At 37.7% G+C, this 144,179-nt stretch overlaps 1 long non-coding RNA gene across 1 annotated transcript; it reads right to left on the reverse strand.

The window, feature by feature from the left end:
- Nucleotides 1-40,597: 40,597 nt before the first annotated feature.
- Nucleotides 40,598-101,335, reverse strand: LOC140708993 (uncharacterized). Its single transcript, XR_012089304.1, has 5 exons — nucleotides 101,240-101,335; nucleotides 98,650-98,759; nucleotides 96,529-96,695; nucleotides 95,656-95,738; nucleotides 40,598-40,786 (listed from the first exon to the last, which is right to left on the reverse strand). It is a non-coding gene; the product is annotated as an uncharacterized lncRNA (long non-coding RNA).
- Between the last annotated feature and the right edge of the window lie 42,844 nt (nucleotides 101,336-144,179).

Below are 144,179 nucleotides of genomic sequence, written 5' to 3' on the forward strand. Positions count from 1 at the left end.
CACACTGAGAAACTTTGCTTTAGAGTCTCATTTTTCTCCCTGAGAAGAACATAAGGAATTTCATTAAGAATCGCTGCTTTTTAGAAGAAAACAAAGGGAAAAAAGTTTCTGAGATTGCTCTGGGCAACAGTTTTTTTGATATGGCCCCCAAAGTACAGGCAACAAAAGCAAAAATGGACAAATGAGATTATATCAAATTTAAAAGCTTATTTCTGTACAGCAAAGGAAACAACCAGCAGAGTAAAGGGAAAAACCTGCAAAATGGGAAGAAATATTGACTATTTATACATCTGAGGAGGAGGTAATATCCAAAAATGTGTAAAAACTCAACACAATAGCAAAAAAAAATAATGATAACCCAGTCTAAAAATAAACAGAGGAACCTGAAAAGACATTTCTCAAAATAAGACATACAAATGGCTAGCAGTCATATTTTTTAAAAGTTGACATTACTAATCATCATGCAAATGTAAATCAAAACAACAATGTTACCTTCCAGTCATTAGAATGACTATCATAAAAAATACAGAAGGTAAGTGTTGACAAAGATGTGTTATAAAAGGAAACCTTTGTATGCTGTTGGTGGAAATGTAAATTGATACAGCCATTTTGGAAAAACAGTATGGAGGTTCATAAAAAAATTTAAAATAGACATACCATATGATCCAACAATTCCACTTCTGGATATATATCTAAAGGAAATACAATCAGTATCTCAAAAATATATCTGCATTCCTATGTTCATTGAAACGTTATTTAAAATAGCCAAGATATGGAATCAATCTATGTTAAACAACAAAAAAATGGATAAAGAAATGTAATATACACACACACACACACATACACACACACTCATGTGTTACTTAACCATGTGGAGAAATTCTGAGAAATATGTCCTCAAGCAATTTCATTGTTGTGCAAACATTGTAGGGTGTACTTACACAAACCTAGATGGCAGAGCCTACCACACATCTAGGACATATGGCATGACCCTATTGCTCCTAGGCTACAGATCTGTCCAACATGTTACCGTACAGAATACTGTAGGCAACTGTAACACAGTGGTATTTGTGTATCCAAACATATCTAAACCTGGAAAAGGCATATTAAAAATACAGTATCATAATCTCATAATCTTCTGGTACCACCATCGCTTTTGCGGTCCATTGTTGATAGAAATGTCTCGTGGAGCACGATTGTGTGTGTGTGTGTGTGTGTGTGTACGCGTGCGCACTCATCCTCCTGTAGACTAGGTTGGACTCATTCACTTGGTAGCAGGATTCCAAGAACAGGAATAGGGCAAACACCATGAAAAAGTGCATGTCAAGTCTCTAGGCACCATGCCTACTTCCATCCTACTGTGCAAGCAAGTAGTATGACCAAGCTCAAAGTCAGTGTAAAAGGAGGGACCTGAACAAACTAAGGCCAGGAGCCCTCAATCTATAATAGAAGGGATATTAAAAATAAAAAAAATTGGATCATATTTACTCACTGCATCAACCATAAAGTTACCATATGTCTGGATTTTTTCAAAATGCTCTGGTTTTATAAATTCTATTTTTAATGAGTATGGTTTATTAAATGCATTGCTAATATACATTAATCTAACATATTTGTAGATACATTTAAAAATAGTATTTTTCAGTTTAATTCTTTATATTCAGATTGAAGAACGTGACTACTGACTACTGTCATTATTCACTCTTCAAAACTATACTTCTAACCTACTACCCGATAGACATTAACATGGTACTTCATTATGGAGGGCTATGTCATTACAAGGGTATTTCTCAATCCAAAACTGATAAGGATGGCTAATCCAATTAGCAACTAATGTCTTTAAGATACAAAAATCATAATCCTTTTCAGCAGCACATGGGTTCTCAAGCTCAGGGTTATTATAACCGCTATCAGAAAAGTCTCTTTCTGACTTCCTCTGAAAAAGAGCCCTTACTAAGTCAAAACTTATTTATAATCTCTCTCTCTTTTTTTTTTTTTTGCCATAACTCCTACTCATTTAACTATGTAAAGTCAAATTTCATTTTCCCTTAAATTTATTCTGCCACATTTCAGTGAATTCAGAAGACAAGCACAAGTGAACCACAGAAGGCTTTGTGTGCCTTTAACCTGGAAGAACAGACACCACAGCAAAAAGCTCCTTATCAGAAACTACTCTATCTAGTACCATTCTGCAAATTAGGAAATCATTTAGAGAAAGAGACATAAGGAGAGCCTTTGGTCATGCCACTTTCTTGTCCCTGGATAAGATCCGATGATATTCTTATCTAATCAGAACGCTGTTAGGTGGATTCACTTCTTTTGCCCAAACCCAAGAGAGGGATTTGCCCTGTATGGAAGAACATGTGTGTCCTCCAGAACAGCAATCATAAAATCCCCAAATAGGAAGAAATGTCTCAAGAGAAAGTAGGAGACTGCCTTTCATTTTGAAGAATGATCCATTTGGTGACCTCACCTTCTCTGCGGTGGTTTACTTTATTCCAAGAATGTGAGAAGGCTCTGATATGGGCACTGCTAATGTCCCTTTAAGATCAAGGTGGGTTTTGTCCTGACCACAGAAATCTTTTTCTCAGGAGTAAATATAGCTAAATCTATTTTTAAATATTAGTTTAATGTTACTATGTCTTAATAACCAACCTTGGCTTGTTCCTAAAATACATTATTAGATATGGAATTTTTACCTAGTGATCTTAGAACAGAAATTCAGCATAACCAATTCCTCATTTGAAAATTTGGTCACTTTTAAATACCTTTTTCTCTTGCATAAAGAGAGCTTTCCATTTGAAGGCTGGGAATAAGTGTGTATGGATGAATTGATTTTTAGAACTAACAAGAATGCTAATAAAATGTATGCATTGTGTTGCAACAGATTTGTATTTTATTGGGCAATGTATCAATAAACTTCTTCCTTTCTTAGTGTGTTGGATGAAATAAAAAGAACAAAGAGAAAAGAAAAGCAGTGTATAAAAGTGTAATGAATGCAAAGACCTTCAAAGTGTCACTGAGACTAAAAGAACAAAGCTTATTCTACTGATGGAATATGCAGGAGTAAAGCTACTAGCACTTAAAATTCTCTGGCCTGATGAGCATCTGTCCTTGCACAGCTTTTTCTCATTGCCCTGATCAGTCTTTGCTATTTTTGTTTATCACTGAATCATATTTAGTTTCTGTCCTTTGCAGTTGATCAGAGCAAAGGGGCTTCTGTTTAATCCCCCACAATACCCATTGTCCTGGAAGATAACTTTAATATTCTACACTATTTGCTTTTACTTTGTTATATATATAATCATTTGTTATATGGACTTTATAGACAGTTAGTTTTAAGATTCAGGCACTTTTCCCATAATTACATCAAAGCACCATATTTTAAAATTTTTTACCCTAGTGCTTTAAAGAAATGTTTCTATTTTGAATTAATGACCTTAAAAATAACATACCTCAAGAGGAAAAACCAAGACTTAAAATGTACAATCTTCATTTGAGATTTTTTTCTCCCAGAAGAGTGGTAGAATTCAGAATACAATCATCAAATGTCAACTTCAGAGAAATGACAAAAAAAGTTTCTCCCCAATAAAATGACACTAATTATACATTCTTAGGCAAAAAGAGAAATAGAAATCCTCCGTATATCTCAAGATGCACAAACAGAATTATGCAAAGATGGTCACACATACCCTATATGCGTGCGCATGCGCGCGCGCGCGCGCGCGCACACACACACACACATGATTCTAAATAATATTGGTGATTGATGCCTGGAGGTGAAAGAAAATGGTGAGAAGGAGGTTTCTCATATCCAGATGGACATTAGAAACCACACAGTGGCCCCATTTAGAGAGGAGATTAATACTTTTAATATGCTATTTTAATATTTTAATAGTCATATTTTAACATGCTATTCCAAAAAAAAATTTTAATCACCCCATTCTCTTTCCTTAGTCATAATAATGAGAAAGAAGAAAATAATCCAGTCTGTGAGTGAGATGGTATTTCACATGTAAGTGTTTCACATAAATGGAATGCCCAACAGCAGGAAACTGTCTATCACTGAGCTGGACTCTGAGGCCCTCCCATCACCTGTGCCTTTGAGGCTGACTACAGACACTTGAGGGATGCTAAATCACCCCCATGAGTTGGTAGGGAAGGGAAACAACCTCAAGGTAGAAGCTTAGGGAGCCAGCACTGAGATACAGAAATCCCATCATTACAGTATGCTCTCATTAGCCCTGGACAAACCCCAGCACGGTTGGCCTTCTAGCTTCTCTGAGCAATCAGAAGTCTAAAAAGTCCTTCCCTTCTTATATAACCCACTCAGACTGGTTCTGAGAAGGAAGGATGCAAGTGCATGACTGTCATTAATCTTGTTATTTTTAGCTCTTGCAGAAATTGATACAAAGAGACTAATACCACAGAAATTAAATGTTTGTAAGTAAAGTTTGGGGTTCCAGTGAGTTTTATTCTGCAACTCACTTTAGGATTTCTGGAAACACTCTGTAAGGAATATGAAAGCTTTTACTATATAAACAATTAAAATGTTTAGAAAGACCTTGTTTCAGAGTCTGAAGACATGTTTCTTTTTATAACGATCCCTTAAGGGGATAATTACAGTTGCGTGACTGTGAACAACTTGCTCCTATTGCTCATCAGTAAAATGGGGAAAACAATATCATATCTATGTATTATCACATGATATAAAGAAAAAGCCCTCCAAAAAGTGCACATGTGAACTATATTTATCTGTTAAAGATAAAGTACTGATCCAAACATTAAAGACATTCAGAAGTGTAAGATCCCATTACAAACGCTCAGGTCAAAGTAAACAGGTAAAGAATTAATTGAAAGAGGAGATAATAGAAATATAAAATAAGAAGTAAGAAAATCAAGGATGGACTCTTGACCCTCTGAATCTAAGTGACACCTAAACAGGTCACTGATTCTTAAACTTGTCTTTAGGCTTAAATACTAATAATGCATTTTTATGGGTTGAACTGTGACCCCCCAAAAAACTTATATATTTACCTCCTATCCCTCAGTACCTCAGTATTTGTATTTGGACATAGGGTTGTCCGAGTTCTTATAGAAGGAAATTAGGACACAGTCATGCACAAAGGCCATCTGAAAAAAAAAACAAACAGAAGGTGGCCATGTTCAAGCCAAGGAGAAAGTTCCCTAAGGTAACCAACTCAGTTAACTTGTTGGTTAAAATTGTGAGAAAATCATTTTTTGTGGTTTAAGTCACCCAATATGTGATACTTTGTATGTCAACCCTAACAAAGTAATATGGCATTCAAAATAATTTTTATCCATTAATTTAGCAAATACTTAGTGAGCATTTATCATCCATAGGTATGCAGTTAATGTTTAAAAAAATCAGCAAATACAGATCCAGTTTCTGCCCTCATTTTTAATATGTTTAATAAAATGTTAAATAATGTTATAATATTTTAATAATTTGTGTAAGTTTATAATCTAATGGGAGAAACAAACATTATCCTATCATATACAGAAATGTAAAATTGCAATTGTGTTGTCCGGTGCTATGAGGGTGTAAAACAGAAAGATGTACCTAGGAAGGTCAAGGAAAGCCTTCAGATGAAGAAACCCTCAGTCACAGATACGAGCTAGGAATTTTTCAGGCAGCAAGGGGAGAATGCTAAACAGGCTCTGGCTTCCTCCCTGACCTCCACTTGAGTCTTTTCCCAAAAGTCCCCAGAACGATCCACTGAAAGCATGTGGCAGAGACATTTTATAAGTTCAGTAAACTGCTACATTTTCCTTCTGAACACACAGGAAAACTGTTCTGCAGCTTTCATTGAATTTCACTGGGACCATCAGGTTCGTTTTTTTCATGGAATGTGAGAAGTGATGTACACAAGAGTTGCCCAAAGTGTGGGGATAACAGAAAAATGAATTCAAACAACTGGTCTATGGCAATATAAAAACATATTTGCACCAGCATTTCTCTCCTCCGTGTCATTAACAGCACTGGTTTGACTATTTTAAAAAATTGTTTACAAACAGTTTTGGTTTTTTAGAAAAATTGAGATTTTACAGAGAGTTCCCATGTACCCCACACCCCCCCATACCCATTTCCCTATTATTAACATCTTATGCTTATATGTTACTTTTGTTACAATTAATTATTCAATATTGATACATTATTATTACGAAAATTTATAATTTTATAAACTAAGGAAATTTCAGATTTCCTTAGTTTTTGTTTTTACATCCTTTTTATTTGTTCCAGAATTCCATGAAGGATATCACTTTGTAATTATTAAATAGTCATGCTTCCTAAAGCTCCTCTTGCTGTGACGGTTTCTCAGACTTTCCTCAAGATGACCTGGACAGTTTTGAGGAGTGCTGGTCACATATTTTGTAGAAAGTCTCTCTATTTTGATTTTCTGATGTTTTACTCATTACTAGACTGTGATTGTGTTTTCGGGAGAAAGATCACAGAGGTAAAGTACCATTTGTATCACATCGTATGAAGAGTACATGCTAACAACATGGTTTCCCTGTTGAAGTTTACCTCAGGCAGTTGGCTGAGATCATGTTTGCAAGGTTCCTCCACTGTAAACGTATTCTTTTCCCCTTTTCTACACTGGAGTCTTTGGAAGAAATCACTATGTGCAGCCCACATTCAAACAGAGGAGGGTTGTGTGCTGCTTCCTTCAGAGTTGAGTATCTACATAAATCAATTAGAATATTTTTCATGGGAGATTAGTCTCTTCCACATGTATTTACTCAAGCATTTATTCATATTACCATGGACTCATAGATGTCTATTTTATACTTTAAATTACTATCTAACAATATTTTTATTGTTTTATGTGTATATTATTTTATTTTATTATTTATGTATCACTTTATTTTATCACTGAAAAAGGGGTAATGTCATATTTAACTATAATAGTGGGTTTCTCTGTTCTCCTTTCAGTTCTATCAGTTTCGACCTCATGTATTTTGACATGTATGTTAGGTGCACACCCATTTAGAATTCTTATGTCTTCTTGGAGAATTTATCCCTTTGCCATCATGCAGTGCTCCTTTTTTCTCTAATAATTTTTTCCCAAACATCCTTTTGATTTTAAATTAATGTAGCTATTCCAGATTCATTTTGATTAATGTCAGCATGGTATATCTTTATCTAGTCCTTTATGTTTAACCTATCTATGTCTTTGTATTTAAAGCGGGCTTCTTGCAGACCACATGGAGCTGAGTCTTATTTGCTTACCTCTGTCTTTTAATTAGTGCATTTAGACATTTCATGTTTAATGTCATCATCTATATGGTTTGATTAATATGTATCGTGTATGTAACTATTTTCTATTTGTTGCTTTTATTTTTTCTCCTGTCTTCTCTAATTTTAATTTAGTATTTCATATTACTCTATTTTATTTCCTCTCTTACCATATCAATTACAATCCTTTGGTGTTTATTTTAGTAGTTGCCCTACAGCTTCCAATACACGTTTTCAACTAATAATCTCTCCCTCAAATAACACTGTACCACTTTATATAAAGTACATGCCTTATAGAAGAGTATTCCAATCCTCCTGTCCTTCTCAGAGACAGTCTGTGTCTTGCACCTTTTTCAGCTCTAACCCACTGTTACTGTACTGGAGCCTTTTTGGTCTAGTGGTAAGGATGGTAGTGGGGGAGAAAGAATGTTCTGTAATCTTATGATTAAACAGTCATTTAGTGGCCTTCTGTACTGTATACAAGCTATGACTTCCCAAATGTTTCTCCTGTTGTATAGCTTTTGTATTTCCCCATTTTGGTGAGACAGGAAGTCTAGAGGGAGCTAGATTCTAATGAATGCCTTTCTCCAAGCTTACCTAAGACTCTGGTAAAATCTTCTTCCCTGCAGAGTAAGTCTTCATTATGGAGAACACTCTGGGCTTATTTCACAGTAGTTACTCTCCTCACATCATCACCCTTTCCCTCAAGCCATGAGGAAATAGTACTTCGATATTCATTCTGAAAACATGAAGTTTCCAGGGGTAAAGCCACAAAACTGTGGGAGTTCCCATAAGACTGTGACTCTCTCAAACCCCATATGTTCTCACTTCCACACTAGTTCACACTCAGCTTCCAACAATTTGTCAAAATTACCATTTTGGTGCTCTTACTAGTTTATGGATCCAGTGGCTCCCATTTCAGGTAAGCAGATCTTAGCTGCAACTCCTCAGATATACCTGCCTTTCCAGATTTTGAGGTGCCAATTTGCTTTGCAACCTCAGTTCTCTGATTAGCCAAAAAAAAAAGTTGTTGATTTTTAAATTGCTGAAGTACATTTTTGGTGTAAAGAAGGGGATGATGAATTCCAAGCTCTTTATATATCAGAGCTGAAGCCATAAATCCTTACTTTTTTGAAACACAACTTTCTTGAGAAGGGAAGCAATGTTTAGATTTATATTCTGGTGCAAGCTCCTCATATTGCCACAGACAGTCATTGATATACATAGCTTCTAGGCTTGCCCCATAAAATCTATTGAACAGGATGTAGAAATAAACTAATATAATGTTTTATATATATACACACACACACATATTTACATTGTTATATATATGTGTGTTATATGTATACACATATATATACATATAGATAACACATATATATAACAATGTAAATAAACATAAAGAATCATTACCTGTTTGCTGTATATATTATTTGCTAATTTTCCCAGAAAGACCTTGGTGACTAAGACACAAGTCAGATGTTTAATTTGGGGAAAGATGAACTGGGGGAAAAGGAGAAACAATAGTAAATAATGTAAATGTCTGGAACAATGGACACTCATAACGAGTGACAGTGGCCAGAAGAAACAAGAAGAAAAACTATTGAACATAACCTTGACTACTTCTAAAATATATCACATTCCCCCTTTAAGGACTGACACTGTGAGGTTCCTTGTGCTAACAGAACATTCTACATGAAGATAGCTTTCCATGAACTAAAGATCTCATTCATTCATTCATGCTTTCTTTCTTTCATTCATAATGTTGTCCAAGGAAGTTTCTGGAAAAACTACTAAAGTATTAATTCTTACAGTTTAGAATTTCTTTGAAATAACTATGTTACTTTGTTCACAATTAAATAAAAAACCATGCAGCCAGGCTTATCTTTGTAAATGAATGTCCTTGAATCCAAGGAGAGACTGAAGGCAGTAGCCAAAGCAAAGTTCCTGCTCCAGCTTTCTGACAGGCCAGCTCTTCATGAACCTCAGTCAGTTCCTCCAAACCTCCCCATCTATTCAGCACTATTTCTCCTCTTTTTGCTTCCTCTTCTACTGATGATGTGGTTTTCCATAATCCATGAGCTAGCTACTTCCATCCCTACTACAGCTATTTATGTATTCATGTCACTAACCTGACCCAGAATCCATTCTCTCCTTCATTCGAATTATTTTATTATAAATAATTTACTCCAAGTCTCATCTCCTGTCTAAGACCTCTAGGTATGTCCCAGCCCATAATAATAGCAAACAATAATTGGTCATGTACTCTGTGCTGAAAATTACATGTTTTAATATATTTAATTTTCACAGTAGTACTAATAGTTATTATTACCTATATTTGACAGATAAGAAAACTGAGACAGAGGGAGGTTAAGAGTAAGGCCATACAATGCCATCGCCATCAAGCTACAAATGACTTTCTTCATAGAACTGGAAAAAACTACTTTAAAGTTCATATGGAACCAAAAAAGAACCCGCATTGCCAAGACAATCCTAAGCAAAAAGAACAAAGCTAGGGGCATCACACTACCTGACTTCATACTATACTACAAGGCTACGGTAACCAAAACAGCATGGTACTGGTACCAAAACAGATATATAGACCACTGGAACAGAACAGAGGCCTCAGAAATAACACCACACACCTACAACCATCTGATCTTTGACAAAACTGATGAAAACAAGAAATGGGGAAAAGATTCCCTATTTAATAAATGGTGCTGGGAAAACTGGCTAGCCATATGCAGAAAACTGAAATTGGATCCCTTCCTTACACTTTATACAAAAGTTAATTCAAGATGGATTAAAGACTTAAATGTCTGACCTAAAATTGTAAAAACCCTAGAAGAAAACCTAGGCAATACCATTCAGGACATAGGCATGGGCAAGGACTTCATGACTAAAACACCAAAAGCAAAGGCAACAAAAGCCAAAATAGACAAATGGGATCTAATTAAACTAAACAGCTTCTACAGACACTTCTGAAAAGAAAACATTTATGCGGCCAACAGACACATGAAAAAATGTTCATCATGACTGGTCATCAGAGAAATGCAAATCAAAACCACAATGAGATACCATCTCATGCCAGTTAGAATGGCAATCATTAAAAAGCAGGAAACAACAGATGCTGGAGATGATGTGGAGAAATAGGAACACTTTTACATTGTTGGTGGGAGTGTAAATTAGTTCAACCATTGTGGAAGACAGTATGGCAATTCCTCAAGGATCTAGAACTAGAAATACCATTTGAGCTGCAACCCCATTATTGGGTATATACCCAAAGGATTATAGATCATGCTACTATAAAGACACATGCACACATATGTTTATTGTGGCACTATTCACAATAACAAAGACTTGAAACCAACCCAAATGTCCATCAGTTATAGACTGGATTAAGAAAATGTGGCATATGGCCGGGCTCGGTGGCTCAAGCCTGTAATCCCAGCACTTTGGGAAGCCGAGACGGGCGGATCACGAGGTCAATAGATCGAGACCATCCTGGATAATACGGTGAAACCCCGTCTCTACTAAAAAATACAAAAAAAACCTAGCCGGGCAAGGTGGCGGGCGCCTGTAGTCCCAGCTACTTGGGAGGCTGAGGCTGGAGAATGGCGTAAGCCCGGGAGGCGGAGCTTGCAGTGAGCTGAGATCCGGCCACCGTACTCCAGCCTGGGATACAGAGCGAGACTCCGTCTCAAAAAAAAAAAAAAAAAAAAAAAAAAAGAAAATGTGGCATACATACACCACGGAATTCTATGCAGCCATTAAAAAGGATGAGTTCATGGATGAAGCTGGAAACCATCACTCTCAGCAAAGCATCACAAGGACAGAAAACCACACACTGCATGTCCTCACTCATAGGTAGGAATTGAACAATAAGAACACTTGGACCCAGGGTGGGGAACATCACACACCAGGGCCTGTCAGTGGGTTGGGGGCTGGGGGAGGGATAGCATTAGCAGAAATACCTACTGTAAATGATGAGTTGATGGGTGCAGCAAACCAACATGGCACAATCCTGCACATTGTGCACATGTACCCTAGAACTTAAAGGATAATAATAATAATGAATAATAATAATAATAAAAGAGTGAGGTCATAGAGTTAGTGGATGGTGCAACCAGGGTTTAAAATCTGGATAGTCCAGTTGCAGGCTGCCTGCATTTAGCCGCTGTCTAATAGTGTCTGTCACCATACTGATTTCTTATTTCATCTTTACTGTCAGTCATATATTTAATAATTTAAATGTTATTGGACTCATGTATGAGTGTCTCACCTCATAAAACATAGTCAGTGCCAAGACTGAGACCGTGTTTTATAATTTCTGTATCGTGTAGAATATAATACAGAACAAGGCACAGAGTAACTACTAAATAAATACATTTTGAATGATTAATTATTCTTGTCCTGATCTATTGAACTTCTAATCATTTAAGCAAGTAATTAAACAGAGAAAACAACATAATGGATATAAGTTGTAATATTATTTTCTGTATGAAACTAAAATAGATGTTTTTGCATATTTTCTAGGCATCAAAAAAGTATGACTTGAAAACCAGAGCAACAACGATCGCAATAAAAACACATCAGCATCCATAACTAGAGCTAAAAAAGAAAATATACAGAAGGTTCCAGTATTCCTCCTCTTGCCTCTGAAGGGTCATTACTGAGTACAGTCAGAGATCCCTCCTATCCCTCAAATGCAATTTTATTCTTCCCTTCACATATGCCACATGTGACTCAATTGAGTGAGTCATGCTTAGGTGTTTTGTTAAGACATCAGACATCAGACTCACAGAGACTGAGGACAGTGTCCAGCCATGAGTTACAACCTCTCCTCTACGTGCAAATTTGACCACAGAGATTGGAAACCTCAGGACCTTTAGACTTCAGTTTTCCCACTTAAAAATAGAGTTCATAAGCTACCCTACCTAGCCCATGGGCCAGCAATGAGGAATGTAAGAACATGTGTGTTTAAATATGTTGGAAATGGTTTAAAGCATTAAACAATGCCAAGAAATAGATGAAGGAGTGAAGACACATTTCTTCTTAAGTGTGAAGCCCTAAAATAACCACAGAGACCCACACTGCACAGTCTGTCTTCATGTTATGAGCTGGTCTCCAATACAGAAGTCCCTATCTGTAACTAGTAGATAACTTGTTACCTCCTGATCAAAAAGAGAGGACCTCATTTAAGAGGGGTTTTTTTTTTTTGTACTTTTGTTTGTTTTTCTTGAAAACTAAAATTAACCGCAGACCTATAAAAGGAGAAATATTGCAAACAAACACTTTCCCCAAGCCCTAATCTCTTCTTTCTTTGCCTCAAAGCTTTATGAAATGTATGACAACTGTTTTTGTATATGTGAGTCACAAAATCTATGAAAGAAGCCCGTAAAATCAGCACATTCTAGCTCCCTAACAAAAGTCCTCTAATCCCCAAATCCCAAAATCATTATTTTGCATAACAAATGAAGCCAATAGAGTTTTAATGAAGTATGTAAACTAGTGACTTGGAAGATGCTGACTTTCCTGGAATCCAATTCATCAGCTAATAAAACTGATCTAAATATGCACATATCCAGTATTTTCAGGAGGAGGAGGAGGTGTTTAATTTTCAATGGAATAGGAAATGTCAATGTTGAAGCATACCTGAGGTTATCATTCGTTTTCAGAAATGTCTCTTCTGAGTTAATGCTGATCAGGCTCAGATGAAAAAATCTTTTATGGTCTAGAAATAGTAAGAGTTTCAAGGATAATTTCTACCCCACCTCTGCATTTTCTAAGCCATATTGTCTGAAACACAGTGATTGACATGACCATGAAAACAAAGCCTGGCTTTCATGCTGTAGGACAAAAAGAAATTGAACACTCCAAAAGATTTTTAAATTTCATCTTTTGTTTGATAATTGCTGAAAGCTGTCTTTGTATGTGAAGATCAAGGCCAAATGGACAGTTATTAAGGTTATTCAGACCAATAAAATCAGTATTGTGAGAAATAATGAATCAGTCAACAGTGTTGTGTCCTGTCTTTTGAGCCTGAATTATTTGAATTACTGCTCCAATTCTCCACCTAGTAGCTATTAGAACTTAGTCTAAGCCGGGCGCGGTGGCTCAAGCCTGTAATCCCAGCACTTTAGGAGGCCGAGACAGGCGGATCACGAGGTCAGGAGATCGAGACCATCCTGGCTAACACGGTGAAACCCCGTCTCTACTAAAAAATACAAAAAACCAGCCGGGCGAGGTGGCGGGCGCCTGTAGTCCCAGCTACTCGGGAGGCTGAGGCAGAAGAATGGCGTAAACCCAGGAGGTGGAGCTTGCAGTGAGCTGAGGTCTGGCCACTGCACTCCAGCCTGGGCAAGAGAGTGAGACTCTGCCTCAAAAAAAAAAAAAAAAAAGAACTTAGTCTAGTGAGACAGCAAAAGGGGGATAAAGTAGACTATTGGAGGATGAGATGTTACCAGAAAATGAAAATAGATAATATCATATTGTTTAATATTATTTTTGTATCCTGGTAGTTCAATATATATATTATGTAATATATGGTATATATAATTATATTTTATATATATTATATAACATACTATATAATATTTTATATACTATATACATACATATATATTTTTTATTTTATATTTTTTTTAGATGGAGTTTCGCTCTCATTGCCCAGGCTGGAGTACAGTGGCACGATCTCGGCTCACCACAACTTCAGCCTCCCAGGTTCAAGCAATTCTCCTGTCTCACCCTCCCAAGTAGCTGGGATTACAGGCATGCACCACCACACCCAGCTAATTTAGTATTTTTAGTAGAGGTGCGGTTTCACGATATTGGCCAGGTTGGTCTCAAACTTCTGACCTCGTGATCCACCTGCCTCAGCCTCCCAAAGTTCTGGGATTATAGGCATGAGCCACTGCTCCTGGCCTCACATATATATTTTTCATTATATATATGTGATTAGGTTTCTGTGGAAAACTCTCTATAAAGAACTATCTTGTTCTGACAGCTTCTATTTTCAGAAAGTATTATACATGATTATAAGATTCCTGTGTGGCCAAAACACAGGATTCTCAAGATGGCAGGCAATGGCTTCCCTGTGCCAGCCACTGTAGAAAGTAAGCCATACTCACTATTCACAATAGCAAGGACTTAGATTCAACCCAAATGTCCATCAGTGACAGACTGGATTAAGAAAATGTGGCACATATACACCGTGGAATACTATGCAGCCATAAAAAAGGATGAGTTCGTGTCCTTTGTAGGGACATGGGTGCAGCTGGAAACCATCTTTCTCAGCAAACTTTTGCAAAAACAGAAAACCAAACACTGCATGTTCTCATTTATAGATGGGAATTGAACAATGAGATCATAGGAATCTCATTCCCACGGGACATGGGAAAGGGAACATCACACAACGGGGCCTATTATGGGGAGGGGGGAGGGGGGAGGGGGAGGGATGACACTGGGAGTTATAACTGATGTAAATGACGAGTTGATGGGTGCTGACGAGTTGATGGGTGTAGCACACCAACATGGCACAAGTATACATATGTAACAAACCTGCACGTTATGCACATGTACCCTAGAACTTAAAGTATAATAATAATAATAAAAGAAAGTTCAAAAACCTTCCGTACTTAAACATGATTTGCAATATTCCATTTTTTTGTATGTTTAGAATGCTGAAATGTTTTTGAAGTTAAATAAACAGTATTATATTAAAAAATAAAGGAGGGAGGGATATAAAACTACATATTGAGTACAATGTACACTACTCGGATGATAAGTACATTAAAATCTCAGACTTCACCACTATGTAATTCATCCATGTAATCAAAAATCACTTGTACCCCAAAAGATATCGAAATTTTAGTAATATTCAAAAATAAATTTTTGATAAGAACTTAAAAAAAAAAAAAGTAAGCCATACAAACCAAGTTTCTCTACATACAAATGTAAATACCACAATTTAAGAATTTGATTGAGTACTCACATATATGCTTCAAATGATTTGTACATCTTTATTTTCAGATGTAAATACATTAGAATACGCTACCAGAGTTTACACACAGTGGAGATCGGCATGGGTTGAAAGAAAGGAGTGCTTCCCTACAACATTCCCCATTGGTTTGTGGCTGAGCTCCACTAGCCAAGAAATTTAGATTGCTTCATTACAGGTGAGCATTTCAAAAGTTTTCCACAGAAGACTTCTTTCTGTATACCTCTTCTTCTGGTTCCTTTCCTAGCCTTGCAGTGGCACAGTGAGTTTTGGTTGAAGAATGTGAAGCAATTTTCTATCTGGAGCTCCTAGATCATGTACTCTATTCTCTTCATTATGACAATAAAAGAGGTTGTATTGAAGGCCACATATTTTCTAGGCTGAAGATGATGTCCCCATTATCTTGGGGAAATGTCAGAAAATTTATCACTGAAGATTATCACTAACTTTTACCCCTTCAGCAAAGGAAATGTTTACCCACCCACTGCATACTTCCCATATTAAATTCAAGGCACCTTCACACTGAGAAGGAAAGGGAAGTAGCATAGAACATTTCTTTTTCAGTGATGCACTTTTATTCTTACTTTCTCATAAAACAGACCTTGGGAATAAGGTAGGGAGACATTTAGAATGTATTAATCTTAATATGTTTTTCAATTTTCATTGAAATATCGCATACATATACAAAAAGTACACACACCACATTTAATTTTCAAGAAACTGCACAAATCATATTCAATGAAATTTCCAAAATGTGAACACAGTCATGTAATTAACACCCTGATCAGGAAAGAGAATATCAACAGACTCCAGAAGGCATATCTCCCTAAAGTCCTTTCTGGTTGCTATCTATCTTCTACTCCAACTGAGGGAAACCACTCATTTTTAATCATATAGATTAATGTTTCCTCTTTTTGAGATTTATAAAAATGAAATCCAACTGTGTCAGATCATTTATGTCTGGCTTCTTTCACTCAATAATATGTCTGAGAGGTTTATCCACACTGTTGCATGTACTTGGAGTTTATTCATTTTGGGTGCTGTATGGTATTTCATTATAGGAGTACATGACAATATACTTATCCATCCTATGCTTCATATCAATAATATTATTGGTAATACTTTCTTGTGTGCGTGGTTTTTTTTTTTTTTTTTGGTTGCTGTTTTGTTTTTTGTTTGTTTGTTTGTTTTTTGAGATGGAGTCTCGCTCTGTCGCCCCAGCTGGAGTGCAGTGGTGCAATCTTGGCTCACTGCAACCTCTGCCTTCCGAGTTCAAGCAATTCTCCTGCATCAGCCTCCTGAGTAGCTGGGACTATAGGCGTGCGTCACCATGCCATGCTATTTTTTTGTATTTTTAGTAGACACAGGTTTTCACCATGTTAGCCAGGATGGTCTCGATCTCCTGACTTCGTGATCCACCTACCTCAGCCTCCCAAAGTGCTGGATTACAGATGTGAGCCACCGTGCCTGGCCACTGGTAATACTTAAATTGCATGTCTTGTGCTGGACATAAGCACTCATTTCTTTGGGGTATATTTCTCAGGTAGACTTGCTGGATCATAGGATATGCATATGTACAGCTTTAGTAGATATTATGTAATGTTTCCTGAAGCAATTATACCAATTTAGATTCTTACTAGCAAAGCATGAGAGATCCAGTCACTCCATACTCATGCCAGCAATTTGGTATTATCTCTCTTTTTCAAAAAAAAAAAAAATAGTTTTTGTGTATGGCATTATGGCATTATGGTTTTAATTTGTATTTCTTCAAAATTAATTTTTGTGCTTTTGGCCATTTGGATATCCATTTTTCCTAGGCCTCTGTTCAAGCCTTTTTTCATTTCTCCATTGGTTTTCTTAGTTAATTGGTAGAAGTTATGTATTTATACATTCTGGCTGTGAATCTTTTTTTTTTTGACATATGCTTTATGATTATCTTCTTTCCTTCCTATGGGGTGCCTTTTCACTCTTGATGTCTTTTGACAGTAGTTGTTTTCAATTTCTATGATTATTAATTTTTTGTATTCTATTAAAAGAAATTTTGTCTACTACAAGGTCACAATGACGGTTTAAAATTTGTTCTTCTAAAAACTTTATTGTTATTCTATGTTTATATCTGTACTCCATCTCAAATTGAGCTTGTGAGGATATTGTGATCCACTCTGCCGTTGCTCATATTGATCCTGAGAGCATCGTAAACACATTTTCATGTGAATTATGCTAATATTGATTACCTGTTCTTTTTTCCAGATTGAATTGCATGAACTCAATTGAATTCCATGATTAATTTTCCACAGAGCAAACTGTTTTCGATCTTTTTTTAATATTAATTTTTAAAAACTCATGTCAATTTGGAATAAATATGATTAAATTTTAAAATGACACCATAATGTAAAGATATTTTTTCCTATGTTGTTACTTTTGCATTTGCCATTTTCATTATACCTAATTTCTCTTAATCAAATTTTTACAAATCTAAATTTTGACAAGCATATGTTTTGTTTCTGTGCTTTTTAGTAAATAAATGTAAGGGTGGATAGTTTTAATTATTGTCATTTTATACAGTATTTGTTTTGGTATTAGATAAATACTGTTGCGTTTATTAGCATAAGAAATACGGATTTTTTTTTTTCTGCAAAAAAAAGAAACAGAAAAGAATCGGGTATGGTTAAAAAGTAAGGCCAAGGCAGGCAGATCACCTGAGGTTGGGAGTTCAAGACCAGCCTGACCAATATGGAGAAACTCTGTCTCTGCTAAAAATACAAAATTCACTGGGTGTGGTGGCGCATGCCTGTAATCCCAGCTACTCAGGAGGCTGAGGCAGGAGAATCGCTTGAACTCGGGAGGTGGAGGTTGTGGTGAGCCGAGATTGTGCCACTGCACTCCAGCCTGGGCAACAAGAGCAAAACTCCATCTCAATAATAATAATAATATTAATATTAATAATAAAAAGTTAGAGACATAGTCCCACACACTCACATTTGCATGCATGCAACACACAAGTACAAACTGTCTTTGAGACAAGAAAGAGTAAAAATGTTGAGATAAGCATCCTGCTTCATTGCTAGACCAAACAACTCAGTCTTCTACATATGTGCTTTTGAAAGAGATTTTATTATCTGTCCTAACTATATTGATTGTATATGACATGGTAAGCATCATTTCAATTTGGGAGCATTAGTTCTTCAATCCCTCAATAAAACAATGGAATGTATGACATTTGATAAATGTAATTAACACTTAAAATAGGGTTAACTCTGGCATCTTTAAGATATCTATTTTGGTGTCTGAATATTTTCTTTTTCTGGAAGAATATTCTCAACTGGGTAGGAAATTGCCTAGTGAAGTGCACAAAGATTCACCAGTGAATTAAATAGAATTAATTTACAACAACCTTTAGATTGTTAATTAACAATCTAAAAGCCCATTTAAAGAGCCATAGGAACAGGGAAGATGGGTGAGAGATCCTGAGGCAAGTTCTCTCCTAACAGGTATCTGAGAACAGAGGCATGAGTCAGAGACTGGCCCCCAAAACACAGAAAAAGGAGTCTGAATGGAAACACGGGTGGTCAAGGGGAACTTTGCTTAAACATGATTTTGCTTGGAAGCTGGTCGTGAGGGTAGCAATTGTATCCTACACTTTTGATTATGTATCCCACTGTATCTCAAACTTAAATTTTGACTGACAACATGAATGCATCAGAACTTTTCTTATATCATTGAAATTTCTCCTTTAATAATTATACTGTGTGGATATATAGATACATCAACTATCAGTTAAATGCATTTTTATCAGCTAAGAAATATTTTCAAATTATGTCTGCTATAATCAGATTAATACATTCCCATTTCAGAATAATGTGTTTATAAGTTTGTGCTAAGTTTATTAAAAAAAAAAATGGTATGGCAAGCCTTTCCTTCCTGACCATATAGATGTTGCTTCTGATTCTGAGAGTTGCTTCTGCTCTCAAATAATGAATGTAAAAGGAAGTGGTTACATAGATTTATGGTGTGATTTCATGGCATTATGGTGAATACTCATGACTGCAGGACCTTGTAGAAAGCAAAATCTGATATTTAACTCAAGTAGTCTGGACCCTATCCTCTGGGAAAACATATATTTCCTTGTAGCTTAAGGCCATCTTAGAAGAATAGATATACATGACATGAAAGTTGTAACATTTTGTGTGTGTGTGGAGAATTTATCTTTTCTAGTCATTCTTGGCATCATTTTTCACAATGGAAAAGCACTATCCTCATTATGCGATACCGTTTCTAGCTATAAAAATGAGAAATGTTCTTTTTTTTTAGTTCAGAAATGTTTGATTTAAAAAAAAAAGATACAAACAACTTGCTGTCAAGTTTTGGTTTTCAGATACAAATTATGCATTTTACAACTTCACCCAAATAAATGTTATCTTTCCCAGGAGGTCACTGTTCAGAAATGAATAAAGAAGAGTTATTGATACCATAAAATCACTTGATACTGTTTAGAAAAGTAAAGAGAGAAAAAGTCTTTAACATATCCAAATAGGCTTCTTACTGTCTTTGTTTTCAACCTCAAAGCTAATCACTGTGACTTTCAGAAATAGCACACATAGTACATGTAAGATGCATTCTCAATGGAACACTTTTTTTCCTTGGCGTTTTCATTTTTGTGCTGTTTTATCATTGTATAAACAGATTCCGGTAGCATCATGCTAATTGATTTCATACTTATGTTTTTTTAATTGTGGTAAGCACAGATAACATGAGACCTATGCTCTTAATTTTTTTATTCTAAAGGCTATTTTTCTAGTTTTTAAAATTTTGATATATTTAGGGAGTGCAAGTACAGTTTTGTTACATGGATATATTGCACGGTGGTGAAGTCTGAACTTTTAGTGTACTCATCACCCAGACAGTGTACATGTGCCCAATAGTTAACTTCTCATTCCTCACCTCCACTCACCCTCCCATCTTTTAGAGTGTCCAGTATCTATTATTATATGTTGTTTGTCCATGTGTACACATTGTTTAGCTCCCAGTTAAAAGTGAGAACATGAGGTATTTGACTTCCTGTTCCTGAGTTATTTCACTTACTATCCACTTAAATTTTTAAGTGTGTGGTCAAGTATCGTTAACTATGAGCACAATGTTGTCTCCTACTCGTCAAAGATCTCTTGGGAAGACTGCTAAGTCCGCCAATCCAATCTTAATCCTTTTGTGAAGAGGTTGCAAGCTGGTAGTGTTTAGAAAAGATCTACCCAACAGATGCATTACATTTGCACCACATGGATTTAAAAACATAACTAAACTGTCAACAGTTAAAATTACACATGCATAAAGACAAAGGCAGCTTTCTAAATTCTCTTGACCAATAGAACTCTCTCTCTATGCTGGACTGAAATTCTGCGAATGCTAAATCAGCCTCTATTTCTCACCCTCTGCTCTTAAATCATTTATATGACATTCCTAATTTCGGCAGAGGTTTGAGTTTTCTGCTCCCAAGACACAAAGAGCATTAGCCATACTATTCATCTCATCTATGTGCAACATTTAATCCTGCATTCATTATTGCCACTAATCCTCTTGGAATGACTTCCTTTTTGCCTAGTGTTGGTCTGACCACTTCAAGTCCCACTTCACCAAGAAACTTCCCAAGGCAACCAAGGCTAATTCGGATTTCTCTTTTCTGTGAACTCAGATAACACCACACAAAGCAGTACTTGATCAGGCTGTTTTGGAAAGAGCCAAAGACAATGTCCCAGTTAGACCTTTGATCAATGCCACCCTTGTTAATTCACAAGTTAAGAGACAGGGTAAGCCACCAGTAAATCTACTCCTTTGATTAAAAACGTTTTATTGATTTAGATCCTCTTTCTGTTTTCTTTTCCTTCAGAAAAATATTGTCCCCATCCTCCACCATTTTTTTCCTGATAATTCAGAAAAGTATCTGGGCCAAACAGGAAAAAAATGCATCTCTCCTTCAATTTCAGAGGAGGCTGTTGTTGGAAACCTGCAGTTTACTTAAGGACGGGGATTGTATCTTCCCTACCAGGTACCAAGCACATGGACAGGAACACCAGGCCTCTGTAATCAATAAAAGTATTCAAAAGAACAAATGAAGAAAAGAAGACTAGTCTAAATGGAGACATGGGCTAAATGTAGTTGAGTCACTTAAGTAAGACTGACTTTTGCAGGAAGTAGAGCATCTGTGATTTAATATGAAATGGTAACCGATCAGAAATAACTACTTCACCATTCATCACTGTCTCAAAAGTCATTCCTCAGAACCATTCTTAAGAATCATAATACTGTCCAAATATCTTAATGAGAGGTAGTTCTTTAAGTTGTTAATAGCTTTTCTTTTCACAGTATTTCATTATGGGCAATGACTTCTAACCGCACGAGCTAGTGGGTTGCAGAGAATTTATCCCACCACAGACATGTAGGAAGATGAGGGAGAATGGGTGCCAAGTTCTGGGATGTTGGTAGAACCAACAGAAATGAATGCTATTCTGCCACGAAAGTTCACAAAATCACATACACAAAAGAGAAGGAGACATTAGAGCATATTTGTCTTAATCTACTCCTTCATCAGAGCACATAAGCCTAATCATCTCCCACAATAAGCAACTACCCCAGGACGAGGTCTCTAATTAGTAGCCAACCTAAGAAAGTGGCTCTGTATCTACTGTTCTTTCCCAAACATTTCCATCAGAAAATTGCATTTTTTTCTTCACCTATTAAATCATTTTTTTTACAAAACTGATCCATGACTTGACAGTAATTTTCCCAGTGTTATTTTATAGCAGAAGTTTGCACCAACACTTGGCTGAGGAATGAACTTCCTTATCCTTCTAGTGGGTACAATCTTCCAGGCTCAGCTATCTTGAGAAGGCAGGCCTGGCACTGGGAAACAGGTGGGGGCTGTTACAGACACTGAAATGTGAAACAGGAGACAGGCTGAGCAGCGTCACAGGGAGACTGCACCAATTCAAAACCTGATTATCTGGTCATTTTTTTCTCTGGCATCTGCTCCTGAACTCCATTCATCATGAACTGTAAAAAAAAGGAAAAAAAAAGAAAAGAAAAAAAAATCTAGTATTTGTGCACTCACCTTAACATTAGAAAGACCCAGTCTGGAGGAGAATGTGTAAGCATATTTGGAAAAAAAGAAAGAAAAAGTGCAAGTGAGAAGAAAAAAAAAACTACAGGGAGCATTGTAAATCTATTTAAAAACAAAATCTAAATGTCATACTATATATCATCCTATAATGGAGCTCCTGCTGTGCCCTTCACTGTCTCCTTCTTGCTTTGGCTCCAGGCTAGACTGCATCAGCCACGAGATAATATCTGTATATATTTTTCGACCAGCAGCACCGAACAGAGGGTTCTGGGGGCTTACTGCCCAATTTGAATTTCAGAATAAAGGAAGAGAGGATCTTTGGTAAAGTGTAAATTAAGCCAACATCCTAATTGGCAGTCACAGCCTCTCAGGTCTGTAGCCCTCTCGTATCTTTTTGTTTTTTTTCATGGGCTGTTGTGCTCTTTAACTTTCTATGGTGGTCAGTGTCCAGAGACCCTCTCCTTTCTGTTCCCTCTAAGATCTGCTTTTTGCAAAGCATTAGGAATTCATTTGCTCTAAGGTTTGGATATCTAAGGGCAGCTTTTGGTGGATAAACTGTCCACCAGAACAGTGTAAGGAGGTTTTCACTAATGAAATTGCAAGTATAAGTTATCAAATGACATGTATACTAGAAGAGACTTGGGGAAGTCTGGGCAAGGGCTTAAGAGGCAAGCTCCTTCCCCGGGAAAATGTCTTCCAAAGTTTGGCCACTAATTCTTGAAACCAACAGTTCTTTTTAAGGGAATGGAGCTGGAATTAAGGTCAGGTGACATGACTGCATCTCCACGATTATTAAACACTTTGATCACCATCCTTCCTACCTCTTTGATGTAGTTTTACAAACAAGAACTGAAGTACAAATAATAAAGTTCAGAAGTTATCGCACAATTGTCTCATTCGAATCTGAAAGTAGATAAGCGATCCTTGTAAATGCGAGGTTAAGAAGTGGCAGAATAACTATAAAGCCTTGTGCTGCTTATTTCTGTTGACACAACCTTTGTTTTTAGCTCTGGCCCTTGTTTAAAAAAAAGAGGTTGAGATTTCGGATTGGTAAAAGCAGAAACTTTCTGAGAAGGAAGAAGGTGAAAGCAAGCATCAATAATAGATAAATAAGATCGGCACAGGCCTGCCAATTGTAGTCCCAGACCTCTAACAAGACCCCATACAGCAGACAACCCTTTAATAGGAGGCATCCTGTTTTCACTGTGCCTCAAGACAGGGAGCAGAGGTGAGAAGTTCATTGCATATTGTTTTCTTAGCTCCCCGCTTACCACGGGGCTGTCATTTCCTCCCTTCAGCCTCTCAAATGTAAGTCTGTGTTTAGAGGGTTGTAGCAGGCAGTCAGCTCAGTCTTAATATTCTTTATTAAAGATCAAATAAAAACACAAAAAGGAGACGCAGCCTGAAGAGCTTCCTCATGGCAGGGGGCCCATCTCTTGGAAAAATGACTGTCCATTTGCTTTGTCTTGTGTCCTCCCCATTAGAGGTTCCCGGAGTGCTCCTTGGCATCATCTGTAATCACACACCCTCAGCAGAACCCTGTGAGAGTGATTTTTCTGTAATGAAAAGATCAGAGACTCTGGGGAAGAGAGGAGTGGAGACGGAGAGGCTTTAGTGTGTATGCTAGGTTGGAGGAACAGATAGAAAGAATGTAATACTCTTACACTTCATGTCACATACACTCAAGTGGAATAAGTTACCCCATTAAACTTTTTATTCTGTACTTTCAGGGGTGGTTTACTGAAAATACTAGCTCAATATACATCCATTCTGGTGAATATACTATATTAGCACACTAGTAAGCAGAACTTCCAAAAATTTATATTGAGGATGAAGCTCCTCCCAGTGATGATATTGTGAAAGGGCCATTGCAGACGTGTTTGTCTTCTGTCTTCATTACATGCTTATAACATTTAATACTAGGGATCTTAGATAGTTCATCAATGCTCATCAAATGTTCATCTCCTTCCTTCCTTCCTTCCTTCCTTCCTTCCTTCCTTCCTTCCTTCCTTCCTTCCTTCCTTCCTTCCTTCTTTCCTTCCTTGCTGTGCTGTGCTTTGCTTTGCTTTGCTTTGCTTTGCTTTGCTTTGCTTTTTAATAGAGACAGGGTCTTGCTATGTTGCCTAGGCTAGTGTTAAATTCATGGCCTCGAGCATTCCTCTTGTCTTGGTCTCCCAAAGTGCTGGATCAAATCCCCTTTCTAAACTTGTGCTTATCGATTGCACTAACTCATAAGATCTAATAGAAGGAGCATTTCCTCTAACACCAACTGCTATCCTCTGTCTTGGAATGTGATCTATATCAACAGTCAGATCTTGCTTTTCTTTCATTTCACTAAAAAAAATTCCCTTTAACTGAGGACCAGCCTTGGAACCTCCCTCGGCCAAGCCCTCAATGACTGACCTCCTAGCCATCTGTACCCTGACTCCAGCAATGGGAACTAGACAGTGTCCAATTTTGTTGATGCAACAACTAGTAATATTTCCATAAATCAAGTCAGAGATATAAATTGGGTGTTTATAAGAATGGGGTCTGAAGTTAGGCTGCTAGCTTTGAATCTTGGGTCTCACTGGCTGTGAGACCTTGGAAAAAACACAACCTATTTCTGCCTCAAGATTTTCAAATATAAAATAAAGCCATCTTACATAACTCACAGGGTTTTTGGAGGCTCAAGGAAGGAAGTACGTGTAAAGTACTTAAAATGCTATCTGGTACATGGTACAAATCCCTAGAAAATATCATCTAGAGCTACAAAGGGAAATCAATCAGTAACTTGTTATGAGCTGTAGCATACACACTAAGAGGTTTTGGTCTAAGAAGCATAGAAAATAAAACTGTAAATCATAAAAATTTAGATATGAGATTAGAGTGGGTCCAGGTTAAGACTGAGCCACCAGAATACTGAATTCTGTGCCATAATTTTCCTTAAATTTATTCTAATTTGAAAAACAAATCATATTACTGAGTATGTGTATGTAGGGCTGGGTGTGTGAATTTGGGCCAGTTATCCCTGACTTCTGCAAAGGAAGACATTCAGGGGCCCAACAAATGGATCATTTTCCTCTTTGGGCTCCACTGACACTCTGCCCCTCCTTCACTGTCAACTCAAGGGTTAGAATGAGATGACCCTTCCTATGCTTCAGTGATTATTAATTTCTACACATTCAACAATGTCAAATTTCTGTGCTTATAGCTTTTAATACTTTAAGCTTCCCAAAGGGATCCCACTTATATCCTAAAGATATATGATATAGACATATAAGAATGTAAATAGCAGCATATGACACTCATACACAACAGCATGTTAATTGGTTATGTAGACAACAAATGGATATTGTGACATACGAAGACATCATGTAAAGACAAGGTCATGGAAATTGGATAGAGGTTTGAGAGCCATAAGTTTAGACTGTTCATTTTCCCAGATGCTTGCAGCCAGTTTGAAATGCAGCTTGCATAGAAACATGACTCTGCCAACTCCAGCCAGCTACAGACTCCTGCCACTAGTGATAAATGACCTTGGTAGTCTTGAAAATGAATAGCATCCAGTGTTATAAGGTGGCCCTGTTCCAGATGATGTTTGTTTACGTGCAGCAATTAGAGTCCAGCTGCTATAGGGAGGCAGTCATAACCCCAGCTGCGTTTTAGGAAAAGTACATGTAAAGCACCTAAAATGGTATTGGATTTATACGAACTGAAGGCGTTGAACTTTGTAAAGATGTGTCCGAAGGGCTGCATGAAATCATGAACCTCTGTGGGCTCATCCTGACACTCCAATCATGTTGCCCTGAACAGTGGCACAATCTATTCATTCAACAAAAAGGACCTGCACTGGGACTGCCATGAGGAAAAATAGAAAACATCCAAGCCCTCAAGGCAACCATCATGAACGCACACTTGGATTGTAGACCCAAACCTCTCTTTCTGAGCAGTTTCAATTCCAAGACTTCAATTCAGTAAGGAATCGGTGCAGTATGAGGCCATTGGGGGTATAAGGCAGGGAAGAATGGCAAAAAGTAAGAAGACGGAGACCTAAGAGAGACCCAGCAGAAGCTTAGCTGGGAAGTAAAATACGACTCCAGATAAAAATAAAGAAATAAAATGTTACTCCAAAGTTGCATTTCTGAATCAGAGAGGGGTGGTGCTCTATCATGGAGAGTGTGGCAGATACATTTCTGCTTTCAGAGCTGTTTTTCTCATATTTCTCCCTTATCTATTCCTCTACACAACAGTTTCAGGCCCTGGCATGTTGTCCTGAGGGACAGGAATGAATTTGTAGTGGAGAGGATTTGTCATTGAGTAGAAGGCAGAATCTGTTGGGAAGATACTTTCCTCTCTCTTTCATTTCCAAAACAAACAAACAATAAAAAATTCCTCTTGATGTGGAGAAATAGGAACACTTTTACACTGTTGGTGGGAGTGTAAACTAGTTCAACCATTATGGAAAACAGTATGGCGATTCCTCAAGGATCTAGAACTAGATGTACCATGTGACCCAGCCATCCCATTACTGGGTATATACCCAAAGGATTATAAATTATGCTGCTATAAGGACACATGCACACGTATGTTTATTGCAGCACTATTCACAATAGCAAAGACTTGGAATCAACCCAAATGTCCATCAGTGACAGATTGGATTAAGAAAATGTGGCACATATACACCATGGAATACTATGCAGCCATAAAAAAGGATGAGTTTGTGTCCTTTGTAGGGACATGGATGCAGCTGGAAACCATCATTCTTAGCAAACTATCGCGAGAACAGAAAACCAAACACCGCATGTTCTCACTCGTAGGTGGGAACTGAACAATGAGATCACTTGGACTCGGGAAGGGGAACATCACACACCGGGGCCTATCATGGGGAGCGGGGAGGGGGGAGGGATTGCATTGGGAGATATACCTGATGTAAATGACGAGTTGATGGGTGCAGCACACCAACATGGCACAAGTATACATATGTAGCAAACCTGCACGTTGTGCACATGTACCCTACAACTTGAAGTTTAATAATAATAAACAAATTAAAAAAAAAAAAAATTCCTCTTAATTCAAAAGATAAACCTAAGCATCCTGGGCAGAGGTCATTTTAGACCTGGACAGTTTGCAGATAGTCTTAAAGGCCAATCAATTAATTTATTTTAAAATGAGACTTGTCAGCATTAAGAATTGGTAAATTTCACACAACAATATGCTTCTGAAATCTCTTACAGACATCAGGACTTGGGCCACACTGGGCCCTTATCCCTGTCATAAGGGGATTGGCTCACCCCACACTGGCTAAGACAATGTTCCTTTCATAAGAATCATGGACGGTCTCTGCCTACTCACTTCACTCAGCAATTTACTTCTTTGGCCTTGAGTGCAATTTGACTTGATGATTAATAAAATTGGACCTGAGGAGGAAAGGCTAACTTCTGAGCAGAATTGAAGATAAAGGAGCTTGGGTTCTTGGTGAAACAGGTGTCTTCTCCCTATTCTCTGGAGGTGTCCTGGGGAAGAGGGGAGGACTTTGAAGTCTCTGATGTGCACATCTCAGACCCCACACCACAAAGAATGTCCACATCTATTTCAAGACACCAAAAGAGTGGTAATCCACGATTTAAGGATCCATGGGAGCTAAGACAACAGCCATCTCCATGATTCCAAGCACGGACATAAAGACCCATGACCGGAGGGGTCTCTCTGGAATAAACATGGAACCTTGGCATAACCCTTGACAAGGCTGTGGGGCCTGAACCTCAAATGACCTGAAGCAAATTTTCCCATCAACCTCCCCAAGTCAAACTCTCAGGTTTGGTAATTACACGATTTAAGAAAATAAAAGTCATATGTCTTGCAAACTGTATTTATGAACTTAGAATTGTACCCACCACATTGAAGAAACTGAGAGGAAAGGGTTTCATTTTCTCTAAGTCAGGTATTAATGACTCAGGTATTAATGACATCCAAAAGGACTTTTTTTTTCCCTGATAGCTAGATTTACTTACAAATTTATTTAAAACAAAGAAACAAAATTAATTAATTCAAATAAGCACTTGTTTTTCAAATAGCTAATTGGGAGGTTCATTTAATAGCACCTCTCAGTTTTTGTTGTTTTTCTAGAGACAGGGTTTCACTCTGTCACCCAGGTTGGAGTGCAGTGACGTGATCATAGCTCATTGCAGTCTTGAACTCCTAGGCTCAAATGATCTTCCTGCCTCAGCCTCTGCAGTAGCTGGAACTACAGGTGTGTGCCACCATGCCTGGCTATTTATTTTTTATTTTTGTGGAGACGGGGTCTAATTGTTTTGTTTTGGCTGGCCTCAAGGACTCTTCCTTCCTCAGCCTCCCAAAGTGCTGGGATCATAGGCGAGGGCCACTGCACTGACTTGCACAGTCTTTGGAGCTGAAAGAAATGCCTTATTTTGTTGACGGTATTGTTGGTGCCTTGTTGGTGATACTTGATTGGATGCCATTGTCTTGTTGGCCTTACAATCACACAGCACCAGAAGCAAGGAAGCTCAGGGGGCTCTTCCTGAGCTCCTGAAGTTGTCAGACTGCCTGACAACTTCGGGAGTGTCTTATATACTTGACAAGATCAGACCTACTGTATTGGATTACACTTAGCAGGTCCCAGTACAGCCTTTGAAACTCCATCTTTTTTTCTAAGAGTGTGACCTATTAAAGTCTCCTGACGGCATAAGTGCATCAGCTGTGTGTATGCACCAAAGTAGATAACATTGCAAATAAGAGTGCTATGCTATCTGGCTTTATCACATTTAGCATCCCTTTTGAAGTTAAAGACAAGATTATCCTGTAAATGCTTGGCAAGCCACAGTTAATCCTCATCTTCATGAGGGAACATGAAAGGACACCCTTAACACTCAGTATCAGCTTGTGGTTTTGTGTTATTAATGTGAGGGTTGAATTTGATGCTACAGTGGTGAAACCCATCATGTCACTATTGTAGATGATGCTCCACTAGCCATAACAACAAGGCATTTATTTTTCCATAAAATGTCTGCATTGGATTGGTCTTTTTTATATCAAATCCACTGAAGATTTCAATGTTGTTTCAGCTTTCAGAAACTAGGAACTTAAAACCATGGTTTATGACAATAGATCTTAAACAAACAGAGATAATAATTTTGCTGGTGTGCTTTTTGGTTGTAAGGTGTGTTTCCCAGTGGCTATCTTTGTCGTCGTATAGTAAGCCGTAATGTTTCCCTTCCCAAAAGTCTGAGGATATTTTAGTGAATCCATGGTTAGGAAAAACATGGGGCAATTTTGCCTGAAAGACAAAAAAGAACTCATTTCTTATTGGTAGGTCCTTCTGGTCCTGATTATTATGTCAGAATCAGAAGAGACTGAGGCTAAAGATGACTTCTCATATGATTTATAGACCTGGTAGAACTTCACTGTTAATTCCTTAAATCATAAAACAAGTTAGTCTAATTTTAATCAAAATATTTCTGATTCTTTGAGGTAAAGAGCTTGCATTATTTCAAGTAAATGTGTGTTAAAGACTTTCTTGCTATTTTTAAACTAAGCTTCTAGAAGTATGTACTTAAAATTATTTTAGATATGTGTATGTGTATGTATCTATATATGTAGGTATATCAAAAAGGAGAAATAGCTTACAATTGAATCACTTAAAATTGTACTTTTTAAATAGCTCTTTTAAATGTACCTGGAATTTACTTTGAAGGTGACTGAGTGATGACATAGAGAAGTCAATGTCATTGAAAGAATAGTTTATTACTTCTAGTACCCAAAAAGAGAAGGCATACCATCCTGTGGGACCATGCGGGCAAGCACCAGGGTTATCAGAAGAAAAGAGTTAGGGGAAGGCGTGAATGAGAGCCTTTAATTCTACAGTGGCAGGACACTGTTAGGTAGAAATACCTCCTGTTGGGCAGGAAGCAAAATATAGGTGTTGGGGTTTGTGGCTGGAAGATTTTTAATATGATTTTTCTGCACCTGTGAAAACACAAGATGGTAGGAATGTAAACTACTTTAGCTGTTAATTTGGCCTATGATTTCCAAGATGCCAAATCATCAATTCCAGAATATTAAGAATTATTCTTACAACACTGCAGACTAACACTTATCGACTGAAATGTCTTTGTTAGATACTTACCAAAAATAGTCTTTTAACTCTTTGAAATTATATTTATGAAATATTCTCATCAATTATTTTGTAGTAGGAAAAAATAGAAATATATATGCTGGTAGGAAGCAATTTATCTTTTAAATATATTTCATTCTTGATGAAATAACCACAAACCATTCAGCAACACTTAAAAGATTGCTTTTTGTTTGCTTCTGTTAAAGTTGAGAAGAGGCTCTGATAAAATGTGCACTAAAATTGCTGTTTGTCAGCACTGTGCACACAAAAAAAGTGTGCGTGTGTGTGTGTAATTGGTTCAATTAGTATTCTGTGGTAATCTGCTCATCACATAGAAACAGCATCTAAGCAGAGGGCTTGACATTCAAAATCAATAATGTGCTGAACATTTAAGTGTCACAGCAAATATCAATAGGCCCAAAGTCATTCACGTGCCGAGCAAAGTCTAATTGGCAATGCAACCAGAATGACCAATTTACTTATAAATACTTCCTGCTGGAGCTCTTCCCCTCATTCATATCCAGATGTGGGCATGTCACAGGGTTGGCAAATTCAGGAGCCCACACTGGCTCAGCATGACTGCTCTCTCTCTCTGAGTTCAGCAGCTCACCCTACATCACATAGGACTTAAACCCAGGCTGTCAGACTATGAATTGGATACTTTAGGGCCAAGTACACAGGACTTCTCTGTTCTCTAATTTTATGTTTATATTTGAGATGTAATTTTTTAAAAGACTGTAAACAAAGAAAATAATGTTAAAACTAATTGAACATGAAAAATCTAGTAGTCTCTGAACAAAATCCATATTATGACAAAGTTAAATGGAGAAGTGGGCTGTAACATATAGCTACAGGCTGAGTAGACATTGTGAAAAGAACCTTGTAACTCCAGGTGATGGGAAGCAGTGATGTACTGGAAATGGAAGGGGACCAAAATACGGAGACATAAAACCCTGTCACTCATTGTTCCCTTGTTATCTTTAACATCACCACTTACCCTCTCTGAGCTTCAGTTTCCTGTTTGGTAAGAGAAGAAAATACTTCATGTCTTATTTACTGGGTACTGATCAAATGAAACAATTAGAAAATGTAACATATTATTTAGCATTGTTTGTTTCTACCAGTTCATTTGTTTTAAAGTTTAGATTTATACTTCTTAGACTTTTTTAGAAACAAAATAGTTGAATTTAGCCAGACAGCTTGTTATAAATTGAAGAACAACTCTTTTGTATCAACCTCTTATTTTAAGTAGATGGTCTGTATAAATATTATCTTTAAAATAGTTCATTTAAGCACCAGTCTATTACTAACATTGTTGAACAAAAAATTCCTCATCCTGTAGGTTTCATTTCTCAAAGCACTGCTCAAAATTCAGGTGTCAAAAGGAGTCATGAACATATCACCCAGGTGATAGGCGTGTCAGGACAAAGTTTGGTGATCCCAGGAGGCCAAGACATGTGAATCAGACATTCCCCAGCCTAGATCCTGAGTCAATACAAAGCTAGTTCATTAGTACTGGAGGACTGCTGGGGTCGTAAGCCAAGAGGATCATTATTAATATCCATTTATTCAAGACTGCTTTTGTATTATTCAATAAATACCTCTGTGTATAGAACAAGTTTCAAAAAAAACAAACAGAGAATATAAAGATGATTAAGGGACAGTCCCTTATGAGAAAGTATACAGGAAACAAAACTCTCTGTGAAAAATTCCCCAGGCTTTCCTCAACAAAGTCTTCAACCTAGGCATATCCCACATGAGTACTTTTCTTTCTTTCTGTGTGTAGTGGCTTAAATAGTTTTCCCCCAAAAATTCGTGCCTATGCAGAACTAGTGAATATGACCTTATTTGGAAATAGGGTCCTTGCAAATGTCATCAAGTTAAGATGTGGTCATACTGGACTAGGGTGAGCCCTAAAACAAATATAATGGATGGCCTTGTAAGAAGAGGGCAGTTTGGAAGCAGAGCAACCAAGGAGAAAAAGCCATATGAAGAGAGAAGCTGAGACTGGAATTATGCAGCCATGAGAACAAGCATGCCAATGATTGCTGGCAACCACTGGAAGCTAGGAAGAGAAAATTATTCTTTCCTAGACCCTTCAGAGGGATCGTGGCTTTGCTGACGTCTTGGTTTCTAGACTCCATAACCTTAAAAAATACATAATTTTCTGTCGTTTTAAGCTACTCAGTTTGTGGTGTTCTGTTATGACAGCCCAAGGAAACTAATACACTAGGGGAATTAAGGCCTGCTATTTCTCTTTGGAGCAAATGTCATTTAGATAGCCAGGGAAATTGATTCAACAGATATCAATCTAGAATAAAATAGGATTGATAATAAAATAAAAAAGGATTAGGAAGGAATAGAGAGATCAAGCAGACAAGAAAATTACAGAATTGAATACTTGATTAAAGCTAATTTCTTTGGGTTAATTATACTAAGCTTAATCTAACTCACTTTACTGAGGAAAATCTTGAAGAAACGTCACTCAAACAGTGACAGTATTAGTATCTCCTCTACGCAGCCTCTTCCCTGAAGCAATCAGTTGCTGCTGCTGACCCTGCCTTGTTTCTGTCTTTGTCTTTCCAGTTTTTCCACCATGGGACCTGCTGGTGTTTCAAAAGTCCATCCCCAATTCCACAGCCGTCCCTGACAAGATAGAAAGCAGCACCAGCTCCATCATTTGCTACAACTTATAAAAGAGAAAGAGAGCGTAAATGTCTAATACGTCAAGTATTACGGTAATTACTTTTACATACATAGATTCCTCATTCATTCATCCCTCACTTGTATTTGTCCTATTTTTATCAAGGATTTCTTAAGTGCCTGGCATTAAATCAAATTTTCAGGATTCCAAGTTGGACAAGAGAGTAGTGGTCTCTTCCCTCTTTTCCACTTCGGTTCATCTTTTTTTCCCTTATCCTAGGAGTTACAACTTGCTCCATTTGCTGAGTTCCTGTGTGGCCTCTGAGCCTCACCTGACCAAGGATCTAATATTCAGGCACAAACACCTGTCTGAAATTTAAGCCCCATACAGCACCTTTGCAGACCAGTCCCATTTAGATTTGCTTAGTTTCCTGGATTGGGCTTCTTCTCTGACAACTCTCCTTTAGCATTTGTCCTGTTGTCCTTAGGGCCTGATCTCCACTGTGGCACAAAATCAAGCCTAAAATCTAGCAATGGTTGGGGATCCTTGGCTAGCATTTAGTAGCTTTCCTTTCTTAGAGTAGAGTCTCTTCCTAATATGCTGCTTCCCCCTAAATCAGTCACTTTGTCTGCCAAGAAGACTTTAAATATTCATTTGGTATTTACTATGTGCCAGACACCGTTCTAAAGATACGAGGCTAACCATGATAGGTACAGTTTCTTCTGTCATGGAACTTAGTTCTACAGAAAGCAATAGACCAAGAAAAGAGGGAAAAACCCATAAAATGGACCAAAAAGCCCCAAGTAGTATACAATAAACAAAACAACTGTCAGGACAAAGGCATCCTATTAAAACAAAAATGAAAAGAAGGAGCGAAAGAAAATAAAAGAAGAGGTTGGGGAAGATCTATCCAAAGAGATGTCATTTAAACTGATGATAACAAAAGGAGTAAGTGAAATTAGCCCATAATTATGGATAAAATTACACAAGTCCAGGCTAATAGTCGGTACAAAGATCCCGTGGCATTGCAAACCACGTTGTATTCCAAGAACTGAGAAAAGACACACAGGTAGGGTATTGTTTGTGAATGAAAAGAGTGATTTTATTAGCTCTCTATTGCTGCTGTCACATAATACCACAAACTTAGTTGCCTAAAACAACACAAGTTACAGTTCTGGAGGTCAGATGTTTGAAATGAGTCTCCCTAGGCTAAAATCAAGATTGCCAAGGAGTCCATGTCCCTGCCTTTTCTGGCCTCTAGAGGCAGCCTGTTTTTGCTTATGATCCCCCTTTCTGGCAATTGCATCATTCCAACCTCTGCTTCTGTCATCACCTCTCCTTCCCTGACTGTGACCTTCCCGCCTCCTTCTTCTGAGGACCCCTGTGATTTCATTCAGCCCACACACATAATTCAAGCTAATCTTATCTTAACATTCTTAACTCACCTCTGCAAAGTTATCTTTGCCAGGTAAGGTAACATATTTACAGGTTTGAGGAATTAGAATGTCAACATTTGGTGGGGAAGTGGGGGACATTATTCTGTCGACCTCAGTGACATAAAGCAATATTGGAGATATGTAAAAGTTGAAGGCAGAATACTTAAGTCATGGTAAATAATTTGGATTTCGTGAAAATGTGAAACTATGAAAGGTTTTAAGAATATAAGTTGTTTTCTAACATATGTTTTTTAAAAGATGATTTATACAACTATGTGGAGAAAAGATTCAAGATGGGAAAGTGGGCTAACTGGAATCAAAGAGAAAGAAATTTATCCCTGTAAATTGGATAAGAGATGGCAGGTGTCTAGACTAAAATGGTGACAGTAGAGATGAAGAGTAATAGGAAAATTCTATTAAATCAACTGAACTTAATAGTAGAATCTATATGAGTAGAGTGAAGAAAAATTCAAGAATCAAGGATAAATCTCAGGGGTTTCGTATTTTATTTCATTTATTTATTCTTTGTTTTGAGATGGAGTCTCACTCTGTCACCCAGGTTGGAGTGCAGTGAGCGATCTTGGCTCACTGCAACCTCCGCCTCCAGGGTTCAAGCCATTCTCCTGCCTCAGCCTCTTGAGTAGCTTGGACTATAGGCATGCACCAACACACCCAGCTAATTTTTGGATTTTTAATAGAGACAGGGGTTGGCCATGTTGGCGACACTGCTCTCGAACTCCTGACCTCAGGTGACTCGCCCGCCTCAGCCTCCCAAGATGCTGGGATTACAGGCTTGAACCACCATGCCTGGCCAATCTCTGGTTTTTAAATATGTATTTTACAACGGGGAGAGGAGGAGAAGGGAAGGTACAGGAGAGGAGAGGCGGGAAGGAAGAGGAAGAGAAAGAACTCTGAACTCCCAGGCACCAATTTTTGGCTTCTGACTGTCACAGGTTCAGCTGCTGTCTCTACGCTGGGCCTCTGATTGTCATCTTTACACTTGAAGTGATTCTTGCAGTCCTTCTGAATTACATTCTCACCCTCCTGGGATATGATAGAAAGCATTGTTTACCCATTTACACTCTAACTCTAGTTTTTATTTACCTGTTCTCTATCGTCACGGTTAATAATTCCCACTCTTCATTTAATATAAATTTTTTTTATGTTCCTCAGCTAATGACTTCCAAATGAAGCTACATCCTATCTAATGTTCAACTATTAAATTAATAGTGTCTTCCTAAGAGAAAAGCCCCAGGTTTCCATATAGTCCCAGGACTACTGAAGGCCCTTCAGGAAAAGGAAAATATGTCAATCTTAGAACCCAATAAAGTCAGAAGAGACTTTGAAAAATCCAGTCTAATATCCTGTACTTCATATGTGGGGAAACCAAAGCTTCAAACTCCATTTACTGACAGATGCAGGGCACGTACAAAAAACTCAGACAACAAAAGCCTTCACATGACAAGGACGCCTTTTCCTGCACCATGTTATTTCCAGACAGATAAAAATAATCATCTGATGCCAACATGTTCTTGCCTCCGTAGACACAATAATTATGAGATATGTTATGGAATCTCAGTAGTTTTTCTGTACTCTGTGATACTTAAAACAAACAAAATAAAATCTTTTCCACAGTTGACTAAGCCTTCAGATATCTCTTTATGTGAAGAAAAGAATTGGGGAGAATTATGCTGCCCTAACTAGAAGAAAAAGCCATAAATTGTCTCCATCATGTTATGCTAATGAAAGACGTCCAGTCAGCAACCCTAAAGACTGAAATCGTTCTTTTCCAGAAAAGGGCAAAACTCAGCCTCAATGAGTATTTGGAAGGTGGACCGGGCAACGCTAATTCAATTTCCATGACCAATTCAATCTCTGACCCTCTTTCTCAAGTTCCAGCAGTTCCTGATGATCAACAATTGTGAAGGTCTTTTTGGCTACGCTAGGATCTTAACTAAGACCAATAACTCATTTCGTAAGTCACTGAACAGTTAACAAAGGATAATGACTTTCAGTCAATCTTAAGCTGGGGATAGATTCCAACCAAAGACATAAAGGTGAAAGTCCTCTACCCAGTGTCCATTATGCAGCTCCAAGGTAGTTAATTTATGCTTAATGCAATTGTATATTTGAAAGCTGAAAAGAGCCAAGTGATAATTAATCTTCAAGAATGCATTTAGCTGTGACTTATCTTGCTGAAAGCTTTTCCCACAATGTACTTTGGAAAGTGGCACTTGCAAACTCCTCCACATTAAATAGGTGTGACTATGCATCCAGAGGTTAGCCAAGCACAGTGTGTTTTTGTAGAACTCTTTGGAGCAGCACAGTAAAATTGAATTCGAGTTGTAGATACATGATAATACTAGAGTTTTGGTGGTTGATTTTTTGTGCTGAAGGGAAGTTCTGTGGTAAGTGATAGAATTTTTTTTTTATATCGCTCAGTGTTTTCCAATTGGTAATAAACATACTCATTAAACATACTGAAATCTTTTAACAAGAGTATTTGACTATCAATGGATTATTATTTAACTATCATGGATAAACACTGAGATTCTCGGCAAGTGTAAAGATCTCTGTCTGCATAATATGAAAGTAATCATAGAATTGTTGTAGCTAGTGGAGATACTGTAATTCTCTGACCCAAGCCTCTTATTTTGCAAGTGAGAGAACTGAAGCCCAGAGTGCTTGCATAACTCGCTGATGCTCAGACAATTTATACAGTTTAACCTAAATTTTTGATTAGTGTCCAAGGTAGTTTTGACTTTATCATCCTTTCTCACCCACATCACATTCTGTTGGAATAAAGCAGAGAATAACACTAACAAATCAAATAAGTAATATAAAGATATAGAACTTTTAAAATAAGTTTATCTATGCATTCCTTGCTTGTAAAATATATTTTGTTCCTGACATATAAGACGCCTTCTCCCAGGAAAACTGGCAAGTCCAATAGGCTGTTTGTTTATTGATTATTAACCATGTGCTGGACAGTACCCAAGGTAATTTAAGGGAGTACCCCAAAATGTACAAGGCACTCTTCCTTCCTTGGTAGAGCTTAGAACCAAACTGGAGATAATAAGAATATCAACAATAAAATCAATGCTTGGAAAGTAACTTAAGGTTGGGGAAAGATAGCTGTGTCAGAGGAGATATTTGGCAAGAACGAAAATTGCTGTGGTTTTGCCATGTAGAACTTAGGTAAATGGAGGAAACGAAATATTAATAACTGGAAAAACAAAATCAGCAAAGAAATAAACTAGAAACTAGAGTCATAGTATAAGAGGGATTCAAACAACCTGGAGGAAATACAGATCCACTTTGCTTTGGGATGGAGCGTAGAATTCTTGGCTAAGTCTTCTTGGTTTTAGAACTTTGTTCATTGCCACTCTTTCCACTCAAAAACAATGTTTGAAAAATTGCTTTTTTGATGTTATAATTTGCATTTATCACTTTGACTTTGCTACTTCTTTCTGCTCTCAAAAATATTTTTTCATAGCCTTAACTTGGAAATTGCATTTATTCATATGCTATAAGCCAGAAATGATGGGATGTGGAGAGATACTGGAATAAAATGATGAATAAAATGAAGGTGATCCAAACTTTTTACAGTCTATGGGAAGGCATGGAACCAATTACAATGAAGTGTGACAATATCTTTGTATAATAAAGGCAGCACAGGATGGCATGGAAACACATGGTATGGGCACCTAGTCCAAGCTGAGCTATCCATAAAAAATTCTCAGGGAAAGGGGAAGTTGTTTGATACGTAAAATAGGGGTAGGAGGGAGGCTAAAATAAGAGAGCTAACAAGGAGGCTTGGGGCAAAAACTTTCAGGCAGAGGGATCAGCAGGTATAAGGCCCCAGAGCAAAGAGGGAACAACAGAAGTTTTAACTGTAGTCATGCTTCGTTTAACAGCAGGGATTACTTCCCAAAAAAAAATGAGTCGCTAGATTATTTCATCATTGTGCTAACATCATAGTGTGTACTTACACAAACCTGGATGGTATAGCCTGTTACATACCTAGGCTATATGGTACAGCCTACTGCTCCTAGGCTACTGACCTGTACAATATGTTACTGTACTGAATAGTACAGGCAACTGCAATACAATGGTAAGTATTTGTATATCTAAACATACCTAAACACAGAAAAAGTACAGTAAAAATACACTACAGAAGACAATTTTTAAAAAAGATGTGCCTGTATAGGGCACTTACCATAAATGGAAATGGCAGGATAGGAAGTTGCTCTGTGTGAGTCAGTGTGTGAGTGGTGAGTGAATGTGAAGGCCTAGAACATTACCGGACACACTGTCTACTCTATCAACACTGTACACTTAAGCCAAATTTATTTTTAAAATTTCTTTCTTCAGTACTAAATTAACCTCAGCTTACTGTAACTTTTTCACTTCGTAAACATTTTAATTTTTTAACTCTAACTCTTTTGTTATAATACTTGGCTTAAAACACAAACATATAGCACAGCTGTCCAAAAATACTTTCTTCCTTTATATTCTTATTCTATAAGGTTTTTTCCTATTTATAAAACATATTTTTACTTTTTAAATATTTTTATTAAAAACTAAGGCAAAAACACATACCATAGCCCAGGCCTATATAAGGTCAAGATCATTAATATCACTATCTTCTACCTCCACATCTTGTCCCACTGAAAGATTTTCAGAGGTAGTAACATGCATGGAGATTTCATGTCCTATAATAATGCCTTTTTCTGGAATACCTCCTGAAGGAATTGCTGGAGGCAGCTTTACATTTAACACTTTTTTTTATATAAATAGAAGAAGTACACTCTAAAATTACAATAAAAAGTATAAGCCAGTAACATAGTTGTTTAGGTATATTATCAATTATTAGGTGCTGTACCTAATTGTATATGTTAGACTTTTATGCAACTGGCATCACAGTAGGTTTATTCACACCAGCATCACCACAAACATGTTACTGATGTCTTGTACTATGACATGACAATGATGATGTCATTAGACAATAGGAATTTGTCAACTCCATTATAACATTATGGGACCACCTTCGTATTAATTGACCAAAATGTCATTAATGCTACACATAACTGTACTGGATAAAGTATGGGAAGTTGGGTCACAGCTGATAAAGGATTAGGCAGGAGACAATCATGTGGAAACTTAAAAACTGAGATATAGAATTATATTTTATCCATGGGATAAAAAAATTAAGTTACCTTGACTAGGTTCTCAGGTCAGCATTCTTACGAGGCTTGTACCAATTTTGTTACTATAACCCATAAAAAGATGGTGTTTCACATAGGACTATGTCCTGTAGAGTTTTAAAAGCCAAGTAATGGATCTTTATCCTGCAGGCAATGAAGGAGAGAAATTCATTAAATATTTGTTAAAAGAAATGTAACATGATAATGATGTTTTAATGCATATATTCAATAGCAATGCTAAAAAATAATGGCAGGAAAAAAGCAGAGAAAAGTGGAAAAACAATTACATGATGAAAACGATGTCAATTAAGTGGTATAACAATTGATATGATGTAAATTGAGTGCACTTTGAGGGCAGTAGCCCCGTAAAGATTGGTAACTGCTATTGTCTGAATGTTTGTTTCCCTCCAAAATTCATGCTGAAACTTAATCCTCAGTGTGAAGGTATTAAGAGGTGAGGCCTTTAGGAGGTTATCAGGTCATGAGGTCTCTGCCTTCAGGAATGGGATTAGTACTTTCATAAAAGGTCTTGAGGGCCAGGCGAGGTGGCTCTTACCTATAATCCCAGCACTTTGGGAAGCTGAGGGGGGAGGATAATGAGGTCAAGAGATCGAGACCATCCTGGTCAACATGGTGAAATCCCGTCTCTACTAAAATACAAAAAATTATCCGGGTATAGTGGCACATGTCTGTCGTCCCAGCTACTCAGGAGGCTGACACAGGAGAATTGCTTGAACCTGGGATGTGGAGGTTGCAGTGAGCCGAGATCATGCCACTGCACTCCAGCCCGGAGACAGAGCAAGACTCTGTCCAAAAAAAAAAAAAAAAAAAAAAAAAAAATGCCTTGAGGGAGCCTGTTTGGCTCCTTTTTGCCTTTCCACCGTGGTAGGACACAGTAGTTGTCTCTTCTTCTGTGTGAGAATGCAGTAAGAAAGTGCCATCTTGGAAGCAGAGTAGTTCTCACCAGACATTGAATCTGTTGGCGCCTCGCTCTTGGACTTCCCAGTGTTCAGAACTGTAAGAAATAAATGTCTGTTATTTATTAATTATCCAGTCTAAGGTTTTCTATTATGACAGCCCAAACTGACTAAGACAATAGTGTACTTATGAAATTCCCTTTCTCTAATTCCAATTAAACCTACAACGTAATCATTTTTGACCATTTAAGATAGATTAAGTTTAATAATTTTGACTTTGTCACATCTGTCTAGCAATTTTGGAGAACAATGTGTACAAAATCCATAATTTTATATTGTATAAAATTAGTCAAATATATAAAGGTAATTGCAATTTTGAAATACATAGATTCTTTGGAGAAGATGATTAATCATAACGTATAAGTAGGCAAATTTAAAGAGCACCTGCTGGAATACAAAATCTTATCTCTAGTCAATATTAGCCATTTTAATTAACTTAACTCTGTTCTTCCTTTGGCAAAAGAATGCCTGGTTGCAGCTCCATGAAAAACAGCACAGATTTGTTGCCACTCACATTTCTTACTCTAACTCTTCCTTGAAACATTAACTCCTGCAATTAAGATTGCAGGCATCAACATCGTGGGTAAAGGATATTAGCTACTCCAGGTGTGTCAAAAGATGCAAACAGACCAGATGTTCTATTCTAAGTCCTGTTTTTATTTAAGGCTGGTGGCTTTCACAGGTAAAATTACGGTGGCCTGAGGCTGTTGTATTTTTTTTACTCACCTCATAGTCCAATTAAAGAATTTTTCAGAATTATTCAACTCATTTTTTTTTTGAGATGGAGTCTCACTCTGTCACCAGGCTGAAGTGCACGATCTCGGCTCACTGCAACCTCTGCCTCCCAGGTTCAAGCCATTCTCCTGCCTCAGCCTCCTGAGTAGCTGGGACTACAGGTGGGCACCACCTTACTCCGCTAATTTTTGTATTTTTAGTAGAGATGGGGTTTTACCATGTTGACCAGGATGGTCTTGATCTCTTGACCTCATGATCTCCCTGCTTCAGCCTCCCAAAGTGCTGGGATTACAGGCTGTTCAACTCTTTCTTAGTCTTGCCAACTGAACTTACTCCACTAGTGGCCATGTATCAAAAGTTGACACTCTAACTTGACATACTATATGGATAGAAAATGAGTGGAGCAAGGAAGATACTGGCAACATTGTTGGGAAATGATATGAAAAGAAAGGGAATCTATACTGACACTCAAAATTCTTTCTGAGGAAGGGAGGCTGTGACCACTTACATGGTAATTATGTTCTCACTCAGAACCACGTTCATCCGCCAGTCTTCTCCTTCTACCCTCTAAGTCTCACTCTCTCCCTCCCTCCTTTCTTTCACCATTCACTCTCTCTAATACCTGCCTGCTGGTTTTCATACATAGCCACAGCCCCAAATTTGTGACACAGCATTGCCACTTTCTCGGTGGTGATTCCCACCCACAGCTCTTAGTCATGTTATTCTCTTTCTAACTTGTTTTCTAGTTGAGTATTGCCCTAGGAATTCTTCTTCATGCAAATGTTTAGATTGCTCATTTAATCAGTATAGTAGTCTGACAACTCACGGCAGTTTGCAAATTTGGATTCTGAGATTCAAAGTAATTTATAATCCAATGTAGCATGTATTTTGGTGTGTTAAGAAATAATATAACATGGCAAGACCATTTTTAAAGAATCAAATGATAATTTAGGCATAATAATGTAGATTTTTTTTCTGTTGTCATTGGCATTCCTGACATTTATAGTCTTCTTGCAAAGGATCAAAGAATGCGAGAGTGCTTCAGCACTTTGGCCTAAAGATTTATTTGACAAAAACATGTGATTTTAAATTACTACCATGCTCTCCTCAGATGAGTAGTGTTTGCCTTCTTTGTACTTTGTGTTTAGTGTTTCATTTCGGTACTAAAGTTTCCATGCTTAAATTCATCTCTAGATAAAATGTGTGTACAGTTGGGGGGAAACGTTTAAACAATAAGCATTCTAGTAGTTTCATGGTCTGATAGCCATGTGCAGTTGTTAAGATTGCAGGAGGCAAACTCGAGAATCATTTCCCAAACTCAACAGTCTGAGATATTATTTTGTTTACTTAGCTAGTGCTGTTATTGATCAACTTCTCTAAACTCAGTGCAAGGTTTTATTTGATATTGGAAAACCTGACCATCAGCCACATGAAGTTAAAATCTGCATTCTTGTTAAAGGGAGGACATACACCCTCAGAGTAGCTAGTTAGAGGAAGGGGAATTGAGCAGGGGGAGATCTTTCCTGAAAGTGAGAGGGCTTAATGTATGCCCAAGAACCACAGAAAGAGCTCCAAAATGGTGGCACGGCTCCAAAACACCACAATATCTATGTGAAAGATTTAAATTTTTGTTGTTGCTGCCATGAACGCTATATTTCCCAAAATATTTTGTATATGTAGATATTTCATGGAATGGCTTTGATGGAGAGCCACATCAGGAGATTGAGCTCCATGTTGAGCATGAGCACAAAGCCTAAGAAGGAGATACACCAAGAGATGGGCATTATAACGCTGTTCAAGCTTGGCTGGAGGGGAGACACCAGGCCAGAGATTCTTAGGAAATTGCAAAACCCTGGAATTTTTGGAAATTACAAGACCTTGAAATGTTCCCAAAGTCTTAGAAAAGACATGAGGCATCTCATAGAATGGAGGGTAGGGAGTGGGTTAACTGAGCTTGCTGTTTTTTATTCTCATTAGATACGATGACCTCTGTTAATATTTAAGTTATATTCCATTTTTGTGTGTATTCCCAATGATGTTTTAGGTTAAAAAAATGTACAGACTGTCACAGGATGAGTTTTCTCCTTTCGTTTATTTTTCTGTTCATGTTTACTTGAATCTATCTATGATTGTTTAAAAATGTGTCAGTGCTATTTATTTGAATAATTCTCCTGGATATTCAAAACTCGTCAATCATTCCATTATTCTTATTTATTTTTTTCTGCTTCCCTGCTCCTTCTTTCCACGCTACTTGTCTTATCCAAAGCATATAGCTTGGCAGTGCTCTTTACTGAAGTCCCAATTGACAATAAGTACATACAATTAGCCACTTATTTGCAGATTTAATTCTACCCAGTGGAATTAAAGTTGGTAAATTTCCTTATGTTCAAAATTTTAAAAAAAATATTTTTAAGTTCTTTTATATTGTGAGAAGTTATTAGATCACTTTAAACCTGCATATTATAAAATGGCTTAACCATCATAGACTGTATTTCCAAGGCACAGGCAGGGTTCCATTAAACTTGTGAACCTAGACAACCTTTAAAAAAATAGATCATACTTTCCCAAAGTGAACCTGACTTTGAATACTGACTTTGACATCAAGTGGACCATAGAAACACAGACTGATGGAGCTGGCAGGAAACTAAGAGATCATGTAATCCAATTTTTAGATAAAGATATTGAGTTGTTAAAACACTTGTCTCAAAGTACACAGTTAATTAATGAAATAGTTTAGACCAGAAACTGTGTTCTCTGACTTGCAACAAAGGAAGTGAACAGGGTTTAGTAGAAACACTGGAGTTTTTGGAAGAACTTTATCTATTGTCCTCCTTATTATGATCCTATGATATGAGTTATATTAACCAACAGGCATTAGGTGGGCACTTATAGTTCAAGTTCCAATAAAAGCACTCTGGTACATTTTTAAAATTATTCCAAAAGAGTTCCCAAAATGAGTATATTATTTAAACTTGCTTACAACTTCCCATGATTGTTACTTTAAAAGAGAGACTAATACCTCTTGGAAACATTAATTATTGTATATTTAATAAAATTAGTCACATAAACCTAGAGTGATAGCTCATGAGATAGCATACACTCAAACCATATCTTTAGACCATCTTGTTAAATGGGCCCTCCAAGTGAAGGAAAATGTTACTTGCATCTTAAGCAGTGCTGTGACATGTCATTGTTCTCGGAGTAAATTGTTAATCTACAAGATGCTAGCCTATATGAAGCCAATGCAAAGTCAAGTAAACACTTGTTAAGTCCCAAGTTAGTGGGTCTTGTTCCACACAAGAGTTTCTGACACAGAGCCCTAGAATGAGAAGAATCTGAGAATGCAGCATGCAAGGATATCATTCATGGAACTGATCATATTGCACTGAACATATTGGAAGCCCTTCATTGATGCAGATTATGCAAAAGAAGAAAATAAATTATATATATATACACACACACACACGAAAATTTGTTTGAATAGGCAATTTACCTAAGACCAAAAAGCAGAAAGATCCAATCCTTCCATAGTACTATAAAATTTTATTTGTCCGGGTTACTATTTTTCCCACTGTCAGATTCGTTGATCTGTATCATGGGTTCCCTTTGCTTCAGTCCTTTGCTTGTTTTGAGCTGTCTATGGTGCTTACCTCCAACCTTGAAATAAATTTTCTGGACTAATCGAATCTGCAGTTTCATAATGATGTGGAGTCTCTCGTATAAACCAGGTACTTCTCTTCTATCTTGCCACTATCTCTGTACAGACCTAAAGTTAAATGAGACAATCCTCTCTTCCGTTCTCCTCCACAATGCTGTCCCATGTCTCAACCTCCTAAGACTCTTTCTCAACCCAGTTTCGCTGTCACAGCTTCTGATTAAGTACATAATCAAGCAGAAGTTACTGTCATGAGGAGAAGTGTTTGGTACAGCGAAAGAATATTGAGCTGGGTGTTAGAAAGTCTGGTTTCCAATATCGGTCTAATGCTGAGACATATGACCTTTATCAAGTCATGTGAAATCTTAGAAATCCGTTTTCTCATTTATGAAAATTAAGATGATGTCATATTCTTTATATTACCCCCAGAAGATGATCACAAGACTTACATGAGATGATAATGCTAAACATCCATGGAAAATAATTGTAATAATCCATATTTGAAAGATATTTCATGTTTTAGTCAAGATAATCAATAATTATGCTCTTTCTTGGAGTTTTCTTAATTCTATCAGATAGAAAATGAAGTTTTAATGTAATCTTAGAGCAAACTATTTATTCACCTAGTAAATAAATGAATACTAAAAGAAACATGATGCCCTGAGAACTTAGATGTTTAGAGTTAAACTTAGAAGTTAGACATGTTGGGACTAGGAAACATAATAATTAGATAATAAGAGAAAATCAGGTATTACACACTGCTTTCTCTTCTTTTCCAGGAAAATGGCATTTCATCTCTTAGGAAAATAGCCACTGTGTGGGTGTGAGGAGAAGTAGTCTTTCATACTGAAAAAAAAAATGAACAAAAATGAAATTGAAAGAGAGGTAAAAAATAATATCATAGCATTAAGAAGAAACACAGGAAGGAATGACAGAAGACAAAAAGGAAGGAAAGAGGGAAAGAAGAAGGAAGAAGGGGAGGGAGGAAGAAAGGGAAATGAAAGGGTGAGTGGCACAAAAGAAGAAAAAAAGGAAGAAAAGGTGAAGGAAAAGGAGAAAATGAGGGAAGGAGAAAAAAATAAGCTATGCATTAATAAATTGAGTCACTGGAGTCACTCAACTTTTCTAGACTTGATTTCTTTAACAAATAAAAGGACTTGGACTAGAAGATAGCTAAGATCTTTTCAAAATTTGGAGGAAGTTCTTCCATTTTAATTCTCTTTGAACTCCATGGAACCATGAGCTACTCACTTTGTGAAAGCAAACGCTAGAAAAAACACTGTTATGAAACCTCACTCTGCAATATATTTTGTGACAAAGAAAAGAAATAGACAGTCAAGGATACTTCTGCTATACAGTAGTGTTATATACAGAACACTTTTTGACCTTATTAAAAATTATCAAGTCTTTCAACACAAGGCTAATGTGTTGAATGTGGCTGTTGAAGCTGTCTGTTAACTATTAAACTAAATAGAACACCATTTCATGCCTGACTTCCTTCAGCTATATGAAGATTGCTGTGGCATGTTAGAAAAGGTAGTGGGAACTCAAGGAAATAAAAAGTTCCTCTTTGTGATGGTTGACAGTCTCCTCTGATTTAAAATTCTTTTAAAAAGAGCACCGATCCCCGACTCCTGGAAGCAGCACATTTTCACAGATGACACTGCCTACTTGGGTGATAGCACAATTGTTTGTCTTCCTCAGAACAAAAAGGATAGGAATAAAATGAACTGGTAACGCAGAGCTTCACAGATAATAAACACAGTGATAATACACTGGCCTTGGGAAGCAGGCAGTTTAATGAACAACTCTTGATTTCACAAGACCAGTTTGAGCAAAAAAGCAAAACTGAAAATCAGGTAGGACAAAAATTCCCTCTGTCACTCCAAGGTTTCACTTTTAATCTCTCTTTCCTCAACTTTTCCTCCCCTTTACTCCTTTTTGTTTCTTAGAATCCAATAGTATCTTACCCTGGTTTCTTCTGTCTTACTCTGTTTTCTTTTATTATGAAGTTTATCACTCATTAAGACTGAAGGGTTAAGAACATACTATGTGGTCTCTCCTGAGATTATCTGATTGCTAAACAGAATACCAGCAAGAGCAATGGGGTAAATGCGACATGACATAATAAATGTACATAGGACTAGAATCTAGGAGTTCTGCCTTAGGTAGCTTTATGACCCTGGGCAATTCACTCCTCTGAGCCGTAGTTTTTTCAAATGAAATATGATCTAGAATACTTTATAATTCAGAAATCAGTCCTTTGGGCAGAGTTTCACGACTCAATGGAAGAACACATGGGAACATTTGGAAAAACTTGAGCAAGTCTCATTTCATTTCTACTATCATGACACAGGCCTTTATATTCTCTCACAGATGAGGTGGGTTGAGTGAAAGCAAATATAAGCATTATCACTTACTTGCAAATATAGGATAATCCTTTTTATAACATCAACCTAAAGGTGACTCATGACTTAGCAACATCGCTACGTGGTTGATACATGGGCCACCTTTATCTCCCTCAGGAACAACCGGTATCACTGACTGAAAATAGTGAAAGCGCCCACTCTTCTTTCATTTTCTCTTGGCAGTGCCAGTAAATCACTTTAAGCATGATTCCTGCTGAGCTCACCTACACCTGACAAAGTAATGGGACAATATAATACAGTGAGTCCATTGTTGGTATCCTACAAATTAAACAACATAAGTTTATTTTACAAGTTCATTTAAATAAGGCCAATGAATTCCTCTTTATCTCTTGAGAGAGGCTAATCTCAGGATAAATGGCTAGCAGGAGTAAGAGAGCATTCCCAGCAAGTATCTCAGCAACTGGAATAGTCAGAGTATTTCATGAGAGGGGATAGTCTGTGATAAAAGATGAAGCTAGATAGGGGAAACGGTGCACAGTGACACAGAAAAAGACTTTTTCCACTGCCAAAGGGAATTTCATACCAAGGCTGTGGCTGATATTTGGGAAGACATAGGGGACTTTTATACTTGAAACTCCTTAATATTCAGTGACCTTTAGAAGCAGATCTGATAACTAGTGCCCATGAGCAGGGCTGATACTATTGGTTGTACAGTGTATGCATGGTACACAGGTACTCAGTCAAGGAGGAGGTAGATAAGACTTTAAATCCAGTCAATACTGTACTTACCAAGCTCTGCATCTCGGTGTAAGTTTGTATCTGCCCTGGGGATGGAGGATCATGTACCTCTCTAATTGCACAAAGATGCCCTGTAAGTTAACAGGAGCCCTGCCCCTCAGAATCACTCAGGAAGCTTGTTTGTCAGGTAGACTGGTTTATTCCGTGTCTATCTTAGACACCTACAGGAGTCCTCTGCTTATCCATGGTTTTTGTTCCCATGGTTTCAGTTACTTGTGGTCAGCTGAAGTTTATAAATATTAATGAAAAATTCCATAAATAAACACTTCCTAAGTTTTGAATTGTGGATCATTTTGAGTAGTGTGATGAAATCATACAATGTCCTTCTCCTTTCCACTCCATCCTGCCCGAGATGAGGATTGTCTTTGTCCAGCATGCCCATGCTGTCTATGCTATCTGCCTATTAGTCACTTAGTAGCTGTCTCATTTATCAGATTAACAGTGTAGGTATCTCAGTGTTTGTATTTAAGTAACCCTCATTTTACTTAATAATGGCTCCAAAGCACAAGAGTAGTGATGCTAGCAATTCAGATATGCCAAAGAGAAGTTGCTAAGTGCTTTCTTTACATGAAAAGGTGAAAGTTCTCAACTTAATAAGGAAAGAAAAAATATAAATGCTGAGGTTGCTAAGATCCACATAAGAACAAATCTACTATCCATGAAATTGTGAAGAAATGAAAAAGAAGTTAATGTGTAGTACATGTTGTCTCAGTACTATTCATAGTTTCATGCATCCACTGAGGGTCTTAGAATGTACTACCTGTGGACAAGGCGAAACCTTGTTCACAGGGAGTACTCCAGCTTAGACTTACTGAGTTAGACTCTTCGGAAATGTGGTTCATGTGATTATTATTTGAAGAGCTATGCAAATTACTCCAAGAGGCGGCCAATTTTGTTAACTACTGACTCACAGCATCAACCGATATATTTTCTCAACACTGCTATTTCCCTAATACACAGTCATAAAGATAAATAATATATCTCCATCTCTATCTGTATCCCTATTAACTCTATATCCATCTGCCTTCTACTTCTAAGAACCCAAGACATTACTATCTGCCAAGAACCAAAGACACAAAATTAGGTTACTCTAGAAAATATGCTCCTTTGTTGTGAATAATAAAAGTATCAGGATTGTTTTTCTCTTCATAGCTCTTCTGCCTTCTCCTCATACTTCTTTCAGAGTGGTGCAATAGTATTAGATCTGCATTCTCTTTGAGAGGCACATCGTACCATAAAGGGCTTAGCATGAGAGAAGAACCTGGGGAAAAACCATCATGGCTGGATGCCTTATTCTGTCTCTCATCCTGACTTTAAAGAAACAAGTAGAAGAAGTTCCTGAGGTTTTAGCTCTTTAAAGAGATCCTCAAGACAGGAAAGTCCAAAAGGAATGCAGAACATTGTTGGAATGAAAAATTGTGCATCTACAGGTAATAAGTCCTCAGGAAACCAATTATGCCAACAGGAGACTATAGTGAACAGATCTGATTGAGTCTGCAAAATGAAAGTCTAATGATCTTGTAAACCCTTACTTAATACACTTGTTTCCAAATACTCATTAGCACAATTTCCCATGCCAAAAACTTCCTACAGATCAGTATAGAGATAAATAAATCATTGTAGATCTTTGTGCTTTTCAAAATTTCCAGACACAAATGGTCACACTATTAAAATACTTATATACTTTTTAAAATGTCAAATAACTCAACATGAATCATTTCATTGTTCTCTTTGGCTTCATCTATCATGTCCATATAAAGGATTCCCAAACATGTCATCTTAGACTTCCCTCTCTCATGGATTACAGTCTTATATGTCTTCTTACAGAAGAAGTGTACATTCTTATCTATATGTCTTATGTGTCTTGAACTCAGCATATATAAAAGCTGAATTCATCGTCTTCACTATCAAAATATTTCCAAGTTCGTATTCTCTGGCTGTGAGACAACATGTTTTCTTGTTACTCCTCCCAAAATCCCAGTCAAATTTTACTGTTTTTTCTCTTTATCCTTTCTACATCCAATCAGGACTCAAGACATGTCTTCTATCATGGTATTTCCTAAATCCATTTCTTTACTTCAATTCTCAGTACAAGTGCCTCTATCCAATTTTTGATAACCTCAAGCTCAGACTTTGATAACTATTCCTAATATGTTTTCTTGTTTTCAGACTCTCAATGATCTAATGTATTTTAGACAGCAATAGGTAATTAGTATTATTAAAGCAGACCCTTCTACTGTAACAAACAACAACAATTATTGGAAACTTTCGAAGTTCTCTATAAAGTTGATTCTAAAGGAGTTGGAACTACCTTTCCAACTTTACCCTACACAAAATTTTTCACATTACTTAAAATTTTCCAAACATGAGTAACATTTTTCTACCACTACTCTTTCATTGCTTTCACTCATTGACCTGCCCTTTCTGTATCTCTATTCTCTATTGAAGTCCTTTTTATCTTTTAATACCAAACTTCATCCTTTCTCTACTGTACTTTTCTTCATCATCTCAACCAGAATGGGCCTTCTCTGGCCTCTGCACTTAGTTCTTATCTTACCAATTGCATGTATGCATTGCTTTGAAATGCAGATATTTACGTATATTACATCTTTCTTACAGGGTTTTTCAGATCAGCATAAATGGCATTTCCCAAAAAGTAGAACTAACTAGAAATAGAATTGGCCCCTAAAGGAGGAAAGGAGTTACTGATCACTGGAGTTATTCACAAACAGAAGCAGAAGCTATAAGTGCTTATGATACAAATATTAATGAGGCCATTTAAGAATCATATAAAGGTGAGACTAGATTATCTACAATAAAAGACATTATACATTGATGTTAACGTTATATTTTGCTGACTATATGAACTTCCATTCACAATTGCTTCAAAGAGAATAAAATACCTAGGAATTCAACTTACAAGGGATGTAAAGGACCTCTTCAAGGAGAACTACAAACCACTGCTCAGTGAAATCAAAGAGGACACAAACAAATGGAAGAACATACCATGCCCATGGATAGGAAGAATCAATATTGTGAAAATGGCCATACTGCCCAAGGTTATTTATAGATTCAATGCCATCCCCATCAAGCTACCAATGAGTTTCTTCACAGAATTGGAAAAAACTGCTTTAAAGTTCATATGGAACCAAAAAAGAGCCCGCATCTCCAAGACAATCCTAAGTCAAAAGAACAAAGCTGGAGGCATCACGCTACCTGACTTCAAACTATACTACAAGGCTACAGTCACCAAAACAGCATGGTACTGGTACCAAAACAGAGATATAGACCAATGGAACAGAACAGAGTCCTCAGAAATAATACCACACATCTACAGCCATCTGATCTTTGACAAACCTGAGAGAAACAAGAAATGGGGAAAGGATTCCCTATTTAATAAATGGTGCTGGGAAAATTGGCTAGCCATAAGTAGAAAGCTGAAACTGGATCCTTTCCTTACTCCTTATATGAAAATTAATTCAAGATGGATTAGAGACTTAAATGTTAGACCTAATACCATAAAAACCCTAGAGGAAAACCTAGGTAATACCATTCAGGACATAGGCATGGGCAAAGACTTCATGTCTAAAACACCAAAAGCAACGGCAGCAAAAGCCAAAATTGACAAATGGGATCTCATTAAACTAAAGAGCTTCTGCACAGCAAAAGAAACTACCATCAGAGTGAACAGGCAACCTACAGAATGGGAGAAAATTTTTGCAATCTACTCATCTGACAAAGGGCTAATATCCAGAACCTACAAAGAACTCAAACAAATTTACAAGAAAAAAACAAACAACCCCATCAAAAAGTGGGCAAAGGATATGAACAGACAGTTCTCAAAAGAAGACATTCATACAGCCAACAGACACATGAAAAAATGCTCATCATCACTGGCCATCAGAGAAATGCAAATCAAAACCACAATGAGATACCATCTCACACCAGTTAGAATGGCGATCATTAAAAAGTCAGGAAACAACAGGTGCTGGAGAGGATGTGGAGAAATAGGAACACTTTTACACTGTTGGTGGGATTGTAAACTAGTTCAACCATTATGGAAAACAGTATGGCGATTCCTCAAGGATCTAGAACTAGATGTACCATATGATCCAGCCATCCCATTACTGGGTATATACCCAAAGGATTATAAATCATGCTGCTATAAAGACACATGCACACGTATGTTTATTGCAGCACTATTCACAATAGCAAAGACTTGGAATCAACCCAAATGTCCATCAGTGACAGATTGGATTAAAAAAATGTGGCACATATCCACCATGGAATACTATGCAGCCATAAAAAAGGATGAGTTTGTGTCCTTTGTAGGGACATGGATGCAGCTGGAAACCATCATTCTTAGCAAACTATCACAAGAACAGAAAACCAAACACCGCATGTTCTCACTGATATGTGGGAACTGAACAATGAGATCACTTGGACTCGGGAAGGGGAACATCACACACCGGGGCCTATCATGGGGAGCGGGGAGGGGGGAGGGATTGCATTGAGAGTTATACCTGAGGTAAATGACGAGTTGATGGGTGCAGCACAGCAACATGGCACAAGTATACATATGTAACAAACCTGCACGTTATGCACATGTACCCTAGAACTTAAAGTATAATAATAATAAAAAATAAAAATAAAAAAGAAAAAAAAAGAAGTAAAAAGAGTTCGTGTATTTTAAAATGTATACTGAATATCAATTACACATAAGAGATAATGCTAGGCACTATAGGTGAGTAGTTAAAAACATAGATATTTTCATTTGCTTTTCCTTTTGTAGAAAAGACAGGACTCCAGTAATATGGTAGACTACAGACTGCACTGATCCTGCCGCTGACACAATAAAAATCCTGGACTATAACTACAAATACAAATACATACACAGTTTCTAAAATTCATCCAAATGTCACAAAAGTGTAAGATATTCTTACGCAAAAAGTGAAAAAAAAAAAAACATAGTAAAATAAGAACTCAAAGAATTATAAAGGGAACTTGAAGTTGGCTTTTGCCATTTGACAATTTGCTGAACTTTAGATCCTATAGACGGCTCTTACAGACAGAACAGAAAACAACAACAGTAAGTCCCGAATCTACGCTAGTTTAGAGTCTAAAAGGAGGTGCCTACACAACTACATCCTCACTGTAAGTTGGTATGGTAACCAAACCCTTTTCCCATCCACCTTGAGGGTCATAAAAGTAAATGCTTCTCAGCATTGATGAAGAGCAGAATGGAGAAAATATTTACTGAAACCAGGACATGCAAGTCAGTCCTTACATAGATTTATATCCCAAATTCATACTATTCATGAACCATAAATACCTCAGGCAAAAAACTTAACTCTGAGTGTCACTAGGCTGGTGGTACCTTCAGATATCCAATAAAAGCAAAAGCAAATCTCTGGAAGAAACAATCTTCGTCTGAGGCCTCAAATAATTTCCTCCAAGAAATATTTCAAAGACAAAAATACATTTTTTAAATATACAGGGTACCATGAGCAAGAACCAGCAGAAATGAACAGAGGGTTTTAAAAGATCTGTAAAGATTTCAGATATAGAAATAACTAGAATGAGTTTACAGAATAACTATTTACTTTTAAAGCAACTTAGATATCTAATGTGAGACTATGGTAGAATGAAGATTATGGTGAATTCTCACCCCTAAAAGCAATGATCAAATTGGTCCAAATGGTCAAAACAACCATTTTGCAGCTCCAGCAATTTATCAAAGAAAAACAAAAAATCCTGAGCATTGGCTAGTCATGAAAAGTTGCTAGAACTTTGAGTAGGAGCTGCAGAGTCTGCAATCCTTTTGCATGGAGCTGCTGCCATCCACCCTGTACCAGCTCCAGCAACAAAAACAGTAGAGTTACCAGTGTGGGCTGGCCAGGAAAACTAGGGCTATGTCTTCCAGCAAGAGTAGGCCCAATTTTAAATGGAGGGTGAACATGCACAGTAGTGTTGTCAGTGAAAGTAACAAACTTGCTACCAAATGAATGAGAAAAACCTACAGTTCTGGGAGCCGAAGTTTATGATGCTGATGGAGGTGGGCAGTGGGCCATCATATATTTTATGGGGTGATCCTGTGAGAGCCACAGAAGAGAAGAGAGAAGCTCTTCACACATTCCTGGTTGACTAGCTTTGTCCAGTTAACAAAGCGCATTTATATCAGGCAAAGAAATAAAAAGAATGATCTACACTGCTCAGGGAAAAATCAGCCATTATAAATTTAACTCCAAGGGGACACAGATAATGAATTTAGCAGACAAAGATTTTAAGCACTTATTATAAATTTAGTAAAAGAATTAAAGTAAGCTCTATTGAGTGAATTAAAGGAAAGATGTGATGACAACTTAAATAACAGGAAATTTCACTAAAGAAATAGAAGCATACAAAACCAAATGTACATTCTAAAGTCAAAATAAAATATAACCAAAAGCAAAACAACTAGGCATTAGGGAAAGTAAAAAATAACTGCTTAATTTTAAAACAAAATAAAATGCAAGCTTGAATATGTGCAGAGAACAAACATCCTTAAAGAGAAACACAGATTTTGCAGCAGCAAATAGAAATTCCAGAAATTAAAAAAATACATTATTTGAAACTTAAAACTTTAGTGTACATAACAGAAGAGAGTTATCAAAGCGGAGCAGGGATCTGAGAAATTATCAAGAATAAAGTAAAAGGAGGCAGAATGATGAAAATATAAAAGGAAACTAAGATGCATAGAGCATAGAGAGAAAAATATCTATGTTTATTCCAGAGAAGAAAAGAAAAAGTGGCAGAGACAATATTTTAATAAAAATGGCTGAGAATTCTCCAGAATCGAAGAAAGACATCTATATGTGTGTGTGTGTGTGTGTGTGTATGTGTGTGTGTATCTGTATATATATTTAACAAATCCAATAAATACTAAACAATATAAACATGATAGAATTAAAACACAAAACTCCAATAATAAAAAGAAAAAACAGCTAGGGAGAAAGAGAGAAAGAGAAATCATCTTCCAGGAAATAACACACTGACAGCTGACATCTCATTGGCAAAACTAAAAGTTAAATACAGCGGAATAATATCTTCAATATGCCCAGAGAAAAAAGGAATGTCAACTAAAAGTTCTACGCTGAGTAAAAATATCTTATGATAGCAATATGAAGATATTTTCTGAAACATGTAAGCTGAGTTTACATCAACAGACCCTAACTAAAGATAAATAAATAAATAGTAAATAGTATATAATGAGCAAAGTGATAACAGATGGACAATCAAATCTGAGATGAAAAAAATGATGGACACTAATGTGATAAATTTGTTAGTGAATTTAAACAAACATTAACTGCTTAACATAGCCATGTTTGATGATATTTGCTTATAAAATGTACAAAATCTCGCGCCTGTAATCCCAGGACTTTGGGAGGCCAAGTAGCCCAGATCACCTAAGGTCAGGAGTTCGAGACCAGCCTGGTCAACATGGCGAAACTCCATATTTCTGCTAAAAATACAAAAATTAGCTGGGTGTGGTGGTGCGTGCCTGTAATCCCAGCTACTCGGGAGACTGAGGTAGAAGAACTGCTTGAACCCGGGAGGTGGAGGTTGCAGTGAGCTGAGATTATACCACTGCACTTCAGCCTGGGAGACAAAGTTAGATTCCATCTCAAAAAAAGAAAAAAATAATGTACAAAATCATGAAAAAATAAGTCAGGAGATGGCTAAAAGTAGTTTATATGTTTTTAAGTCCTCTATTATTTAGAAGGATGCTAATGACACTAAACAATTTTAGACTTTTCCTAAGTAAAGTATGTTTGAATTTCTAGGGTAACTACTAAATAAAGCAATACAATACTTTCCAGTTGCTAGCAGAAAGCATGAAAGGAAACAAATTAATCTCAACAATTTCAAAAAGCAGAAAGGAAGGAAAACATGGCACAAAATATTTTGGAAATGGGAAGCTTGTAATAAGATGTTTGATCCAAATTCCAATATATTAGATATTATATTCCAATTAAAGTAATAAAAACTTGGTTAATTCGAAAAAATCAACCAAACTGAAAAGAATTCAACCACCTGTGATTTGTAATAAGTTTAAAACCTAATGATACAGGCCGAGTGCGGTGACTAGGTAAACAGGAATGATTTTCCTATCACTATATACTTTGAAGCAAAAGCATTACTAGATATAGGTAGTTCATAATATTAATAATAATAAGTTGAATTCATTCCATAAGTAAAATAATTTTTTTTCTTATTATACTTTAAGTTCTGGGGTACATGTGCAGAACGTGCAGGTTTGTTACATAGGTATACACATGCCATGGTGGTTTGCTGCACCCATCAACCTGTCATCTACATTAGTTATTTCTCCCAATGCTATCCCTCCCCTAGCCCCCCACCCCGCAACAGGTCCCAGTGTGTGATGTTCCCTTCCCTGTGTCCATGTGTTCGCGTTGTTCAACTCCCACCTATGAGTGAGAATATGCAGTGTTTGGTTTCCTGTTCTTGTGTTAGTTTGCTGAGAATGATGGTTTCCAACTTCATCCATGTCCCTGCAAAGGACATGAACTCATCCTTTTTTATGGCTGTATAGTATTCCATTGTGTATATGTGCCACATTTTCTTTGTCTAGTCTATCATTGATGGGCATTTGGATTGGTTCCAAGTCTTTGCTATTGTGAACAGTGCTGCATAAACAGATATGTGCATGTGTCTTTATAGTAGAATGATTTATAATCCTTGGGGTATATACCCAGTAATGGAATTGCTGGATCAAATTGTATTTCTAGTTCTAGATCCTTGAGGGATTGCCACACTCTCTTCCAAAATGGTTGAACTAATTTACACTCACACCAACAATGTAAAAGTGTTCCTATTTCTCATATCCTCTCCAGTATCTGTTGTTTCCTGCCTTTTTAATGAATGCCTTTCTAACTGGTGTGAGATGGTATCTCACTGTGGTTTTGATTTGTGTTTCTCTGAAGACCAGTGATGATGAATTCTTCTTTCACATTTTTGTTGGCTGCATAAATGTCCTCTTTTGAGAGTGTCTATTCATATCCATAGCCCACTTTTTGATTTTTTTCTTGTAAATTTGTTTAAGTTATTTATAGATTCTGGATATTAGCCCTTTGTCAGATGGATAGATTGCAAACATTTTCTCTCATTCTGTAGTTGCCTGTTCACCCTGATGATAGTTTCTTTTCCTGTGCAGAAGCTGTTTAGTTTAATTAGATCCCATTTGTCAATTTTGGCTTTTGCTGCCATTGCCTTTGGTGTTTTAGTCATGAAGTATTTGCCCATGCCTATGTCCTGAATGGTATTGGCTAGGTTTTCTTCTAGGGTTTTTATGGTTTTAGGTCTTACGTTTAAGTCTTTAATCCATCTTGAGTTAATTTTTGTGTAAGGCATAAGGAAGGATCCAGTTTCAGTTTTCTGCATATGGCTAGGCAGTTTTCCCAACACCACTTATTAAATAGGGAATCCTTTCCCCATTGTTGGTTTTTGTCAGGTTTGTCAAAGATCAGATGGTTGTTGATGTGTGGGGTTATTTCTGAGGCCTCTGTTCTGTTCCATTGGTCTATGTATCTGATTTGGTACTAAGTACCATGCTGTTTTTGTTACTGTGGTCTTGTAGTATAGTTTGGAATCAGGTAGCACAATGTCTCCGGCTTTGTTCTTTTTGCTTAGGATTGTCTCAGCTATGTGTGCTCTTTTTTGGTTCCATGTGGAATTTAAAGTAATTTTTTCCATTTCTGTGAAGAAAGTCAATGGTAGCTTGATGGGAATAGCATCAAAGCTATAAATTACTTTGGGCAGGTTGGCCATTTTCACAATATTGACTCTTCCTATCCATGAGCATGGAATGTTTTTCCATTTTTTTGTGACCTATCATATTTTCTTGAGTAGTGGTTTGTAGTTCTCCTTGAAGAGGTCCTTCACATCCCTTGTCAGTTGTATTCTTAGGTATATTTTTGTCTTTGTAGCAATTGTGAATGGGAGTTTACTCATGTTTTGGCTCTCTGTTTGTCTGTTATTGGTGTATAGGACTGCTTGTGATTTTTGCACATTGATTTTGTATCCTGAGACTTTGCTGAAGTTGCTTATCAGTTTGAGACATCATTTTAAACTTAAAATATAACTAATAATGCAGTCTCAATATGTATAGAAATAATTGAGATATCTTCAAGAAGAAATTGGCAATTCACAATCACAATGAGAGATGACATATGTTTTATATAAATCATAAAGAGTTATTGATTTAGAAGAGTTTAATAGTATAATTAGTATATACTGGAGCTACTGAGATATAGATGATACTGTACACCAGTTACAGAACACATAATATTTTCAAGCTCACTAAAAATGTATAATATAAATAGCATGCAACTATAAGTAAAACCAGAGGGAGAGCTATAGCCTTAAAATACTTATAGTAGAAAATATAAAATGTTAACTCTAGTGAACCAAGTATCTATCTTAAGAACTTTTAAAAAACAGAAAAATAAATCTTAAAAGGACAGTAAACAGGAAATAGTAAACATAAGTGAAAAGACAATGAAATGGAAAATAAATATGCAACAAAAGGATCAACAGTTTTTTGAAAAACTGATAAAACAGAGAAACCTTAGTTACACTGACAAGAGAAACAAATAAACAAAAACATAATAGAGACAAATGAAAAAATATGAAATATAAAAAGGAGAAATCACTACAGGTACTGTAGATATTTAAAAGTTGTTAAGGTAAACAATAAACATCTTTAGACAATAAATTTTAAATATTAGATGAAGCAAACTAATTATCAGGAAAATATGATTTACGAAAACTTCCCCCAAAAGAAACCAGACTTGTTCTATAACCAAAGAAAAACAGAAGGACAAACATATTTTCACCAAAAAACTCTTAGCCTCTATATCTTCATTGATGAGTTCTATAAAACAAATAATTTCAATTTTAGATATATTATGCAATTTTATGAAGGTAGAACAGGATTTCTCACTATTAACATTTTTGACCAGATAATGATCTGTTTTGGAATGCTGTCCTGTACAATACAGGATATTCATCACCATCCCTGACTTCTACTCACTAAATGCCAATAGTACCTTCACCACAAGTTGTGACAATCAAAATTATCTCTGAGTATTGCCATGTGAAACCTGGGAGGCAAAAATAAGTCCCAGATGAGAGCTGCTTGTCTAGAATTAGCTTTATACAAAATCTTGGCAAGGAGATTATGTGAACGAAAAATATGCCCAAAATGACTTATAAACATAACTAATATCTAAGGCAAATCATTAATGAACTGAATATAACAAGATATGAGAAGAATGAAAACTATGACCAAGTTGGGTTATCATAACAATTAAAGATTGATTTGACATTAATTAATTTATATTAGTTACAATTAATATGAATTACTGAACACAATTAAAAATAATTATAGGACCTCTTCAAAAAATCTGGAGGAATATCTATTAAAGGTCAACATGTATTCACGATGAAAAAACTCTTGGTCAACTATGGAAAGAAGAAAAATGTTTAACCTGATACAGGTATCTAGAACGGAAGACAGAGACAGAGAGAAAGAAGAAGGAAAACCTCATAAAACAAATTTGAGCACTATCTAGTTAAATGAACCATGCTCATGCCCTACAATAAATGAATAAAAAAATGCATTGAAAGCATTTTCTTTGAAGAGAAGCCTTTGTGATACAACTTTTATCACAACTTCTATTTAGCCAGCATAATAATGAATTTTAAAAAATTAAAATAAAAGGCATAAAGTTTGGAAAGGATAAAGGACAATTATTGGTAATATGTTTGTTGTATTAAAAAGCCCAAAAGAGACTGTAAATAAAATGTTTACATTAATAAGAATATTTGACAAGATTGCTGGCACAAAATTATTCCATTATTCCACAAGAAAATAAATTATATAACTATATGTCAAAAACCACTACCTGGAAAAAAAGAAAAATCTAAAAATTAGCACTTACAGTAGCATCAAAAATATGAAGTACCTTAAGACAAATCTACCAAATGTGTTGCAAACACTTTATGAAGAAAATCATAAAACCTGATTGAGAAACACTAGATGAGACCTAAATAAAGGAAAATTATCTGTTCTTGGATCCTACATTAGGAGATAAAATATTGTAAATATTTCAGTTCTCTCCCATACTGACCTATAAGTTCACTTTACTCCAATCTAAATTACAGCAGACTTAACCATGGAATTTGACAAATTGATCCTAAAATATGTTTGTAAGGACAAAGATCAGGAACAGTCAAATGTTTTAAAAAGAGTGATTGAGGTTGGGTACTCATTATCTATCACAACTCATTATAAAGCTATGGTAAATAAGGCTGAAAGACGTTTCACCATATTATGACCCTGCCATCTGGACTTGCCACAGAAGAAAAACAACATGGAGCATTACTTATAAGGTCTTTCGATGCTTCCGCCCAGAAATGAATGCCATTGTCCAAAGAAAAGACTAAGTCACATGGTCACATGCTTTTGCTTAGCTTTAAAGAGGTGAGGAAGTGTGATCAGCCTTGTTGTCCCCTGAAAGAAGAGGTGTCCTGGAAATATTGATGGGCACTAGTAACATCTATCACACCAAATGATGTCCAGTCTATGGATCAATGGAAACTGTCATACACTGTTGGAGAAGGTACAAATTGGTACGACTAATGTGATAAAAGTTTGGCACTATCTAGTTAAATGAACCACGTTCATGCCCTGCAATGCAGCAATCTCACCCATGGTTCTATACTATAGAATACTTCACGTGTACCAGGAGAAATTGCACATGGGTCTACAGAATCATTGTTCACAACAGCAAAAATTTGGTTGTAAACAACAAAAAATTCATTCACAATATAATAGATAGTAAATTATGTATTCATGCACATAATTTCTATAGAGTAGTGAAAGTAAATGACCTAAGTCACCCAAATTAATGTGGATTAATACAACAAATATAATATTGAGGAAAGAAAAATGCCTACAGCATGATTTAATTCCTATTAGGTTCCTAAAAAACAGAACTGTAAAAATATGTAAATATACACCATACATATATATGTATGTATACTTATTTATATAATTATAGGAATATATTTATATTTTAAAATATATACATAAATTTATGTGCATATATTTGTATATATGTAATAATTCATTTGTAAATATTTTCATTGGTAGAAAAGTTGTCCAGAAAAGAAAGAGATTAATTATCACAAAGGTCAGGATGGTAGTTGTCTCTTGGGGTAGAGGTAGGAGGATGCAAATGCTGATGCATGCAGGGGCTTCTGCATAGTCTTAGTAATTTTTTTTCTTACCTGGTTGTTCTTTGAAAGTTGCTTGATTTATTATTGTCCCTCTGTGTGCATATAGGTATGTAAAAAGAAAACTTTAAATATGTGTAGGAAATATGTGCCTTTTTAAATAGAGAAAACAATTAAGAGAGCAAGAATAAGCACTAGGCAATATGTTACAAATAATACCAAGTGAGAGTACAGTCGTTCTAAAAATGTCAGAGAAGGTTGAGATGATTATGGGTTGCATTGGGCCATAATTGTATTCATGAAGGAGCTATGACTTGGTTGAGGCATTGAAGTAGGATAAAATTCTAATAAGTGGAGGGAAATGGGGAGCTTGTTAAATGGAAGTAGTGTAAGAAGCAAATGGCTGAAAGATAATTTGGTAGATAGTGAACAAGCGACATAGGCTTGAGTGGTTTGTTTGTGTAGAGTAGTGGCATTGTCTTGTTTCCTTTTTATCCATCAGTTATTGATTACATTTCTTCTCAGCAAAGTATATATGAGGATGGTACAAAGTATATGTCATTGCAAAGGTATGTGGGTTCTCACTTATTCCTTAAGCTAAAAACATAGATGACAAAAAGTGTAATAGTTTCCCTCACAATATGCAGAAGATAGGCAAAGTAGAATTAGAGTATTAGAACAGGATAAAAGAGAACCTTAGTCTTCCTAAAATCTTTGAAATCACATTGCAGCGATGAACACACCAGGGTGATTGGAAGAATGGGCAGTGCAGGGAGGTGCTGGTGCCTGAGATGTTGGTTACTGATACGATGAGACAAGCTCAGAAACTGAAACTATTTAGAAATTTTTACAGTTATTCAATGGAGTAATTTAGAATTTTTAGCAATCTGATGGAGTAATTTGGTGTCGATTGAATGAAATAATAATAAATGGGGGTTGAAGTTACATGTCAGTATTTTATTCATTTTATTTTGTCTATGAATTTCCAGTATTGGTCAGTGACGGGCAGGCAATTTTATAAAAAAGAAAGAGATCCTTCAGCACAGATTATATGAGAAGTGGCAATATTAGTTTATCCAGACATGATGTCTACCCTGCAAAAATACTTTGATGGCTAAAGTCGACCAAGAAAAAAAATGAATATAACATTTTTGTAGCATTTCTGCTAGTGAATACAGTGATATCACCTTTTAAAAGATGAATTGTTTAATATATTCTCACACAATATTTTGGAAAAATGACTTTCCCTTGTCCCCACACCTATATTAGGCAATCAACTTTCTTTCTGACTGCTCAAAAGAAGGCATATGTTTTAGATATTATCTGCCATCCCTAAACTCTTAAACTTCCACCATTCCTGTTTTATCTGAATCTCAGCACATACTAAAGGATGCAGAACAGAGCAAGAGAATTTCTAAGTCATATACTTTTGATTTTGCCATTTCCCTGCTCTCAAATCCTGTTTTTGTCCTCATTATACTGAGAACAATTTTTTTAGTAGCCAAAGTACTTTCACACATCCTCTTCTTTCTATATCTACTGCCACTATCTTATCTGCAAATGTCATTATTGCTAGCTCAACCTTCTAGAATAACCACCAACATTAATTCCTGCCTACAAATCCTGCTATTATTCTTTGTCCCATTATAACTGTCAGATTTATTTTCCTAAAATGGAAATGTAATTCTAGACTGTGAAGCTCGAAACCCATCAAGGCTACCTACTCACTTGCTATTGATAAAGCAAAGTTCCTCACACTTGGCATTTGCTATTCTCCACACTATGATCTCAACTGATCTTTCTAGTGTCATTTACGATTGTTCCTCATCACATAACATATGATGCATTAACGAACCAAATGATGTTCTCCAAATACAGCATAATCTGTGAAGCCTTTCCTACAGTCTTCAGTACCATATGCATCTCCCTCTTTAAACTCCCATATTCTTCTTTTCTTCCACAGCACTGTGCTTACTAGACCACTTACCTTACTTTACATTATGTTAGAGTTATCGGTCATATAGCACACTAGAATATGAATACCTTCCTGGAGGTGTTAAAATCCTCATATTGCCTGCGATGGAGGTTCCATGAATAGGAGTGCCTAATGTGTGGAAAATTGAATTCCTCACTGCATATGAGGTAGACCTAAGCCTGCTCTCACCCATAACCACTTTTCCACTGCTATTGTCCACTCCCTGCAAATTTCCAAAATTTGCAGGCCCATATATGATTTAGAGCTTGTTACTTATGTATATATTCATGCTGTTTTCTCTGGCTAGATATGCTTTAATTTTCTGTTGCTTATACAAATCCCACTTATCCTTCAATAACCTAAGTTCCAGCTCTACTATCTTCCATAGTTTGAGAGTGTGAAGTGATTTCTCTCTCCACAATCATTTCTTATTTCTAGTATGGCAAATTAATATTGAACTAATATACGAAATCACATATATCTCTTTTTCATAGTCATTTTGAACTTGTATTTTCATCATTTGTTATTGTTAAAAGTTTGAGGTGCCTATGACTTGTCTGCTATATAATTAATAAGACAGATATATAGGTGGCTGGGCACAGTGTCACACCTGTAATCCCAGCACTTTGGGAGGCCAAGGCAGGGAGATCACTGGAGCCCAGGAGTTTCAGGCCAGCCTGGACAACATGGCGAGATCTCGTCTCTAGAAAAAATACAAAAAGTAGCCAGGTGTGGTAGTGTGTGCCTGTGGTCTCAGCTACTTGGGAGGCTGAGGCGAGAATCAATTGAGCCAGGGAAGTCTAGTCTGCAGTGAGCTGGAATCATGCTGCTGCACTCCAGCCTGGGTGAGAGGGTGAGAGAGCAAGATCATGTCTCAATTAAAAATAAATAAATAAGTAAATAAAAAGCAGATGTAGGATGTAGTAGCTAAGAGTGTGCACTGTGGATTCAGGTTCCTTGGGTTTAAATCTCAATAATGCTATATATTTGTAGCATGGAAGTTTTGTATCTTTCATGTGTCTCAGCCTTCCCTATGTGTAAAATGGAAATATTAGTTGTACTTAACCTCATATAATTGTTGTGAGGATTAAATGAGGCAATGCAAGTGAAGCCTCTAGAACAGTGCCTGTTGTTTGGTATGTGCTAGGAAAATGCCGCCTGCCATGATCATTCCTGGAGAGTAAGGGTTTTGCTATTGTTATTGTTTTCTGTTTTATTTTGTTTTTCTGTAAGAGCACACATTTGTTCTACATATAGGTATTTAGTACCCATCATGCTCTAGTGCTGTGATATTTACTGGGGATACCAGGGTGAACAAGATAAAGCTCATATTCTGCTTTACATGTTTGAGCTTGCTATTTTCCTCAGTTCCTGCCAACCTTATCATTTGAACATAAGAGGCTTTAGTATTTATAACATCATGAGGCTTCCAACCTTCCTTTACTCCTATCCTCCCAGTGAAGGAAAACAGAAAAATCCAATAAACATGAATTAAACTCCTAAGGAGGCAATATGATCTAGAGAAAAAGTCCAGACTTTGAAATAAGAAAGACTTTAGTTCATTGTTCAGATCTACCATTTACCTGATGGCTAGCTGAACTCACTAACTTTCCTGAGCTTCAATTTTCTACTCTTTAAATTCGTATAATTAATCCCACAACTTAGGACTCTTGTGTAAATCAACTGAAATATATATTTAAAGTCTCTGGCACATAGTTACACACCCAATGAAAGCAAAATATTATTGTTTTATGGAAGAGTATATATTTGTTACATATATCAGAGACTTCTGCAATAGAACACCTTAGAATACCTTCTACATATTCTGCTCCACTAAAATTAGATTTAATTATTTAAATTTAATTTATTAGAAGTATATTAGGTAATTTTAAAACCCAATGAATTATGTGCTCTTTAATAAATAATATTTAATAACTCTTTATGAGGTTTAAATAGATAAGCTAATATCTTTACATAAAATCTCTATTTTCCTCATAAAACAGAAGAACTGCTGCTTACAACGTTATAAGAAAGTGTCTTGCTCATGTTTTTATGCTAATCCGCTTCTCTTACTTGTCTCCTCAACAATGCCAGCACTCATGAATAGACTTATTCTTAAAGTACACAAGAAGCAACCTTTCCCCAGACCGAACCCTGCCTGGGACTGTGTGGAGCAGTGGAGCAGTGTTGCTTTTGCTGCTAATAGACACTCAGTCATGCTTATTATTCCCGGTGTCCATTGTGAAATGCACCATTTTGTCACCACACTTAGAAAACATTAAAGAAAGTTCTAAGCATGCTTAAGAATAGTGTCTAATAAATATATAATCATTTTTATTACCTAGGCATGCACTATTATCAATATGGTAGCCACTAGCCACAGTGACTATTGAGAGGTGGTATGCTAGTAAACGTTTAACAGTATGCTCCCCAATCCCACCCACAATCAGAAATTGCAGCATTTGATAGTTCTCTGGCATAAACAGTGGGCAATTTCAACCTACCATCAACTAGCTCATGAAATTCCGAAAATTCAACTAGCGCTTAGAATCCAATGAGAACTGGCCCCAGCATTTCACTGGGATGGTTAGTCCAAACTGAAAAGTGTTTTAAGCATAAAATACACAATATATTTTGAAGACTTGGCACACAAAAAAGATGCAAAATATCTCGATATCTTTATATTGATTACATGTTGAAATTTTAGTATTTTAGATACATTGAGTTAAACAAAACATACTATTAAAATTAATTACTTTTTTAATATGACTACTAGAAAATGTAAAATTGCATATTTGGCTCGTGTTATATTTCTGTTGGATGCACTAATCAAGAAACATCTTTAAAACAAATAAGCATGTTTGCATTTTACATTATATTTAGTTGCTATATTTGTTTAGTTACCTTGGTGACCACAGTGGGATAAAAATCAAACTTCTAGAAACTTTAATCTTCTTACATAACTCAGATAGTGATGTTCCAGATTCTAGGACAGTCTTGTGGTATGTGTCACCTCACCAAAACAAAACAAAAAAAAGCTTCAAATACACACATACACACACACACACACACACACACATATATACACACACACACATCTAAGTAACATTTCTATTACCAGATTCTGTTAGTTTTAGTTAGCTCTTCAAAACACTTTATATTTTACATATCTGGTAAGGATGGAGTTAGGGGGAAAATTTTAAATGTGTAATGTGATCTAATTGCATAACCCTGAGCACACCTGTAAGAAATAATGGGGGAAGCAAATTGAAAACTGCTGAGCATGGGCTGAATTCAGAGAAGTGTGGGTTTTATGGTGCCCTGTAATTTTCAAGCAGTTCCACTGATGGCCTACAAATGTACTGTGTGTAAGAGTGAAAGGGCTTTGACTGTATTTCAATAAGTTGATAGATGGGCTTAAAGGAATAAAAATGCATCCTACAGATGAGTTGCACCTTTAAAAAGGAGCAGAATAAGGGCCAGGACACAAAAGAAATGGTTTAACGTCAAAAAGTCGTAACTGGTAGATGACATACGAGCCCTGTCAGGTTCCCATGCATGACCATGCTTGTCAGGAAATATTTCTTGTAACCTTGTTTACACAAAAGGGTAGAATGGTTTCACTCATCAAAATTATGAATTTCAAATTCAATATTCCTTTCTCATTAGGAAATCTGTGGGGATCTGTCAAGCCATTGCACATCACTTTTTATTATGCTAATGTGCATACTCTTATTGTCATCCTTACAAACACCATAATGTAAAGGTGCCAATGGATAAAGCTCCAACTGGGTGCAGGACAACGGGAGGTAGAAAGGCGTCATGGTGGAAGCATGCTGAATTGGGTGGGTAGCAGGAAACCTCCTTCCGATTCTGACTTTCTCAGTAACTCTCTGTTTACCCTGGTCAATCCATCTAGACCCTAGGCTTTAGGTTTTTCATCTACAAAATAGGAATGACAGTAGATGCCTTAGGTGGTGATTGTGAGTTTGAGTTCAACAATTACCTAAAAAGGGTCTTTGAAAGTGGAATATTTTACAGAGTGTGTTACTATTAAACAGCTTTAGGAAGTAAGTAGGTGCCATCAAAGGAGAGTCAAAAATGTAGCTTTCTGAGGAAAATCCACCTTTCAAGATATGTTCAGATAAATAATTCATTGAGCAAGGCTGTCTAAAATTGAGAGTTCTCTGTAAAGTGTTAAGAAAGCTTTTTTAAAAATCAGCTATTTCCCCTGCTCTTCAAAGCTTACAGTTTATTTAGTTTGAAACATGCAAATAAACACATAAAACAAACAGAGGGCAATTCTCAAAAATGATTGAAACAACAGCATGTCTTTGTGAATTAGTTGAGTTATCTTGCCACCTTTTTTATGAGTAAGAGACCAGACTAGGGTGTTATTCTGTGAAGGTTTAAGGAAGAAAGGAAGTCTTAGGCAGGGGATTACAATATGTCTGGATTTACTCCTTGGCCACATTTGAAGGGAGCATTTCAGAATATACCCACCTTGGCAGAGCAGTTTTCTCATCCTGTTTTCTGTCCAGAAATCCAAACATATTGTAGAAGTCTTAGGCAGGGGCTTACAATATGTTTGGAAGGGAGAAGGCATAATAAAGAAATTATAGTAGCCAGAACCAAGGGTAGATGTTCGAGAGTGAGAAAAAAATATCATGAAATGTTCAGAAGTCATGCATAAAAGTTTTTGACCAGTTGATATAAGGGTCTAGTATGTTAGACCAAGAAACTCAACTTGGATCAGCTGCTCAGTGAGGAGATATTAAAGGATCTGAGTAGAGTCATATTTTCAATAAGTAGAAGCATGTGATGGTTGGGATCAAATATTTTAGAACTGGGTAAGCCCTCTATGAGAGAGTTCTGTTTCCCTATCTGTAAAATAGAAGTTTCATTTTAGGATTTTAGGATTATAGACTTAAAAAAACAAATTGGCTTCCATATGTGTAGATGTTCAATATAGCAACTTTTATTTTACATTTAAATAGAATTTTACAGTTTAGAAAGTGCTAAAATATTTTCTTTATACCACAAACCTGATCTTCAAGTAGGGCCTGAGGAGCTCATTGGCTGCACAGAGACCAACATCTAGCAAACAGTGGCAACTGAGTGGGCATCAGATGTTCTGCTTTTCTTTCTTTTCCATTTGCCCTGATGGACTCAGAATCACTCAGGAGGGTTAGCAAATGAAGAGGAACTTTATCTGTGGATTGAATGATGCCTTGAAAATGCGTTAAAAGCCGGCAAAACAGATATATTGCCAATGAACAGATACTCAAGTACAACCTTCATCATTCAGAGAGCAGTAGCTCACAGCTTTGGTGGGCTGCCAGTGAAGTCATGCCCCAGCAGTAGCTCAGACATGGCTTACTGAGGAAATGAACTCAGGTGGTGGCAATAGGGCTGGAGAGGAGTAGGCAGATGCAAGAAACCCTAAAGAGGAAAAAAGTCACTGTTGGCTGGGTACGGTGGCTCACACCTGTAATCTCAGCACTTTGGGATGCCAAGGTGGGCAGATCACGTGAGGTCAGGAGTTTGAGACCAGCGTGGCCAACATGATGAAGCCCCGTCTCTACTAAAAACACAAAAATTAGCCAGGCTTAGTGGCAAGCACCTGTAATCCCAGATACTTGGGAGGCTGAGGCAGAAGAATTGCTTGAACCTAGGAGGCAGTTTGCAGTGAGCCAAGATCATGCCACTGCACTCCAGCCTGGGCGACACAGCAAGACTCTGTCTCAAAAAAAAAAAAAAAAAAAAAAAAAAAAAAAATTAGCCGGGCACAGTGGCAAGCACCTGTAGTCTCAGCTACCTGGGAGGCTGAGGCAGGAGAATCACTTGAACCCAGGAGGTGGAGGTTGCAGTGAGCCGAGATTGCACCATTGCACTCCAGCCTGGGTCACAAGAGTGAAACTCCATCTCAAAAGAAAAAAAAAAAAAGTCACTGTGGACTACAGCAACAACCGTTCAACAGCAGGAAAACCAGGTTGCAAGACGTTGAGGAGAATGGTGAGGATGCTAAGACAGAAGCTGGTTAAGATTATTCATTGACACATTTGTTTTTTATAAAAGATTGCCACCCTATGCAAATAGCACCTTATTTTTCCTAAGTATGCACCCCACGAGACTTGAGTTACATTTGGTTATCACAATGTGTAGTTGGATTACAAAATGTATTCGTGCATATATTCATTCACTCAAGGAAGTATGTGCCAAGTGCTCATCCTGTGCCAGGTTCTTCAGTAGGCACCCAGCATAAAATAATGTAAGAAAACTGTGCTGCTACCCTCCAGGGCTAAGTTTCTATCCTTTCTCTTATTTTGGACCCTGTTCAAATTCATCCTTTAAATTTGCTACAGGGAAAGGAGTTCAGTAGTGCCTTTCACCTATAAAATAGCAACTACTTATTTCTTTTAGGAAACTGCTTTTGTTTTTCAATTGTAAAGTGTTCAGATATCTACAAAACGGACAGGAAGTGGTGGCTGGGCATTTAAAAATGGTAAGGCTATCAGACAATGAGGTTGAAAACAGGTTTATATTCCAACCTTGTATTTTGTAGCTGTGTTGACTTTAGTCAACCACTAGAATTTCCTGGGCTCACGTATGAATTGCAGAATAAACCCTGTTCTACCTATATGGCGAGGCTGCTAGGAAAGTGAAACGAGGTGATATATGTAAAAATGGTTGAAAACTATAATATGCTCTAAAAAGACATATTTATGTATGTGCTAAGTATGTCAAAGTGTGAGAAACATACAACTATAACTATAGAAACAGCATTTACATAATTGTTTTTAGTCAGCCTCCGTGTTTTCTGTAAGGGCACAAATGATTACACTGCCATGGTTGACCTGTAGTAATTTTGCAACTGTGTAGATAAATACAGGTAGATTGAAACCTGCTTGATCAGTAGAGGGAAGTTTTCTCGGGAATATAAAATTATGCACACTTACTAGCTTCCTGGGAACAAAAGTCTTCGTCTGTATATTAAGGCCTTATTAAGGGCAAACATTTTTCTAAAGTTTTTCTTCTACCCGGTAATGAAAGATTAACAATATTATACCCAAGCTGCTACAAGTAGAGAAGTAAACTTGGGAGCATTTTGTCTTTAGATGGAAGTTACTTCTGCTATTCTTGACTGCAAGCTGTGCTTGCTGTCATGTGGGTGAGGGAGGACACTTCTAGAACATTTTAAATGGTAAAATCTTTATTGGCTCCCTGCCCTGGGAATTTCCCTGAATCAGAAAAGTGTGAAAAAACAGCAGTGGCAAGCTGGATAATATAGAGAAAAGGGCACAGGATTTGAAGTTTGGAAGACCTGATTTAAAAATTATTCGATGTTTTAATTACTGTTTTCTCTCCACCTCCCTGGGTCAACTATTTCTGACATGTTAAGTGAGCACGTCTTCTTACATTTCACGCAACTGAAGACATTTGTATCTATATATTATATATAAAATACTAATGAACATACATTACACATACACACACGTAGGTGCACACACATAGAATATCTCTTTGGAGGATAAATATTTGATTGTTTTGCTTGATATTATTTTTCCACCATTCAGAACAGACTTTGACACTAATAAGTGCTTATATTAATTAACTTTCAAAGAAGATATGTTGGATTTTTTTAAAAACGTAATGGCTAATAACAAAAAGCATTTATTTTTTACTCATAGATCTTTAGGCTTGCTGTAGGTTGGCTTTACTCCTGGTAGCATTTTCTGGGCTCAGCTCCAGGTCAAGGGTCAGGATCAGGCCTACTTTTATGTCTTGTCATTATGGGATCCAGGATTGACCCCACATACTGAATGTCTTGTCCATTTATGCTCCATTAGTAAAAAATAAATTTCATGGCCAAGTTCACAATCAATGAGCAGAGAGGCAGAGATGACTATTTGCTGAATAATACGATCTATCACAGTCACCCTCCTGTTCACCATGTTTCCTCTATTTATCTTGCACACAAATATACTCACCTTATCTTCAAGGAAGAATCCCCAAAGTTTTATCCTATTAGATCGTCACACTCAAAGTTTTAGCTCCTATGATGATACCTGCAACAATATTTCTATATATGGCTCTTCTTAATCTGGAGAATCATAAACCAGAAAAAGGAGGAAGAGAACGAGGGGGATAAGAAGTTGAAACAGAAGTATAAGGTGAACTTGAAGGAGAAGGATGAGAAAAAGGAGGAGAAAAAGAAAGAAAAGGACAGGAGTAAGGAAGAGAAAAGTAAGGAAGAGGAAAAGGAAGCAGTGGAGGAGGAGGAGGAAGGAGAAAAACAGGAAAAAAAATAAGAGCAATAAGTTGTTTCCCTCCACACACACAATTAATATACAAAGGGGGAACAGTCTCCATAATGGAGGCTGATTCAGAAAGGAGAATTCTGAGCAGCATTGAGCAATTACTAGTCCATAGCAATTTTGAAATTCCCCTGATGAAATGTTGTGATAGTACCTGGGGACAGAAAATATTCCTTGATTAGGCTTCAGTTTTGCTGCCTGAGAATACCTCCCCAGCACACAGCTTTTCAAGACTCTTGGCTGCATTCTTGAGAACTTACTCTTTCTCCATTATACTCCTTGGTCACATTTGAAGAGAGCATTTCAGAATATGCTAACTTTGGCGGAGCTTTTTTTTTTATCCTGTTCTCTGTCCAGAAATTTGTAATTCATAAGCCTGTTCACGTATCAGAGAATTCACCTAAGTGGGAGATACTTTTAGTAAATTATCTGTTTTGAAACTAAGTATGTTTTGTTGTTTATTTCAACCCTCATCCATGTAGAGATAAACATATACATATACACAATTGGTTTAAAGAAATCTCTCTCTCCCCCATGGTCCCTTCCATTCTCTCTCCAAACACACACACATAATCACACACACACACACACCCCATGGAATATACCTTTGCTGGATTCTTTAAAGTGTCCTTTTCCTTATAAACACATAAACTCAGGCTCAAGATGCCACATTGCCTACTCCTATACTGCAGGCTAACACCTTGAGCCAAATCAAAAAATTCACATGATATTAAGTAAGATTTGGCCATTATGTGACCCCAGTGAGCTGACAGGCCATGAATATTAAAGATGTGAAGAATACAATTACTAATGATCTGGTAGGATGGACTTGTATGGCCGATTATTCAATATTTTCCACTGTCAACACCTTACACAATAAAAATACCATGAGTTACACGTAGGAGAGCATACAGATATTAAATTTTAGAACAGTTATGGAGAGGACTCAAGTCAGTACTGAGATTATTTAGAGTCAGTAGTGTGGATGGTACCCCTCTAGCCCTAGAGTTACACATGTCCAGGTCAGTTGGCTCACCTTCAAAGAGGAAGTATACTGATAGCACCAGCCCTAGAAAACCTTGGCAACCATATCATGATGACTCTACAATTAAGCAAACCCAATAAAATACATTCTTCCAGTTTGAGCTGGTAAGGAAAAAAAAACACTTTAATCAATTCAGAGAGGTTATATTTCCTGGTTAGAATTTAGTAAGAAAAGTGACTGTTTTAAGACCAGGACTTGAAACATTTTCTTATCTGTACACTTTGCTATCTCTAGCCTCATATTTTACCACAGTATCCTCCCCTCACTCATTTCACTCCAACTACACTGGTCTCTTGTTCCTAGAAGACAGTAAGGTACAAGGACTTTCCATTCTCTCTGTCCCACTACCTGACTGCTCTCAGGTCGAATCCTTTCAAAGCTCTCTCCTTCACATAATGCAGACCTTACATGGTTTGGCTGTGTCCTCACCCAAATCTCTTTTTTAAATAAATAACCCAGTCTCAGGTATGTCTTTATTAGCAGTGTGAGAACAGAGTAATACAAGGCCTCTTCTCAACTGTACTTTTTCAGAGCTTTGACTACCATCTAAAGTGACCCCTCACACCTACGTCCATCCATCTCTCCCCATTCCTGCATCTTGTATTCAAGAGCACTGTCTGGAATTATGTCATTTATGTAAATATTTGATTATTATTTTCATCTTGCCCCTCTCAATATAAGCTCCATGAGTACAGAGGTTTTTTTCTTTTCCCACAACCTAGAGCAGGGTTTCATTCAGCATAAATACACAATCACTAGTTGTTGAATAAATGAACTGAATAATAAATGAATTTGCCCACGCCTGTGCTTACACACATGGTCTTCTTTAATTTTTACATTAAACCCAAGATGTGGGTTCCGTTATAACCCCAACTTTCAAGTGAATAAACTGAACCATAGGGGTTAAATAACTTGTTCCAGCTAGAAACTGGTTCATCTGGGATATAAACCCACTGTCTAGTTTCATAATTAGAATAGGAAAACACAGAGAAAGACTGTGGAGATTAATCGAATAAAGACCTGGTGGGAAGCAGAACTTGAATTCCTTCTGACCATAGAGGAGTGGCCATAGGAAGTGACCACAGAGAAGTCATTCTCTGTCTCTGGGTAACGAAGGTGGTAGACGAAATCAATAATTTTCAAACTTTGGACAGGCTCACTCAGAAACCCAATGAGTGCAACCGATAAGAGTATCATGGCTTTATCAGCCCTTACAGAGGCTCTCAGAAGCACAGTGAGAAAAATGCTACCCACAATCATCCCCAGGTTGTGCTCAGTATGAGCAGGGCTCTAAGGAAGAAGGAAGGCATGGGCTCTGGGCTCGGTAATGGATGTCTAGCTCACAGGAAGGAGTCTTCCCATGGAAGCAATAGTCACTGAGCAGAGTGAAATGCAGCATAGTAGTGAGGGTATAATCATACACAACACTACCCATTTTTCTGACCCTGGGGAGGAGCAGATATGAGAGCAACTACAGCCTCCTACTTGTGGGGACAGAGATTGAAACGCGAGATGAGCAACAGGCTTCACAGATGAGCAAAACTGCTCGATGCATCAAGTCCTATGATTTTCAATGGCAGTATCTAGAAAAGGGAATTAATATTCATGCCATTCCTCATTTCCTTTAACTTAAAATACAGTTCTGATGTGTTAATATGTATGTGTTTGTACATGCATGCACACACTTGCAATGCAATCCCTAAAACAGCTTCATCACAGACTAAATGAAATAAGTTCCTCTTAACTATTAAAGACATTGTTTTACTCATCATTTCCATTTGTTTCTCCTCAAATACTTCCATCCATTTAATGATAAGTTTGCTGTTTCAGTCACTCTGTCCAGGTGCCCTGACCTCAGTGAAATTCAAGATGAATTCCAGAAGCATATTCAATATTTCTTAACATTTGCACACCAGAGGTCATTGGTTTGTTGCAACTTTCTTTTTTTAATATTAAAATGATTACAGAGTGAAGCAACTATAAAAATAATCCCTGGAGAGCAGCAGTGTAACACATATGTACACGAGCAGAAGACTTGGATGACCTTGGAAGTTATGCTTTTCTCATCTCTAAAAATAGAAAGGATGACTATAGGATATCCAAAATTGCCTCTAGCTTTATGTCAGGGTAATTGCATATTTGAAGAATTAAAATCCAAAGACTTAGCTCATGATGACCACAGAAGAATGGAGGCTGAGAAAACTCCCCTGATTCAGGATCAGGGGCCAAGAAGGACCAGTGTTTGAAGAGAAAGCTGCTCTGTTTCCTACATCCCTATCAAAAGATGTCAATTCTACCACATTCCACTGAATGGATGCTTGATTACTCTCAAAGGTCACCATATATGGTCTTGAACAACTTTTAGAGTACGGACCTCTTTTTAAATGGTGTGAATGCCATGGACAAAAATGCAATTTGTGCCTAGGATCACAAAATTATATACCCAATTCTAGAGGGTTTGAGGCCTCCTGAACCGCATCCATGGAGGACCAAGAAGAAGTTTCCAGTGTAGGGGTTTAAGCACTTTCAGAATAATAGGATGATTTGGGGGGAATGGAAAAAATACATAACATCAACTTATAAAAATTATCCAAAAGTTATAGAATTTAATTCTTAATATATAGTATGATTAAAAATAGTTTACTTATATAATTTACAAATGAGATACATACTGAGGCCCACACACTTTTTTCAATTTTTTGAGATATTGCATTATCAACACAGTTTGAAGAACTGTCCTATAGGATCAGAAGTAAAGAATCTCTATTTAAAGTAAAGAATACCCCAATCCTGAACTACAAAACCCAAGATTGCTCTCATAGTTAGGTAGATCTGTGATTTGAAGTCTTGCTAGTCATATAACCTATTTGTGGTCCTACTATGGTATCTAAATATCTCTTCACACATTTTTCGGTTGTTTTATACTGAAATTATACACACACACACACACACACACACACACAGAGGGAGAGTGAAACCATTCAACCCTTAACAACTATTAATACTCAATTACGAGTATGTATATTGTTTCTCTAGTCAGCAGGATTCTTGGAGAACAGAACATATAAAAGTAATGTTTCATAGATATTGTGGGAAGAAAAGTACAGCCCGGAGAATGTACAGAGTCACCAGGGTATCCAACTTTGGCCCAAACTATAGCAGCAAATTCTGTGTGCTACAAGATAGCAGATGAGAACTAAGTATCAGCAAGTAGGGTAAAGAGGGGTTAAGAGTGAAAGGAGAGGTAAACAAGACAGAAGTCAGAAGTCATTACAAATACTTCTTCCTGACTCCCAGTCTGCTCATCTGGCCATATTTTCGAGCACCATCTGATGTTTCCATGCCTACCACCGTATAACTTAGATTCATGGTTTATTCTCTTTAGGTAATTGACTTGAGGGAGCTAACTCCTGGAATATCTTAAAGTGTTTCTTAACTGGAGGTGATTTTGCCCTCAAGGGAAATTTGGCAATGTCTGGGGACACTTAGTTGGCACAACTTGGAGGGTGTGTTACTGGCATCTAATGGGTAGAAGTCAGGCATGCTGGCAACATCCTGCAATACACAGAACAGTTCTCGTGACAAGAATTTCCTGGTCCAAAACATTGATACCTCCAAGTTGAGAAACCCTGTCGTAAAGGTGACAGGTAATGCCACTAAGACTGGCCCATGGCAGGAGGCAACATCAGAAATGTGTGTGTTCTCTCAATGATTCCCATTTACTGTTCTAGCCCAGAAACCTCAATCCTATGAACAGCCAATCTGCCCCCAGTGGAGTCTGAAATCTCACTGATTCATCACCAGCTATCCGTCTCACAATAGGGAGGAAATTTAAGACCAGCTCTATCAAAGGAAACATAAATCTGCCCTTTCCATCAGCCTTAAAGAAACAGAATTTAATGATCTCAGCTGGGGCCTAATGAGGCAGTGTCCACATCAAAAAGCTGCTCTGTGTTTGACATGTTTGACAGCATGTTAGGGGAAAATAGGGGAAAAAATATACATTGGAAGACTAATTGAGCACCGCAGCTGAGCAATCCATGGAAGTCTTGTCCTCTAGCTAAAGGTTGTTATGCTTCGGTGGAGCCAGAGACAGACCCTGACATGAGAATGTCACTCTTCTGCGTGGAAAAATACGACTTTAAACATAACAAAAGCTGGGAGTATCTGAGAGGCATGATGGTAGTTGCAATAAGTTCTGTTAAAGAGAACCATTCAGCTGCAGCTAACAGGCTGACTTTGATGTCAGGTACACCTGCTATCAAAAGGTACCGGGACTTCATGTTCTCCTTTGGGACTGGGAAAGTAAGGTTGTGGTATGCGGGGCCACCATCACAGAGGGGACCAGGCCAGTCCCATGAGACAAGGTCATTATGCAACATTTCTGGGATGATCAGGGGCTCCGAGTGCAGACTCTGTCCCCACTGATGTGGCTGCTCCAGGTGACAACAGAGAAAGACATCAAGAGAATACAAGGGAATATCAACCACCAGCAGAGCAGGTAGGAGAAGTATGATTCTGAAACAGCCTCAGGTAATGCACACCAGCTCTGGGCCACACAAAAAAAACTGAGGTTATGAACTAATCAGAAGTGTAACAAGCATTTCCATGCATTGATCAAGTCAGACCTGAATGTGAAAATTAATCTGCCAGCTGCCTGATGCCTTGTTAATTAACATCTATCTCTCGGTCTCAGTTATCTTATCTTAAAAATGGAGATACTGGGCCAGGTGCAGTGGCTCATAACTGTAATTCCAGCACTTTGGGAGGCTGAGACAGGAGGACCACTCAAGGCCAGGAGTTCAAGACCAGCTTAGGCAACATAGCAAAACACCAGCTCTTAAAAAAAAAAAGTCAGAGTGGGGTGGTGGTAGTAAGGAGTGATACTAACAGCCCTCACAGAGTTACTGTAAATTTAACTAAAAGTGTTCATGTAAATTACTTTACTGAAATCATCTATAAATCTAGCATACAGTACACTCTTTTTATGGAAAATTTGTGAACACATGATTGAAATCAGTAAGATTATAAGCAGGACTTAAGTAATAGCCCAAGTGTATGAGGAAAGAACTTTCTGACACCATCATCCCATCTAAAGTTTGCTATGACACTTGGAACACTTTATTCGTGAAATGACTCTCTCAGTTTAAAGCATGCAAGGTCATCCTTAAAATGTGAGCTTCTACAAAGAAGTTGACCTTTCTTTATCTACTAAAATCTATGAAAGTTGTTTTAGTAAATTAAGAAATTTAAGACATTGGGAAAAAATATGAAATGTTGGGATTATTAGATTTGCAATCCAGACCTTAAGTGGAACTGGCTGTATAACCTTGGCCAAATAACTTCACCTGAGTTGTTGCAACCTTATCTGCAGTTAAATGCAATTCTAACCAGTCCTCCAATTCTTAAAGGCATCATAAGAATGAGAAGGGATATCGGAGGCATACACACACTGAGAACTTCAAAGTGCTCCATAAACACATAGCAGCTTTCCTAATACTATTATCCAACAAGCTACACCCACATATTTGCACGACACAGAGTGAGCACTAATAATAAACTTTTCTTTGAATGTAAACAAAGATAGAAAAAGACAAATCAGTTAATTGCCAGCATCAGGATTCACAGGATGAATAACATGAAACAGCATTATTCAGAAGCATCTTCTAGAAATGAGGGAGGGAGGGAAGGAACGAAGGAAGGAAGGAAGGAAGGAACGAAGGAAGGAAGGAACGAAGGAAGGAAGGAAGGAAGGAAGGAAGGAAGGAAGGAAGGAACGAAGGAAGGAAGGAACGAAGGAAGGAAGGAAGGAGAGAAAAAGAAAAGAAAAGAGAAAAGAGAAGAAAAGAAAAGAAAAGAAAAGAAAAGAAAAGAGACCATGAAGCAGGACTTTCCAGAGGCACATGTCAAGTTTTGATAGCAACCATTGACCCTGGGAAGTTATATTCCTATCCCATTTATTTATTCCTTATCTTCCTGAATTGGCTATCACAAACCGACAGAAGGAGTTCAAATGATCATCCTTTGTATTTATTGGTTTGTTTCCTATATTTCTTTTTTTTTTTTTTTTTTTTTTTTAGATAGGGTCTCACTCTGTTGCCCAGGCTGGAGTGCAGGGGTGCAATCTCCAGTTACTGCAACCTCCACCTCCAGGGTTCAAGGGATTCCCCTGCCTCAGCCTCCTGAGTAGCTGGGACCACAGGTGTGCGCCACCACACCCAGCTAATTTTTTGTATTTTAGTAGAGACGGGGTTTCGCCATATTAGCCAGGATGGTCTTGATCTCCTGACCTCGTGATCCACCCACTTTGACCTCCCAAAGTGCTGGGATTACAGGCGTGAGCCACCGCACCCAGCCATGTTTCCTATATTTCTTAATTACACATTATGATTAACATCTGGAAACTAGATTTGGCGGAAAGTTACTGAGTCAGACTTAAAAAAAAAAATGCGTGGATTGGTAGTGTTGGGTGCCAGCACTGAAGTGAATTAAGATTCAATATGTCTCTGCTAATTGAAGCTGAAGCAGGGCAGTGGTCAGGAACCCTAGCACTAAGTAGGACTGCTGTGAACTCCACTCCAAGGCAGTGGCATTGTTATTAGAACCCTGGCACTCAGATCAAGTTCAGTCCCTGGAAGTCTAGAATTCCACGTAGAAGCTTGGCTACAGGGCAGTAGAAAAAAAACTAGTATTTATTAAGTGTTGGCTTCTTGCCATCTGGTGAGCCAGCTGCTAATGCCATCACCACATTAGAATACAATAAAATGTTTATCATGCACATTTTGCAAATGAAAAAACTAGGTACTTGAAGAGAATCTGGAAGCCTGGGTAGAAAGTGGTAAAGTCCATGCTCTTTCACATATATTTCCTAGTACCTTGCATGTAGTAAATGCTTAATTAGTACTAATTTGTTGGGGAAACATTGAATTCAATTTTACTAATGATATTGCCAAATAGAAACATGCCCCCTTGTATTCTCATTTTCCCCAATAAGACTGAGTTCCGCACCTTCTCCTCTCACATCTTCAACAGCATGACGGCCACATGGTAGAAGTGTAATAAGTACATTTAATTTTTAATAAAACTTAATTGAAAACTTTGATATCCCTATTTAATACATATATGTCAGAAAACTGTTTTCTTCTGAAACCTCCCAAATACATAAGACAAAATTAATACCTTTTTTAAATGTATGTATCTTCACATTAGGTGGTCCTTTCTTTTATGTATGAAAAACATAATTTATTTTACCTTTAAAATACTTCTCTGGCAATTCCCATCACTTCTCATACCACTTCTCCCAGACTATCTTTTTCCATCTAGTAGTTCTAAGGCTGGCTGACTGATTCTACATGTGAAATTAAACACACACAGACGTTCTCTTCAGGTTCCTTTGGTAATAAGCCTCTGGGATACTCTACTTTCCTAAACCACCTACCTACCTACCTAGACACACACACACACACACACACCCCTGCAGTTCATTGACACTGTCCAGAGACTAGAAGGCACACACAGTGGGCAGTGAAAGGTCTAACTGTTGGCATTGCTTCTGACCCTCCAATCTTGAACTTAGAAGCAGATCACAGCAATGCCAACAGAGAACACTTCCCTTTCTTAACTGGAAATGCAGGGACATGTGTGTAAAACATGCCTAATAATCCTAAACTCAAAGAATCACAGGATTGCATGGTTTTGTTTTTAACCTAGATTCTGTTTTATAACTGATGTCACACTGCTGTTTTGTACCCTAATATGCAGAATGAAAGAAAATGCTTGCTACCCAGGAGATATGGATCAGCACAGAAAGCTCCATGGACCTATTGAACGTTGACTTTAATCACGTTAAATGGGAGGGAGTGACATAGCTCATCACAGAACACCAGGTTTTTCTTTCCATTTCTTTAAATATATGTGAATGTACTACAACCTACAGTAATGTACATTCACACTTCTGCATGCAACATATTTCACATCCATTTTAATGAACCCCACTGGGCATTCACATTCTTTTGTTAAGCTGGAATTGGACTAGAATGAGGGATTCCCTAGACATCAATCTATAAATTGAATACCTACTGATGGCCAAGCTGAACCACTTGCCAGCCTCTGAATATAGCTCCTTCCTCTTGTACGTGCTGTTTCTTAAAACTCCACTTCACAGCTTGGCCTGGTTATACATAAGGCATTTTTCATTTCAGGCCTTCTTTTCTTCCAGAAGCCCTCCCTGGCCCATTTTGTACACAACACATTTTCCCTCCTGTGTGTGTCACTTACACCATTTGTTTAATTCTACTTAGCATGTCTCCTCTCCATCTTCATCCTTACACTTTCTATATACCATACTCCCCCACTCTCAACTCTTCTTGCCCCCAACACACACACACACACACACACCCCTGAGCTACCAGGGTACGTGGACCAGCAGTATTCATATTTCTTTCTTTCTTTCTTTTTTTTTTTTTTGAGACAGAGTCTCCCTCTGTCACCCAAGCTGGAGTTTCAGCACATGATTTCGGCTCACTATAGCTTCCACCTCCCAGGTTCAAGCAATTTTCGTGCCTTAACCTCCAGAGTAGCTGGGACTACAGGCATGTGCCATCACGTCTGCCTAATTTTTGTATTTTTAGCAGAGACGGGGTTTCATCAAGCATTACTCATTTTATCTTTAGTGTGTAATATACTGCCTAGCTAATAGTAAGTGCTTCCCAAACTGAAAAAGTCATAATTTTCTGTTTATGCCTCTATATGAGTGAGTAGATGTACTCTACATAAGATAGAAAAATTATTCCAGCCAAAATTTACCATATTTAGGGGCCCAGTTTGGCGAAGAAATAGTAAATTTGGGAAAATCTTATATTAGATTTGGAGGAGCTAAGAATAATGAATAAAATAGCTTTTTAAAAAAGTGAAAGAGTTACAGAGCCATAGACTCTTTTACTTCTGTTGTGAAACAGTGCCAAGAGCACATGAAAATTTGTACTATAGACAGTGACTGCTTCATGGGCTGGACTAAGAATAAAATCCTGTGATTATTAATTATATGGATTTCCATTGTCGTGAATGTGCTATAACCAGATCAGCAAATTTTCACCAAGGCTTACGCTCTGAAATAAAGACAAAATTTTGTAATAGAAAACTTTTGTCAGAATGGCCTTTACTTTTACAGAATTTTAAAAGGAAAGATGATGTATTGCTCTCTCCTGCACCAACCCTCATTGGATTCATGAAGGTGAATAAGGCAGCTTTCTATTCCAAGCTCTTACTCAGCCAATAAATTCTTGCTCATCCATTCTCTCAACTGAGTCCCGTAAGTGGAACAAGTGCTGTTTGGTGAGCAGGAAAGCTCTTTGAGATACGAGAGGGAGCTAGAAGTACGTAACTATGGCATTGTCTATGGCTTTGGCTTTCTGCAATTGGATACCCTAGTTCTTACCTCGCACAGATGAAAGATGAGAAAAACAAATGACTCAGACGCTCAAGCAAAAGGAGAAAGTCTACTTAAACACCTCTGAGTGTGTATCTATGCACAAAGAACTGACATTAATCAGAACCGGCATTCCTGTTGATGATACGAGCACTGAAACCAACCTTCCTTCAAAACACCGTCCTAATCTGCTCATTCTAACTGATGTCTACAATTCTTTTTTGAGGAAGAATAGAGTCTTTCCTTTCATTAGAAATGAAGTTTTCAGTGGGAAATTACTCTGGGAAAAAAGGAAATCAGAAATTTAAATTTATAATAAAATATGAGAACAGAATCGGGGTAGGACTACAGGAGAATACCGCCTGGCTGGACTGAGGGCTTTCTATTTAATGAGGAAAAAAATAAATACAGAGAGAAGATTGGGAATGAAGTCCAGATTTAGTGGGAACTGTAAAACTCTTTCACCCTGATTTTCTCCATCCTTAAGCAACTGTTCTCTAGCAAAGAAAATGCCTGCTGAAACATTGTGGAGCTTATCAAACTACACATCCATCTCTAAAATTGGCTGCTGCTTCACAATGTTAAATATTAGTGTGGACATGTGTTCACAACTCATGTTTCATACTGAAAGTAGATCATGAATTTATTTTTATTACTCGAATGTTGTGGGTTTAGTTGTATTTCCCAAAGGAACATATTACAATGTTAACCCCAGAAAACTGTGAATGTGATTTTTTTCTGAAAATAGGGTCTTTGTAGATACAACGAGGCTAAGATAAGGTCATATTGGATTAGGGTGGAGCCTAAATTCAATGACAAGTGTTCTTAATGGCAGAGGTTCTTACAGGGATTCTTAGGGTGTCTTTCTTTATAGACAGAGGGACACAGTCATGCAGGGAAGAAAGCCACGTGAGAAAAGAGGCAGAGATTTGGGTGAGGCAGCTGCAAGTCAGGGAAAGCCAAGGATTTTCAGGAGCCACCAGAAGCTAGGAAGAGGCAAGAAAGGGTATTTTCTCTAAGTCTTTAAGGGATCAGGGGCCTTGGGACACCTTGATTTGGGACTTGAGAAAATAAGTATTCTTTGTTAAAGTGAACTAAAATCCTGAGAAGGACTCCTCACTTCTGTATTTGAGTCCTTGTGGATGAACTGCAACCTAGCTTAACAGGCAGGAAAAAACTGAAAACCTAACTTAACAGTATGCGCCTGTAACAATAGGTGAGTCTTGGCCAATCCCGGCTGCCATACTTCAACCATTCCTATACTACTGAGCTTTCAAACTGTGTTCAAGTAAGACAGATGCTAACTTGTAACCAATCTGGCGGTTCTGTACCTGGCTTTCTATTTCTGTAGTCATTTCACCCTCCCCCTACCTTTTTTTTTTTTTGGTCTATAATTCTTCTTCCACCACATGGCTGTGCTGGAGTCTCTGTGAATCTGCTGTGATTCTGCGGCTGCCCTATTCGTGAATCATTCATTGCTCAGTTAAACTCCTTTAAATTTAATTTGGTTGGAGTTTTTCTTTTATCATGTTTTAGTTTGTGTAATTCAGTGGTGCGTACTTGGGTAGGTAAGAGGCTATAGGTTCATGAAAGAAAACCATGGTTCAAGGGAAAAGCAGTACTGAAATATTCTTTCCCTCTTACACTTATTTCCTAACCTGTTTCATTTTGGCTGGTGGTCCAACAATGTCACTTTCCTCTTAGACTCTAAATCAAAAATATTTCAAGAGTTAGACTAATCTAACACTGTCAAAAACTCCAAAAGCTTTAAGAAAGAAAGTTAGGCAAGGAACCGAAAAGCCAAATATTGCAAGCAAAGTCAGTTACATGGGGTGGGCCTTCCAGGCCCTCTGGCCTCCAGTGTAGCAGCATCTTTATGTTAGAAAGCTTGAAGTACCCACCGCCCAGCCTCAATTCCCGGAATCTGAGTGCACTGTCAGTCCTGCTAGCCCTGCTACAAAACACATCACAGAGGCAGAGACCTCTAAAAGAGTGAAAAAGGCTCAGAGCCCCCGAAAGTTTCCAGACAAACAGAAAGGTTTTCTTGTAACAAAACAAAACAAAAAACTAAAATGCACATTCATCTACTTAATATCCTTCGGAGAATCCTAATGCTATAAATACACTATTTACACCTAGATGTGTGCTTAGGTACATAGTTGTGTTAATATGCGCAAGGGCAGCTCATCTTGCTTGTTAAATCTCCCCTTGCATTTTACAGCTTTACAAATGTCAGGTCATTAGGCCATAATTCTCCTGTTGAGGACCTCATTACCTATAAAGTATTCATATCTGCCACATAAAAGATGGAGGTGAGACGCAGATTCAGCAATTAACCCATACATCTTTATCCGTCTGGCTGGTCTTGCCTGTTTTTTTAAACAAGAATTATGTTTTCTCAAGCCTTTAACAAAGTAGCTCTGTTTCCCTTTATGTTTAATTTGCAGGATGAAACTGCCAATCACCAGATTCATTTCCTCTGGTTCAGGAGGAACACCTTACTAAAAATAATAACAATAATTAGGATAATCCAGGTAAAATTCCAAACTTGTAGGAAATGTTTGCAACAGTTACAGGAGCAGGAGGTTTCCAAGTTTCTTGACTTCTTCCAGGCAAAATTGCAAAGTAGGGGAGGATTACCCTCAACTTCCCTAGGCTCCTCCCTCTTCTGCTGTACCCACCCCTGACACAATCAGGCCACCTGGAGGTTCAAGCCTTGCCACACAGTTCCACCCCTCAGGGCAATACCATTAGCTCAGGGTCTTTTTATTACCTCAGTCCTTCTTTGAGGGAATCTGCTATTATTTCAGAAATCAGTAACAAATATACCCAAGGTATTAATAACTAAAATCCTTGGTTGTTGGGGTAAAGATTAATATAGGTTCCAGATCTGTGTCAGACATTCTATTGCACATACATTAGCTCTTTTCATCCTTATCATTCATTACTCCAGAAAGTAGCAAATGCCTCCCTTGTATTTCAAACCTGGAAACTAGGACTCAGAGCAACTAAACAACTAGCCCAAGGTTCCCCAGTGCTCTAGGGGACCTCAAAGCTAAGGCTCATTCCACCAAACATTTCCACCCCTTCCTCAAAGGAACCCTCAGCATTGCTCCTCCCGCTCAGCAGAGAGAATGAAAGCCTTTTGTGTGGCAGCCTAGCAACTATTTCCTGATTATTTTCTCTTCAGAAGTCAGATGTTAACCTGGAATAAATGACCCTGATAAGTGAAATATTTTTCTTGCCATATATGGGGCCTCGCTGTTCCCTAGTAGTATACACACAGAGAATAACAAATCAAATCCTCGTTCGTTTCTACTCTGGGGGAGATGGGAAAAGGATGCTGCCTTCCTGGGATTGTATAAATGTATAACTCTATTCAATTTACATTTCTAAAAGGAATCAGCCAAGCACACTTCTGTTTTCAGCCTGAATGTGAACAGGTTAGTTCCCAAGGGAGCACTTACAAGAATCTTACAAACAACCCCTATAGAAATTAGAATGTAAGTGCCATTTTTATGACAACTCTCAAGTCCCCACGATGAAATCTACAGTGTCTCATATCTATTAAGGCAGTTGATTACCAGCCAGTTTCACTTACCTAGGTTCTTTAGATTTTTGAAGGACAACTTTCAGTCACTTTGCCAAAAATATTTTGTCTGAAGCAAAGACTCTTTTTTCCCCACTCTGAGGATTGTGGTTACTTAGGAAAGTAATTCACCTGAACTTGAAATGTACTGAAAATAACCTTGCTTAATTTTACAAATCCTTTAAAAAGTTACTAAACATTCACTATAAGTCATGTAGCAGAGCAAGTGATCACTACAGATGTTCCATGTACTGAAATAAAAGAATAGTCATGCCTTCAAATGCGTATAGTATTTTCAAAGCATTACTATTCATAATAGTAGCAGCCATATATTGAGTCCTGAACATTTTTAAATGGTTACTTCATTTAATCATTACAGCTACTTTGATAAGTTGTTGTCATTAGCTGCACCTTAGAACTGATGGAATTGGTCACACAGCTCATTCTCATAGACAAGCCCAGATTTTGAACCTAGTCCGTCTTATTCCTAAATCCATGCTCTTCACCCTGGCCATTTGCAACCCAATCACTTAAAAGACATCATTCCATCTGTTTCTTAGGATAAGCTAGTAAGAGTCATGTGAGAACAAATGATTGTCCCCATCTAACAGGTAATTGCTCTATGCTGGTGATTCATGAGAGAAGACAGACAAATGTCTGGGGCTCCTGACTCCAAGCCTGAGTTTTCTTCCCCAGAATGAACCAGCCACCTGAAATGTGGCTTGGGTTAGGTTGTGCTCCTCAAGCTCACTCTACAACCTCCTGCCAGTAAAACTCAGGCCAGAAACATTATGAGTTCTGCAGCTCAACATATTGAACACTTTACAGCTTTCAGTTATGAGATACAAAAGGGTGAGCAAACAAGACCACATTTAACCACCCACACAGAAGGACATCATCTACACAATGGAGCCTAAAGGTAATGGGGTATTGGTAAATTGGCTTTCCAAGAAAAGAAGCCCTGATGTGTAGGGTTTACCAATTCCCATTGTGTAAATACTCCCACCATAGCTAACTTTAGGCTACCAAGGTGAGGTTACTAGACATGGAAAAAGAAAGAGGTATGTACAATTAGTTCTTGTAAACCAATGGAAACTGGCCCAGCACTCTACCGCCAAGGCCATTAGAAATCATCAGGAATTCTGAACCTTTCTCCTGAAAAAGCATCTTGTTGAGTTGGCCATCTCCATTATCTTTACAAATGTAAATGTTCTGGGAAGGATGCAGCAGAGTTCCTATAATATTAGATTTAAGGCCAGTGGTCTCCCTGGTGCTAGTTTCTTACAACAAATGAAAAAGGTTGGAGGAAAACAGCACCAATAATGAGTAGGAGACATGGGACAGGTATGTTTTACTTGTCAGTAAATGAATGATCAGACTCAAGAAGGAGACCCCAGGCATACAGGCAAAAAAAGACAGACAGACTTGAGAATGGAAGAAAACATCCTTTTAAAAAGGGAAAATGCCTAATCTCAAGCAACCAGAATAAGATCTTGGCCCGTGCAGTAAGCCTGGGAGTCAAAGCTTCACCAGAGTCACGTTTCAGGTTGGCAGACTGTTTGAGGAAATCGAGCCAGGACACCTGGGGATTTGTTATCTTGTAGATCAGCCAGGCAGCTTAAATTTTCTTTTTTAAAAAGTACTCTCTTACATTTCCCAGGCTGGCTAGGCCTTCTTGCAGGCATGAGAGCCCCTGACAGAGGCCAAGTGACAACTTCATCATCCCAAAAGGTATAGAAGATTCCCATAAAACAATCACCAGGGACATTCTTTATAATCATGCAACTCCTTTCTAATTTCCTATCCCTCATCTGGTCCTGACGTTTTCCTCTCATGTAGCTTCTCCATGTCACCCCCATGGCCACCTCTAGGTGCACAGCAAGTGCACAGTGGATACAGGCTCACAGTGGATACTAGGAACTCTGCCACGTGCAGTTGTTTGGGCAGAAGGGCCAAAATCGAAGGGATCACACTGTGTCTCAGCAGCTCTTTGTTACTCTAATAGAAACTGTCACACGTGTCCGTGTGAAAAGACCACCAAACAGGCTTTGATGAGCAACAAGGCTCTTTATTTCACCTGGGTGCAGGCGGACTGAGTCCAAAAAGAGAGTCGGCAAAGGGTGGTGGCATTATCTTTAGTTCTTATAGGTTTGGGATAGGCATACAAAGTACATTCTTAAGGGTGGGGAAGAATATTACAAAGTACCTTCTCAAGGACAGGGGAGAATATTACAAAGAACCTTCTTAAGGGCAGGGGGAGAATATATGTATCAGTTAGGGTGGGGCAGGAACAAATCACAATGGTGGAATGTCATCAGTTAAGGCTATTTTCACTTCTTTTGTGGATCTTCAATTGCTTCAGGCCATTTGGATGTATATGTGCAGGTCACAGGGGATATGATGGCTTAGCTTGGACTCAGAGGACTGACAGAAACTCTGGGCAAATAACCATGATTTGATGAAAGAAGATAGAGAAAAAGGAGAGACCACAAGAGAAGAGAGTAAATGACTCAGTTTGCTTTTTTTCTTACATGTCTGACATGCAGCCTTTCCACCCTCTGGAGAACCCAAGACCCCATTCATTTGTCAGTCCTCCTTCCCTAATAGCCTGGGCCTCTCCTTCCTAGAAGTTACCATTTCCAAAGGAGGGCCTAATACCATCACCTCCAGAGCAGATGGTCACTAATTGCCACAAGTAAGCAAACATAGACTACAACAGATACATCTTGTAGCTTTGAATATAATTAATTTTCGAGAACACCAGGGGTACCCATCCCCAATTAGTGGAGCATGTGAAGCTGGGAGCAGAACTGAGGGAGCCATGCCAGGCAGGCCACGCAGGGGGCCAGACTCCCATCCTGCAGGCCTCAGACCCAATAGGAAAAATTCAGGAAGCCACTTAACCTTGTTGCCTATGTTTTCTCATCTGTAAAACAGTGGGTAATAAAATCTTTCAGCTTCCTCACTGGGTTTTATGTGAGTGAACTAATTAACTATTGTATAAAGTCTACTACAATGCAACATGTAATTGAAAAGTTTAATCATCGAGGTAATAGTCCAATAATAGTAGGTTGCAAAGTACTGACAAATAGTGCTTTTAAAATGCAGCTATTACCATTTTGATATTTTCTCTCTGATCTGCATTTTCAAATTAGAAGCGTATATAATTTCAGTTTTATTTCCATTTTTATAGTGTTGTATAAGTCCTACAAAGCTGCTTCCTCTATTGTTTTCACTGTGATATTTCAGGCAAGCAGAGAATCGCTGTAGATTCCAGTAATAACTAGATGTTCTAATTAAAAGTTCTTATGCCCAGGAGTACCAGTGACAAACTAGTTGGTCAAGAATCTGTCTACCTCTTACACGCTGGATAACTAACTCTTTTCATTTTCCAAATTAGATAAAAAGAAATCTTCACAGTCATAATTTCTTAGCCCTTTGACCTTGTTGCCATTCCTGTAAGTTCATGTTTTGCCTTTACCAACTTCTGCGCCTTTGCACAAGCTGTTTTCCCCACCTAAAATGCCCTATTGCCTCCTTCATAGAAATATTTCTTTCTAGAGAATTCCTACTCCTTTTGCAAAAAGTAAGCTAAGCCTCCTTCTGTGACACTTTCCCTGACACCTCTAAGAAAATCTAGGATTCTCTTATCTCTGCAATCCTTTTTACACCTACAGGTCCCTCCATTATTGAAATTTTCACAGTGTATTGTTTTGGGTTGTTAACTATTTGTTCCCTCAATAGGTGCTAAGCAATTCAAGAACCAGAACTGTCTCTTTTAAATTGCACCTCTTCCTTTCCCAGTACCATGAAGGGCAAAATGCAAGTGTTCAGTAAATTTTTTGGTAGTGATCAGTAAAGTATAAATTTATGAAGTGCATTATTAATTGTGGTCCTATGTCATTATATATTTTCTCATTTAGTAACTATTCTGTCATGTGTGCATCTGAAAAAAATGTGGTTTTAAGAAATATCCTCACATTTGATACAGTTAAGGACTGCCTCATACTCAAAATTTATAGCTTTACAAAAAAAAAGTTTTCTGTGAATTGGTGCCTGCCTATTTTTCTAACCTCAAAACCTATCACTGCCCTCAAGACAACACCTACTGCAATTGCACCAGACTCCCTGTAGCTGCCTGAATCATCCCCGCTGCATCATGCCTGTGCCCAGGAGCCTCTGATTCTGGAATGGCCTTTCCACTCTGCTTGATACGCTCCTACTCATCCTTCCATTTGGTTATCATCTCCTGTCTGTGGATGCCCTTGACACTTTATGCCCCACCTTACAAATGGGTGCTTTTATTCTTTATACTTCCCGGGGTCTTTACAAACCACCGCCTCATTTATCTCAATATCCTAAGTGCATATGTATACACCTCCTCCCCTTCAAGCTGGGAGCTCCTTTCAGATAAGGACAGTGTTTGATTCTGACTTGAAAGAGCAGATCTTATTGCAAAGCTTGACACATAGTTAAAGCTCAATTAGTAGTTGTCAAATGAATGAATGAATTGGTAATAGCTCTCCCTATTATGCAGGCTGACTGAAGGATATGAAAATTACAGTCCTTGTTGTTTACTCTTTAACTACAAGACATCAAATTTTGTATTTCTCTTAGCTTAATGTGAGATATACTGGAATAAATATCGAACATATTTTTACTAAATTTACATTACATTATTTTCCTAGGACAAAAATATGTCTGTGTACCACTCTTCCTTTATTTATTATGCCCCCAAACATCCCCCTATACAGTCTCACATTACCTTCTGTCTGCCCATGTTTTAGACTCATTCCCCAGACTGTCTTAAGAGTTATTTCTTGCCTGCACAACTCCATCCTACAAGAGGAAATTTCCCAACCACACATGAAAGCTGTCTATCTTATTTGTGGCTGAGAGAGCTTGAAGGAGAGTAAGTGATTGTGAGTATTCAAGAGTAAACTCAGTACATGTTAAAGTTTACAGAATCCTAAAGATTGAGAAGAGATTAATGGCTTGGATAGGAGTTAAAAATCTACTATTTTACCATACTTTTCTAATCCCTACAATTTTGGGGAAAATCATTTTTGCACCAAGAACTACAGACTAATAACTTTTTCTATTTATTTTACTGAAGCATTTTATATGCAGCTGAGAAATGACTGCTCATTAAAACTAAGTGCAATTTATCATTGATGATAAAATATTCTAGAATTTTTACATAGAAAACCAGAAACTGAAAGCATTCCTTTACATATGGTAAAGAAAAATGTGCAATCTTCATTTTCAAGGCTGAAGAGCATTTGAAACATGTATATTTACATATATACATAAACATATATACAGATACATTACACGTATTTATTTTTGAATCAAGATGTCTATTACCATCATCATCATCATCTCATCATTATTATCATTATCATTGTCATCAACTAGCACTTACTGAGCACCATTTATTAATTGTTCACTGGACTAAATGGCATTTCCCTTGCCAGAGACTGATAGAATTGAATAAAGATTTGTGAATTCTCTGAAGGAAGGGACAAGGGGCACTTCTTTAATAAACATCTAAAGTGTTGTTATCACCATAATCTAGAGACTCTCCGCCAAATATCCACAGGGAAAATTAGAGTCAAACTCCTTTGATATCTTGTAAAAGATAAAAATCCTTGCTATATCATTGAAAAAAAACACAACCTATCACTTATTAATAAACACCTCAGAAGATCATCTAACAGGGTCAAGCCATAACTACTTCTTCTGCCTTGTAGCACTTCTCATGTCTATGTTAAATAGTCTGTGGAACCCTCATTTTCTAAGGAATACCATTTTTTCCCCGATGGTAAAAACACTTACACTGGATCCACTGAGACACGCCTGAAGCAGTTCACAGAGGCTGAGCTGATTGTGCTACTGTACACTTTGGTGGCTGGTCCTTTTAGGAGAGAAAGCTCATAATCACTTCACAATAGTTTTACCCTATGGGATTTTTATCTAACTTATTTCCAGATCAAGGAAATTTTCTTAAGCTAGACTGTAGAACCTTGTAGTGGAGAAGAGAACCACTGCTTATAGTTATTTTCCTTATTTTTCGTTTTTGTTTTTTGAAAGAAAGTGACTTTTAGAAGCGAAATTGTAAAGTTAAACACAGTCCTTTTCCAACCCTGACTTGCTTGTTCCATATTCTCTTCCTATTGAGCTATTTCTTTCTTTTTCTCCTTTATCGTTCTTCCTACCTCCATACTTCTCAAATAATGTTCTTAGTGAAGATGCTCATACCACTCGATTACAGCTTTCTGTGAATTTAGCTCACAGTTATCTCTGTAAAAGGATTGTTTAAGTCTCCTTTAAACATCATCCTGGCATGCTTAGAATTCTGCTAAAAATATTTCATATAGCAGTGAATGAATAAGAGCAAACTCTTTTGCAATCAAAATTAGGTTTCTGACTTTTCTACCTAATTTAGTTCTGCTTAGATTAAGTAGCAATTTTTTGGCCAGGCTTGGTGGTTCATGCCTGTAATCTCAGCACTTTGGGAGGCTGAGGCGGGGAGATCATCTGAGGTCAGGAGTCCAAGACCAGCCTGGCCAACATGGCAAAACCCCATCTCTACTAAAAATACAAAAATTAGCCAGGTGTGATGGAGCATGCCTGTCATTCTAGCTATTTGGAAGGCTGAGGCAGGAGAAGCACTTGAACCTGGGAGGTGGAGGTTGCTGTGAGCCGAGATCATGCCACTGCACTCCAGCCTGGGTGACAGAGTGAGACTCCGTCTCAAAACAACAATAACAACAACAACAAAGTGTTATTAATCACTACTAGTCACCTGGAGTACATTAGTATTAGTCGTGCTGTTCTCTTCTTCCTACCCTTTTGTAAGGAAGTCATTCCACCTGTTGCAGAAACAGGATAACCTATGCTCAACCCTCCTGCTTAGAGGGTGTGAATGGTCTTGAACTCTAATTCTTCCAAATAACGTTGCGTTGGTGGCTGTTCATGAGACTAAAACACAAGCATGCTGAAATGTTCCAGATGCCTTCTATCCAATATTTTATTTGTAACCTGCATAAGAGATGTAAATAAAACTGACTTTCATCTTGATTCAGTCACTCCTCAGTTAATCACAAATGCACAGTTTAACATGAAATTCAATTTATACTTCTGACTTATCACTGCACAGTGTTAGATTATGTTAAAGAAATTTGATTCAGTCTTAACAAGTGCCTCAATGTGTGTTTTTTTAAAAAATTAGTGGTTTCTCTCATAAAACTTTAAACAAAAACTGAAGCATATAAAGTTATGAGATATATTTAATTATGTGGTTCTTGAAACAGGCTATGAATATTGTTCCCCATGGTAACATCCATAAATATTAGATATTTGAAGTTTTAGTGGAATAAGTGTGTGGCTACCCTTGCTGAGTACTTATATAAAAAGAATATTGATTTGGATTATGAAACCAGTAACTTAAAATCATAAGAGTGTTGGCATTGGAAGGAAGGAGACCTTAGAGATACTGCTGCTAGTATATTAGAACTTGTCTGAAGCATTCTTTCAATAAATTTGAAGGAATTCTACATCAGTCCTATGGGCACTTAAGTTAATGGAATAAAGATTCTTATTTTTTGGTACAACATTTAATTTTCCTAGGGGTAATATTTTCAGCTAGTCATTGGCATCAAGACTTTAATTTGGAATTCTTTAAGCACAGACTCATTATTACACATTACACATATGATAATAATGTGAATTACAGCCTTCAGAAATGATGTTTACATCATTGCACCTTTTTTTCTCACTGCCATTCCTTCATCAACAAGCATTTATTAAGCACCTACTGTGTGCCAGCTATTATTTTGGGTGCTGCAGATCACAGTTATGAACTTTGTAGGCACGAGTTCTGTTTGAACTCTTGCATTTGTGATTTGTGGCATTTGTGATTAACTGAGGAGTGACTGAATCAAGATAAAAGTCAGTTTTATTTACATCTCTTATGCAGGTTACAAATAAAATATTGGATAGAAGGCATCTGGAACATTTCAGCATGCTTGTGTTTTAGTCTCACGAACAGCCACCAACGCAACCTTATTTGGAAGAATTAGAGTTCAAGACCATCCACACCCTCTAAGCAGGAGGGTTGAGCATAGGTTATCCTGTTTCTGCAACAGGTGGAATGACTTCCTTACAAAAGGGTAGGAAGAAGAGAACAGCATGACTAATGTACTCCAGGTGACTAGCAGTGATTAAAAACACTTTGTTGTTGTTGTTGTTGTTTTGAGACAGAGTCTCACTCTGTCACCCAGGCTGGAGTGCAGTGGCATGATCTCGGCTCACAGCAACCTCCACCTCCCAGGTTCAAGTGCTTCTCCTGCCTCAGCCTCCCAAAGAGCTTACGCTTTTTCAAGGGAGCCATATTACTATAAGCAAGCAAAAAAATGAATGAAGAATAAGGAAGAAAATAAGACAGTGGAATGTGATAGAAAATGTATAGCACTTTTATAGACAGTTTTTTGAGAGCATGAAAGACAAAAAAAAAAAACTATGCAAAGCTATGAAAGAAGATTATGGCAGATGGAGAGATCAACTAGTACAATGGCTCTGAGAATAATGTGTAGGAAGCAGAAAGAGGATAGGCATTTGTGAGTGAGTCAGTCCTCCTCTTCCCAGGGTTTCTTTCACCTTTTCCCACTTTGCTCTATTCTCATCAATCTTATGGTCTTCTTGCTTTCAAGCTCTATTCATTCCTTATTGACACTCACAATGTCTTTCTGTATCAGAGTTCTATTGTAGAGTAAACCAAAACCCTCAGGCTTATCTCCCGTAGCCTCCATCATCTGACTCCAACTCCTAATGCTTCCACTCATATGTCCTCTACTGCAAATGTACAGTGCTATTTCTCACCCTAATGTGTTTGTTCAGATCTTTCTTAAACAGCCACCTTGCATAGCTCCTTCCTAATTCTGTTCATATGTTCAAATCCCGCCTATACTTTAAGCTATATACTCAAGACACTAAGATCTAACACTAAACTTTACCTTAAAATCTTCACTATTTATTATAGCCTGAAATATCCCCATTTCCTTTCAAAGTCTATGGCAATTCCTATCTGTATAATTTATTTGTTCATTAAGTTCTGCTTTGTAATACCTTTTCTTTTATTAACAATTAATATTATTTACTTTTGATCTTTATCTGTTTATATGGTTGTTTTTGGTCTCTCCAACTAATTGTGACTATTTTGAGAGAAAAACCATGTTTCATGTTCCTTCCATTATCTTAGCCAAGCCCAATGCTAAGGACATTATTGGTGCTCAATAACTGCTTATGATTTAAGTTCAGCTGAACATAACTCTGTCTGGCTGAATACATGGAGGAATGATTTTGATGCACTTGCCTCTAATCTGGCAGTTCCCTTCTTGCACGCTCATATAAAGGGAATGAGTTATTATGGTACATACAATACTAAAATAGAAAGTCTCTTCAATTCTTGCTCCAAGCCCTTTTCCCAGCAATATTTGTGAAATGTACATTAGCTCTCATCTCTATTGACTCAGAAACAGAAAATCTCAGGAGGTAACACAACACAGGCAAATTAATGATTTGTGAGTGATGAATGGAACGGCACTGAAATAGATGAGAGACCCCAAGGAAAGCTGTCTAGCCAACATGGAATAGGAGTAGCAAAGAAACAAATCCATTTAAATAAGTGCCATACCTCCTATAAAATCCTACGAAACCAAGAACAATCAACACTGCGAACTACTTGCTGATGCCAGTCTTGCTGATAGTATAATTTTCCTAAAAAAAGAAAAGAAAGAAAATTTTATGCACTAAAGGATAATATGTGGAATCTTTTATTTTTAACTATGGATATAATTTAGTGTAATCACTTATTTTAAAATGAGGAAATTGCACCCAGACTGGGAGAATCACTTGCAGAGACGACCCTGGTATGGAGACACTGCTCCTTATATCATTGCCGCCTGCGGGAGAGAGGCGCTATTTCTAGTGCAAAGTGGCAGTTGCAGGGACTGGTTTCAATTGTCAGCCTCTTTGCTGTACCCGGAATTTTCTCATGAGCACCCTCTCTCCAGGTCATGAATAACACTTAAGAGGCCTGAATCCGCTCACTCCCACTTCCTTCTTGGCCAATGGAAGGACTAAGTTGAGGAATCAGCAGGCTGTCTCAACCTACTACCTCATACTCCCACATACTTCCAGCACCCTTGTTCACATCCTGCCTCTTCTCTCAACTCCACATTGCTTGGTTCTTTCTCTTTGTTTTTTGTTTTTTGAGAAGGAGTCTTGCTCTGTCACCCAGGCTGGAGTGCAGTGGCACGATCTTGGCTCACTGCAACCTCTATCTTCTAGGTTCAAGTGATTCTCCTGCCTTAGCCTCCTGAGTAGCTGGGATTACACACAGCCACCACCATGCCCAGCTAATTTTTTTTTTTTTTTTTTTTTTTTCAGTAGAGGCAGGGTTTCACCATGTTGACCAGGCTGGTCTTGAACTCCTGACCTCAGGTGGTCCTCCTGCCTCAGCCTTCACCTTCCAAAGTGCTGGAATTACAGGGATGAGCTACCATACCTGGCTGGCTCTTCCTCTTTCCAGGGATACTCATCTTCATCTCTTTTTAACCACAAGCATTTCCATGAAGGCACCTGGATCTTCTCTTCCGTTGTAAACCTCTTTATCTTCAACTGCTTCCTGAATTGTTTTGCCCCTTCCAGGCCTTAAAAGATATCTGGAAGTGCCTGAAGGATAAAAATTGTAATAAATGTGTCTCAAATGAACGTTTCTTTTTCTCCTTCATTTTCCTTGCCTCTAGGTCAAAGAAGTGGTCATCATTCTCATTACCCTCTCTCTAGTGATTTTTCCAGGATATTTCTATTTAGACCTTAGTAAGAAAAATAACAAAGAAAAATAACTTTTGCAGCTCTTTTTACCTAATCATATAATTTGAATACCTCCTCATCATTAATATCTATCATACGCCTGGTCATTCATCCTTCTTCATTGCTTCCTTTAGCTTAGAGCATACCACTCTTTGGCCCAGCTCCATTTCTGTCTTCACCCCAGGTGCCCTCAGTACCCCTTGTTTAAGCCACTGAACAACTGGTAACTTCCTCTCTGTGTTTTTATCACCAATGCCTCCCCCACCCTATTTCTGCCATCCACTCACTGCCCTCACCCTAAACATTGCTACTACCCAGTGTTATTTTACTTCTGAAACATTTCATTTAAATTCAGTTCTCAAATAACTTAATTGCCCAACAATAGGAAATGGCTAAATTATTGTCATTGCATAATACAGGATATCATGCAATTATTTATATGAATAAGGTAGATAAAAATATACTGATATGAAAGTTTACTGAAACATATTGTTAAATGAAAAAAGCCAATTAACAATGTACCTTAATGGACTTTTATCAGAATATTACAATCCATTTTTGTGCAAATAAAACATTTACAGCTGTGTGTATGTATAAATGTATAGAAATTTTCCAAAAGGATAAAGTGCTGAGAGTGATTTATTTGGGAAAAAGGTTAATAATGAGGACAATAAGGAGACATTTTAATGTTTCATCCTCTGTAGTTCTGTATGTCCTGAATTGCTTTCAATAAGAATGTATGTACACATTATTTGTAGAAATTTTAAATGTATATATATGAAAAAAACTCTTTACCACAATATTTATCTTTCTTATACTCTGTTACTCTCTTTACCTATATCTTGACATTATTGAGAATTTCTGGGATTTGGCATTTTTTTTTTTATTGCCTCATATCTTTCTTTCTTTGGCTCTCTTAGCTACCATTTTCTGATCACTGCAACAATCTTACCATAATTTTTAAATTTTTGCCCCTGATTTCCTTTATTACATCTACCCAGTATTATTCCACCTCAAGGTAGAGTCAACTGTCCACTTTATCTATATTCAAGTTTGTACCACCACATTTATCTGGTTTTCTTCCTATATAGATGGCTCCTCTAAATCCATTACAGGTTATGTTTCTCTACCTCTGCCTATAATGTTAGGGTTTCTCAGGGTTTTGCATGAAGACCTCTTCTTTCCTCATTCTTCATGCTCTTCATAGTAGATTTAATTTACTTTTGAGGCTTATTAAAAAACCCTAAAAACTAAAGCTTAGTAATAATTCCTAGTCTTTACTTCATCTCATGCCTTTCTACTTTGTTCCAAATGCATATGTCAAGGTAATAACTCGTGATTCTCATGAGTACCTCAAACTCAGTATGTTCAAGATCACATCCTTCTTTCTTTACTTGGTTACTTGTTATCACTATCTCGATGAATGACCCCATCATGCCACAACCTGTGTTTTAGATGTGAATTATTATTATTCTCTGGTCTTTATATTCATTCATTCACCTAGTCTACTAATTCTACCCCCTAAATAACTATCAAAATTCTTGTTTCAAGCCATCATCACCACCTGCCTAGATTTTTGCAATGGCCTCTTGTCTAGTCTTTCTAATTTCTGCTTGTTTCCCTCTAGTTCATTTCTCATAAAGCCTAACTGAACTTCCTGAGATGCAAATCTGATCATGTCACTTCTCTGATGAAAATGATTTAATGATTGCCCCAACAAAAACAAGTTCAAATTCTTTATAGGACTAACAACAACCTTCACAAGGTACTACTGGCTATCTCTTCAGTTCATCTTATTTGATTCACTCTTTACCATCCATGATGAATCCATAATAAGCTCCTTCAAAATCTTGTGTTTTCTTTTCCACCTCCATGGCTTTACCAACTCTGGTCTTCTTCTCCCCGGTCTGCTCTTCCACGACTCTGCAATGAACAAAATTCTATGCTCCAGTCTAATATCAAATTAGAGGCAATTTCTCCCTCTGGATCCCAGAGGACATTTATATATTATTTTACCATGATTTTTATCACTCTCTATTTTCACTGATTTATTTGTCTGCTTCCTCTACTAAAGTATGAGCAAATCCCTGGAGAGTCCGGACAAGGTAATTTATTATAACATACATGGTTTGATACATGGTGGGAATATGGTATCATGCAAATATCAATGACTCCGGAAGATATTGCTGCAACTGCATTCTCTACCTTACTCTCAATGCCCATGACTTATACTGTCTACTGAACTTTCCCACCTCAGTAATATAAGTTTATGTAACTTCATGTGATAAGATTTTAACACATCTAAAATACATACTCCTTATGACCCAACCTTTTCAAATAAGCTGCTCTGCCTCCCAAAATCCATTTTTTTGGTGAATTTCACCAACATCCCCCCAATGCCACCCTTCTCATGGGTCCCTCAGCCTTCATCTTGTTCTTCTCAAGAACAAGATTGTTGGTCTATTTTTTTTCTATTGAGAATTTCAGTAATGCATCCTTTTTTCTTCTCTCTGTATTTTCTTAGTTCTCATTGCAACTTTGCACAACTCTCTTGGAGAATGTAAACATAATCTCCTTTAATAACTAAATTTGTATAATTTTCTTCTGGTTATTGGTACTAAATTCAATTACAATATTCATTAAGAAGATCACTTTTTAAGATAATCATAGATACTTTGAGCTACAATCCTCTTGGTTTGCATTGGGAAAAGGCTCTTATTCTGATGTTCTTAAATAGACCATTTTTCTTATTTTCGGTGATGTGATTAAATAAAGATTTATCAACATCAGTCAATTAATGTAACTGGACAAGGAGTAAGAATAGATACCTACCACATAATACCATTGTCTGCAGGGGTTAGCAGTCAATTGGCCAGGGCAACAACCCCTAAAACCCAATTAGTAGAGTAACTCCTATAGAATTGTTCCAACGAGAATGTAGTTGTTTCCTTCCACTCTGCTAATTAGTGACCCTGTATTTGATAATTTTAGAATACAAATTTTCTTGAAAAAAATTTATGTGTTCTCAATATTGGAAAAAAAGACATTGTTTTCAAGCTTCTCACTGAATCTCTTTTATAAAATATAAAATGTTGTGGAGACAGTGTTGATTGGGATGCCAAGATTCTTAATTTTTTTCCTAATTGTTGCTAAATCTCTGTGTGATTTTGGGACTGTTCCTTCTGACACTTACTTTTTTGTTTCTTCTTTAAAATGAGAAGTTTGTATAAACTAAACATATCTTTAATATCTTATTTTATTTAGTATTTGTATTTAGTATCCCCCACTCATTTTCATTACTGGCTCTACAAATATACTGAGAGTTAACTTTGACAAACTTCAGTCAAGTCAACCAAGTAATTAATCAGTCAGGGGCTGGCACCTTGACTTAGTGTACTGTAATTAGAGTCAGCTTGTTAAGATGCACCAGTATTTAAATAATATTCAAAAATAGTTTAGTATGAACATGAAAGAAAGGATTCATTATTGTCATCAAAAGCATATTCACACCTCAAGTAAATGTTTTCATTTTCAGAATGAAAATGAAAGAGCACAGAATAGTATTCAATCCTTAGTCTCACATTGGGCAGTAATCAGATACATTTGTTATTAGTATTTTATGCACTAGTGTTATGAGAATAAAAGTTTTGCTTTATAAATTACTGTCCTATCTGTCATATCACTAGCTGACCTATATTTTTACAAAACCATCGTTAATCATTACAAAAGAATTTTGAGAAGATTACAAAACAGGATATGGCCAAACATGGTACTAGCTTTTTAAAAATGAAGGAAGTAAACTAATGTTTATTGAACATATACTATGGATCAAACCTTTTACATGTATTATCTCAATTAAATATAAGTCTTCAAAAAAGCACAACTTTATAGAGGAAATGAAAGATAGAATGGCTTGAAATAGAGGTCATGACTTGTACAAGTGGAAGATACAAGATTTAACACAAGTTCTGCCTAAATTGCAAAGTCACGTATTCTTTAAAAGCATAAAACTGATAGTAAAGTAAAAAGTAAATGATAGTAAATTGAAAAGAGGCGTATAGGCCTAGGAGGTTCTATATTCTATTGAACAGAGAGTTTAATATTAATTTCTGTCAAATTTTCAAAAATATTATTTTATGACATTTATGTCATTTTTAACGTGTCTGTTGCAATGGCACAACTGATATATTGATTTATTATATCCTGATGTCAGAAAAACAAGCCCCTCATGACATATTTTTTGACAAGTTGAAAATTTATGGACTTAATTATGTCATAAACAGATAGATAATATCTGATTAAACAATTGTACACCCCAAAATGTTAATTGATGGATGTGTCATATAGTAGTTTATAAATCTGATTCAATAAGTGCACACATGCACACACAAACATACACTTACTATGGGAATGTGATCTGAATGCTCAGGATCTAGGGTATCAACTCTTCCTGTTTTCCTGTGAATGGAGAGCATTTCCAGAACAAGGTGTTTTCAGTTCTAAAATGGGAAAAATATTTTCCTTTATTTATTTATTTATTTATTTATTTATTTATTATTATACTTTAAGTTCTAGGGTACATGTGCATAATGTGCTGGTTTGTTACATATGTATACTTGTGCCATGTTGGTGTGCTGCACCCATCAACTCGTCAAGTACCATTCAGGACATAGGCATGGGCAAAGACTTCATGTCTAAAACACCAAAAGCAACGGCAGCAAAAGCCAAAATTGACAAATGGGATCTCATTAAACTAAAGAGCTTCTGCACAGCAAAAGAAACTACCATCAGAGTGAACAGGCAACCTACAGAATGGGAGAAAATTTTTGCAATCTACTCATCTGACAAAGGGCTAATATCCAGAACCTACAAAGAACTGAATCAAATTTACAAGAAAAAAACAAACAACCCCATCAAAAAGTGGGCAAAGGATATGAACAGACATTTCTCAAAAGAAGACATGCATATAGCCAACAGACACATGAAAAAATGCTCATCATCACTGGCCATCAGAGAAATGCAAATCAAAACCACAATGAGATACCATCTCACACCAGTTAGAATGGTGATCATTAAAAAGTCAGGAAACAACAGGTGCTGGAGAGGATGTGGAGAAATATTTTCCATTTTTATAGACAAACAGGAACAAGTTGGTCACCTGATATAGTTTGAATTTGTGTTTCTGCCCAAATCGCATGTTGAATTGTAATCCTCAATATTGGAGGAGGGGGCTCGTAGGAGGTGATTGGATCATGGGGGCAGACATCCTCCTTGCTGTTCTCATGATAGTGAGTTCTCACAAGATTTTGTTGCTTCAAAGTGTGTGGCACTGCTCCCCTCTCTCTCTTCCTCCTTCTCTGGCCATGTAAGACATGCTTGCTTCCCCTTCACCTTCTGCCATGATTGTAAGTTTCCTGAGGCCTCCCAAGCTGTGCTTCCTGTACAGCCTGCAGAACTGTGAGTCAATTAAATCTCTTTTCTTCATAAATTACTCAGTCTCAGTTAATTATTTACAGCAATGTGAGAACAGATCAATACAGAAAATTCATACTAGGAAGTGGGGTATTGCTGTAAAAATAACTGTAAATGTGAAAGCAACTTTGGAACTGGACAACAGACAGAGGTTCAAACAGTTTGGAGGGCTCAGAAGAAGACAGGAATATGAGGGAAAGTTTGGAACTTCCTAGAGATTTGTTAAATTGTTTTGACCAAAGTGCTCATAGTGACATGGACATTGAAGTCCAGGCTGAGGTTGTCTCAGATGGAGATGAGGAACTTATTGGGACCTGGAGTAAAAGAAACTCTTGCTAAGCTTTAGCAAAGAGACTGGTGGCATTCTGCTTCTGCTCAAGGAACCTGTGGAACTTTGAACTCAAGAGTGGTGATTTAGGGTACCAGGTAGAAAAAAATTCTAAACAGCAAAGCATTCAAGATTTGGTGTGATTGCTTCATGTGTGGTCATATACATAAGCAAAGAGATTAGCTAAAACTGGAACTTATATTTCAAAGGAAAACAGGGAATAAAAGCTTAGGAAATTTTTAGTCTGACCATGTAGAATTCCTCTCCCCATGTTTGGGAGAGGAATTCAAGTCACTTCAGAAATTTGCATAAGTAAAGAGGAGCTGAATGTTAATAGCCAAGACAATGGGGAAAATGCCTTGAAGGCATTTCAGAGACCTTTGTGGCAGCCCCTCCCATCACAGGCCTGGAGGCCTAGGAGGGAAGAATGGTTTCCAGGGACAGGCCTATAGCCCTGCTGCCCTGTGCAACCCCAGGACACTGCTCTTTGTGGCCCAGCTGCTCCAACTCCAACTATTGCTAAAACAGCCCTAGATATGCCTCAGACTTCTTCTCCAGATGGTGCAAACCATAAGCCTTGGCAGCCTTCACATGGTGTTAAGCCTGTGAGTGGGCAGAGGGCAAAAGTTGAGGCTTGGGAGCTTCCAACTAGATTTCAGATGATGAAAGGAGAAACCTGGATATCCAGGCAGAAGTCTGCTGCAGGGATGGAGCCCTCATGGAGAATCTCTAGTAGGGCAGTGTGAAGCAAAAATGTAGGGTTGAAGCCCCAACACAAAGTCCCCACTAGGGAATTGCCTAGAGGAGCTGTGAGAAGAAGGTCACTATCCTCCAGACCCCAAAATGGTAGATCCACCAACAGCTTGCCCCATGCACCTAGAAAAGACACAGACACTAAATTCCAGCCTTTGAAAACAGCTGCAGGGGCCATACCCTGCACAGCCACAGGGACAGAGCTGCAAAAGTCCTTGGGAGCCCACCCCTTGCATCAGTGTGACATGGGTGTGAGACATGGAGTCAAAGGAGATTATTTTGGAGATTTAATATTTAATGACTGCCTTGCTGGGTTTCAGATTTGCATGGAGCTTGTATCTCTTTGTTTTGGTCTATTTCTCCCTTTTGGAATGAGAGTATTTAGCCAATCACTGTGCCTTCATTGTATCTTGGAAGTATTAACTTGTTTTTGATTTTTACAGTCTCACAGGCAGAAGGGACTTGCCTTGTCTCAGATGAGAATTTGGACTGTGGACTTCTGTGTTAATACTGATAATGAGATGAGTTAAGATTGGGGGACTGTTGAGAAGGGTTGATTGCATTCTGCAGTGTGAGAAGGGCATGAGATTTGGGAAGGGGCAGGGTTGCAAATATATGGTTTGAATTTGTGTCCCCAACCAAATCTCATGTCAAATTGTGATCCCCAGTGTTGAAGAAGGAGCCCGGTGGGAGATAATGTAGATCACAAGGGTGGACTTCTCCCTTGCTGTTCTCATGATAGTGAGTGAGTTCTCACACAATCTGGTTGTTTAAAAGTGTATGACACCTCTCCCCTCCCTTTCTTCCTTCTTCTCCAGCCATGTAAGACATGCCTGCTTCCTCTTCAACTTCTGCCATGATTGGAAGTTTCCTGAGGCCTTCCCAACTGCGCTTCCTATACAGTCTGCAGAACTGTGAATCAATTAAACCTCTTTTTAAATATAAACTATCTAGTCTTGGGTAGTTCTTTATAGCAATGCAAGAATAAACTCATATACCACCCTATCAGGATAACACATATAGACTCTCCTTATTTATGCCCTGATATTTTAGCCCTGTTTCCATGGAAATAACCAGGTTTCTAAGTCAAAGAGATAATGTAAAGGCATTAAGTTAATAATTAGGACTAGAGATACAAAGTTTATCTAGACTATGTTATCCTGGACTGACACATGCAATCTTATTCCTCTAATTTCTCCCTAAATGCTCTTCTGCCTGACTCTTGTGCTAACATGAACCAAGTAGCCATCATTTCCAAACTGTACCCTCCTGCCCTAGCTGCCTGAAGTCTAGCCATGAGTATTCTTTATCACTTCCTTTGCATTGCTTGGCAATTACGGGAGCATCAATGTTATTGCCCTAGCTGACCACTGAGTGTATGGTCATCAAGAATGTTGCCCTATTCCTGAACAAACAAATAATAAAAACTAACTGAGGTTTAAAAGGTCAAAGCTAAAATCAACAGGTTACCTTACCAGCTAAGCATCTTGTGTTCTTTTTTGACTGATGACCAAGAAGAAGAGTCATCTGTGACAGGCAGAAAGTGCAAGGGAATATTTCAGGCAGAGTAAGCAGGCACTTAGGGGTTAGAACTGTACAATGATGAACTCAATATTCCTGCCAAAATACAGACTTTTGGTTAAAGGCAATAAATCACTTTTGTTTATGTAAAAATTGCTTGAACTTAAAAAAAAATAAAGAAGAGGATATGTTTTATTATTCACAGCCATCCAGAAGTGAGGACTGGGCTTATATTTTTGATACTCTCTGTGGCCCTTAAATAGACATAAAAGTAAACTAGGGTATACAGTGAGTCCTCACTTAATATTGTCAATAGGTTTTTGAAAAGTTTGACTTCAAGGGAAACAATGTACTGCATTAAAGAAACAATTTTACCATAGGGTTAATTGATATAAACAAGAGTTAAGTTTCTATAACATACAGTATATCCAAAAACTTATAGGCAAGTTTAAATAAGACATACTGTATTCCCTAGTGATGTGTTGCAGGGTTCAATATTCAGTTTGACTTTTTTTTGGCATGTTTTCTTTTTTAAAAATTGTAGGTGACGTGATAATTGCACATACCTATGGGTACATAGTGATTTTGCTTGACTTAATGTAGTGTGGTGGTGGTGATGGCGGTGGTGGTTTCCGCTTATTGGAATGATCTTTCCAATTTTAATTGAGAGGATTTTGAGAAGCAAAACTAAAAGAGGTAATGAAAGGTCAAAGTCAGTTCTAACAATTGCCAATTGGCAAAATTTGGCCAGTTATTAAAGTACTGGTAGGTTAATTCAACACTGGTGAGAGTATTTATACCAAGGAAATGGCTAAACACGGTTATCAGTGGGGAATTTTTTCTCTTTTTATTTATTTATTTTTCTTTTCTGGAGAGCCAGTTGTTAAACATCTACCAATACACAACTGAACAAATTCTCCCCTAAAACTTGCAATCCAGATCAGTGTAAATTATGATAAGCAGCAGAGGAAAAGCACCTCACCTATATCCATTTTCTCATTCATGGTTTCAGGGGATAATCCTTACTACCTAGAACTCTAGATTAATTCAGGTAATAAAAGCAAGTCTTCATAAAAAACTTGGCTCACAGGGAGCTGAGGAACAACAAAAAAGAGTTAACATGAAGTGTGAAATGGTTATGAATCCTGAGCCCATTTATTTTCGCTGAAAGCACATAATTTATTAAGAATGAACAAAAAGGGAAAAGTCATCACTTTCCCTCCAGTTAATAATGCCCTACACTTCCTCTGTCTCCAAATGCTTTGTTCAGTGACGTTCAGATGATATACAAAAAAAAAAAAAAAAATCCTGATCCAGCTATTCTATCCAGAGTCTTATTAAAAGCTTAAGAATCTTTTCTTAGATTAAACCTAACTTCAAAAGCATCATTTATGGTCTCTGTCACTGTGAGAGGCATTTAAGCACTGCAGAACTAAGATCTTAGAGTGAAGATTCTCTTTTACTTCCCAAAACACATTTTTTTGGGGGACATCCCCATGGAGAAGCAGTCCGTAGAGAAGCAGCCCGTAAAGAAGCATTAGGAAGCTTGGCTTTTGCATTTTGTACATATGTTATGGATCTCAACATTCCAGGATGGGTTTGTGTGGTTTTCTTCTAATCAATCTGGGGGATTTGTCACAAAATACCAAAATGTAGCTCATTTATTTCTCATTTCCTTTTTATTTATAATTCTGGGTGGTAGTTTCTTACTGTGGGGATTTGCATTCTCTGACATTAGTCAAGGTCAAAGTACAGAGCCTTTGTGTGCATTCTAAGCCCTTTCAAATATGTGTTCACCACCAGTGTGATGCATTAAAAAAAGATACCTTGTTCAGAATCGACCCACAAGTTCCTGCATTTTGTTTGTCTTCTATTAAAGACTAAGCAGCTACATTTCATTTCAAATTCCACATAAATGCTTTCAGAATAGCTTAAATCTGGAACTGTCTGAAAACAGGAAAGATATTAGATGACCTCCCAGGATCCTTCCTTGTTCCTCAGTTTTCATCATTGCAATGGCTTCCTATCCTGTGTGCACACAGCTGTTCTGACTCAGTACTGAAGATTGCAGGCTCTCTGGCCTGCACTCAATTCCTTTCTCCATATCTATGTACCAGGTACTTTTCTATCCCTACCTCCTGTCTCCAGACCTAAACTTTTTCTCAATAAATTTGCTGATAAATTTTGTGTGTGTGTGTGTGTGTGTGTGTGTGTGTGGCATGCATATGTGGGAGAGATTGCGAACATATTCATCTTCACTATATCCAATTAAGGTGCTATAAAGGTCTATTGAGGGTCAGGATAATGACCATAAAATGGATTTCAGAGACTAACATCATTAAATTCTTTGCAAATTCCTTGGGTCAAAAACAGGTAATTTACTGAGCATCTTTAGACCTGCTGCCCTATATGTAAAACTGAGAAAATAGTTACCACTTCATAGGATTGTTCTGAGAATTAAATTATGAACTGTATACACCCATAAAGCACTTGCTCTGGTATATAGGAACTCTACCCCCAACCCCCACAAAGGCAAATAATATTTTAGGTGTTGCTGAATTACCTGTGCCTTGAAAGGATCAGCTCACTATAAGAAAGCAGGATATTAAATTCAGACACAGCCTCCACTAACCTCAACCACAAAGACAAAGAAGCAGCCTGAGGCATGCAAGATCCAGGAAGGAGGCTCAGATGCTCAGAGCAAATAATTAAGAAAGAATTGGAGGTCAAAATGAAAAACTAGCCCTATGCTCCCTGGCTGATCCCTGATTTTCTTCTCTTTACTCATCTCAGTTTTCCTAGCTGTACCACATACCTTAATGCCCTTAGGGCTAGCAAATCAACATAACCAAAATACTTGCAGGTATATAATACTTCCTTCATTCTTCATTCTTAGATTTGAGCACAGATTCAACACACTGATGCACTAAAAGTTTTTCAGAAAGAAAAGATACTTTCTGCATTAGATTTAATTATTATTTACAGGACACCTTGATTTCAGAGATACACAATTGTAGAAAACAAGTGTGCTTTTCAGAATCAAGGAACTATGGTAGTCAATTGAAAATTACTTTCCAGACTGTGAGACCCACTCTTCTCACCAATTCTCTCTCTCTCCTTTACTAGTTTCTAATGATATTTACATGCGTTTATAAAAATCCTGTATGTCAGATAGGCCAGACATCATGTCCAGAAAGTGAGCTAAGACACGGATCAGAAGTTCAGTTAAGGAAGTGAGGGAACAAAGACTCAGAGCCAAGTAAGATTTGGACTTCTAAAATCGATGCATGTAGACAGACAAGTGATATGAGGACCAACAATGGGACTTTTTTAGTTCCTATATTTGAGCTAAAGATCTCCTCTCCACAACATTCTAGAATAATATCAGTGCATGGAGTACAAATCCTCTGCTAGAGGAGACAGTAGTGTGATGGGCTGGCTAGTGGAATAGCTAGGTTTAGAGTAAGGGCAGAGGTCTAGAAGGATCAATCACGTCACGTTAATTTAGCACTGGTGATGTGATCAGGGTTAAGCCTTGAACTCCTAGGAATTTTAGAATCACAATTTGAGAATGCCTTGGTACCCAGGCATGGGGAAGCCAAATCTATGAACTTGCAGGACAGAGACTCAGCTGACTCCTTAGGATAGTGGGTATCACAGTTATAATTGTGAAGGGACAGAATAATGGCTTCCGTGGGAGGCTGAATTTGCCTCCCCATCCCCATGGCTGCTCCTTTCCCTTACCCTTTCAGAGGAACAGCTACCCTGCCCATAAGCATCTCAACAGCTATCTCTTCCCTACACATATCACTGCATAGCTATATTCCAAATGTTTCTAATTTCAATTGTGTTCCAACAAACTCTCTAGAAGTCCAGCTGAATCTCTTTAGAGAACCAAGCAACCTCTGACACTGGAGTAAAAGAGAACCTTGCTCTCAGGTTGGAGCGTCGTTCTGTCCCACTGACAAGTCTTCATGAGTTCCCCTCATGTGAGACATGATTCCTTGCATCATATGGGTGCGAGACATAAGCAAATGGCTCAGAGTAGCATGGGAACGCTGGGACCTGAATCTTATCCATATCCAGGATGTTATGAAAACCTTATTATGAAATATAGGAAGGACAATAAAATTGATTTCAGTTAATGAATATATAGATGTCTCGTGTTCCTTTCCATTAACTCTAAAAATTATGTTCCCAGAAGTAGATTTTTACATTTTTAAATTTAATAAGTCAAATATAGTCTCAAAATTTAAACAAAAAAGAATGCTTTCTATAAAGGTACATCTATGAACATGCTTGAGAAAAATCATGTATGAAAATATAGCATAATACATGCCACAGTAGAAACATGCATGGGGTACAGTAGAAGCCCAGAGGAAGAGGGTAAAGTCAAACCAGGCAACAGGATGGGAAACAGGGAAGACGTCACAAGGTGGGTAAGCTCTGAGCCCTGTCTGGAGAGATGACTAGAAAGTAGGCATAGTAAGATTCTAGGCAGAGGAAACAGCATAAGAAAAACAAGAGTATGTAGAAGTGTGTGTGTGTGTGTGTGTGTGTGTGTGTATTTACATGCATGAGAATCCCAGTCTTCACCCTCCTTCTGAAATTAGTGCAATCAGTCATGTACACTGCCCTGATGTGAATAACTTTAAACTCAACATGTTCTCTGTATCAGGGGTTTTGCACTCTACGCCTAGACTCCAGCAATAGAATCAAAAGTCTTTGTTCTCCAACAAGGGAATCTCAGATACCCATATCAGGTGAAGGTCATATATATTTAGTGGAGAATTACAACAGTCCTTATAAAGTTACCTCTAGAAACAAGAAGGCCCTTACTTTGTTTTGGCAATATTGCAAGCTCCCAAGATGGCACACAGCTAGGAGGCTGCTTCCTGCCACAGAGAGAGCATCCAGTACTCACCGACCATGTGGCTTCTCTCCTGCCCTGGCCAGGCTCCAAGCTATTTCCCTCTGTGAGACATGCTGCTCATGACATAATTGGGTCATGCTACAACCACAATGTGATGCTTCTGGGGAACAAGCCAGTTTCCTGCCTTCCCCAGCCCATTCACTGCTCAATGGGTCAGTTAGAGGTATGGTAAATGACAAGAAGCACACCCAAGCAACAATGATGGTAAGGAATACCGTGGCAAACCCCAATTTCAACCCCTCTCAGATGTCCATGGCCCTCAGGACCAGAAGGTAATTAATTCTCACTGACCACGCTTATTTTTCCTCATGAAATAATATTACCCCCCAAGTTGTTTTGCAAGGAAACAGTTACAACCTGGGTTAGTAGCAGCACAGGACAGTACACAGCCCTATACATTGGAGATCAGAGTTCTTGTACTTCAGGAGAGCTGAAGCACTAGAATTGTGCTTATGTTTGGAGAAGCCACAAATATCTGCTGCTCTGGTTCTTCCTCAGGTGAATAACAATGCCTGTTCTTCCTAGGCTGCAAGGACTACTACTATAAAAGAGATTAAAGTATTCTCAAAAACTTTAAAAGTCGAAATAATGCTAAATTAAGCTAGGAAGTTGTTCATACTGAGAATCTGCTGAGACCAGTGAGAGCCAGCAGGCTCATTTTTGTAGGCAGGTGGGTCAATTGCAGCTGTCACATTTTCCATCCATGCAAGATATGATGCTTAATTTAGAAGGAAGTCTGGAATTAGAGGAGTTCAGTACACTCTACCTAATACTAAATATTCATTGAGAACCTATCACGCACAATGTACTATGCTGTATGTTTTAATTTTAGTGATTTGTCCAAGGTCAGAGGGCTGGTTAGTGTAGGGCTAAGCTAGGTGCCTTCGCTCCCAGCTGTGATATCCATCATCCCATTTCCATCACATGTTCTGGAGCAACCATTTTCAGTTGGGCGAATAACGTGGACTTTATCTGTGTTATGTTTACAGTGGTTTAATTGGAACCTCCAAATAAAGCACACCAGTTTTTCCAGAAATATGTTATTAAATTTCACTTAATTTAAGGAAGGGAAAATACATTAATTGCACCAAGATTTTTCCAAAGAGAAAAAGAAAATCTGGGAAGTGCAACTGGATTTCTAAGGAAAAGCAGCAGGAATAAGAACAGCACACAGTGCCAACTCACACACACACAAGAAAAAACACATAAATAATTCCGCAATTATTGGCAGCTCCAAATCCACTGGCTGTCATCCTAAAAGGAAAGGAAGTCAAACCAGAGGTCCAACAATACGAACTAAATCATCATCTGCCACTCATCTCAATCAGTGCTGCCCATTACAGGGAAGCTCTCACTAAACTATATCCACCCAACTATAGCCCTAACCACACAGAAATAAAGAAAGGGAAAGAAATTTGGCTCTTGTCACAGAGTACGTCATGATGATTTATCAACCTGAAATATAGTTTAATCTACATAAAAATGGAGTCTTGCAGACTGACTGGGATTAATAGGCTTCAGCTCTAATTCCTTCTGGTGGTCTCATTTAAATATGCCATTCATCACTGTGACCTCTTTTGATAATAGCCTTACTATAATATTTAATTTCACATTAATTCTGTTGTAACTTAGCCAATGTTCATTTGCAGAAAATCATTAAAGAATCAGCTCTGCCCCCAACCCCTGCCTTTATCAACATCCTCATGAATGCCGAAACAATTGAAAATGGTCAATTCTCATATTTGCTAAATGCGCTGGTCAAGAATCATATGTGTTTGGATAGAACAGGGCATAAGGAAAAGTAGACATTAACAAAGAATCTTTACCGAGACAATGATGTAATACATTTATTTTGAGCCAATTAAGACATAAAATATGTCTCCATGGAAGAAATTCAGTTTAACAGTTCAATTGGCACAAATTATTTGATTTCTATTTGTGCTAGGGTCTGGCAAAATCACCTATGTGACTCTTGCTTCTTAGCCAGAACATTTCTGGTCCTGAGGGACATAATGGATTCTAATAAATTCAGTTCGATTCATTACAATGTGATGTGTTTACACAGCATGTATTGTTGCCCTCTCTAGGTTATGAAGTTAGCATATAGTCATCCTCAGGAGATTTAAATATACTTTGTGGATAAAGGATTGTTTATGCCATAACAGGGTCATGTCATAACTAAAATTAGTGTTTCAATCAGCTTGGCCAGGAGTGGGATGCAAGCCTTTAGGTCACTCTGAGCAGTCAGCAGCAGACTGAGGTGAAAGACGCAGGAATATATAGTTCCACACCTAGAACTGCATAGACAGTCAGAAAAACCAGAGACTGCTGCATCTGGAAAATCTTTATATTAACTTTAAAACTAGCCTTCCAGGCAAGAATAACCTAGGGACAGAGACTCTTCTCTCTCCCAGAAAGAGCCCAAGATATTCTTACTAGAACAATCTCAGAGGGGATTCACAATGGACATCAGAAGGTGATGTAAAGCTCTCTGTTAAATGAACTAATGTGTCTCAGGTGTTCTGGGCTGGCAGCAGCTGGGAAGATGGTCCCAGCATTCATTTTAGATATAAGAGATATTCCGCATTTTTCTTCAGTGTGTTATTTCCCCTCTTCCTGTAGCCACATCTCTTTCAATAATATGCGTATATGATTGATAATCAAAGTGCCTTCTTTTTAGAATTTAAAGATGATATTAAAGATTATTTAATTCAATTCTAAGAAGAGTACTACCCATAAAGATCAAATAACTTGCTAATAGTTGCAGATAGAAGAGTTGGGCAGTGACAGGGCCCAGGCCAGGGTTCACATCTCTTGATTATTGACCCATTGCTCCTTCCACCTCCCATGCTTTTATATACTACTTCAACCATCTGTCACTATGAGTGGCCATTGGGTGAGAGCTCTGTTAAGGAGTGAGCTAGATGGGTAGCTGTCTGGGGGCCAATTTATACGGTACATTAAAATAAGTTCCTCCTCATCTTAACTATTTCAATAATATCATTTTGAAAGGGCATCAAATTCCTAGTCTACCAAGGGTACCCACAACTCTAATCCCTTTAAGTGATGTAAAAGAAAGCTATTCTTTATAACCTAGTAGCTAAAGATGAAAAATAATGATTACCAGGAATCATATACAATCAGAAACAAGAAGTTTCCCTGGGCTCATAAGCTGAGCCCAGATCACAGAAATAGATTCCATCAAAATCACAATGATCTTTACATTGCCCAATTTAATTTCCATTTCTCAGTTCTCATATAACTTCTCTGTAGTGTTTGTCACAGTGCTTCACTCCTTCTTTCTGGAAAAACTTTCTTCACTTGGTTTCTAAGACATCACTCCTTCATGGTTTGCCTAACACTATACTGACTGCTCCTCAACTTCCTCTGTTGATTGCTTCTAATTTTTCCAACCTCTAAATGTGGGAGAGTCCCATGGCTCGGTCCTTGGACTTCTTTAGTCTGTACCTACACTAACTGCCTAGGCAATCTCATCCAGTCAAGTGGCTACAAAATACTACATAGATCACCCAAAACTCCCAGATTGATAGTTCTAGTTATTAATTTATTTCTTTTCTTCAAATCTGTTCTTACATGTTACACTGGCAAAGAAGTCTTCCCTTATAATCCTATATAAAGTAGCACCCTGCCCACCCTTGCCTGTCGTCTTTATTTACCTTACCCTCCAAATTCCAGACATATCCAAAACACACAGGACAGCCTTATTTGGATGTCTAACAGGCAGTTCAAACTTAACACATCTAAATCCTAACTCTTGACATCCTCCTATTAAGGCCTGGTTTTCATCAGTTATACCCTTGTCAGTACACCACAATTCCATTCTTTTCCGTTTTCTTAGTCCAAAATTATTTTTAATCATGTTAATCTCCAAGTCATTCTCACATCCAATCTGTCAGTATTTTTGGCCCCAACTCTGAAATACATCCAGAATCTCCATAGTACACCAACTTCAGCCACTATTGTCTCTCAGCTGGGCTAATTCAGTAGATTCCCAACTAGTCTTTATTTCCAACCTTGTCCCTCACCATCTGTTCTTTACATTGTAACCAGAGTTTCAGTTTTAAATGAAGATCATCTCACCCTTCCGCTCAAAAACATCTGATGATTCCTCAAGTCATTCAAAGCAAAAGCCAAAGTTCTGACAAAACCCTCAAGGACTTGACATGACCTTTCTCCACTACCTCAATGATTGTCTGAACCTTTGCAGAAGTGCATCTGAGGCAGAAAAGACAGCATGTATAGGTGAAAGGGAGAGCAGCAAGCATGTGGGAGGTAAACTATACAGTACTAATCATTGAGTCCCACACAAGTCCATTTTATAAGCTTAAGAATTTAGATGCTGAAAATGACAGCTAATTTTCGGAAGCCTAAAACTGGTAAATGAAGAGGGACTTCGTAGTAACTCATCATAATGCCACTTTTATTCCTGAAAACAAGAGCGCATCTTAGAAAGAACTTAAATCTTCAAATGCTTTTAAATGAAACCATCCTCAGGGCACTAGGAAATCACCAAGATGGATGAGAGTTTCCATTCCAGATTTTTCAACATGGCACGAAAAGTCACAGAAATGCAAGAGCAGATATTTAGATTTGAACTATATTAATGTACTCTGCAGTAAATTTTAAAGCTACTCTTGTTTTTATTTACTCTTGATTTGAGGAGTTTCTTACAATATGATTGTTTAACTTCATCAAGAATTATCTAACTTCTATAGAGGTCCTAGGGTGCACAGAAACTAATAGTCTTCAGGAAAGGTACTATCTTAGAAAGTTTATGACACCTAAAAAAACAAGAAGAATTAGTGATGTTACTTCTGACCATTCACCCTCCATAGAAGTCATCTTATATTATAATAAAATAGTTCTTATCCATTCATATTCACTTCAAGTTCATCTTGAATTTGGAGAAATAAAGTCTCATCAGCTGTTATGATTATTATCTAGTCATACTTGTACATGTTAGCTACCCAAAGCAGAGGATAACAGATGGACTTGCATTGTGCATGTACTATTACATTTATTATCTAATTTAATCACCCTTACCACCATGTAAGACATTAGTTATCATTTCATTTTACAGATGAGGGATCAGGACTCAGAATGTTGAAGTTTCACACCAAAAGGCAACCAGGAAGTGATAAGAGAGCCAGGATATACAGTAATTTTCAATCTTAGAATAATTTTCACTGTGCATCTGTTGGCAGAAGGGCTTTTATCTGTTCTCTAACCTACCATTCTCATTTTATACAATTTGTAATTATAGGTCCATTCTTAGGAAGGCCAATACATTCAATTATGTTTTACATAAATGTGCTTCAATTAAATGAGCATTTATTTCTAACAAAAACGTTAAATATCTGCAAATGATCAGATACTTAACAATCATAAGAAAAGTCGATTCTCAACTAGTTATTTGACTAAATTAAGTTTTTTAAATGATTTCACACCACTTTAGGGTCTAAGCATAAAAGCAGCTTAACATATCTTCAGAAGCTTAGTATCAATGTGGAAAAGACCCAGAGTGTAGCTTCTCTCACCAATGCTTGGGGAGCCCTCCAAAAACTAAAGAGCAAAAACACTACTACTCCACATACTAAAGAGCAAAATCCCCACCCATCTGACAGATACCCTCTTATCAAAACTTCTCTATGGCAAATAAATAAAATGGTCATAATTCCATTTTGACTACTGGAATTTTTAAATTAATTTAGCTAAATCAGCTTTTATAATCTTTTAAGCGGTTTAAAGCTTTTAAGAGAAACTGATATATGAAGTTATACAACATTTAATTAAGTTTTCAATCAATGTTTAAATATTTGGAGAAATTTAATTTGTTATGTTCAAAATTTTTAGCTTATTAATTGTGTAAGTGGATGAAAGTATTTCCAAAATTATTGTTTAAAGATTGCAAAGATGGTACATCCCTCTGACATGTTTCAAGCTATACCCCATAAAAGCACAAGAATGTGTTTAAAAACAATTTCCAAATTTCATCCTTGGTCTATATCAAGAAATGAAAAAGAAAGAGATTTACTCTAAAAGAAGAAAAAGAAGTTGGCTATAATTCCCACTTCATGGCATAAACATATGGTCAACACAGACATTTTGTAACAGTAAAAAAAAGAAAAACCTTGGATAATCTTAACCAACACATAACATTGCTTATGTATCACTTTTATATAGATGCTGCAGACATTTAATTATAATTATTACTCTGAACTTGTTTACTAACATATTTATCTTTGCTGATCTCCTCAGAAAAATGTGATTTTTCCTTTTTTCATTCCTTACATATGAGATTTCAAGTTCTGGTTGCCTGTGGAACAGTATCATTTCTGTTAGAAAACCACCCACTTCTGTTGCAGGAAGTCAGGGACCCCAAACAGAGGGACCGGCTGGAGCCGTGCCAGAGGAACGTAAATTGTGACGATTTCATGGACATTTATCACTTCCCTAATAATATTCTTATAATTTCTTATGCCTGTCTTACTTTAATCTCTTAATCCTGTTATCTTTGTAAGCTGAGGATGTATGTCACCTCAGGACCACCATAATTGCATTAACTGTACAAACTAATTGTAAAACGTGTGTTTGAACAAAATGAAATCAGTGCACCTTGAAAATGAACAAAATAACAGCAACTTTTAGGGAACAAGGGAAGACAACCATAAGGTCTGTCTGCCTGTGGGGTCAGGCAAAAAGAGCCATATTCTTCTTCTTGCAGAGAGCCTATAAACGGACGTGCAAATAGAAGAGATATTGCTAAATTCTTTTTCTAGCAAAGAATATTGATAATTAATACTCTGGAAAAAGAATTGCATTCCTGGGGAGAGGTCTATAAATGGCTGCTCTGGGAGTGTCTGTCTTATGCAGTTGAGATAAAGACTGAAATACACCCTGGTCTCCTGCAGTACCCTCAGGCTTATTAGGGTGGGGAAAAAAACTTTACCCTGGTGAATTTGAAGTCAGACCAGTTCTCTGCTCTCGAACCCTGTTTTCTGTTGTTTAAGATATTTATCAAGACAAGACGTCTTGATAAATAGCTGAACATAGACCCTTATCAGGAGTTTTTGATTTCACCCTTTACCTTGTGATCTTTGCTTTGCCCTTTGCCTTGTGATCTTTATTGGCAGAAGTACATGATCTTTGTTCTCCTTTTTGCCCTTTGAAGCATGTGATCTTTGTGACCTACTCCTTGTTTGTACAACCCCTCCCCTTTTGAAGTCCTTAATAAAAACCTGCTGGTTTTGTGGCTTAGGTGGGCATCATGGACCTTCTGATATGTGATGTCACCCCCAGCGGCCCAGCTGTAAAATTCCTCTCTTTGTACTCTTTCTCTTTATTTCTCAGACCAGTCGATACTTAGGGAAAAATTAAAAGAATCTACTTTGAAATACTGGGGGTGGGTTCCCCCAATACACTCCTCTAATCACTGGAAGTGTAAACTGCAAAATAATTTTTAACTCTTTTTTCTTCAACTATCATGGTAGATACCATATCTGGTATTTTATTCATTCCTTCTTACATTTGGTTCCATTCACAATGTCATCACCCAATTTCAGATCTATATCATTCCATGCTTTATTAGTTCAACAATATATCATTCAGTTGCCTTATCTTCTACCTTCTCTTCCTACGGTTCATCATATGTGATGTCACAGTAGATTATCCTTTAATACAATTTTATACTTACCATTCCATGTTTAAAATAATGACCCTTCTTTCCTACCACATTCAACTACATCCACCAGGTTTACCTATTCAGTTTATCAATAGAGAAATATTGTCTTCTCCTCATCATCTTTACTTCCCTTATTTATATCTCCTCCTCAATGTATACTGAGGTATATGAATTTTTGCAGGTATATCTTTACTCAGTTCATCTCACAGTCTGCCTAGTCCCTTGCCCCATGTGCACTTTAACCCCCATAGCTGAAGCCATTAAGCCCTCTCACTCCAGACCACAAGGCAGTTAAAACATAGGACTTGTAGATCTGCATTTCCAAAGTGATTTAGTTGCATGCCAAGTCTGTGAGTGGTTAATAGGCATAACACACACACACACACACACACACACACACACACACACACACACAAGAACCATGGTTAAAGATGAGTTTGGGAAATACTGGGTTAACCAAAGTCAAAAAAGGCATCTTTGTCTTTTCTGTAAAATTGAATATGCCACCATATAATGTATTGTCTAGGACTGTACTATGCCAGCACACAAAGTAGGGATTATGTGGAAATTACAAACTTGATGAATGTTCTTGTCATAATTTATCCCTAGCAATGGTGTTTTTCTTATTACTTGGAGCATTTATATACTTACTGTGAAACCTGAATGTATCCTGGCTTCTTAGGAACTAGGCCCCAGCCTTATTCTCATACCCACTTTCAAAAACAAGAATCCTGCTGGGAACACCATTAATTCTGGTTGTATCCATGCTACAAGCTCCTCAAACTTACGGATACTCACTTCTTATCCATGGACACTTTCTTTTAATATTTACTGTTGGGACTCTGAACAAGTTTGGTTCAGATTTATCAGTACACCCCTCTATACTTTTACCTCTATTTTGGAAAATCCCAATCATTCACTTTACAAATTTAAAGTATTGATTACAAAAATACCTAGGTAACAGTTTATGGGTTTCTTAGTTTTAACCATCTCTATATTTAGAAAATCAGACCAAGTGTATACCCTATTCATAAAGAGCAGATAATCTCCTTTTGGACATAAAAGAATTTGCTCATTAATCACACCAGACAGTTAGAAAAGATTGTATCAGTGGTCTCTTACAGCTCTGACAAGGAGATTCTATAAATTGCCAATTCCAGTTGCATGTTATTAGCTATTTTTGCAATATGGGATCTCAGTGGGTCCTAAGATATGAATCTCACGGCCTGGGTAGTTATATCTTTCCTGGGCCATGTGACCCATAAATCTTCACATTAAAAAATGATAATAACTTTAATAATAAAGAAAGCTCTGTGGAAGGTAGGCATTTAAAATGAGAAAAAAACTTGACTTTGAAAAAAAAAAAAGCCACAGCAACAACAAAGCATTGCATGACAAATCAAGTTACCAATACCCATTGAGTCTTTAGCTTATGGACAGAAAGGAGGCAGAGGAGGAGGCCTTTCAACCAGATATGAAATGCATACAGACTTTCAGAGAGGAGACCAGAGATGAGGATCTCCATTAGGAAAAACAAGGTTGGACAGGTAGGATGGGGTCAGATTATAGAGGGAGGCAAGTTTTCTTTCTTAATTTCCTTTTCTTTTTATCCTTAAAAACTCCTTTTGCTTCAAAAATAAATTCTGTCACCACAGGCAACATTTTCATCCCGAGTCAGAGCTCTTTTGCAAACCCAACTACTCGCTGCCATCCGTTCACATCTGTAACATTTAACTTTAATGCCTCTGTCCCTGAAGAGGTGCTGAACACATTTCAATGCAGCAGCAGCAGCAGCAGATATGGCCTGAAGAACTAGCTGCATGGCAGCCAATCATCAGGTGACCTTTCCTATTGACACTGTCTGCAGGGCTGCTTGACCACATAGACAGGAATAAATCTCTTCCTGAGCTAGCCTCAGATGGGAGATGGGAAATTGAACACCTATTCAGCAACATCAGATTTATTAAAGAGAAGGATTGTCCATGGCAAAGTAAGCAGAAACCATGAAAACAGATCCAGAGAGCTGATCTGCCCTGCTGCGAAAGCTACATGTACTGCATTCAGTTGTGGCCACCAAGTTTATACAGAAAGTTCCCCAAAAATCAAAAGTGGAGTCTGGGTGAATGAGCTTCCAGCTGTCCTCCTTCCTCCCCCTGGTGATCTAGGTGGTCACTTTCCCTCTGCCATACAGCTGCCCTGTTTTTGGAGCTCCAAATAAGCCTGGGGTAAAATTGAAAGTCAAAAAACTTCATTCCCCAACCCTTTGATTTTACCCTCTGGCCTTTCCCAATGGTTTGGCATAACTTACATTGAGTTTGAATTAAATTAGAAATTGATTTATCATTTATTTGTGGTTGGCTTTGAGACTATAATTTCTCCACTTAAAGAGGATTAAAGCCAAAAAGGCTGTAGTTTCTGCTTTCCAAAGCAGGCTCAGAGGCAGATGTGTGCAATCCTGGAATTCTGAGGATGAGCATTGAAAAGGTCTGCTCTGTACGAAGGAGTTACTATAAATGTGTGTTCTCATCATCAGGATAAAAAGGCTAGTTTTTGGTGAAGACAAGTAACGATGTCAATTATCCAAAAAAACTTTCTGTTTATCAATGCAATGCATTCAGTAATTTTGAAAGAATAGTTGCCTCCCTAGTTCACAACTAGCTTGAATTTTTATACTTCATAACTGTGACAAGTAACTTAACCTCCTAAAGTTACTTTGGGCTCATTAATTCTTATAGCCTAATTGTGAGGATTAAATGGAACAGCATAAGAAAAATATCTGGAACAATGCATAGCCTAGATTCATCTCATACCCTTACCCTCCTCCCAGCCAAGGCCATTGTTTTCAATTGATTTATAATACAGGATAATGGAAGTAAAGAGCAAACAAGCAAGAATGTATCAGGGTGTTCAGTGCCATAATAAAAATATATCTAAAGTGCTGTGGAAACTCTAATGCTCAAACAATTGCCTATACTTGAATCATAGAAAAGGCTTCAAAATGAAGGAGTCATCTAAATAGGTCTTAGAAGTTTGAGTTCACATACAACAGACACAGAAAGGAGGCAAGTGGATATTCAAGGCAGAAAGAGGACTGTGAAAAAGCTTAGATGCAAGAAAGTACATGAGGACGCAGAGTAGTCCCAGCACGGCATGTAACTCGTGAGAGCATGAGTCTTGTCTGACCACATGTCCTAAAAGTAAACAACATCCCTGGTGAAAAGTTGACTGATATGTAGAGATAAGAGTGGAGCAATAATTTCAGTTTTTATTATTCTGCTCACCTTGGTAAGAGTTCAGACTTTACTATACATGCATGGGAACCACTGAGGACTTTTAGACCATGGTAGCATAATTAGAACCTGGTTTTACAAAGAGAATCCTGGTTTTATTCAGGAAGACAAGTTTCAATTCAAACACTGATGCCAAGCCAGTGATAAAGGAAGGTATTTTTAAAAGTCTAGCAAATTACGATAATATAGTCATAAATAGAATTTATTTTAATATGTGCCAGGCATTCTTCTAAGCATATTATTGCATTATTTCACCTAATCCGTATAATAAACCAATGAGAAAGAACTTACTGTCATCTCCACTTAAGAGGTGAGGAAAAAAGACATTGAGAAGTGAGGCAGCTTACTAAGGACTAGAACTGCTTAGCAGTGGAATTTACCTATCAGTGCAGAAGGTTCGACTGATGATGAAGATTTGAACTATAAATCAATGGGATCTGGTGACATTGAATAAGAAAGTAAGTGGCCAGAGTAAATAAGAAGGTTTCTAGTTCCAAAGAGCAATAGATTATGATGCCATTAAGTAGAAGGAACAGTTTAGGAGGATGAACATATGTACTGAGAAACTGAAGACAAATGGCCAGGATTGGGTGTGGAAAGCCAATAATGGAATCAAAAATTCCTTCAGAGGTGGGCAGAGCAGGATGGCTGAATAGAAGCCTTCACTGATGATCTTCCCTGCGGGAACACCAAATTTAACCACTACACCAACAAAGCCACCTTCACAGGAAAGAAAAATCAGGTGAGCAATCACAGTACCTTGTTTTTACTTTATATTGCAGAAATAGAAACTGAAGAGGATAGGAAAGATAGCCTTGAATAGCTAACACCAGCCCTCCCCTGTTCCTCCACTCCCACCTAGCAGCAGCCGCCGCCACATAATGCAGAGAATCTGTTCACTTGGGGGAAGAAGAGTGCAGCAATTGTTGGGCCCTGTATTGAAGTCAGCGCTGCCCTGTCACAGTGGAAAGTAAAACCAGGCTAAACTCAGCTGCTACTCGTCCACAGAGGGAGCATTTAGACTAGCCTTAGCCAAAGGGAATTGCCCATTGCCCATCCCAGTTGTCAGAACTTGAGTTTTGGCCAGACTTACAACTGCAGGCTAAAGTGCTCTGCGGTTCTAAATAAACTTGAAAGGCAGTTTAGGCCACAAGGACCAGAATTCCTAGGCAAGCCTGAGTGCTGTGTTGGACACAGAATCAGTGGATGTGGGGGCACACATCCTACTGAGACATCGGCAGGAAGGCTGAGTGCTTGTACTACCCCTGTCCCAGCCCTTGGCAGTGCAGTTTGCAGCAATGAAAGTGACTCTTTCTTTCTGCTTAAAAAGAGGAGACGGAGAATAAAGGGGAATGTGTCTTATATCCTGGATACAAGCTCAGTCACAGTAGAATAGGGAACTGAGCAGAGTTCTGAGGCTTCCATTTCAGGCCCCAGCCCCTGGGAAACATTTATAGATACATGGTGGGCCAGAAGAGAACCCACTTCCTTGAAGGGAAGGCCTCAGTCCTGGCAGGATTTATCACCTGCTAACTTAAAAACAGTATGGCGATTCCTCAAGGATCTAGAACTAGATGTACCATATGACCCAGCCATCCCATTACTGGGTATATACCCAAAGGATTATAAATTATGCTGCTATAAGGACACATGCACACGTATGTTTATTGCAGCACTATTCACAATAGCAAAGGCTTGGAATCAACCCAAATGTCCATCAGTGACAGACTGGATTAAGAAAATGTGGCACATATACACCATGGAATACTATGCAGCCATAAAAAAGGATGAGTTTGTGTCCTTTGTAGGGACATGGATGCAGCTGGAAACCATCATTCTTAGCAAACTATCACAAGAACAGAAAACCAAACACCGCATGTTCTCACTCATAGGTGGGAACTGAACAATGAGATCACTTGGACTCGGGAAGGGGAACATCACACACCGGGGCCTATCATGGGGAGGGGGGAGGGGGGAGGGATTGCATTGGGAGTTATACCTGATGTAAATGACGAGTTGATGGGTGCAGCACACCAACATGGCACAAGTATACATATGTAGCAAACCTGCACATTGTGCACATGTACCCTACAACTTGAAGTTTAATAATAATAAATAAATTACAAAAAAAAAAAAAAAAAGAACTCCTGACCCCTGAAGAACCAGCAGCAATACACCATGGGCCTTGGGTGAGACTCAGAGATATGCTGGCTTCATGTGAGACCCAGCACATTCCCAGTTGTTGTAGTTATGACGAGATACTACTTCTGCTTGAAAAAAGCAGGAAAAATAAAGGGGACTTTCTCTTTCACCTTAGGTGCCAGCTTGACCACAGATTAGTGGAATACCAAATAGGCTTTTGGGGTCCCCAGTTCCAGGCCTAGGCTCTTGAGTAGCATTTCTTGACCTGGTGTGGATGAGAGGGGAGCCTGCTGCCCTGAAAGGTGAGTTCCAGGTTTAGAAGCATTAACCACAAACTGACTGGAGAGCCCTTGGGCCTGCAGTAAACATCAGCAATAGGCTGGCAGTGTTCCCCATGGGTTTGTGATGGTGGTAGCCATAGGAAGAGGCCCTCTGACTGTGGAAAGAGAAGGGAAGAATGGGAAGGACTTTGTCTTGTGGTCTGAGCACCAGCTTAGTAACAGTAGAATAGAGCACCAGATAGATTTCTAGGTTTTTGACTCCAATCCCTTGCTCTTGGATGGTATCTTTGAACCCGCCTGAAGCTGCATGGAGCTCACCATCCTAAAAGGAAGCAAACAGGCCTGTCTGCCTTTGCCACCTGCTGACAGTATAGCCTTAGGGCCTTGATCAAACAAAGATGGTAGCCATGTAGTGAATACAGCTTGCCTTGGATGAGACCTAGTGCTGTGCTGGCTTCGGGTCAGACCTAGTGCAGTCCCAGTGATGGTGGCCACAAGGTTGTTTGTGTCATCCTACACCCAGCTCCAGGCATCTCAGCACAAAGAGAGAGACTGTTTGGAAGAAAGTAGGGGAAGATAAAAAGAGTCTCTGCCTCATAATTCAGATAATTCTTCTGGTTCTTATCTAAAATCACTAAGATCGTACCTCAATAAGTCTACAGGAATCACAGTGTTACATGGCTTGGAGTGCCCCCTAATGCAGATACAGTTTAGATAACAACACCCAAGTCCCACTGAATATTGGGAGAGCATCCCAATAAGGACAGGTATAAACAAGCCCAGACTGTGAAGACTATAATAAATATCCAACTCTTCAATGCCCAAACACTAAAGAATATCCACAAGCATCAAAATCATCCAAAAAAACACGACCTCACAAAATGAACTAAACAAGGCACAAGGGACCAAGACGGGACAGATGTGTGACCTTTCAAACAAAAAATTCAAACTAGAAAAATTAGAAATCCATAACAAGAGGAATTTTGCAAACTATACAAACATATGCAAATTTAACAATATGCTCCTAAATGTCCAGTGGGTCACTGAAGACAACAAGAAGAAAATTTAAAAGTTTCTTGAAACAAATGATAATGGGAACAAAACATACCCAAACCTATTGGATACAGTGAAAGCTGTACTGAGAGGGAAGTTTATAACAATAAGAGCCTATGTCAAAAAAGAAGAAAAACTTCAAATAATTAAGCTGACAATATATCTTAAAGAGCTAGAAAAGCAAGAGCAACTCAAACACAAAATTGGTAGAATAAAAATAATAAAGATCAGAGCAGAAATAAATGAAATGGAAATGGAAAAAAAATACAAAAGACGAAGGTAACATTAAGTTGGTTTTTTGAAAAGATAAGAAAAATTGACAAACCTTTAGCCACACTAAGAAAAAAAAGAGAGAAGACCCAAATAAAATCAGAGATTAAAAAGGAAACATTGCAATCAATGCCGCAGAAATTCAAATGATCATTAGTGGCTATTATGAGCCACCATACGCCAATAAGTTGGTATATCTAGAAGAAACTGATAAGTTCCTAGACACATCCAACCTGCAAAGATTTAACCCTGAAAAAAAATCCAAAACCTGAACAGACCAATGACAATAATGAGATTGAAGCCACGATAAGAAGTTTCCCAGGAAATAAAAGCCTGGGACCTAATGGCTTCACTGGCTGACTTCTACCAAACACTGAAATAACTAATATGGCCGGGCACAGTGGCTTATGTCTGTAATCCCAGCACTTTGGGAGGCTGAGGCAGGCAGATCATGAAGTCAGGAGTTCGAGACCAGCCTGACCAACATAGTGAAACCCCATCTCTACTAAAAACACAAAAATTAGCTGGGCTTGATGGCATGTGCCCGTAATCCCAGCTACTAAGGAGGCTGAGGGAGGAAAATCACTTGAACCTGGAAGGTGGAGGTTGCAGTGAGCTGAGATCATGCCACTGCACTATAGCCTGGGTGACAGAGTGAGACTCCATCTCAAAAAAAAAAAAAAGAAGAAGAAGGAGAAGGAGAAGGAGAAGAAGGAGAAGGAGAAGAAGAAGAAGAAGAAGAAGAAGAGGAGGAGGAGGAGGAGGAGGAAGACGAGGAGGAGGAGGAAGAAGAAGACTTAATATTATTTCTACTCAAACTACCCTGAAAAACAAGGAGAGGGGAATATTTCCAAACTTATTCTACAAGGCCAGTATTGCCTTTACACCAAAACCAGAAAAAGACACATTAAAAAAAAAACCCACCAGCTTTTATCTCTGATGAATATTAATGCAAAAATTCTCAACAAAATACTAGCAAGCTGAATTCAACAACACATTAAAAAGATCATTCATCATGACCAAGTGGGATTTATCCCAGGGATGCAAGGATGGTTCAGCATACCCAAATAAATCAATGTGACACATCATATCAACAGAATGAAGGACGAGAACCACATAATCATTTCAACTGATGGTGAAAAAGCATTTGATAAAATTTAATATCCTTTTATAATAAAAACCCTAAAAAAACTGGGTATAGAAGAAACATATCTCAACACAATAAAAACCATATACAACAGACCCACAACTAGTATCATACTGAAGGAGGTAAAACTGAAAACCTTTTCTCAAAGATCTGGAACAAGACAAGGATTCCCACTGTCACCACTGCTATTCATCATAGTATTGGATGTCCTAGCTAGAGCAGTCAGACAAGATAATAAATAAAAGGCATCCAAATTGGATAGGAAAAAATCAAATTATCCTTGTTTGCAGATGATGTAATCTTTTTTCTTGTTGTTCAATTTTTTTTTTTTTTTTTTTTGAGACAAGGTCTTGGTCTATTGCCCAGGCTGGAGTGCAGGGGCACAATCTCAACTCACTACAACTTCTGCCACCCAGGCTCAAGCTATTCCCTTGCCTCAGTCTCCTTAGTAGTGAGGAATACAAGTGCATGCCACCATATCTAATTTTTTGCATTTTTTTTTTTGTAGAAATGGGGTTTCATGGTGTTGCCCAGAGTGGTCTCAAACTCCTGGGCTCAAGCACTTTGCCCATCTTAGCCTTCCAAAGTCAGAAGATAAAATCTTACATTGCGAAAAACCTAAAGACTCCACCATGAAACAATTGGAACTAATAAACTCAGTAAAGTTGCAGGATACTAAATCAGCATACAAAGATCAGTAGCATTTCTACATGCCAACAGTGAAGAATCTGAAACAGAAATCACGGAAGTAACAAATCCACAGCCAATATCATACTGAATGGGCAAAAATTGGAAACATTCCCTTTGAAAACTGGCACAAGACAGGGATGCCCTCTCTCACCACTCCTATGCAACATAGTGTTGGAAGTTCTGGCTAGGGCAACCAGGCAAGAGAAAGAAATAAAGGATATTCAATTAGGAAAAGAAGAAGTCAAATTGTCCCTCTTTGCAGATGACATGGTTGTATATTTAGAAAACCCCATCGTCTCAGCCCAAAATCTCCTTAAGCTGATAAGCAACTTCAGCAAAGTCTCGGGATACAAAATCAATGTGCAAAAATCACAAGCATTCTTATACACCAGTAACAGACAAACAGAGAGTCAAATCATGAATGAACTCCCATTCACAGTTGCTTCAAAGAGAATAAAATATCTAGGAATCCAACTTACAAGGGATGTAAAGGACCTCTTCAAGGAGAACTACAAACCACTGCTCAGTGAAATAAAAGAGGACACAAATAAATGGAAGAACATACAATGCTCATGGATAGGAAGAATCAATATTGTGAAAATGGACATACTGCACAAGGTAATTTATAGATTCAATGCCATCTCCATCAAGCTACCAATGAGTTTCTTCACAGAATTGGAAAAAACTGCTTTAAAGTTCATATGGAACCAAAAAAGAGCCTGCATTGCCAACACAATCCTAAGCCAAAAGAACAAAGCTGGAGGAATCATGCTACCTGACTTCAAACTATATTACAAGGCTACAGTAACCAAAACAACATGGTACTGGTATCAAAACAGAGATATAGACCAATGGAACAGAACAGAGCCCTCAGAAATAATACCACACATCGACAACCATCTGATCTTTGACAAACCTGACAAAAACAAGCAATGGGGAAAGGATTCCCTATTTAATAAATGGTGCTGGGAAAATAGGCTAGCCATAAGTAAAAAGCTGAAACTGGATCCTTTCCTTACTCCTATACGAAAATTAATTCAAGTTGGATTAGAGACTTCAATGTTAGATCTAAAACCATAAAAACCCTAGAAGAAAACCTAGGTAATACCATTCAGGACATAGGCATGGGCAAGGACTTCATGTCTAAAACACAAAAAGCAATGCTAACAAAAGCCAAAATTGACAAATGGGATCTCATTAAACTAAAGAGCTTCTGCACAGCAAAAGAAACTACCATCAGAGTGAACAGGCAACCTACAGAATGGGAGAAAATTTTTGCAATCTACTTATCTGACAAAGGGCTAATATCCAGAACCTACAAAGAACTCAATCAAATTTACAAGAAAAAAAACAAACAACCCCATCAAAAAGTGGGCAAAGGATATGAACAGACATTTCTCAAAAGAAGACATTCATACAGCCAACAGACACATGAAAAAATGCTCATCATCACTGGCCATCAGAGAAATGCAAATCAAAACCACAATGAGATACCATATCAAACCAGTTAGAATGGCAATCATTAAAAAACCAGGAAACAACAGGTGCTGGAGAGGTTGTGGAGACAGAGGAACACTTTTACACTGTTGGTAGCACTGTAAACTAGTTCAACCATTGTGGAAAACCATGTGGCAAATCCTCAAGGATCTAGAACTAGAAATACCATTTGACCCAGCCATCCCATTACTGGGGATATACCCAAAGGATTATAAATCATGCTGCTATAAAGACACATGCACACGTATGTTTATTGTGGCACTATTCACAATAGTAAAGACTTGGAATCAACCCAAATGACCATCAGTGACAGCCTGGATTAAGAAAATGTGGCACATATATACTATGGAATACTACGCAGCCATAAAAAAAGATGAGTTCATGTTCTTTGTAGGGACATGGATGCAACTGGAAACCATCATTCTCAGCAAACTATCGCAAGAACAGAAAACCAAACACCGCATGTTCTCACTCATAGGTGGGAATTGAACAATGAGATCACTTGAACTAGGGAAGGGGAACATCACACACCAGGGCCTATTGTGGGGAGGGGGGAAGGATAGCATTAGGAAATATACGTAATGTAAATGACGAGTTAACGGATACAGCACACCAACATGACACATGTATACATATGTAGCAAACCTGCATGTTGTGCATATGTACCCTAGAACTTAAAGTATAATAATAAATAAATAAATAAATAAATATCACGGAAGTAATCTCACTTACAATAGCTACAAATAAAATAAAATACCTAAAAATTAACTTAGCCAAAGAAGTGAAAGATCTCTATAATAAAAAGTGTAAAATGTTAATGAAAGAAACACACAAAAAAAGAAAAAATATTCCATGTTCATGGAATGGGAGAATAAATATTGTTAAAAGTCATACAACTCAAAGCAATCTACAGACTTGATGCAATCCCTATAAAAATACCAATGACATTCTTCACAAAATTTTTTAAATCCTAAAATTCTTACAAAACCACAAAAGACCCAGAATAGCCAAAGCTATCCTGAGCAAAAAGAACAAAACTGAAAGAATCACATTACCTAATTTCAAATTATGCTACAGAGCTATACCAACCAAGACAACTTGGTACTGGCATAAAATTAGACACATAGACCAATGGTACAGAATAGAGAACACAAAAACAAATCTATACACCTGCAGTGAACTAATTTTCAACAAAGGTGCCAAGAATATACATTGGGAAAAAGATAGTCTGTTTGGTAAATGATGCTCGAAAACTGGGTTTCCACATGCAGAAGAATGAAACTAGACACTTAGTTTTCTCCATACACAAAAATCAAATCAAAATGGAATAAAAACTTAAATCTAAGATTTCAAACTATGGAACTCTTAAAAGAAAACATTGGGGAAACTCTCCAGGATATTGGACTGGGCAAATATTTCTTGAGTAATACACCACAAGCACAGATAACCAAAGCAAAAATAGACAAATGAGATCACACCAAGTTATAAAGCTTCTGCACAGAAAAGGAAACAATCAACAAAGTGAAGAGACAACCCACAGAATTAAGAGAAAATATTTGCACACTACCCAGCTGACAATGGATTAATAACTAGAATAGGTAAGAAACTAACAAAAACTGTATAAGAAAAACTCTAATAATCTGATTTTTAAATGGGCAAAAGATCTGAACAGACATTTCTCAAATGAAGACATACAAATGCCAAACAGGTGTATGAAAATGTGCTGAACATCATTGATCATCAGATAAATGCAAATCAAAAGTACAATGAAATATTATCTCACTCCAGTTAAAATGGCTTTTATCCAACAGTCAGGCAATAACAAATGCTGGTGAGGATGTGGAGAGAAGGGAACCCTCGTACACTGTTGGTAAGAATGTAAATTAGTATATCCACTGTGGAGAATGGTTTGGAAGCTCCTCAGAAAAGTAAAAATAGAGACCATATGATCTAGCAATCCCGCTGCTAGATCTACCCAAAAGAAAAAAAAAAAAAAAATCAGTATATCAAAGCAATATCTGCACTCTCATGTTTATTGCAACAGTATTCACAAGAGCCAAGATTTGGAAGCAACCTAACCGTCCATTAACAGATACATGGATAAACAAAATATGGGACATATACACAATGGAGTACTATTTACTCATAAAAATGAATGAGATCCTGCCATTTGCAACAACATGGATGGAGCTGGAGATCATTATTTTAAGTCAAATAAGCCAGGCACAAAAAAGACAAACTTCTCACGTTCTTACTTCTTTGTGGGAGCTAAAATTTAAAATAATTGAACTTATGCAGATAGAGAGTAGAAGGATGTTTACCAGAATCTGGGAAGGGTAGTGGGGGCATGGCGGCTGGGGGAAGTAGGGATGATTAATGGGTACAAAAAAAAAAAATTGGAAAGAATGAACAAGACTTAGTATTTGATGGCACAACAGGGTGACTATAGTCAATAACAATTTAATTGTACATCTTAAAATAACTAAAAGAGTGTAATTGAGTTGTTTGTACACAAAGCATAAGTGCTTGTGGTGATGGGTACCCCATTTACCCTAATGTGATTATTATGCATGGCATGCCTGTATCAAAATATCTCATGTACCCCATAAATGTATACACGTACTATGTACCCACAAACATTAAAATTAAAAGAAAATTCTTCAGGTTTTTATAATGTCAATTTTCCTATATAGGCAATTAAGAGTAATAAGATATATGTAGACACATAGATGTTAGATAGATAGATAGATAGATAGATAGATAGATAGATAGATAGATACTATCTTATTCATAGACTCTATTTTAAAATAAACCACAAAGTCTTTTTGAATTTTGAATTTGGACATATGTCCTAACATTATGTCAAAAGTTAGATGGTTAGTTTATTACTAGACTTGGTGTCTTCTGAATCTTTCAAAATTTAATACCTAAAAGACATCCAGAAGTATGAGAATACATATAACTATAAAATATATCAGCCAGGTGCCATGGCTCACGCCTGTAATCTCAATGTTTTGGGAAGTTGAGGCAGGTGGCTCATGAGGTCAGGAGATCGAGACCATCCTGGTTAACATGGTGAAATCCCCTCTCTACTTAAAAATACAAAAACTTAGCCAGGCATGGTGGCACAGGCCTGTAGTCCCAGTTACTTGAGAGACTGAGCCAGGAGAAGAGCTTGAATCTGGGAGACAGAGGTTGCAGTGAGCCGAGATTGCGCCACTGCACTCCAGCCTGGGCAACAGAGCAAGACTCTGTCTCAAAAATATATATATATACACACACACACACACACACACACATATATATATATACACACACAAAAAAAAATAATTAGAAAGAATAAGACTTAGTATTTGATAGCACAACAGGGTGACTGTAGTCAATAACAATTTAATTGTACATCTTAAAATAACTAAAAGAGTATAATTGTTTGTTTGTAACACAAAGCATAATTGCTTGTGGTGATGGGTACCCCATTTACCATACATATACACACACACACGCGTATATATACACATATATATGCATCTATACATATATGCACATATATATGCATATAATCAGTGTATGTTTTTATATACATGCATATATACACACATGTATACACAAATGTATACACACACATATATATATCTATACATATATACACATATATGCATATATCTAATCAGTTGATTTTTTTAAAAAAATGATAAAACATTAAGACATTTAGAGAACATCTCAAACATACAAGATTTTAAAAGAGACATTTCAATTAGGGAAGGACTTTTGATATAATCTAGTACAAATCCCTTCTTTTTTTGAATGAGTGACACAAATAAAAGAAAGATAATATAACGAGTTCAAGTTTTCCTTCACATTGTTGTCAGGTTCCCATCAGATTTACTTACAGTAAGTAGAATTGCTGCAGTTAGACTGAAAATAATTTTCGTTTGAATTGCTTTAAAAAGCCACTGAGAATAAAAATCATCTGTAATTTTATTTATCAAATCATTACATGCATCTTCCATACAGTATATTGTAGGAAGAATACTTTCAGATAGAATATTGGAAAAGATTTGTGTGATCATTTATGGAGCTTGAGCTCACAGTCATATAGGTCATATAATATCATTCCTTGAAAAGAGAGGTGGACATCTTGATACACCCCACAGACAACATCTTTTCTACATTAATTATTTTGCCCTAACCTTGAATGGCCTTCATCTGCTTTATTGAAATATGACTCCCTACAAATGGAAAATGCTAGACCATTTGAAATCTATTCCGAGAATTCTAGCATTTGATGCTTTCCTGCCTTGTTTATAGACTTTTCTGGAAGGTAGCAAGCTCCTGAAAAGCAAAGAAAATATTTTTAGTCCTTTGTTATTTACTACCTATTCAAGAACAGAAAACATGGTAGGAGCTCAAAATATTTATTGATATGACTTTCTTGAACATGATTTAGTCTACTTTACAGAACAAATTATGCAAAAGTATTTTGTAAAAAAAAAAAAAAAAGATTATTTGACTATTTCCAACAGTGACAGTGACAGGTCTACATTATTTTAAAACTTAACTTGTTAATTATACTGCTCTAAAAGATATACACAATTAGTTAGGGTATGTTGGATTCATTCAGTAATACATAGTTGGTGATTCTGTCTTATAATCACTTTTTATTAAGAAATCTTCTCTTTCCATATCCAAACATGGCACTTCCATTTTTCTCTCCTTCTGTAAGCCACGATGCTTATTTATATCCTGTGATCCTTAGAGTATAACTCTGTGCTTGTATTTTTTCTTTCATTGTTTATTATAATAAACATTCATAAAATATTATGTTGACATTTCAAGTTGCAGTTTGTGGCTACAAGAGGAACCGCTTTTAAATATAGATGACAGTAAAGCCAAGAAAGTGATCTGGTAGGACGGTAGGTTGCTGAAATTCCAAGAACTATAAATTTTTATCAAAGAAGAACTTTTAGTGCATTTGGGAAGGGGGTGGGTAGAGTGTACATAGAATCTCAACTCCTGCCATGAGCATGTTATTAGAGATCATTTAGAACCAAATAAAGACATTTTATAAGTTCAGAAAATGTAAAGGTCTCAGCTTTCACAGGATTTTTTGTCTTCTGTGAAATTATCAGGAAGCTTTGTAAAACTCAGATAAAATAAATACCACAAAGTGACCTGCAGTTTTCACTCCACTGCAGTATTTATTCATTCTTGGCTTTTAGACATGTAAACAAAAACTCAGCTGCTTTTTACAGACACAATGGAGGATTTCATTGAACAGAGTAGGAAGGACTTGAGACAGGAAAGCCAGGTTCAAGGGCTACTTATCATTCTGGTTTGTTCACTGTCTCCATACTGATAGAGGCAGGAGGCAGAGAAATGCTAGGCAGATATGGGCAGGTCCCTGGCAAAACCTCACCTCCGAGCTGAAAAGCCTGAAACCCACAGCCCAGTGTAAAAACTTATATCCCTGTTTGCCTGCTCTCTCCCTATTGGTTCTTTCTGAATAATGTATTTTTTCCAATTGAGTGTTGGCTTTTCCAAAACTGCCTATGGCCTGTCCCTGTCCTGTGCCTATAAAGACCCCAGACTCAGCTGGTAGAGGGAGAGAAGCTGCTTGACTGCAGAGAGGCAAATTGACTTCAGAGGGATGACTGGACTCCAGAGAAGAGATGGCTTCAGATGAAGTCCAGATGACTGGACTTCAGAGAAGGGCTGGCTGGAGATGGCCAGACTTCAGGGAAGATTATCCGCCTGACCCATCCCCTCTCCAGCTCCCCTCTCCACTGACAGCCCTAAGCATGACTAAATAAAATTCTCCATCTCCACCATCCTTCAAGTGTCCATTCGACCTCATTCTTCTTAGACACCAGACAAAAGCTCAGGACCCACCTCGTCAGGTACTGAAAAATGTCTGTCACATTGGCCCTTTGCCCTCACTGGCAAAGGGCAGCTGCCCTACACGATGAGGTAAGGAACCCACTGAGCTGATAACACATGGCTGCCCATGGATGGTGGAGCTAAGATACCACTGTAACACACCCTCTGGGGCTTCAGGGGTGGCAGGCACACCCAGCTGGGCACTACCGTGGGGCCGCCCATGGAGCCTGTTCCTGCCAGTGCCCAAAATGGCCAGCTAGATTCCACACTCACTAGCTCATGCATTCTCTCCTGCAAGAGGTGCAGCACAGCAGCCCAGGTAAGCAGGGCACTCCCATTGCAAGTCTGATGAAGATGTCAAGAAAAGCTCCTGCATCAATACAAAGTATATGTATGGTATGGCCCATGTTGAAACAAAAATTGCCTCCATATTGAACGCCTAGAATATCATTTCTTTTTAAATACAAATTGCAGTATTGACTGAACTCTGACCCCTGGCCATATATCAAATCACCAGCATCAAATCTTATTCTACCAGAGAAATATCTGCCAGTCATCCATGTGTAATACCATCTTCTGGTAAAAAGCTGTTTGGCTTTAAAAAACATGTAAGCCAGGATTAAAATATTCTATTTCAAAGGGAAGCCATTAGGTATTTTTGCAGGTAATGACATGATTTGATTTATGTTTTTAAAGAGTCATCTGGTTCTTCTGTAAAGAAAGGAAAAATGGACAGAAATGGGAGAACAGGTAAGAGACTGTAAAATAATCCTGATGATAGAGAGTGGTAGCTTCATGTGGAGTAGCAGCTGTGGAAACAGAGAAAAGTAGACAGATTGGGAACATATTTTGAGAATGGATTTAAATATGAGGAGTGGAAGCAGGAGGGAGCCAAGGATGACATTTACTCAAGAGATGCAAAAGATAATTTTTCAGTCAATTCTTTTATTGGCATTTTTGTCTGATCCATCATCTTACACAGCATCCTGCTTATTCTTAAGGGCTGCTGGTACTGCCTGGCAATTCCTGTTCTTGGCTCAGTTTTGACTTTTACCAGAACTTTTTTATTTACTCATAACTTTCTATACCCAATCTTATCTATACTTGTAAAGAAAAATGTATAGCTATACTTAATGGACACATATGTACTTAATAGGAGAAATCAAACATTCATCTACCTGACTGTGTATATGAATATAACATCTTTCAAGGACTTTGTCCACTTTGTAGTTGGAAATTGGTCTGCCTCATGTGAAAGCGTTGGTTCTTTCCCCTACAATGAGCTGCCTCCCTTTAGGCATGACACCTTCCTACAGAATAGAGGAAATATAAATATATATGAGAAATCCATGTCTTCTAGGTAACTTACAATCTTGTGGAGGAAACGAATTTTTTTTTTTACTTAATAATATGGATCAGCAAAGGGCAAATACATGATTAGTTTTACAAGTACTAAAGAAGTTTAGAGAAAACGAGACCTTTCTGGTCAGAGGGGACAGTAGAGGTTTTGCCCAGTAAAACTAACTTGAATTAGTCTGTAAAAGTTAAGTAGGAAGAGAGACATCGGGTGGACATTCCCAACGCTGAGATCAGTGAGGATGGAGAAAATCAGGAATTTGTCTAAAGAATGCCAAAAAAGGGAACTAGCACCTGTTAGGAGCCTACGATATTTCCCAAACTGACACTTTTACATACGTTGTGTTTCATCTTATTTAATCCTTATGCTGAGACAGAAAAACATCAGTATCTTCATTCATAGATATAAGAATTAAGACTCAGGATAGATGAGACACTTCTTCCAAGGTCATAGAAAAATGAGAGACAGAGCTAGATTTTGCTCCTACATTTCTTACAAATCTAACATGACCTTCACCATGCTAAATCTGCTTAGTGAATAGTAAGAGAGGAAAAGCGGGCTGAAGCCAGCTTGAGATGGGCTTTGATTGGAAGACTGAAGAATTTGGATGGGTAGACATTGTTCTGGGCAGAGCAATGATTGCTTTTTGTTTCTCCGTTTTTATTTTGAATTGTACTAGGATTTGGTTATGGTGAGCAATGGCTTCTGAAATAACTGAGAAACCTCCTTAAGTAAATATTTTGAAGCATTTAGATATGGAAAGTTCTGGCAAGTTTGTCTAAGTGGTGTCATTATTTTATAATCTCTTCTTAGAGTTGATACTGTAGACAAGAAACTGTGACTCACAAATTCCACAGTACAACGACTTTAAAGTTACAATATTGCAAAATAAATCATCATTTAATCTGCTTACTCTTTTTCTGGAAAGAAGTTGGTGATGATATGTCAACAGTTTGTAATTTTTCAAGGGAATCATGACTCCCGTCTGGCCCCCAATAAATATTTATTAACTTTCTACTATGTTCATAGCATTACACTGTTAGGAAAGCAGAGATTCATAATGTTTAATCCTTGATCTCAAGTAGTTGTCAGTATGGTTGGGAAAAATAAAGATGCCTCCACTTTAGAAATTATATGATGTCATAATAATCATTACTGACTTTCCTGGAATTCCTCACAACTTATGAAGCAATAGCACTAACATAGTAACAGTGAATCATGGCAATACCCAAGGATTAGAACAGTGGGGCCATGTTATCATCTTTCTGGGAGAGATAAGAGCATGTGGATTCAGGCAGGCTAACTAACTTCCCCAAGGCCACACAGGTAGTCAGGGAAGCTTCAAGACTGGAAGCACACAGGAGCAAAACAAGCTGCCTCTTTCAAAATCTACCAAGTAAGTGACATCACAGACAATGTGCATGCTCTGGCGAGCTCAGAGGAAGAATAATTTCTGCTGGGTGAATTAATAGGCAGATGCTTCCAAAATAAGGTAGAATTTCAAGTAAGCCTTGAAGAAGGCTAATATTTGGCAGCCTGAAGAAGGCCCGGGTCCTGGAACAGTATCTACAGGTCATTTTTTTTTTTTTTTTTTTTTGACTGTCTATGGGACTCAGCTTCCCTGACCAAATGCCATATTCATAATGCAATAAAAGATAGACACTCTCTTAAATATATGAAAATATACTCACTCTCTTCACATTTGTCCCTTCCACAATGCATAAAAGTGACAACTACGAAGTCCAGGTTTGGTGGAAAGTGAGAGGAACTTCTTTACAGAGGGAAAAATTTGGCTTGAAAAAAAAAAAGACCCAGGCAGAGTGGCTTGCGCCTATACTCCCATTTACTAGGGAAGCTGAGGTGGGAGAATAGCTTGAAACCAGGAGTTTGAGACCAGACTGATCAACATAGTGAGATCTCAAAAATAAATAAATAAATAAATAAATTAGTCAGAGTTTTAAGGCTGATGCCAGCTATGATCACACCATTGCATTCCAACCTGGGCAAAAGAGCAAGACTCTGACTCAAAAAACAAACAAACAAAAACAGTAGCTGCCAACCACTCATGATTTTTATAGTTAACAATTTGCACTCAAGATGGTCAGTCAAGTCAGGTATCTTTTCCCTGGACTTGCAACCCCACCCCCACTCCCACTCACCCCCCTACACCCTCAAATAGAGCTAAAAAAAATTGCCTTGGACCTTATCCACCTTTCCTAAAACTGCTTCCAAGTCTGTATGTATAATATCCTCTGCAAAATGATGTCTGGGCTTTTTCTCTGAATCGTCTTGAGATATTCACAACAGCTATGCTTGGCTAGCCCCACTGTCAGCCTGGGGCAGCCAGGGCACAACCATGGGACCGGGAGGCAGATGGGAGGAGCACTCAGGACCAGCCTCTCTGAGTGAGTATACGTCCAGTGGGGTTGACTGCATCTGACAACATCCCCATCAGGTCAGCTGCATTTGCTTTTGTCTCACCCTGTCAGCCTGTGAAACATCCAGGTCCCCATATTCCAGCAAGAGAGGCACAGGTTAGCTCTGGGCCAAATGGGGAAGGGAAACGTACAAGACAGTTGTCAAAGTTAGAGAAAAATGAATATCTGCACCATTGATTCAGGAGTCTCCAATGCTCTGTAGAGTTCTACCTAAGTCAGAGGAGGAAATAAAGGAAAGATACTATCAACATTATAGCTGTCGAAATGTCACAATAACTTTCTGAAAGTCATGGGGTAGGGGAAGGAGGGAATTCTCTTTGACAGTGTTCAGACAGGACCAAGAAGAACTAAATGTCTTCCCCAAAAAACCAAAATAAGAATATGTCAGTTTCAAGCTATAGATGTAAAGCAAATTTGCAGATATTGTGCCTTCGATGTGAAGCAGGATTATATTAGTGTAGATAGCTGATTGCACCACATCCAGGCTTGTAAGCAAGTATCTTTACATAACTCTGGAACTGGAAGAGAGGTCACAGTAGGGAAATTTTACCAGTAGTTGTAATAAAGAGCAGATCCCATAGGACAAAGCAAGACAATGGATGGTGATTATATTAGTCATGTAGCAGGAATGTGAAACAACTCAAGAATGCTAAAGGAAGATACAAGGTAAAAATACATTGAAAGTTTCAGCTGAACAAAAGAGATACAAAGTGTGACATTACTGAGGAAAAAAGTGAGAATAAAACTGGACATTCTTAATAGAAATACAGAGGTCAGAGCAAGAGAAAATATTATCTTTTTCTTCCATGCTGGTAGTGGCATAGTTGGTCAACTTGTCCACATAAAAAAAGTGGGAGCACAGCCACAAGATTAGTAAACAGAAAGCAAAACTAGGGCTTATGAAAATGCTTTAGAAGGACTGAGGCAGTAAGTCCTGCGAAGGCAGGAAGGCCTGGGGAAAAGACAACTCAAAGGGGAAAATAACTATTGTCTTCACATATTTGAAAGAGTATTGTCTTGGGATAAGCATCATTATTTTCTATAGGATTATAGTCTAATCATTTAGGTTTGGTCTGCTTAATGTTTCTTTGAATCTTCCTTTATTTTTCCAAATGCTGGACTTTTATGATGTAAACAATGGACAGAAACCAGTACGCCTAAAGTTGGCAAGAGCAAGGGAAAAGAATGATGATGATGAAATTACACTGCGAAATTCCAAAGATAAAAGTAGCCTAATCATAAAACAAACTACTGATGCATCTAGAGTAAGATGGAGCAGTGACCGACTGGGATGGAGGGTGGAAGGTAATTTTGGGATTGGAAAAAAGAGAAGTCCCTGGGAAATGAAAAGAATAAGGATTTTTTGTAACACCTTTTAGTACTATGTAAAGGCATCATCTGAGAGTTCTTAAAGTAATAACAGTTAAAGCCCAAGTGAAACAGAATTATAGTGAAAAGCACATTGGATAAAGAATGAGAGAACTTTAGCGTCAACTGAACTGTTTCCTAAAACTGTCACCTTGGGAAATTCGTTTAACCTTTCTTATACTCAGTTCCTCATGTGTCTAAATAAACAGAAAAAAAAAGACACATCACAACATATTCTCTAAAACAAATAGATCTAGGCATACCCTTCCCCCGTGGATGTGGCTTATGGTAAACTGAGCATCCTGTATTTCCCATTCCAGAGAATGGAAGTCAAAGCCCAAGGAGAGAGAGAGCTACGTCTTAGGATACATCCCAGTGAGTACCAGTCACATCGACCACTCAGACATACTGGGGTGAGAGGCATCACTTTTAGCAGCTGGATTTGTGCCAGCAATATCCTATGTAATTTGCATAATATTCTAATTAATAGTTAAATTTATTGATAAAAAGCTCTTGATTTCATCTGACTTTATGACACAGTAGATTAGACTACACCCAGTTAAAGATAAGCAATTTAGGTTAAATGTAAACTTATGTCCTATGATTTCTTCTATATGATGATTCATTAGCAAGTTCACAACTATTTCTTAAAGGAAAATTGTTTCAGAAGAGGGTTTGACTTTGCTCCAAAACTGGGTCCTCAACTATAATTCCCCATCGAGCTTGTCAAAGGGCCCACAGAACATCCTGATCTGCCTCAGATGTTTTTAGTACCATTGGATTCTCTGGGTCATGAGAGCCAACTAGCAGCATTGCTTATATACAAGATGGATGCTTATATATAAGACCTTCCTCTTGCCCAAGGCTATAGGCATTTTGGGAAAATAAGTTGAAACAGTACACTTTAATGTGATATGTGTTGCCTTCAAAATTCAAATAGGACCATTAGACATCATTCCTCTATCCTAATGAGAGAAGATAAAATGTGCTGCAACTTATATTTCTCCTTGGAAGATGTAGCCTCGAATGTTAAAGTATATATCACCAGATATCTTCACTGGGGTGCCAAGCACACATGACTCCTATTGAACTATTTAAGACAACCCTACTTCCTGCTCACCTGGTTCTATCAACATGATGCCATCAATTTTGTAAACCAACATGTTATCCTGAGAAATTATGTGAAGGAGAAAGTTCCCGAGGACAAAATCAAGGCATGTAGCCATTGACTAAGCCCAGATAAAGATGGTTATGGTACACTGGTGTTCCTTCCAGGTGTCAGAAAAATCTTTTTCTGGCATTTTCTGTTTATTAGGATGGGGTGGAGGGGGAATTAAAAGCCCTCTCAAGCTAAATAGCTAAAGAACGGGAGCCAAAAGCTGGGATTATCTGCTAATAACAAAGATAATATATCTGGAAAATTACAATTGGATTCATCATTTAATTACACTTACATTAATCATCTTTTATCATTACCAAGACTCTTCTTTCACTACACAGTCATCACAACGTTAAGTGGAATATAATAGAAACAACCATCTTTGTATCTTTTGAGTTTATGATTATGAACCAACCTCTGCATTTATTCTAGGAATATTTCTTTCCGTTAGAAGGACTTCCACTTGTCTTTTTTTATTCTGTTTTATTTTTAAATTTTTAAAAAATTTTTAAAATTTTTAAATTTTTTTTATTTTACTTTAAGTTCTAAGGTACATGTGCACAATGTGCAGGTCTGTTACATAAGTATACATGTGCCATGTTGGTGTGCTGCACCCATTAACTCGTCATTTACATCCACTTGTCTTTTGACAGCTTCCACTCCACAAGTTCAAGGCTAACATGGAACTGCCGCTTATTGCTGAGTATATATCTTTTCCATCTATACCACAGTAGCCACAGGATGAGTTTGTGAATCCTCTGGGCCCACTAGGACATAATATCAAGCATAAATTCTCATAACCACCTGATATTCACTCACAAGTCTCAACTATGACCGCTGGACCACAGTACTGTTGTGATTTACCTGTGAACAGTATGGTCATAGAGTCAACGTCCAGTAACTTCTCCAAAGACCAGGGGGCAATTAAGGCAAAGTTAACCTTAAATTTGCCAGCAATCTCTTTGGGAAAAGCTAAGAGAAAAATGTATAATTAATACTTGAAAAATCATTACAGGGTCTGTAGTGATTTGCTTCCCCTCTCTAAAACTCATAGTAAAATTTAATTACTAATATGGTTTGGATCTGTGTTCCCACCAAATCTCATGTTGAATTGTGATCCTCAGTGTTGGAGGTAGGGCCTGCTGAGAGGTGATTGGATCATGGGGGTGGATATCCCCCTTGTACTGTCCTGAGTACTCATGTGATCTGATTGTTTACAAATGTATAGCACCTCCCCTCTCTCTTTCTCCCTCCTCCTCCAGCCATGTGAAAAGCCAACTCCCTCTTTGTCTTCTGCCATGATTGTAACTTTCCTGAGTCCTCTCCAGAAGCTGAGTAGATGCTGCCATGTTTCCTGTACAACCTGTGGAACTGTGAGTCAATTAAACCTCTTTTTTAAATTACCCAGTCTCCGATATTTCTTTATAACAATGCAAGAACAGAATAATACAGAAAATTGGTACCAAGGAATGAGCATTGCTAGAAAGATACTGAAACTGTGGAAGCAACTTTGGAACTAGGTAATGGTCACAGGTTGGAAGAGTATGGAGGATTCAGAAAAAGACTAAAAAATGAGGGAAAGTTTGGAACTTCCTTGTTGAATGGTTGTGACCAACATGATGATAATGACATGGACAATGAAGTCCAGGCTGAGGAGGTCTCAGATAGAAATGAGGAACTTATTGGGAACTGGAATAAAGGTCACTTGTGCTATGCCTTAGCAGAGACTGGCTGCACTGTGTCCCTGATCTAGGGATCTGTGGAACTTTGAACTTGAGAGTGATGATTTAGATGATAAGCCTATGCTCATATGTGTGAGCAGAGAAGTGACCTGAAATTGTAACTTATATTTAAAAGGGACACACAGCATAATAGTTTAGAAAGTTTGCATCCTAGCCGTATGGTAGAAAAAAAAAAAAAGCCCATTTTTGTTGGGAGTGGTAGAAATTCAAGTAGGCTGCAGAAATTTGCATAAGTGAAAAGGAGCCAAGGGGAAATAGCCAAGACAATGGGATGAAGACCTCAAAGCCATTTTGGAAACCTTAGCAGCAGTCCCTCCCATCACAGGCCCCGAAGTCTTGGAGGACAGAATGGTTTTGTGAGCCAGGCCAAGGGCTCCACTGCTCTGTACAGCCTCAGGACACTGCTCCCTATGTCCCAGCTGCTCCAGCTCTGTTGGATCAACAGAGCCCAGGTACAGCTCAGCCAACTGTTTCAGAGGGTGCAACCCATAAGTCTTGGCAGCTTCCATGTGATGTTAAGCCCCAAGGTGCACAGAGTGCAAGAGTTGAGGCTTGGGAGCCTCCACCTACATTTCAGATGATGTATGGAAAAATCTGGATGCCCAGGGAGAAGCCTAATGCAGGGGCAGAGCCCCATGGAGAACCTCCTCTAAGGCAGTGCAGAAGGGAAATGTGGGGTTGGAGCCCCCACACAGAGTCCCTACTGCGGCATTGCCTAATAGAGTTATGAGAAGTGGACTACTATGATATCTTCACTTCATTTGATATAGACTACCATTTGATCCATCTTTAATAAGAAAAAAGAAGTACAAGAAAATTATAAAATTTACTTCCAGCTATTTGGGCTAGTTTGACCTAGCACATTAAGTCCAGAATTTATTGTAAGTGTACCAATATAGACATTTTTAACCTGATGTAAAATATAATTTCCCCTCTTTGGTCTAGTACCCTTAGGACCAATTCCTACACACATATCCAAGGTCTTTTGCTGATGTAAAATATTGAAATGTATAAGTCAACATCCAGATTTGGTTTGTTTAATTGATCCTCAAGAGCATACTGGGATCTACCTTCAGATGCCAGGTGAAGTAGTAGAGCAAGACGGGGAGTCTTAGCACCCTGTTCTTTGAAGTCATTACAATGTCTTCAAGCATCACAGGATCAGTCTTATCTGACAGGAGATGGGGACTGCTTCTGCCAGCCCTAGGAGTTACAGGGGATTCGGAGTTATTGAAATTTCCCCAAGCATCCCAATTCTAATCCTGTGGATTCTAATTCTTTACCAATCAATGACTTAACATTTGCCTGGGAGACCTGATAAACTGTAAATTTAAGTATTTTAAATTCAGCAACCTATATGATCAGATCCTGTGACTACTGGTGCACACATTAGCCCTGGACCTACAGGACATCGTTTTAGGTAGGTCACAGAAACTTTCTTGTTTTCTAACTTAGCCTGGAATCTAAGATCCTGAGTCTGTTATTTTTTTTTCTCTTTAATTATTCAATATGAGTAGAAGTAGCTAGTCTTTTCCATCATTATTGTTCTCTTTGTAATGTTCTATTGTAGAATTCTTTCAGTCTATCAAAACCATTCTTTCATTTCTGGTGGCCCAAAGAGATAATTTAAACATCACAGTTTGCATTGAGTGGCATGGAATAATACCAATACCCCACCCTCTAACAGTAACTGAATCCTTCCCCTTCCAAATTAGAGAACCCATTTCAGATTTTCATTCCTTTTTGGATCTCCTACCTGCCACTTCTGTTCCCACTTATTGCATGGGTCAGAGTTCTCAGTTGCAGGCAACACAGTCTGTTCTTAGCTTAACTTAAGCAGAGATAGATACCCATATACATCACTGAGGTATTCCAATGAAAATGCCAGTGATAGTGTCACCTACTGCTTAACACCCAAAAAGTTAGGCTGTTAACTAGGGTGTTAAACACCAGAAGTTCCAGAACAACTGTCACAGAACGAAAGGAAATAAACAAAACACAAGTATTTCCATGAATATACTTTTACAAAACTGTACATTTCTGTGTTCTAATGTTTATGTCTGCTTTCCAAGTCTCATCCAGGTGTATTTGACTGGCTGACTCAGATCACAGCAATAGTTTGAGCTTATGGGAGTCTGGTAATTGTAGCATTTGGCTACAGGAAACATACTACAACAGAGTTGCAGTGGTGTTGAGTAAATCAGTCTTCAGATTCTGCAAGAGTCATGTTTACCTATACGTAGTGGCTTTTGATTCACATATAGTTTTAATATAAAACTTATTTATTATTTGAACCCTATTAGTGCTGCTGTGGCTGCTATTT

Source organism: Chlorocebus sabaeus, chromosome 18 (assembly GCF_047675955.1).
Source record: "Chlorocebus sabaeus isolate Y175 chromosome 18, mChlSab1.0.hap1, whole genome shotgun sequence".
In the NCBI taxonomy this organism is placed as follows: Eukaryota; Metazoa; Chordata; class Mammalia; order Primates; family Cercopithecidae; genus Chlorocebus; species Chlorocebus sabaeus.